The sequence below is a fragment of the Barbatula barbatula genome, assembly GCF_947034865.1.
Source record: "Barbatula barbatula genome assembly, chromosome: 19".
NCBI classification, from domain to species: domain Eukaryota; kingdom Metazoa; phylum Chordata; class Actinopteri; order Cypriniformes; family Nemacheilidae; genus Barbatula; species Barbatula barbatula.
The window spans coordinates 124,142-253,797 of NC_136782.1; the positions used below are offsets into that span (position 1 = coordinate 124,142).

Here is a 129,656-nt window from a genome sequence, read left to right on the forward strand (position 1 = left end):
ACTTGATAATTTGGCACCCATTGAAATTGAATTGGTGTGATTTTAATGCAGAGGACAACACAATGCAGGGTGAAGAGGTGAGCCTAAATGTGCCTATAATCGTGTTTTTAGAGTTTCAAGTGTAAAAACTAATACTTGCACATACACAAGAACTGAATACGGATAACTTGTCATGTTTTTTTATTGTGCAGATCAGACACTGCAGAACACAAGACCGTGTCTCTTGTTTGTTTGCTTGGATGTGAGATCAAAGTCTCACTGTAACATGCTGTCAGACTTTTTCTGTGAATGCAAAGTTGTTTTATTACAAATGTAATTGTAGCGAAGAACTACTCTGAGAGGGGAGGGGCTAGTTTGGATGTATATAGCAGTGAACCGGGGTGTCGATCAGAACACAACAGGGAGCGTTGAATCAACTGACATCTTTTATTCTTCTCACAATTACAAATCACCAGAGGGGAGAGCCAGTGTTCACAAGATAACTGAGGAATGCAACTTTGCGCAGATGTGTGCAGATGTGGTTTCCTCTTGTTCGACGCACATGAGCACACTGTGCTAAAACTTGGTACGGATGATTCCGTTATAACTTGATTCTCGAGTGTGTATGCCGCGGACCCGTCACACGCGCTGTACACACACACCTCGCGCTCTTCCGCTATTTCTCTGCCCGAGCGGTACCTGCCTTCATAATAAAGGCTCCTATGCGTGGGTCTTTTGCACAGCCGCCCCCAAATTGCTTGCAATTTGCCCCTGCAAAGACTCACATCTTACTCTGAAGGGACCGGGTTGGCGTGCACATCATCACTGTGATCTGAGATAGCAGGAAGAGGAATGAGTCTGGCCACTGGCCGAGTGTAGATCTTGTCCTTGATCTTCACATCCGCAGATCTAACATGACCATCTGCACTCTGATGCACTTTGACCACTCTGCCAACCGGCCAGAGGGCCCTGGGAAACTGTGGGTCCATTAGCAGCACCACTGCATTGACTGTCAGATCTGTAGGGGTGTCATGCCACTTTTGTCTGCGTTGGAGGGCTGGCAAATATTCTCTAATGAATCTTCCCCAGAAATGATCCGCCATCACTTGACAGTGTCTCCATCTTCGCTTGCTTAGTCCCTCGCTCTTCTGGTACACCACCTGCGGCAGTGATCCATCTAGCCGCCCCATCAGAAGGACGTTTGGGGTTACTGCATCCAGGTCGGCCACATCAGATGAGGTATAGCCCAGAGGTTTTGCGTTGAGGAGGGCCTCTACCTCCAGCAAAGTAGTATGGAGCACCTCTTCAGATATAGGTAGGGCCCCTATGACGGTACACAGGGCAGACTTCACAGACTTGATCTCTCTTTCCCACGTCCCCCTGAAGTGAGGAGCTGCAGGGGGGTTGAAGCGGAAATCAATTTTCTGTTCAGCCAGTAGTTGTTGTAGATCTGAGGACATGCTATTGAAGGACTCACGGAGCTCCTTCTCACCAGCCGTAAAGTTCGTCCCCCGGTCTGAATAGAGCTCTGCAGGAGCTCCCCGGCGAGCAATAAACCGTCTGAGGCTCATCAGGAAGGAATCCACATCCATACTGTGCAGGAGATCCAAATGCACCGCTCGGGTGGTAAGGCACTTATAGATGATTCCCCATCTCTTCTCTGAACGCCGTCCCATCTTGACGTGGAAAGGTCCAAAGCAGTCGACACCTGTAGAGAAGAACGTGGGCTTGTGTAGACGCAGACGGGCTTCAGGTAGGTCGGACATTCTTGGGATCAATGGCTTGGACTTCCATCTTCGGCACTCCTCGCATTGGTGTTGCACCTTCCGGACGGCCTCTCTGCCACGAAGAACCCAGAAGGTCCGGCGCAACTCTGCGAATACTCGCTCAGGGCCTGGATGACAGAGGCGGGCATCGTAATCCCGGATAAGAAGCCTTGTGGCTGAATGAGAGGGGTCCAACACAATGGGGTGCTTGAAAGCCGAATCCAACCACTCAGCACGTCGGAGTCGTCCTCCCACTCGTATAATGTCCTCCTCAGGATCTAACTCCGGTGAGAGGCTAAGTATGCGACTGCTTCTGAGCAGTGCTTTCCCTGCCCTCAGGTGGCGCAGCTCCTCTACGAAGCACTCAGATTGGACTCTCTTGAAAATCGTCATCTCTGCTTTCTGATAGTCGGCTGCGCTCAATGGCTCCTGTCCTGCCGCCCCACGCAGCTCCTGAGCTACGGACTTCACCATATCCTTCCATGACAGTGAGTGCACTGGCAGGGTCTCGGTTCCATCCAATCGGTTAATCACCCCGCATGTCGTCAGCTTCTTATATTCTGCCATGTCATGATTGGGTTCCATGCCCGGCCAGGTGGGCCAGTCGTCGGGTCCTTTGAGGAGAAAAGTTGGCCCTTGGCTCCACCGATTAGGCATGGCTAGCTCTGCTAAGGTCTTGCCTCGCGTGACGTCATCAGCTGGGTTCTGTGCGGAGTCCACATAACGCCATGAACTTTGCTCTGTAAGCTCTTGGATTTCGGCTATGCGCGTACCGACGAAGACCTTGAAGCGGCAAGACTCTGACTTCAACCATGTGAGCACCGTAGTTGAGTCACTCCAGAGGATTGTCCCATCTGTCCTGATACTCAGCTCCTTCTTTATAGTCTGGGCAAGCTGGGCGGCTGACAATGCACCGCAGAGTTCGAGGCGGGGAATCGAGTGTTGCCGGCGGGGGGCCACTCTGGATCTAGCTGCTAGGAATGCCAGGTAGACTTCACCTTTGGTATCTTCGGTTCTCAAGTAAGATACTGCCCCGTAAGCCCTTTCGGAGGCGTCACTGAATACGTGAATGTGTCTGGATACAACATTCTGATCTGCATGTGCGGGGACATATGCACGAGGTAAGGAGATGCGGGACAGCAAAGGCAACTCTGATTCCCATTCCTTCCATGCCTTCTGCAGGTCAGAGGGAAGAATCGGGTCGTCCCAATCCCGGGGTTTGTCCCACATGCGCTGGACGATCAGTTTAGCTCGAGTCGTGTAGGGTGAGATGAACCCTAGGGGATCGTACTGCCGGGCTAGCACCTTGTACACGTTCCTCATAGTCAATGATCCATAGTCCAATGGTCGGCTCTTGTAGCCTAAGGTGTCGGTTTCCCAGTGCCAGCTGAGTCCAAGGGTTGGCTCCGCCAGGCCAGACTCGTTGTGCGACAGCCACCTCTCCATACCATCAGACCTTGCTTCTCCGGGTAGGTGCTTAAGGACATCAGGCACGTTGCAGGCCCATTGACGAATCTCGAACCCGCCCGCAGCTAAGACTTCTCGGAGTCGGTCCACCAGGTCCTTGGCCTCCTCGGCCGTGGGCACACTCTGGAGACAGTTGTCCACATAAAAACACTGCTCCACCGAATACCTGACTTTTCCGTCTGGTCCACCATGGTCTCTCGCATGCTTCTGGAGAGCAAAAGTAACGCAGCACGGTGAGCACGCAGTACCAAACGGCAGAACTTGCCACTCAAAGATGTCTGGGGGTTCGTTACGTCTCATGTCCCTCCAAAGAAACCTTAGGAGTGCTCGATCTTCGGGAGGGAGGTGAACTTGGTGAAACATGCTGCGGATGTCTCCACTGATGGCTACAGCCCGCTCTCTGAAGCGCAGCAGAACCCCAAGCAGGGATGGTCCCAGTGTAGGACCGGGAAGGAGGGCATCATTAAGGCTCCTACCCTGGAACTGGTATGAACAGTTGAAGACTAGGCGGTTCTTCCCGTTGTGGCTCACTAGATGGTGGGGTATGAACCAAGATTCCTCCTTGAGTGATGTTTCCTGTGGATCAATCTTCCTGACAGCTCCTGCTTCTACCAGCTTGTGGATTGCGGAACAGTACTCGTTAGCCCTTTGGGGGTCTCTTTCTAGGCGCCTCTCCAGACCTCTGAGACTTGGTAGGACTGCCTCTTTCGGTGCACTGAGGGTGGGAACCCCTCGTTTACGCAGCAGTGGGGTGACATACCGGAATACACCTGCAACATCTGTTCGCCTTGTCTTTGTCTCGAGGAGCTCCACCGCTTCCTGATCTTGCTTTGATCGTTCCACCAGTTTGCTGGTCTGGTAGGGCAGTACATCCATCTTCCAGAGCCTCTCTACATCCTGTGCTAAATCGGTCTGGGGAGAAACACTGGTGAAGAGACACTGCCTTGTGCCCATTGTCCACTGTATGAGATGCGCAGGTCCTTGGAGGGCCCACCCCAACCTAGTGCGGACAGCTGCCGGTCCTCCTGGTGGTCCCAATCTTACCGGCTCAACCGGGGTGAGTAGATGGGGGTAGTCAGCCCCGATCAGCACAAGTGGTTTCACATGCTCGAAGGGTTCAAGTGGAATGTCTGCCAGATGCCTGTACTTCCTCGTAAGCCGTGCAATGGGGTAGGTGTGATCTGCCAAAGACAAGCACCGAGAAGTGAAAGCTTCTGTTATCTGGAAAGTCCTCTTGGGATGAGAGGGGGAGGATATGCTGAACGAGACAGAGGATCCTTTCAGCGTCTGAACCTCCTGTCGGATTGTGCGGAGGGCTAGGTCCTCGGGCTTCTTCTCCAGGCCCAGTTTGTCGGCAGCCTCTGCGAGGAGCATCGTACGCTCAGACCCATCATCGAGGACAGCGTATGTTTCTAGTGTCTTATCTCTGTAGCGCAGAAGTACCCTGACGACTTTCAGTAAGACACGGGAATGCACCGTTGGTCTGTCTAAGTAGAGTATTTCTGTTGCAGAGCTCACTAGGCAACTTTCGGTCTTTGGTGGTTCACTCTTGGAGTAAGCATTGGCATCATGCAGGATCCTGAGGTGCCTCTTGTTGCACAAATCGCAGAGCTTCTTGAGGTCACATTGTGTGGCTTGGTGTGCCCGTCCACATTTCCAGCATCTCTTGTTTGCTCGTATCCACTCTCTGTACTCCTCTTTGGTGAGTTTCTGAATATCGGGGCACCTATTCAGGAAGTGGTTGTTGTTCTCACAATAAGGGCAGTACAGTTTCACATTGCCTCTTTTGGTCGGATTAAACAAGCGGTGACTCTCCTGCTTCCCTTCTTGACTCGGTATACGGCCTTCTGCTCCATGGAGTACTGTAGCTGCAGGTCGGCTGCATCGGTTGTTTGATCTGTATCCTGTTGACCCTTGGGTGCGGACGTCTGAGAGGTTGTCGTAGCCTTGACACCAAGACTCGTGCCTCAGCCATTCTGCCAGATCACGTAACGTGTGGGTATGCCCATGACCGTGGAACATCTGACGCCGGAAGTTCGCTCTCATCTCTGTTGGAAGCTTGGAGAGGAGCCGAGCTACATGAGAACCACATCTTAGCTCCACATCTCCGTCTGGACCCAATGTCTTTAACATGCCCACCAGTGACTGTACATGCAGTGAGAATCTTTCAAAGGCTGCTAGGTCCCCTCGTCTGATCTCAGGTGAGTCCATGATGGTGGCAATCCTCTTTAGGGCTACATGATGCGGCTGGCCGAACTTCTCTGTCAGGGCTGCCATTGTGTCTGTGTAAGGCTGGAGTGAGTTTATAAAGGAATCAGCTATTAGGCAGGCTTCCTCGAGTTTAACGTGGTCCACAAGGATCTGGTACTTGAAGAGCTCAGGGGCATCAACAGGTAGAAGGTTGGTTAGGGCTAGCTTCAGCCTGGAAAACTCCATCGGGTCTTTATGAATGAATAGGGGGATTCTTGGCGCTGGTCCCTGGTATTCTCTTCGTCCCAGTGACATTGCTCCTGGCGACTGAGGTAAGCCTCGAGCGTGGTGCGGATAGCTCATGTCGACTCTAGTTGGGAATTGCTCTGCGTGAGGCAAAAGGGATCCTGACCTCTGTGTTCGAGGTCGTGCATCACAGTGTTCCTTACGTAATCTGTACGAGGAAGGATCGTGTTGGTGAGAGTGCTGGAGTTCAGGAGCTGATGCACTCGGCACTGCTTTGTCTCTCATGAGCTGCAGCTCGTTCATCATCCTATCTATCATGTTAATCACTCTGGTTTCCTCCACCCTTGAGGGCACAGAAGGGTACTCAGATGGTGGCCATGGCGGTGGCGGTAATTCTTCAAGCTCCTCTTCTTCTCTTAATTGGAAGTCATCGGACCTGAAGGGCGGAGGCATCGGCCACGGTTCTGCCGACCGTGTTTAGCATTCTACTCTCGGCTCTCGGGTAAAGGTAGGTATGGCGCGTGACCATGCTAGGTCCGTGTCTAGGGGGCGCTCCCCTGAGTCGGTGAAGGACTCATCCCTCATGTAAGGGGTCTTGTTCCATGTAACATGAGACTGCGGGATCCACTCAGCGGCTCCGGATGTGAAGGAGGACGTACTGTAACGTGTTGGGCTAGACCTCCTCGGTGGCGCTGCTCCGACCACATAATCTTGTAAATACTCTGGTTGTCTTGTTTGGCGCTTAGGCCGGGCAGGCGTGGCCCACGTTGCTCCATCACTCGGCTGCATACTCCCGGCACAGCTGCTATCCGGCTCGAAGGACCACAAATGTAGCGAAGAACTACTCTGAGAGGGGAGGGGCTAGTTTGGATGTATATAGCAGTGAACCGGGGTGTCGATCAGAACACAACAGGGAGCGTTGAATCAACTGACATCTTTTATTCTTCTCACAATTACAAATCACCAGAGGGGAGAGCCAGAGTTCACAAGATAACTGAGGAATGCAACTTTGCGCAGATGTGTGCAGATGTGTGCAGATGTGTGCAGATGTGGTTTCCTCTTGTTCGACGCACATGAGCACACTGTGCTAAAACTTGGTACGGATGATTCCGTTATAACTTGATTCTCGAGTGTGTATGCCGCGGACCCGTCACACGCGCTGTACACACACACCTCGCGCTCTTCCGCTATTTCTCTGCCCGAGCGGTACTCGCCTTCATAATAAAGGCTCCTATGCGTGGGTCTTTTGCACAGTAATGATGTTTGCTGTTACAGATAAATGATTACCCTTGGTCTTGTGTTCAGGGTGGTCAGATATAACAAAGATCATTCACGGCCTGTTTTTCTCTGATATGATTTTCCACAGAGACATGTGATCAGGTAAATAAGGGATTTTGATTTACGAGGATGTGCCACGGTGTGTATAGCTATTCTCACTACATTATGGGATGTGTTGCAGGTGGACAGGGCAGTATTTAGTATTAGTGTGATTTACTCATTTGGGTTTGCTTATTCTTTTTAAATGCAGACTGGATTAAATACAACACACAATATGGTTGAACACTACAAGGCTATCCTGCTCCCAAACGGGTCTTATTCTGGGCTACAGATCCCAAACCAAAACTGGACCAATCAGCTCTGAGAAAAGTGATGCATGTCTGATGCAGTGAAGCCCCTCCCCATGTATCTGTGATAAGATGTGTTCATTTGAATTGTACATTTACATGTATTGATTATTATTCATATAACTATTATACAGTCTTGTATAAAGTACTTGAAAGCGATACTTGAGTAAAAGTACAAGTATCTTACCAGAAAATGACTTTGGTAGAAGTTAAAGTCACCCTTCAAAATTTTACTTGAGTAAAAGTCTTAAAGTATCCGACATTTATTGTACTTAGGTATTAAAAGTAAAAGTATTTCAAAAATAGTGAACGGTTGGAATCAACAATAACAGTCACATGAGCATTTTTTTATATTGTATTTTCCTAACTGCAAGACCAACACTATTAGCTTGGATTCATTGCTGTTGTTGGTGTTGTGTAGCCTGTACTGTATTGTGTTAACTGGTCGTTTGTCTCCTGTCTATTACTAGCTGACCTATGTTATGTGGCAATAAAAGCACTTTGACTTTGATCAATATGTAAGCCTACATTCACAATATATAACATTAGCCGATAACAAGTTTTGAGGTAATTAAATCAAAGTAAATCTCAAGTATAACTAAATGCGTGGTGCTTTAGAAGACACGAGTAATCCTGAACGCTCCTCTGGAAGCTGCCATGTGAAGTAGCCTAATGTACTTTTAAAAAAAAACCTCCACCGGTGTAACGCTAATTTACCGAAGGAAATATTCAGCCGCTATACCAGAAACCGCTATTAACCCTTTCAGTATTATGGACATCTCTTCAAGAGTTTCGTGTGGAATTATTTCATAGGAAAATCATTTGTGTTGTTAAATATCTGCACATTGGCTCATCAGAAAAGTTAACTAGCACACATTAGCGTGGCCATCACGTTAGCCAGATATCAGAACAGGCTTATATGATAACTAATTCATGTAAAATAGCGTTGACATTACGGCTTCATTGAATGAAAATGTATTTAACCTTCCTAATTTAAACTGCGATGTGCTTCTTCATGTTGGACGGGGAGTTTTTGAATGCCAATATTTCAGTGACTCTCGGTACGAATAACAGGCACTTAATCCGGTAGAAAGAATTCTCTCTCGAATGTACGAAAATATTTCTTGCAAATACGGCCACGGGTGTGTAACGTTATCTTCGTCACCACCACCAAGTTCACAAAGTTCACGACTGTAGTCGAGACGCCCGTCAGTGGTAACGTGCTTGGCGCTTGACATGATTTCGAACAGGCATTACGTCACGTCACCAACACAAATTTCTTCTAATTTGTAGTAACGAGTAACGAAGATGGTTAGGAGAAATGTATCGGAGTAAAAGTACACGATTTATTTCGGAAATGTAGTGGAGTAAAAGTGAAAGTTGCCAGAAAAAGAAATAACGAAGTAAAGTACAGATATGTGAAAATTCTACTTAAGTACAGTAACGAAGTATTTGTACTTCGTTACATTACAACACTTCTATTATATGAGTTGATGATTAATATGAATTTATAAACATTCATCTAGCATTTCAATTCATATAACTATATTCGTATACAAACAAACAAACAAACTTTAATATATAAAGCATTTTGAAGTAAACCTATATGAACGTCCACGTTCTCAAACTCTCCCTGCTGCAGTGTTTATTCCAGCCTTGTGTTTCCAGAATATTTTCATAATGATCAAAGTGAATTAAGCTGATACTCTCCAGAAGTCGGAATGAAACTGATGATGCTTTCCATGTTCCGTGTGATTGGCTGTTTGTGGCACGTGTCACACTATCAGGTGCTGAGTTGACGGCGAAGGTTTATAGCAAAGCGCTGTGCTACAGCTGAACCAGATCTAAACCAGCTTGGGTTTATCATCTCAAAACTTACTCTGCAGCTCAGTGTTTGTTCTTATAGCCTGATGCTTTGAGTCACCTTCACTCGTCCTCCAGAGGTCTCATTTGAAGCCTGCTACGTCATCGAGGTGGTCTCGTTTCATTAAAGCAAGCCTTAAAATGCGCCATACTTTCACCAGAATTCTGAGGACACATGAGGTGTCTCCTAACCCACAATCCCTTGCGTCGGACAACACCTGTTATTTGAATAAACGGCAGCAGGTGCACATAGTATCAAATATGTGGTGTTTAAATGTGAACGGTTTACAACTTGTGTCATGTTTTTTTTATATTAGCAGCGATGTGTTTACAAGCATTTGATGATTTTTAAAAGTTTTAAAACAGTAAGGCAAAAATGTTGAGATCTTTTGGTATTGTTTAGGTTAGAAAGTAACCAACGTTTTACCTCTTAAAGTCCTGTAGAAATTATGTAAATTAATTTCTACAGGTGTGCGAGTGCAACGTGTTGTCATAGCAACGTGGTACTTCCTGTTTCCTTTTCTGCCAGTATGTCCTACGAAGGAAGTTGAGGATTCATCCTTTAGAGGACACAAGGACGCAGACACAGCTACAGATGACTGATGACTTCACGACGTGTCCCATTTAAGGACCAATCAGAGATCGCGACACTGCCTCTTTAAGAGCGGCTGGAGAATAGATGCGCTCGTGTGTATCGTGTCTTTAATAACACACACATGGAGATGACGCGCTGTCGGGATGGATGGAGCTCGTGGAGGCATTAGATGCGAGTGAATCTTCTGGAAGAAGAAGAGGGAGAAGAAGAAGATGCTGATGCGGCGATGAAGGAGGTGAGCGTGAATAGATTCTGCGTGCGCGTTCACGTGAGGCGTTTATAACCTCTAGACGCATTCTTCATGAACGCGCCGCTCACCTTTAATATGCGATGTAAAGATGTAAATGTGTTTATATTGTAATGATGTCATCGCAGTGTGTCTGTGTGTGTTGATCATCTGTACAGTGTGTTCTTTTATCGATTGAGGCCTCGCGCGCGCACGCGCACCGGCTTCATTCATTCGGAGGTTCAGCAGCACGCGCGATGGATGGGCGCATGTGTTGTGTGTGTTTAGGAGGTTATTTCATTCATCAACACAATGAGCACCACAGTGTCACCATCACTGAGAGGCACGTGAGGGAGGTCAATATATACTTGTGTTTATTCATCTGAGCCCACAGGCATTTAAATGGGTTTGGGATGGAGGCACACGATATCACATGAATGAAACTCTGTGTATGTCAGGGGTGGGACTCAAACTTTAGTCTCATGATGATCCGCAGCTCATATCAAGACGAACACTATAAACTCTGTGTTTTCTGTTTCAGAATGTGAGGTTTGTCAAACCAGAGAAAGCGGGGTTAATCAAGCCTGTTTCTAATAGAGAGGTCACTTATACTGAGAGTCTGTAACCATAGTAACTGACTCTGTGAACCTCACCTGGTCAGGAGCAGGTTTTCTTTGGTAAACACAGAGTTTATGTCCATCTCCTCCCTCTTTAAAGCTCAAGGGGTGTAACTCATTCATTCATGACACATGTTATGATCACACAGAGACCATCTCACTGACTAATATGTCAGATGTGCTTTCATAGAGGATCCTGTATGTGAAGAGGCTGCATTCATTCATAGGGATGAACTTTGATTTCAGGACAGCAGTTTAGGACTTGAGTGGAATTTTGGGCATCCTGTGCATTTTCTATTAAAACTGCACCGTTATTCTTTACAGTGAATGAGATCTATCAACATATACGTCAAACATCAGTAACATCAGCCGTCGTATGTGTTTACATCAGAGCAGATTCTTTCCCTTACATTTTCTCACAAATTGTAGTTTTCTGTGGAGGATAAGAAATGACTTAATAAAGAAATATAGACATAAATGAAGCGATCCGTAAATCCACTGCATGCAGAGCAAGTGCTTCCTGCCGCCATGTTGCTTTTTTGGTGCCGTTGCCATGGTGAGTAATACTGGAGCTCCATTGATGAAGGCTTGTCGTAGTTGCGGTGCAAGTTGCACCTAACCAAAAAAAAGCAAAAAGGTCTACGCAGAGTTGATCGAACCAACTCAAATCAGCTGTTCTGAAACCAAAACCTCAGTTACGCATCTTGCTGTAAATTAAAGACTTAAATTTGAAGTCATTCTGTGTATGATATTTATTGCCACTTTCCTTTTTTAATACAACCGTTCTTTCGGAATCGGCACATATTCCAATCCATTTCCAACCGGCTCATCCCTAGTGGTCACAGACACAACCCATACGATCACAGTGCCAAAGTGAAGAAGATCACTCCACATTCTCACTGCAGTTTGATGTAGCTCTGCACTACAGCTCAGAATAGCCACTATAAGGCTTGACATGAGAATGGGTTTAAGAAGGATTTACAAACTAATGATTTCTGCTTGTTGTGCTGAAAGGTTCTGTTGTTGTCACAGAGTGTAGAAAGGAGCAGACTTCAGGAGTGACATGAGGGTGAGTAAATCATGACAGAGCTACTCTCGCTCATCACTGTGAATGTGTAAATTGTTTTGTGTGTTCAAAGAACTTTTCTTTTGCCGTGTTGCATGGTGTCGTAGAGGGTGTACGATGAAAACGAATCAAACTAGATTTTTAGTTTTGTATGCAGTTTGGTGCTGCACATTTTTCACTTAACTGTGTTTTTGTCAAGTTAATAAAAGTGAGGCCAAACATCGCTGTGCACTTCTAAAGCCATATGCCCTTCTGGAGTACTACTCTAAAAACCCAATGAAACATAAGGGACAACACTTTAACGTGAACAAAAAAGCTATAACAGATATGTTTTTTGCATACATGGCGTTTGTGTTTGTCTGTCAGTGGTGTTTCAGGACATTGGCATGGACCAGTAATGAATGGTGACGGGGCTTCCAGCAGCCCGGAGCACTCCTCCTACCCGCTTCCGGACTGGAAGGAGTTCTGCGAGCTGCACGCTCAAGCTTCTGCTGCTGACTTTGCACACAAGTTCCAGCGTTTTATCAGTGAGAACCCGTGCTACGACTCGCCCGGAGCTGAAACCAGCTTCTCTCAGCACTTTGCCCAGCACTTCTTGACCTGCTTCTCTGCCACCCTCGAAGAAACTCCAGGGCCTAGCTCGCCCGGTGGCACCACGACACCCAAATACAGCATTGTGCCCTTTGTTGGCATTCAGGGCTGCTCATTGCCTTACGGCCACGAGCTTTACCATCACTGCAGAGACTTGGGGGCATCTAGCGAATCACTGGACAGCATGGACAGTGGAGGGGGCGGAGCCAGCGGACAGGATTCGCAAACGCCCACTCGGAAGATGGCTGTTGTAAGCCAGTCCAGAAGTTCGGAGGATTTGTCGGCAGACCATCGCAAAGCACGTTTCAAGAAGGGATTTTCTCTGCGCAACATGAGTCTAAGCGTGGTTGACGGGGTAAAAGAGATCTGGCACCGCAGGGCCTCTCCAGAACCTGACCCCCTGACCAGTTCCAGGAGGACCAATGGAGCTGAGGTGGTGGGGTCGGAGCACTGGAGCCAAAAGCTAAGGCTGTCGCGGGGTTCTCAGGGCCACAAAGCAGATCTGTTGGAGATCCAGAGGGAGGGTATGCTTAGATACATGGTGGCTGATGACACAAACTGCATCGGGGCGGCACAGTGGCAGAAATGTAGGTTACTGTTAAGGAAGACCGCTGCGTACATGGACACTGGAGAGAAGTTTCTGCTGGAGTTCTACATCCCACCGAAGGTAAAGAAACAACTCAGCAAATATATTATTTTGTCATAAAAGGACTTGGTAGGTGCAGATCTCTTTAAATGACAGGTGTTCCCATTCTGTGACGCTTTCTACTGGGTTGTTCATGCGTGCAGGGCATGTTGAGTTGTGCAGGAGCAGGTTATGGTGACGCAAGTCAAACATATTTAGGAAGACACAATGGGTCACATTTATTAAAAGCTTGCGCAAGTAAGTCTGCCGTCGGACTTTCTTGTTTATTTACAGTATATAGATAATCGCCTTCGTTGACTGGCACCTCAAATGGTGTGCCTTTGCTTATATAAACTCACGGCTTGTGCCAGCTCAAACACCTCTTTAAGTGTTAAATAACTACTGTCAGGATTTACAACAGACATGCAGTAAAGATTTTAGCCGAAAAGTTGTTGACGCCGCTGAGCTTATTGCGTTTACTTTTGAATGAGTTTCTTTCAGACAGTATTTGAGCCTCAACCGCTAAATGATGTGATAAAACCATATTGTACTTCACACTGCTTATGGTACATTGGGTCGGACCTTATGAAAATGAGATGCCCCTGTTTTAAAACAATATTTTTCCCTGTTGAGTATATCTGGCTCAATGTCTATATTTGAATGTGGTTGATTTTGTTGTGTTGTGTTTGTAGTCTTCCAAACCCAAAGTAAGTGTTCCTCTATCTGCTATCGTGGAGGTGCGGACCACAATGCCTTTAGAGATGCCTGAAAAAGACAACACATTTGTGCTCAAGGTAAAGGCATTTCTTACTCCGTTACCGTTGACAGTTATGAAGTTATATAAAGCATTACTTTCATTTAACCAAACTAAGAACCTTTTACTAAGAACCAATCTTAGTAAAATAGCAAAGGTCATCCTGCATTCTCTTGCGGTTCACTGAGCTTTGAATGATTCACTAGTAACTAAATAAAGTTTCAACCGTTTAAATGAATCTGTTCAAAGGAGTCCTTCTGATCACAATATGCGTTCATACTGACGCACTCACTGTGTACCGTATAACACTAAATGATGTTTAGTAAACGACGTTTAATTAACAAAGTTCGGGAGAAGCCCTGGCAAATTACCGCACACCGAGCACATAATCAGCAATCAGACCAATTATCCAACCAGCGCCAGCAGAACACGTATAAATATAGAGAAGCTCCTCACCTCAACCCTCCCATCCGATTCACGCAATGATCCTCAAGTGGAAACCATGGCAGAGTTCAGACAATTACCTTCCGTCTCAACGTTACCTCCGCCCCAGAAACGTCAGATGAAAATTCTTTAAGCGATCATAACCCCTCAGTCACATCGTCCGTGAGCAGGAAGCAGAGCTCAATCAAAAACGCGAGCTCTACCCGGAAGCCCAAAATCACACGGAAGGCGAAACTCACCCGGCCTCCATCAGATAAAGCATCTACTTCCACACCTCGCGGCCGTCCTCCATTCCGCGAGGCAGCCAGTACTCCAAGAAACACAACAACCAGGGCGCTTTTCCCTCCAAGGACTTCCGGGTCTTCTACAGCGTCATCTCACTCTCCAGCATCAAGCTCAATCCCGCCCATAGAGAAATGGACGATACCCACGCTAAAACAGGCACTAGAAGACGCTGACATCCAATACGCCAGGAGACTCAAAAAACCGGAGTTATACAATCTACTCATCTCCGTACAGCCCGAGGCGCGGACCGACCGGCAAAGAACCTCACCTAACATATCCAGCCGCACTCGGAAGCGTCCACGCCCCCGCCCGGAGACGGCTCAAAGCCCCTCACCCGCCAGGAGGAGTCGCCCCACCACCCCAGCAAGCAGGAGACACGTCAGGGAAGACCTCAACGAGTCCTCACCGAGCGGTGACTTCGCACCAACCCCAAGATGCCCAGGCCGCGCGAGTCTACCTCCGCGCGCCAGCCAAAGAGGCCACGCCCCCCCGGACCAACCTGATAGCCTATGGCCAGCAGCCCCGGCGGTCAGCAACCCCGCGAGGCCGCCGCAGCTGACAGAGCAGGGCCAGGTTACCCTTTACACTTCCCTCCCTAACCCCCCACCTATTCCCATCCTCCCCACGGCGGTGCATGCGTACGCCTCTTCCCACCCGCCCATGCCTCCTCCCCTTCCATTTCACACCGCCCCAGCTCTCGGAGCCGACGGTAGTGCGAACACAGTTCAGCCAGCGTCGTGGGCCTCTTTTTGTCCCTCTATCTTTCCTCCTATTCCCTTCTCTACAGCCCCGGACGTCCTCAACTACCAGCACGCGGCAGCAGCCGCCCCCATACCCTCCCTGTTTTCTCTCCCCCAGGCCCGGTCTTCTTTCTCCCTTCTGACTGCCACCCAAATGCCAGCCCCGCCCAACGCACCAATCCGGGAACCCCCTCCAGTCTCCAACACCCTTAGAGCACAGATTCTGTCAGGTGCGGATTTTGACCTAGCATCCCTCCTCTCCATTCTCCCCCCGCCAGCCCAGACTGCGAAATCGCCTGCGGATTTTCTCAGTCACGCTCAAACCCAGCACAACACTCATCCCGTATACTCTCGTTCACCGAATTCACAACCACCTTTAATCGCTTCACCGAGGTTGTATGCTCAGCGCAGCCACACAGGAGATGCGAGCTCGGCGATTACCTCGCCATAATCGCAGAGCTCGCGCGTTCTTACGGCGGTTCCCATTTTTATACATACCACAAATTGTTCTCAGCCAATGCTCAATCCGCGTAGCCCATTTGAATCAGTGCCCGTACCGGGGACAGACCTGCACAACCGCGTTTTCTAAACTGCCCCAATATCTCCTGCGCCGTGTGCAGACCATCTTTTCACGACACAACTCATGCCCTTTTAGTCCTCCCTCCCCTTCGCGTTCCGCGAACACATATCTTAAATCAACCAGCTATGCCCCGCATAGTCAATCTTTAGCTCCAGCTTCTCTTCTCCGTATTCCCGCCTAATTTTCAACACCGACGTCCGCACATCCTTTAACTCTAACAGATGCGTCAGACAGCGCTGCCGCTTACTTCACGTTTGCAGCTTTCGCGGTGGCGCGCATGCACGCCTTATATGTCCCGTATTTAAATCTGCCACTTATAACTCCAAACATTATTCATTGCCGTCTGAAGGCTATAGCGAGGATTTCCGCGTACGCTCAATTCATCGTTACCGTAATCACGTACCCGGGGCCAACCCAAATCGCTCACTCCCTTTCCCGCTCATCGCAGAAATTCAGATGGCTGGCGCCCTCCGCGGGATACCTACGCCAGTGCCTCCTTAAACGGAATTAATTTTCCCATGAACCACCCACTGAGATCCCTCCTAGATTCCTCCCTCAGGCCGTGTCCCCAAGGACCTTGCAGTCTTACCTTACGGCTCGGGAACGTTCCAAATCCTTCCACAATTCACACAATCTTCCGTTTCCAGATTCCTCCCTCATCACAGTTTCCTTCTTCGTATCCCACCCCAGCATTAACAAAAAACTCCAATCACCGCTGGCCTTCCGAGGCCTCCAAAACTACATCCGGTCAGATCACGCGCACATCAAGAATCCCACCGAACCCTCGTCAGCCAACCCATTTAAGCACCCCGCCAGGGCCCAACCCCCAAACACCTTCCCCTCCGCCATTCTGTAGCTCGCACCCTTCAGCACCAGACACTAGGCCACGCAATGCGCATCGGTCACCAAGGGCCCAAGTCAACCAAACGTGCATTGGCTACGCAACGCGCATTGGTCGCTCAAGCGTCACAGCCACACTTGCGCATTGGTCACGCAACGCGCATCGGTCACACAAGGATCCCAGTCACACTCGTGCATTGGTCACTCAACGCGCATTGGTCGCACAAGGGTCCCAGTCTCACTCGTGCATTGGCCACGCAACGCGCATTGGTCGCACAAGGGTCCCAGTCACACCCGTGCATTGGTCACGCAACGCGCATTGGTCGCACAAGGGTCCCAGTCACACCGGTGCATTGGTCACGCAACGCGCATTGGTCGCACAAGGGTCCCAGTCACACTCGTGCATTGGTCACGCAACGCGCATTGGTCGCACAAGGGTCCCAGTCACACTCGTGCATTGGTCACGCAACGCGCATTGGTCGCACAAGGGTCCCAGTCACACCCATGCATTGGTCACGCAACGCGCATTGGTCGCACAAGGGTCCCAGTCACACTCGTGCATTGGTCACGCAACGCGCATTGGTCGCACAAGGGTCCCAGTCACACCTGTGCATTGGTCACGCAACGCGCATTGGTCGCACAAGGGTCCCAGTCACACCCGTGCATTGGTCACGCAACGCGCATTGGTCGCACAAGGGTCCCAGTCACACTCGTGCATTGGTCACGCAACGCGCATTGGTCGCACAAGGGTCCCAGTCACACCCGTGCATTGGTCACGCAACGCGCATTGGTCGCACAAGGGTCCCAGCCACACTCGTGCATCGGTCACGCAACGCGCATTGGTCGCACAAGGGTCCCAGTCACACTAGTGCATTGGTCACGCAACGCGCATTGGTCGCACAAGGGTCCCAGTCACACTCGTGCATTGGTCACGCAACGCGCATTGGTCGCAGAAGGGTCCCAGTCACACTCGTGCATTGGTCACGCAACGCGCATTGGTCGCACAAGGGTCCCAGCCACACTCGTGCATTGGTCACGCAACGCGCATTGGTCGCACAAGGGTCCCAGTCACACCCGTGCATTGGTCACGCAACGCGCATCGGTCGCACAAGGGTCCCAGTCACACTCGTGCATTGGTCACGCAACGCGCATTGGTCCCACAAAGGTTCCCAGTCACACTCGTGCATCGGTCACGTAATGCGCATTGGTCGCGCAAGGGTCCCAGTCACACTCGTGCAGCGGTCACGTAACGCGCATTGGTCGCACAAGGGTCTCAGTCACACTCGTGCATCGGTCACGCAACGCGCATTTGTGGCACAAGGGTCCCAGCCACTCGACGTGAATCGGTCGCACAAGGTTTCCAGCCACACTCCAGCATTGGTCTCGCAACGTGCATCGGTCGCACAAGGGCATCACCCTCACTGCGCGCATTGGTCAAGCAAGGCGCATTGTCACACAAGGGTTTCACTCTCACTTCCTGCATTAGTCACGCAATCCGCATTCGTCACTCAAGGGTCCCAGTCACACTCGAGCATTGGTCTCGCACGCGCATCGGTCACACAAGGGCACCCCCCACACTATGCGCACCGGTCAAGCAACGCGCATTGGTCGCACAAGAGCTTCACTCCCACTACGTGCATTGGGCACGCAAGGCACATCGGCTGCCCAAGGGTACCGGCCCCACCATAGCGCCAGACCCAGGAGCCAGCGCACAGCTAACCGCCTCAGGAACCAGCGCATTCCGCTCTGCAGGAATCCCACAATTGACACCAATATCGCCCAGCACCTGCTCCATCTAAACCCCCGCCTTGTTTTCCAGAAACCGCCGCAGGTCAAGCCAAGAAGTCTCAACCTCCTTATCCAACCCGCCCAGCCGAAGCGGCATCCCACGGCCGGCCGCGGTCCACCGGATTTCTGCATCTTTTGGGGGTCATCAGGGCCCAGTACCATGTACTGTCCGGCGCCGTCCGCAACTTTTTGGGGGGGAAGGGCGCTCAGGGCTCGGGCTCGGTCCGGGCTCTGGGCTCCCTTCCCGGTAAAAGGGGGAGCGCTCCGGGCTCGGACGGGAGCCCAGAGCCCGGGGCCCGGAGCCCTCTCCCCGGACAGTACGCCAAATATGCATAAATCCTAATTATCCGCAGCCTGAATTTGCAGGGGCGAACTCGTGAAATGATGTTTAGTAAACGACGTTTAATTAACAAAGTTCGGGAGAAGCCCTGGCAAATTACCGCACACCGAGCACATAATCAGCAATCAGACCAATTATCCAACCAGCGCCAGCAGAACACGTATAAATATAGAGAAGCTCCTCACCTCAATCCTCCCATCCGATTCACGCAATCCCGCCACCACCCCGACTCCTCTCCTTTTTCCGCCCCTGCCTCCGGCAGCCGGGGGGGGATGGGCACTCAGGGCTCGGGCTCGGTCCGGGCTCTGGGCTCCCTTCCCGGTAAAAGGGGGAGCGCTCCGGGCTCGGACGGGAGCCCGGGGCCCGGAGCCCTCTCCCCGGACAGTACGCCAAATACGCATAAATCCTAATTATCCGCAGCCTGAATTTGCAGGGGCGAACTCGTGAATTCAATTTTTAGAAAACTTTTAAGAAATAGAACCCAACTTGGATACAAAACAAACAAAATTCATCTGAAAAGCCATGAAACACAGATCATTCAGCAACTCTCCAGCGTCTCACTGGGCTGATAATGGTGCAGTTACAAATGACAGTCTGTTGAATACACACTGGGTTTTTTGTGAAGACACCCGACATAGTTTTAGCGAGGGTCTGTACGAAATTTGACGGAGGCGGCCGCCTAAAATATTTCTTCGCTTTGCAGTCCCTTAGCTCACATTATTTTATTCAGTGCAGATATTATATTTCTATAAAGAAAATGCCATGAAATCATTTCACTTAACATCTATTTTATTTTATAGCACTTTTACCATTTGCATTGTATAAAAAAACAAGAAAAAGTAAGATGAACCTTAAATGTAATATAAAATAGAGAAGGTAAGGGGAAAGCAAATGCATACACCGACACATAGACATTGTATAAAATGTTCAATCTCATGTTTTTTTTGCAAGTCTTACAGATCAGCTAGAGATACTTTAGACATATTATCAAAGGGAATTTGCCAAAATCAGTCCGATTACGAGCCAGATCCAGCTTTGGTTACCTCAGGAGACCTAACCGGTGCATCCTAACAATCCTATAAGGGGTTTTCAGTGTGGTGCAGTAAAGTTAGGGTTAGGCCATTTTTGAAATGTTGGTATTACCAACTGGCCATAATCTGAGTCCGCAGTGAACATGAAGGACGGTAATGTGACGGGGGCTCAGACAGGTACAGAGGAGCTAAACCATTTACAGCCTTATATGTAACAAGATTCTTTTAGTTTATGGGCGATTCCCTGAAAATATCAACCTTACCATGAAAATGGTTTATACTATGGTAACAGCACAGATATTAACACTTGGTCGATCATTTCTCTTCAGATTTGTAAAGCATTTGTTTGATTTTTACTGCATGATTTTTCACAGTCCGGTAATCTGGCCATTTTCAAGATTGTCACATCCATAACGCTTCATATTCCTCATAAATGGACACATGAAAACTAAAATCTAAGTGACTAAGTCACTATGTGATGTTCTATAAAGAGTCATCTCTTCTCCATTTATTGAGTATTATTGCTTCAGGATTGTGCATTTTATTTCACAGAAATCCTACAAAGTTGGTCGTCTCCGGAAAAAACACGTACTTTTTTGTCACATCCATAACGCATGTTTATTTGCATTAGTAACAACAGAAAATGTTTTCATAGACTGATGTAATGTGTTTAGACTCTACCAGCAAGGGATTAGTCAAATATAAACAGATGGTTATATATATTACTAACAAATTCATTCTCTGAGCATTTTTATTTCACGTTCATAACATTGTAGTTGCCCTTATGCAATGCTTTATTGGCAACCGGTGCAATGTTGACAGAATCGGGCTGATGTGATTGTGCTTTTCTGTTCTTGTAAGACTCTGCTGCATTGTGGACCATATGTTACGGAAACAACTCTAGAAGTTCATTGAGACCAGTTTTGGTTTTGTTTTGTATTGCAGGTAGAAAACGGTGCTGAATATATTTTGGAGACCATTGACTCTCTGCAGAAGAACTCGTGGGTGGCAGATATTCAGGACTGCATAGATCCTGGGTAAAGCACACTTTAAAGGGCTCCTGCCGTTTGTCTTGCACTGTGTGACATGAATAATGTGTGTTACAGGGACAGTGGAGACGACATTGAGCTGGCGTCATGTGCACACAGCCAACCTCTCAAACATTTGTCACTGGTGTCCTCCTGCAGCTGTGAGATGTTGTGTGACGGTACGTCCTAATGTTGCATGACTCACAACCACACAACGCCCTTAAAGACATGTACACACCAGCTTCATATTTAAGAGATGAAAGCCTCTAAATCATCTAGCACTAATCAGCTTTCCTGTAGCTCAGTGGTAAGAGCATTGTGTTAACACCACATGGTTGTTGGTTGGATCCCAGGGGATTGCAGATATCTGTGTATAAATGTATAGGATAATGCAATGTAAGTCGCTTTGGATAAAAGCATCTGCCAAATGCATAAATGTAAATGTTAATTCAGAGTTTTGTAAAGGGCCATGATCTGAGAATGTTCTCGGTATATTTCATCAAAGATTCCTTGCCTTGCTATTCTAGAGTAACTACTGTTACAGGAGCTATATTTATTTATTATGTGAGTAGAAGGAATATTCTTTTACTTTGATGCAATTTTGACTCTGAATCTGGTTGATGTATAATGTTTTTGCAAGCTGACTTTGAGACAACAGTTCATCTTTTCAGGCTCTATGACCAAAAAAACTATCAGCTCTGCAGATCATTCTAATGAAAAAAATACGGCCCATCACCGGACCGTACACATTCACTGGCATTGTCCTCTTAAAGTCTGAGTAAGGCAATATTAAATATGCATTTTTACCACTTTAAAAACCCACCAAGTAAATAAAATAAGTGATGAAAATATTGAAAGAAATACCAGTAGTCTCTAGAGCGCATTAGTATCAGTGGTTCACTAGTGTTAGGGGAGGGTCCATTCATGCTCTGTGGCATCATTGAGACCTGGGGCACGTTCAAGCTCAAACCGGTGCGCCACGTTTTGCCACGGTTTCCTATGAAAAAAAGACAATAATTTAATGGCATGAAATATTTTTCTAAGTGTATTTATTAAATAATGTGTTTGTGTTTTTGTTCAGGATCGCATCGGGGCAGTACTGTACGCGATCACTGGACGCCAGTCACGCAGCACCCCTCGCACGTGCCCTTAGAGAGATTTTTACAGTCGTCCGAGGCCCAGAACGCTAACACAACATCAGGTACCTACACAACTCTTTGACAAGACCTTTTGTTTTCAGACAGAATGCTGAAAGTCTTTGACTGTGATGTGAGCTTTAGGAAGTCCTGGTGAAAGCCCAAGAGAAACCGAAGGAGAAAGCAGTTTGGCCGGTTACCCATGGTTCCACGGGACATTGTCGCGGGTGCGTGCGGCTCAGCTCGTCCTCGCCGGCGGCGCTCGCAGTCACGGTTTGTTCGTCGTCCGTCAGAGTGAGACAAGACTTGGAGAATACGTCCTCACCTTTAATTTCCAGGGCAAAGCCAAGGTGAGATGCAGGGTTTTCAGGGGGGCTTGTGTGATGGATTCTTTATAACTCCACTGCTCTCTCTCTCTTGTGTGTTTAACTGAATCACAGAGTGACATACAGAGCAGAAGCGTGAGATTCAGCTTCATTTTTATGGTTCAGAATTGCAATCGTGTCATCTCCGTGCCGGGTGATGTTTCTGTTCAAGCTGATCTTTGTCATACGGTGTACTGTGAACAGCGGCTATTTCCAGCTTTAAACCGCAGAAAACTTGGGTGCTATACACACACCAATCACGTGAAGTGATGCTAATCTGACGCCATGACGCCGATGTCTTTGAAGCCGACTGCATTCATTCACCTGTATGGAAACGAGAAGCATAAACATTCTGCTGTCACGACTGAAACGTTTCTTTATTTACTCACCTGTGTTCTGGTCGTGTGCAGATACAGAAGTCATGCTGTGTTAATGAATGTCTGAAGAAACGACGACGCTTGGGTTGTGCATCTGTGTGATGATGTGTGATGTTTGTGTTCGTAGCACCTGCGCTTGTCTGTGAATGAAACCGGCCAGTGTTACGTGCACCATCTGTGGTTCCAGAACGTTTCAGACATGTTACGACATTTCCACGCCCACCCTATTCCTCTTGAGTCTGGCGGCTCTACGGACATCACGCTTCGATCATATGTGCAAGTCCAGCGAACGCTCGCAGGTATCCTGATGCCGAAACACACACTCCTGAGTGATGTTCATGTTTAAAACGTCTCTGCTCATTTACACTGTCAACATATACACGCTCGACATTAACATCCACTACCCCACAGGGTTGGTTTGTACATGAAAACACTCAAAACTACATTTGTGTAATGACCGGCCTGAAGTCACACGTGAAGAGAAGTAAACGGGCAAACCTTTTAAATAGACAGCTTCAAGCGGCCGAACTGCTTTCTCTATATCAGGCTTTTGAATACAGCAAATAAATATAGTGATGCTTGTTCTCTCATACAGTACGACTCATGCTAACAAATGCTTTCAATTAAAACATATGAGAATGGGTCTCATACACTGAGCTTGTCATATTTTATTACTTAAATCAACTAATTAAATTGAAATGTTAAATTCATGGTCTATAAAATGATTTAATACAATTATTAAACGGCACAGTAAAATGTAATCTTAAATACATTTCATTAGAACGTGAAAGAGTAAAAAAGCTGTGTATATCTTCAGCTGCGAGGTCTCTCTTAAATAAAAGCCGTACATACTGCATTATTCATAGTATAAAGGGTGTTTTATTGTGTTTAAACTGCAGATGAGAATGGCATTGTTGGGAGATCGAGTAAGAGCGAGTCTGTGAACAGGGTCATGTGTGAGGAAAGCGTGACACAAACTAGAATGTTCTGGCCAATGCAATGACTTGATAAACTAATAAACATCAGAGCCGAGGACGGTGCAGCTGACGCTGATTTGATTTAATTCTCCTTTCTTCATTTACTCTCGGACCTCTTTCACCACCATATCTGCTTTAAGAATGGACCCGCGTCCCATCCACGAAACGTACGATTTTTTTAACAAGAGTCTGCAAATGAGTGCCTGTCCGCTTGATGAAAATGCATTTAAAACACATTCATATGTTAGAGAATGTAGTTAATATTAGCTGATCTTATCCACACGCAATTAATCAGAATGGATTTTTTATTGCGGATTATCCGCAGCGCCCGCTTGTATTATCATCACTAGTATGCACGCATGGTTATTTACGCTGCTGGAATTCGCTGTGTTGCTGCTGGCCACATCTTTATGTATGTGCTTTATGTATGCTCAGACCTCATAATGCCACGTCCGACAAAAATGAGATCACAATGTTGAATTCCCTTTGGCAGCAAAAGCCTCTGAGTTCTGAGAACCAATCTGAGGGTGTGAATTATTTAGACGGGCAGAAGAGTGACTGCAGACAAATGGGGTCGGATCTGCAAATAATCGCATATCTCATTCAAACATGGGCATGGCAATGAATTTACCAGCCCTCCGTCCACTCTTCAGTTTTGAATTGATTGTGCTTTCACCTTTGACCCAGGTCTAAACAAAGGAACTTTGAACTCTAACTTCCTTGGACTTTAAATACAAATATAGCTGCAAGCTGCAATTATGGGCTCAACCCCAACAATGGCCCAAAGGGAAATATTTTGAACATGTCAAATGATTCGATTTTGAAAACCAATGTTAAAACATGGGGAAATGTTCTTAGAACACAATACATTTTGTATAACATTTAACCACTATGAGGTGCAGTCACCAAAGTTTTATAAGGCAGCGATGTTACAAGTTCACGTCAATACACAAAGATACAGGGGTGTTTAATCCCGTTTTGTAGACGCACGGTTCACTAATGTGTCTGCACCACATTTACACAGCGTGTATGGAACCGATCTGAACAACTTCTGCTTTAATGACATATGTAAACGTGCATCATATGTCTCTCTCTTCTGGAAGCGCGGGGCAAGAAAGTCACATGAAAATATGCTTTGCCATTCCGTGCATTTTGAAAATCCTTGCAGCCCTGCCGTAATAAGGGCTGTTGCCAGATCATACTGTTTAAAAGAACTGTAAACAATGAAAAGCCCAACATAAACAAATAGATTGACACATTTACCAGGGCAAAAAAAGTATGGTACCCCTGCTGAAAAAACTATAGAACTTTGCCCAAAACCCAATAGAATAATTAATGGTTATTATGGGAATTGTATTGGTTTAGACCGTAACCGTAATGGTGTCTACTGGTAGCCTATGCGATGAATCGATTTAAAAAACATTATAAATAATCCATCACCATCGTGTTCAAAGTTCATTCGAGTAAAACCAAGATTGTTTAAATTTGTATTTTATTTAATTTTCATTGACTTCTGATTATTTTTCACAATCACCTTCAGAGACGGAGTGTGATGTATGTACAGAATCGAGGACACATTAAACTCATAACACAAATGCGGCGTTTTGTCTACTGTTTCGTATGCAGCCTTATTAACTTGAATCTGCCTGTCATCTCTTCAGATGTGTCCTCACCCCAGCGGGATGCCCCTGTCTGTCGCACAGAATCCAGCCAATCGGCTCATCAGCTGTCCGGTGTCGCTGCCACGTCAGATGCAACACTGTCATCCAGCTCGTCGTCGTCGCCGATGGCTCAGCCGAGCACAGGAGCGCTGGTGTCCGCTAGCGGTCTCCACAGTCGCAGTAACAGCGCAGAAAGGCTCCTGGAAGCTGCCGGTGGCAGCGCTGACGACTACCACGACACTGATGGCTCACGGCGGACTCGAGCTGTAGAGAACCAATACTCCTTCTACTGACAGGCTGCATTATCCTTTAGCAACGCCCTATGAAACCGTTTTTTGTCAATACACGTGGCTGATTATTTGATAACAGTACTTTGCAAATGACTCAAACTTTTCTCAAAGTTCTTAGAGGAATGAAAGCACGTGTCACTTGCGTTTCTGCAAATATGGTTGAAGGTCTAAGAGAATGTTTTTGAGCCATTTGTTTGTGAGTCTGGGAATGATTTGTTGCTGTATTATCACGTAAGCGTGTTCTCCTCATGTTTTCTCATGTCATGAACAACAGACCCGACTAAAATGTGTAGCATTACCTCACTGAACTTGTTTCTGTTGTCGTGATGTTGACAGATCTTTTTGAGATGAAGGTTCTAGCTTTGCAGACGTTTATGAGGAGGTGATTAAGATTTAGATGGCATTTGGCTCACACCCACTCCTGGGGATTGACAGTGCTACCCTATCAGATTTTCTACACTGTAGTCCCACAATCCCATGGCAGCGTGTCTGCTTCATCACATTCTAATAGCGTGGTGAGCTTCAGCAGTTATCGTCAGACTGGGGCTTCGGTTCGACACAGGCCACCCCACATCAACACTGTGATCTTGTTGACGTGGCAATACTACAATCAGAAATCCATAAACTCCTCGGGAAATGCACGGCAGAGGTGCTACCACCCGATTACTTTTTTCCCTAGTCTCATCCTGGACCAAACACAGAGGCTCTTGGCTGGAGTCATGTACAGTACAGTACGTCAGTCGTGTCTTTTGTGCTGCCGAGAAACAAGTGTAGGCCTCAGATCAGAGAAGCTGTTTGGGCTCTCCTCTGGTTGGGATGCGTTTCCCCTGGTGCTGTGTAAAGTTGCGAGAGAAAAATGAATCCATCATAAGTGACACACCAAACTGGTGTGCTGTCTGTGTCATGTATTCTAGCTTGTCTAACAGGTGTCAGTTTGCCCTCCACATTCATGTTACAGCTTTATACGTTTCTTTATCAAATTCTGTTAAGTGGGCATTAAATAGCAAAAAAAGTTGATTTAGGATTCAGATCAATATACCCTTTCATGGGAGCACACAAACTTATCTAGTCAGTTTACATTTTTTATCAATTTGATGTAACCGTAAATGTTCATGATTCAAATTGACATAAGGACGTTTACGACTTTTGCACAGTTTATGTGTTCATGTTTATGTGCACCCACACAATCTTTCCCATCAACCACAAAACATCTCTAAGCAGCGTGTTATGAGCTCTGCGCTGATCATCGTGATTCTCATTTCCATTCACTCACGTATTTATTATTTAGTGTAGTGTAGTGTAGTGGAAATACAAAACTGAACAATTTCATTCAGCTTGTTGTAGTTGTTTTTTGTTCTCCTCACGATTTGTTGTAATGTGTACTACAAGTTTGGTTTTATTGTAAAACCTTTATGTCAGGGATCTCCAACCCTGCTCCTGGAGATCTAACGTACCGTTCTGCAGACTGCAGGTCCAACACACCTGTCTGTAATTATCAAGCAACCTTCAAAACACACGATGAGCTGCTTCAGCTGTGTTTGCTTGGAGCTGATATCTTCAGGAGGGTAGAGTTGGACACCCCTGCTTTACGTTAATAAATGAAGCATTTAACCATTTTGAAAGATTTTGTATAATATGATGAACCTCATGTTCAACTTTATATTTGTGTGAATAAAACGGGTGAACAATAAAGAAATGAATGGAGTTTAGTGCATGAAGAAAGCGATTCGGTGTTGAAAACCGCAACATTAATGTGTTTTTGGAGTTCTTTAGAGAGCTAAAGAAATCATTTATATATATATATATATATATATATACACTACTCACAATATGTTCGAGATATTCTACTTTCGGGTGAAATTTCAGAATGCACCTAAAGTGCCCTATAATCTTCACAGCTGACCACTGTTTAATGTTTCAGTACTTATTGCATAGCATGCTGTTTTCTAAAAGGGTGATTATTAAGCCTTTGGGGTGGTGGCATTACAGTCTGGCCAGGTGTGTCTAGTCAATACAGAATGACCCTACATGGACACTACTGCCCCAGCTCATCCAGGTTGCACCATCAGGCTGGAGGCTATAGGGTAACTGCACTTTCTCCGACCTGCGGGATCGGTGGTGTTGTCGTGCAGAGGGTCGTGACCCTTAAGAAGAGTGGAATGTCATACCTCAGCAGACAAGAAGTGGAGTTGTGATGTTATTGGTATAGCCACCACTGTTGTTAGCTTTTGTCTCTATAAATTGTTTGAGATGAAGAATTAACATTGCATGCTTCGACTTATATTGTATATCATTTAAGCATGAATGTTTTACATTTTCCATATATTTCACCGGAAAGTCAAAAACCTTACGTTTTAGTGAGTAGTGTACACAGGGTAATATTAATAGTATAATAAAATGTACATGTTCAGCCTGTAGGTGGCCCTTGACCTTGGTTTAAGTCAAGTCAGCTTTATTTATATAGCGCTTTTTACAATTTTCATTGTTTCAAAGCAGCTGTACAAGAAAACATTGACTATAAGTTAAACATAAAAGGTTATGGAAGTCAAAACACAGGTCAAATATCAGACACACAATAAATTCCTATATGCAGTGTTCATTAAATAAGACTATCAAATTCTAGCAGCCCCCCGGCCAGGCAAACAGTGCAAAACAGTATGCAAACGGTGGCGAGGAACCCAAAACTCCATTGGAGGAGAAAAAAAACCTCGGAGGGAAACCAGGCCTAACCAGGGGATTCCAGTTCCCCTCTGGCAAAAACTGCTGCCTCTCCACAAGCTCGACAGTGCTTGCACAACAAGGCAAAATAACAAAAATAGATTTAAGATTATCATTAATAATCTAATAGCGACTGAAGTTTTGTAGAGTCGCCACGTCCTTCGTCCAGCATTTTTCAGGTCTGGGAATGGATTGCGCCCTGCCCGCTCCGCTCTTGTAACCTTGGAACAATGAGACAAGACTGGCTGAGAGTAGAGTACTGTTCTGCACTCTTTGATGCAACAAATGCATCAGTTGTTATTGGAAGTGTCCCTGGTTCCGGTTGATTTAACTAGTGCAGCCTAGATCTTTGATATATATATATTATGATAGTCTAGTCTAGTGTATGCAAGATTTAACCGGCCTTAAACAAACCTCCCCCGATCAGTCCACACTGAAGTAGCGAGAGAGGTGGGCATCATACATTTGCCAACAACCCGGTTAACACATGCAGGGGCAGGATGGGCGTTTTCCAGGTGTGTGCACACACTTTGAGGCAGATGTGTGTTTTTTTGCCAAGCAGGGGAAAAGCAGCATTGACACCCCTACAATGCTCCATAGATGGAGCTACGCCACTCTATAAGAATATGGTCACCCCTCTCCTTTCTTATCCATCTCTGAAAATGGACAGGGCAAAGTTTGCAGGCGAGTGCTGCCAAAGGGCAAATGTAACTGCCATGTTATTGTCAGGACGGCCGCAGTATCCTGTAGTTGGGTTGGCAGTGATGCATTTTCAGCAGCAACAGGACCAGGCTTGTTCTTCTGTAGTCAAGGATGAGAGTCCGAGCACAAGATTCATCAGTGAGAACTATTGATGATAAGAGCACACATGCGGACACTCATGAGATCACGTGAGGTGATGACACGCTATCTATCATCATGTGTAACATGTGTAATTGACTGGCCAAAGGTGACGTCTTTCATTTCATTCAAATGTTTTATTACAGATGCATTAAACTGTTGCATTGCTGTGTTTGGACTAGATCTGATGACAACACACGAGCTATAGGATTATAAAGACGAAGCGTGTGGACCTGTGCAGATTCTGGCAAATCAAACGTGTTTCTTGCTTTTGAAAAGACCACGAGCCAGCGCCTGGAATAGCACAGAAGGCTTCAGGACATTTCCTACGGATGATTTAAGTTGATCTTAAGTTGATGAGAAGAACTCCTCCAGACAGCAGCAGAAATCCCACCGTCATCTCTGTCAGTTTTCTCACTTTCCATCTCGTGAACTCTTCCCGCTGCTGACGCTGAAACTCTTCTCGTTTGTGTCGCGTCTGTTTCTCTCTCTGCAGCTGCTCGCCGTAGTGAGCTTGGTAGAACGCGTCGAAGTCGAAGCAAGCGTCCGACGCGCGTCGAGGCCCCTGGTGCCGGGCTGACGATGATGGTCGCCCGGCGGCCTGCGCGTCAGAGTGCGTCAGCGCGCCGCGGTCGTATCTCCTCCTGAGCGCGACGCTACCGAGCACGCTGTACGCTTCCGCGATGAGAGTGAAGCGTCGCGCCGCATCGTCGCCGCGGTTCCGGTCTGGATGATGGATCAAGGATTGTTTATAATAGGCCGTCTTGATCTGCGCCTGCGTCGCGTTCGGGGAAATGTTCAGGATGTCGTAATACGCGGTCCGGCTACTGTGAGGTGAAGCTGACGCGTCAGTGTCTCTCCCGCGACTGTAAACGCGCGTTCCTGTCAGAAACACGCGGTAACTTCTGATGTGAACGCGCATGTCTGTATTCCTCCGGACGCATTGATCGCAGAACAATATTCCCGGAGAACACGCGCGTGCGCAGTACTTTACTTCTTACACAGGTCGTGACCTCTCTCGGTGGAACTAAACGCTACTTCCGGCAACACTGACAGGAACCAATCAGATTCAGTTACTCGCGTATCACTGACCAATGAGATGTAGGCTACCCAGCGAACACAAAACGTTTTTACAACTTTTAACGAAGTTGCATTTTGGTTAACCCACCCTAGATTGAAAAAATGCAACCACAAATAAAACTTTTTAAGACGTAAAGAAATCGTGTGACTACAACGAAAACAAAAACAGATTATTATTACTTTATTAATCCTAGGCCTAGCCAGTAAAATAAGTAGAACGTCGTTGTGAAACCTTGTTAATTATACTCAAGTTATTGAAATTAATCCTAATGTTTTAAATGTCACGTCTTCATTTTTACAATATTTATTGTTACATATTGATACATCATTATAAGTGACTGTTAAAATACCATGTGCTAGATTTTGTCATGCACCATGTAGTCTATAGTGTGACAAAAGATGAATGAATAAATTGGTCAAGAAACATTACTAGTCTTTGAACTTAGTGGTCACTAAAATCTTTTAAATATTAAATTAGAGAGTTAACATGGTGTGAGCAGGTTCCCACAGCCAGTCCAGCTCTCTGGTCAGCGGAGTCTGGTGCCTGCTGCCCCGCTCCAAAAAACATCTGGGGAAACTTCTTCCACCACGGTGAAGGGAGATCCTCTCTGCGCCAGGGCCTGCTCAACAAAGTTCAGAGAGCTCCCTTGAGGATCAAATATATTCTGAGTTCTGAGAGGTCTGTTGAGGCCGAGTGTCTTATCTGCAACATGCCGGGCAAGGAAAAACAGGGAGTGCATCCAAATGCAGTTTAAGGTTCTTTAATAAATCCACAGAGCGACATAAGGTCCAAGAGCGACATAAGGTCCAAGAGCGACATTTTAATTTAGTCATTTAGCAGGAAACATTGGAAGCAATTATAACAACATAGGCAACAAAATACATAAGTGCATCAAAACTAGTCCATTAAAGCCTTCCACAGTATACAAAGCTAAGAACAGTGAGGTTAGTAAGGTTTTTTTTAATAAAGAAAGAAAGGGAAGAGAATTAGGAAAAATCAATCAGCGACGTGTTGACGGAAGAGATGCGTTTTTAGGTGTTTTTTAAAGATGGCAACCGAGTCTGCTGATCTTGTAGCAGCTGGTAGATCATTCCACCAATGTGGAACAGATCCAGTGAAGGTACGGGAGAGTGACTTTTTTCCTTTTTGGGATGGTACCACTAGTCGTTGTTCCTTTGCAGACCGCAGTGATCTGGCAGGAACATAGATCTGCATTAGCGAGTGGAGATACGATGGTGCAGATCCGGTGTTGGTCTTGTAGGCCAGGAGCAAAGCTTTGAACTCTATGCGGGCGGCAACAGGGAGCCAGTGTAACCTGATGAAGAGCGGAGTTACATGCGCTCTCTTCGGTTCATTGAAGACCATTCTTGCCGACATAAGGTCCAAGAGCGACATAAACCGGTGGACAATCACAAGACACAATGCATGATGGGAAATGGAGTCTTTGACTAAAACACAGGCAGAACCAGAGCAAAATGGCACCCTCAGGTGGAGAACCGAGATGCACACAACAGGCTGTGACAACCATTGATTTTCACACAATCGTGACCAATATACGTTTGAAAGTATCCAGTACGGTTACCAAATAAACCTTACCCTGTTGGTTCAATATTTTCTGTAACTAATTTGGCTTTCAAGTTATACTGATAACAATAAAAAACATTCATGAAAATTCCATTGTACATACTTTATTATTAAAGCAACACTTGGTTAAAAAACTTGAATGACAGAATGTGTTATTACATGCTGTCCATAATCTTTCCAAGTGGGAAACCTCAAAAATATTTCCTAGTGGTGAAGCCTTCTGCTGTTTCTATCGTGTGTCTTGATATTTTAACATATTACACCACGAGAACATGAAGCGAAATTAAACGAAGAAGATAGAACATCTCTGCATTGATACCTCAATGGCAGTGATTCCCATAATGCACTTCTATTCTCCCAAGTGTGACGTCACCTGATAAAGACCAATTTCATGCAATTATAGGGACGTGGTGCAAATAGATCAGGGGTTCCTAACCCTGATCCTCAAGGACATCTGACCTGATTGTTTTCCAACTAACCCTGCATAACAAACTATGACAGCAAGGCTCACATTCAGTTAGTCACGTGTCCAGGTGTGTGTACATTCAGGAACTGTTTTTTCTTTCAGGATTTTCGATGCTGTTCCGTTTGATAATAAAAACAATAACAGAAAGACAAAAAAGCGCTCGTGTGGTCACCCACATGTCTGAAATAGAGATGCTGGCGTATAAACGCCGTTCATCCGTTTACGTGATGTTTAAGTATCGCTTCGCGTGCGCTGTCGCCTGAAGATGACGTCATCAGCCTGCTTCAGTCCATGTGTGTATATGGGTGGTGTTGGACAACACGCATCGTCTTATTTCACAGTTTGTCTGCTGGGTAACGTTCAATTATCAACATGTCTTCAAGCTGTCGCAGACCCGAACACACGGCTCCTCCTGAGGTGGTGAGTGATGACGCAACATTTCTCCTGCGACTGCGCTTTAAACATGTTTACCTTCTGTGTATATGCTGTTTATAGAATGATACGATGTTTACACGTGTCACAACACTTTCTAGCTGTTGCATTTGCTTGCTAGGTTATATTCACGCCAAGAAAACATATTTCTTTAGTAGTGAAAACATTCAAATCCAGATGTTAACCATATTAACAGCTGTGCTGGTTTTTACAGTTCTACAATGAGGAGGAGGCCAAAAAGTACTCGCAGAAGTAAGTGATGACAAAATGAAAAGTAAAGATGTTCGCTGGCAGTGTTGTACTGCCCTGGTGATAATACACACACACACACACACACACACCATGAGATATAAAGCACTTCTCTTGAGTCCATCTGTAACATGATGCACAAGAATCAAATATCTCAATCCTAGAGACACGTGTGGCCGTCACAGCATCTTACATTTGGTTGTGTCTCTACCATGTGTTGACTCGGCCGTCTGCCATAGAGTGAAAGCGCTGTAGATAAACATTGAAATGTGTGTTGTGTAGCTCTCGTATGATCGAGATCCAGACGCAGATGTCAGAACGTGCCGTTGAGCTCCTGTGTCTTCCAGAAGACCAGCCGTGTTATCTGCTGGATGTTGGGTATGTGTGGATATGAGTTGGATTCACTGCACGCTCTGTCTTCACTGTCTAATATGACATTCACATTGATTTTCAGCTGTGGCTCTGGACTCAGTGGAGATCATTTAACTGAAGTTGGTCACTTCTGGGTTGGTGTGGACATCAGTACAGCCATGCTGGGTAAATAGACACACACAAACAGCGTCGTGAAGCGTATGGCTGAGGAGCTGAATATGTATTGGTCGGCTGAAATCTCACATTTGGAGCACAGAGAGTGAATAAGTGCATAGGAGCAGCTTCCTGTTTTAAAGCACGAGCCAATGACAGTGTTCCAGTGTGACAGAGGAGCATATGATTGGTGAAATGAACGAGTCTGAAGCAGAGTGACCTGCTATTTCTCGTTCATGAACGCAAGAAGCGAATCCGTCGTCTCAGTTATGAGCGAGCCGAACGACCTGGTTCATCTTGTTCATGAAGGAAATGAGCAGATCTGCCATTCTTAGCTCATTATTCACTGGCGATGTGACAGCCATTACAAAAAAAACAACGGTGACAGCAGCAGCAGCAGGGTGACTTCCTGTTGTATTACAAATTCTTCTTTTCATATTTCAGCAGAAATCTTACTTGTGTTTTTTTATGAAATAAGTTGTGACCCAGATGGACACTCGTCGTCATTCATTATCCCACTAGACCAGAAGTGTCCAAACTGTGCCATGGAGCAGAATGAGAATGAAGTGTTGTTCATGTGTGTTCTTCAGATGTGGCTTTAGATCGAGACGTGGAAGGAGGTCTGGTGCTGGGAGACATGGGTGAAGGAATGCCCTTCCGAGCGGGAACGTTCGACGGCTGTATAAGGTCCGTCTGACGTCAAGTCTTCATGGTTTCACGTGGATCTGTTTGTGTGGGTTGATCGTGAATGTTTGTGCTGTCAGTATTTCAGCTCTGCAGTGGTTGTGTAATGCAGATAAGAAGACGCACAGTCCTCCGAGGAGACTCTACCGCTTCTTCAGCACGCTCTACTCTTCCCTGGTGAGCAGCACACATTTCATCTTCTCCGCCATTAAACATCTGGACCTTTTTTCACATTGATCATGTTGGGTTTTTTTAAGGCAAGAGGCGCTCGTGCCGTCTTCCAGATTTACCCTGAAAACTCTGAGCAGGTCTGTTTTTCGTGTTGCTGGCACATTCACCATCCTAGTCAGAATCTGTATGATGATGTTGTTGTTGTCCTCAGCTGGAGCTGATCACAGCTCAGGCCATGAAAGCAGGATTCACCGGCGGGATGGTGGTGGATTATCCCAACAGCAGCAAAGCCAAAAAGTAACTCCAGCCGTCGGTTTCTTTCATTCTTGTTGCTCAGCACAGATATATTTGATTGTAATCTTTATGTCTTCTGAAGGTTTTTCCTGTGTTTATTTGCTGGAGTATCAGGTGTTTTACCCAAGGTATGTACACGCACACACTTTATTCAAAGCAACTTTGCTTGCACGTGCTCTAACCACTGACCTTCAGGAAAGCACAGAGATTGAGGTGAGTGAACGCTCTGTGTGTGTGTGTGTACACTTTAATTCAGGGTTTGGATTCGGAGGCCACTGACAGATGTCTATCATCTCAAGCTCAGTTTACAGCACAGAGGTAAACACTTTTATCCACTTCCTTCATCTTTGTTAATGTTAGTTCATGTGTTCTGTGCATCACAAGTACCACTTGGAACTGAAAATGAAGAAAGTCTCTTAGGTTGTGTTAACAACTGTAGTTAGTAGCACATGGAACACTATTGTCATATGTTACCGATGGTTTTGTTTAATCTGTCTTTAAGGTCACGTTTTAAGAATTTGAAGGGGAAATCAGTGAAGAAGGGTAAAGACTGGGTCTTAGAAAAGAAGCAACGGCGCCGCCGGCAGGGAAAGTATGTATGACATTCTTTTAAAATATGTGTTTAATCTTATTTGATTAAAAGTAGTGAATCTTCAAAACACCAGGGCCTGGTTTCACAGACCAGACTAAATTGCTTTTATAAAAATGCCTTGGGGAAAAAACATTACTGCTGTGCATCTTGAGACAATACAACGGCACTGACATGCAGTATACTGCCCGTCCCTAAAAAAGTCACACACTAATATTTCGTTGGACCACTTTAAGCTTTGATAATGGCACACATTCGCCGCAGAATCGTTTCAAACAGCTTCTGCAATGTCCAGTATGTTAGTTTTGATCTTGTATTGATGATGGGAGAGTCAGACTGCTCCGCAAAGTCTTTTCCAGCACATCCAAAGATTCTCAATGGGGTTAAGGTCTGGACTCTGTGGTGGCCAATCCATGCTCCTGATGAGTCCTGGTATTGTCATCTTGGAATATGCCTGTGCCATCATGGAAGAAAATAGACATTGATGGAATAACCTGGTCATTCGGTATATTCAGGTAGTCGGCTGACCTCATTCTTTGGGCACATACTGTTGCTAAACCTAGACCTCCAATCCAATGGGAGGCTCTTACCTATTTGCGTGGCTAAATCCAGTTGGATGGGCAGTGTATTTTTAGATGTGTTGGTACAAGCTGTTTTCAGTGTAGTCCGGGACTATAGCCTAAAGCCTTGTCTGTGAAACCGGGCATGGAAGTATCTCCATGGGCCTCACAGTGATTTGTTGAGCAGTTACAAACATCATTATTGTTACAGCAGCTAATCTGCTCTAGGTTTGGCGAGGGTGCAACCGGCTGTACAGACACAACAAACACTTAAATGTCCAGTCTTGGACATCTTGAGCATTATATAATATTTATTACATTACATGAAAGATGCCATTACATTGCTTCTGTACTTTTGCGTTTCGCATCCTCCACAAAGTCTCCTCTCTAGGTGTATGAGCACACTTGTTCAATCATTTGTGCACACACTGCCCCCACTGGTGACAGCCAAAAATGCATTACGTTCACAATGAACAATGGCTCCTACAATTCTCTTATTCTATTATTACAAGTATGATCAGCCAACCTCTCACCTTAAACACGGTTTTTAATGATTATTATTCATATTTTAAAGTGGCCCTAACTCAGTTTTTTGTGTATCTCATGTTAATCTTGAGTACTTACAGAAGAGTATCGCACCCTTCAAATATCCGAGTATTTAGTTTGATCACATTTATAAAAGACAAATGCAGCTGTACCATTATTTCTGAAACATGTGACTCTAAGAGGGACTAAGAAAAGTTGTAACGTGACAATTTTTCATGTTCGAAAAAAACTTTCCAAAACCTGTGGGAGTATATCCAGCACAGAAATACGACCTCATACGTCCAACTCGTTCTATGACACACCGTTGCAGGTCCGCTTTAAGAACTGTTTCGAAGAGTTGATTGTTTTTTGCCGGTGTTCGACCTTAAATCCATTCTGGGCCCAGACAGACGGCTCTTTCTGTCAAAGTGTTTTGTTTTTGAACAGTTTGTACTGTTTTGCATTTTGTCTTGTGATCTGCAGCTTTGGTGTTTTTGCCTCTGTAGGGAAGTGAGAGAGGACACCAAGTACACGGGTCGTCAGAGGAGACCTCGATTCTGAGCCTTCAGCTGTATAACCTCAGTCGTTCTGAATATAACACATCCAGATCCCCTGATGTATTCTGAAGTGATAAAGATGTCTCTCAGGAAATCAGCAAAACCGTTGTAATGACTGTAGTATTAAGAGATGTCTTCACACAGCAGGAGGACGGTCATAAACTGTGTGCTTCACTGGAATGATTTGAATGTTAACTCATTATAACAAAAACAGTGAGCAACCTTTTTATTTTCAATTACACATCTTCAGAAGTTTTTCGTCCCAATAAAACTGTTGTAAATTGACACTAGCCTACTATTTTTACTTAAAAATAAAAAACCTGAAAACATCTTTTGCTGTTTTACAGCGATGCATATTAATTTACCTCATTTCATTTACTTTTAAAATATGGTTCTATAAATTATTCAGTTCTTTATTTCTATTATGCATTGTTGCGAGCAGTGATACAGAACATACATCGTAGAACAGACAGTAGAGAAATAAGAAAATGAAAATATTGTAATAAAAGTGAAAAATATTTAATAATAGTTGTGAAACGGATACACGACATGTTCAATGACATATACATGAGCAACACTAGCTGTGTCGATATGTATTAATATGACTATATGTGTTGAGAGGTACATCAGTGACCGTAACTATATGTGAAAAAAATTTTAACATTCTTCTGTATTTCATGTATTTAAAAGTTAAAGACTGTCAAGTGGTAGAGAACTTTATTAATTAACAGATAGGAAAGGCACACTTGTTTTAATGGGTTTGAATAGTAGAAAAAAATTATACATTTAATAAAGACACCAGTTGCAAAGCCAACAATATTAGAAGGTTGGCTTTCATTCATACAATAATTCTACATTCATTCTGAGATTCAAATAAGAAATTATTAGAATGTAAAATAATTTTTTAATCATTTGACAGCACTAAAATAAACACATGTTACACAAAATCACAAATTTCTTTGACAGATTGGCTAGCATCAGCAGAAATACAGTTATGACAGCCGTGTATTTACGCTTTAACACTGGTCTGCTTATAGTTTATCTAGTGTTATTTAACCCATCATCATTCATTCATTTTCTACCGCTTTTCCGGGGACGGGTCGCGGGGGCAGCAGTCTAAGCAGAGATGCCCAGACATCCCTCACCCTAGACACTTCCTCCAGCTCTTCCGGGGGGACACCGAGGCTTTCCCAGGCCAGCCGGGAGACATAGTCCCACCAGCATGTCCTAGGTCTTCCCCGGGGTCTCCTCCCGGTCGGACGGGCCCGGGGCACCTTCCGGGGAAGGCGTCCAGTAGGCATCCGTAACAGATGCCCAAGCCACCTCAGCTGACCCCTCTCGATGTGGAGGAGCAGCGGCTCTACTCCGAGCTCCTCCCGGGTGACCGAGCTTCTCACCCTATCTCTAAGGGATCGCCCAGCCACCCTGCGGAGGAAGCTCATTTCTTCCGCCTGTATCCGGGATCTTGTCCTTTCGGTCATGACCATAGGTGAGAGTAGGAACGTAGATTGACCGGTAAATTGAGAGCTTCGCTTGCAGCTCAGCTCTTTCTTCACCACGACGGACCGGTACATCGACCGCATTACTGCAGAAGCTGCACCGATCCGTCTGTCAATCTCCCGTTCCATCCTTCCCTCACTCGTGAACAAGACCCCGAGATACTTAAACTCCTCCACTTGAGGAAGGAACTCTCCCACCCTTTTCCGACTGAGGACCATGGCCTCGGATTTGGAGGTACTGATTTTCATTCCAGCCGCTTCACACTCTGCTGTAAACCGTCCCAGTGCATGCTAAAGTTCCTGGTTTGAAGGGGACAACACGACAACATCATCTGCAAATAGCAGAGATGAGATCGTGTGGTCCCCAAACCTGACACCCTCCGGCCCCTGGCTGCGCCTAGAAATTCTGTCCATAAAAATTACGAACAGAACCGGTGACAAAGGGCAGCCCTGCCGGAGTCCGACATGCACTGGGAACAGGTCTGACTTACTGCCGGCAATGCGAACCAAGCTCCTGCTTCGGCCGTACAGGGACCTGACAGCCCTTAGTAAAGGACCACAGACCCCATACTCCCGAAGCACCCTCCACAGGATGCCACGAGGGACACAGTCGAATGCCTTCTCCAAATCCACAAAACACATGTGGATTGGTTGAGCAAACTCCCATGAACCCTCCAGCACCCTGTAGAGGGTGTAGAGCTGGTCCAGCGTTCCACGGCCTGGACGAAAACCACACTGTTCCTCCTGAATCCGAGGTTCTACTATCGGCCGTATTCTCCTCTCCAGTACCCTGGCATAGACTTTCCCGGGAAGGCTGAGAAGTGTGATCCCCCTGTAGTTGGAACACACCCTCCTGTCCCCCTTCTTAAAAAGAGGGACCACCACCCCGGTCTGCCATCCCAGAGGCACTGTCCCCGACCGCCACGCGATGCTGCAGAGGCGTGTCAGCCAAGACAGCCCCACAACATCCAGAGACTTGAGGTACTCAGGGCGAATCTCATCCACCCCCGGTGCCTTGCACCTGAGGAGTTTCTTGACTACCTCAGTGACTTCGGCTTGGGTGATGGACGAGTCCACCTCTGAGCCCTCAACCTCTGCTTCCTCAATGGAGGACGTGACGGTGGGATTGAGGAGATCCTCGATGTACTCCTTCTACCGTCCGACGACATCCCCAGTTGAGGTCAACAGCCTCCCACCTCCACTGTAAACAGCGTTGGTAGGGCACTGTTTCCCTCTCCTGAGGCGCCGGACGGTTTGCCAGAATCTCTTCGAGGCCAGTCGATAGTCCTTCTCCATGGCCTCACCAAACTCCTCCCAGGCCCGAGTTTTTGCCTCCTCAACCACCCGGGCAGCAGTCCGCTTGGCCTGCCGGTACCTGTCAGCTGCCTCAGGAGTCCCACAAGCCAACCAGGCCCGATAAGACTCCTTCTTCAGCTTGACGGTTTCCCTTACTTCCGGTGTCCACCACCGGGTTCGGGGATTCCCTCCTCGACAGGCACCGGAGACCTTACGGCCACAGCTCCGAGTGGCCGCTTCAACAATGGAGGTGGAGAACATGGTCCACTCGGACTCAATATCTCTGGCCTCCCTCGGGATCCGGTTGAAGCTCTGCCGGAGGTGGGAGTTAAAGATCTCGGCAGGAGACTCGGCCAGGCGTTCCCAGCAGACCCTTACAGTACGTTTGGGTCTGCCCAGGTGGTGATCAGTTGATAGCTCCGCCCCTCTCTTAACCCGAGTGTCCAAAACATATGGTCGCAGGTCAGATGAAACGACCACAAAGTCGATCATCGACCTGCGGCCTAGGGTGTCCTGGTGCCACGTGTACTGATGGACACCCTTATGCTTGAACATGGTGTTCGTTATAGACAAACTGTGGCTAGCACAGAAGTCCAATAACTGAACACCGCTCGGGTTCAGATCAGGGGGACCGTTCCTCCCAAACACGCCCCTCCAGGTGTCACTGTCTTTGCCGACATGGGCGTTGAAGTCCCCCAGTAGGACGACGGAGTCCCCAGTCGGAGTATTTACCAGCACCCCTCCCAGAGACTCCAAGAAGGTCGGGTACTCTGCACTGCTGTTCGGCCCGTAGGCACAAACAACAGTGAGAGACCTAACCCCGACCCGTAGGCGCAGGGAAACGACCCTCTCGTTCACCGGGGTAAACGCCAACACATGGCGGGAGAGCTGGGGGGCTATAAGCAGACCCACACCAGCCCGCCGCCTCTCCCCATGGGCAACTCCAGAGTGATGAAGTGTCCATCCTCTCTCGAGGAGTGTGGTTCCAGAGCCCAAGCCATGCGTAGAGGTGATCCCGACTATCTCTAGTCGGAACCTATCAACCTCACGCACCATCTCAGGCTCCTTCCCCGCCAGCGAGGTGACGTTCCGCGTCCCTAGAGCTAGCTTCCGTGTCCAGGGATCAGGCTGTCGAGGCACTCTCCTCCGACTGCCGCCCGATCCACTACGCACCGACCCCCTATGGTCCCTCCCGCAAGTGGTGAGCCCACGGGAAGGCGGCCCCACGTCGCTCCTTCGGGCTGAGCCGGCCGGACCCCGTGGGGAAAAGCCCGGCCACCAGACGCTCGCATACGAGCACCGACCCCGGGCCTGGCTCCAGGGTGGGAGACCCTACCAGGGACATATAGCCCCCGACAACATAGCTCCTAGGGTCACTCGGGTACTCAAACCCCTCCACCACGTTAAGGTGGCGGTTCAAGGAAGGGACCCATCATTATGCCAGACTTAATCTGCTGATTTTTCTTAATTCTGTATTATTTTGCTGATAAATCTGCAGAATTCCGTGGAATAGTTTTACGTAAGAAGCAGAGCCTACACAGAAGCTTACCGATTGGTGCTCAGTTTATATAGATTCAACTAAACTAAATTGGTACTCTGAATTAAACTGAACCAACAGGAAATGTCAAAGCTATATTTATATAAAAGTCTATTCATTTTGTATGCGGTAAGTCATTTTAAAAGTCTGAAATATGAAATTGTACATGCTCAGTCTCATTAATCCATTAGGCTCTAGCAATTCTATCGCATTTTAGGAGGCTTAACGCCAAAAAACAAGGTAACTGAACTTTTAGTTTAGTAAAACATTAGTTAGTTACTTTTCATTAGGGATATTTGTAACTATTACTCATGTTACGATCTAATTCTTAGATCACAACAATATAAAGAAGACGCCACACAACCACTGCATAAATCAATAGATTTATTTAACTTCAGTAAAAAACATGAAATGTCAAGTGATCAGTGTTAATGTATGTCAGCATGTAAATGTAAGTCGTAAGTTCAAGTGACATCAGTTCAACCAAACATAAACAACTAAAGGTCCAAATCAAAACATAATAGGGGAAAATGGATCACATGAGGACTCTGATGCAGCTGTGCGTCTCCCGTAACTCACACATCCCGTCAGCTCTCCGCCAGCTCTCAATGAGCAGCAACATCAGCTCGTAACAAGCCTCTCTACTCTCTCTTTAACCGGGTGTCTTTTAAAGTGCCATGATTACGTTCAGGTGTACAGTTACGCCCTCTAGCAATCAGCCTGTAACTCGGGGACAAACACACAACCACTCACTGAGCCGTCACACTCACTTATGCTATTTTAAACGTTTTTTGGATAAAGAGTTTGCTTTGTTCTGCGTGGATTAATCATTGAGATGCATGGTCATTTTGGTGTCCCCTAAAAATAACTCCACACACAGCTATTAATGTCTAAACCGCTGGCAACAAAAGCGAAGACACCTCTAAATGAAAAGGTCCAAATTGGGCCCAATTAGGCATTTTCCCTCCCCAGTGTCATGTGATTCATTAGTGTTAAAAGGTCTCGGGTGTGTTAAATCTGGTGTTATCACTCTCACTGGTCACTGGAAGTTCAACATGGCACCTCATGGCAAAGAACTCCGTGCATATCTGAAAAAAGAATTGTTGCTCTACATAAAGATGGCATAGGCTATAAGAAGATTGCCAAGACCCTGAAACCGAGCTGCAGCGCGGTGGCCAAGACCATACAGCAGTTTCACAGGACAGATTCTCAACAAAGAAGTTGAGTGCATATGCTCAGTGTCATATCCAGAGGTTGTCTTTGGGAAATAGACATCAAATTGGTCTGTATTTCTGTCCTCCCAGAATAAAGCCCCTTCTAAAGATGATGCACAAGAAAGCCCTAAAACAGTTTGCTGAAGACAAGCAGACTGAGGACATGGATTACTGGAACCACGTTCTGTGGTTTGATGAGACCAAGATAAAAGTATTTGGTGGTGGGAGTGTCGTGGTCTGGGGCTGCTGGCACTGGGGAGCAACAGTTCACTGAGGGAACCATGAATGCCAACATGCATGATCCCCCTCCTCCTGAGACGGGGCCGCAGGGCAGTATTCCAACATGATAACGACCCCAAACACACCCTCAAGACGACCACTGCCTTGAGGAAAGGTAATGGACTGGTCAAGCATGTCTCCAGAGCTAAACCCTATTGAGCATCTGTGGGTCATGTCTCTAACATCCACCAGCTCTGTGATGTCGTCACGGAGTAGTGGAAGAGGACTCCAGGGGAAACCTGTGAAGTTCTAGTGAACTCCATGCCAAAGAGGGTTAAGCCAGTGCTGGAAAATATTGGTGGCCACACAAAATATTGACACTTTGGCCCCATTTGGACATTTTCACTAAGGGGTGCACTCACTTTTGTTGCCAGTGGTTTAGACATTAATGGCTGCGTGTTGTTATTTTGAGGGGACAGCAAATTTACACTGTTATACAAGCCGTACACTCACTACTTTATATTGTAGCAAAGTTTCTTCAGTGTTGTCTGTGTTAAAATAAAATATTTACTAAAATGTGAGGGGTATACTCACTTCTGAGATCCTGTATGTGTGTGATACTGTTAGTTTTTTGAATAAGTTTGGTTTTAGTAAGTTATAAGATGTTTTAAGAAGGGGTGTGGTAACATGATTTCTTTTTTTATGATTGAGTTATTAGAGCATATTGGGGGATCCTGATACAGCGCTCCACGTCGTGCTCACCGTACTGCACAGACTCTGGCTCCAAATGACATCAATGGTAGTAGCCATAACTCTTCATTTTTCTACAACGGAAGTGAAAGGAAGCGTGTTCTCCATATTTTAAACGGTCTAGGGTACAGACTCGTATACCCCTCGTTCATTTTTTAATGTGTTGCAACGCGAGCAGTTACAATAAAGCCGCGCACACTGCCACGTGAAATGAGGCTTCACACACTTAATGCGCGCTACCATCCACTCCACGCTAATGTAATTATGTCATGTGCACCAATGCTATCGTGCGGATGTCTCATGTATAGCTTAATCCGCTCACGTGATGTGTATATACTTGTCAATGAGTTTTCTGCTGAGATCTATGGGGCGCAGATTCCGTGGGGCCCTTCACAACTTATTTGAACTGTAAGAACTTTAAAAACTACATACCCTCATGTTGTTCTGAAAACAAAATTACCTTATTTGTTCACATAAAAGGAAATGAAAAAGTATTTGTAAAATCTTTGAACCACTGATATTGAACTGATCTTGCTCGTTGTGAAGACCCAGTCCCCTGTACCTTTTTGGTCTTCATCAGCACAGCAGGGTCGTGAGGTTAATTGGTTTTTTTGAGATCCCCGCAGCACTCACTTATACTGTGGCTCTCTGTAGCTTGGCTTGAAGCCGGAGGAGAGCAGGGAGCCAGGGTTTGGCAGGTCATCGAGTCCGTGGTGAAGATGGACTCTCTGGGTCTGTTGTTGAGAGATGTTTGCTCGTAAGTGAATTTAATATAACTTAATGCGAACTTGCAATATACACCTGTGTTACAGTCATCTGCTGTTCAGCCGCGCACTACGTGCTACCATTGCGCGCTCCCATTGTGGCATGAACGGAATATGTAACGTTACTGCTCATGCACGAGACTCATGTGAACATAAAACGAGTCCACTTTGCTCATGTTTCTATTGACAAATTATGATACTGTAGTGCCACGGCATAGAAAGACAAATTCTGTGTGAATGGCTGGTGCACAGTGAAATGGGACCCCTCTGAAACAGTGTCGCACTGCGCCATGTTCCGCACATTGTTTAAGCTACATTCACCGGTAATGCGGTATATTAAAAATTCATATAATAACAAAAATACACGCCGGAATTCGGTATGAACCAGTATACCGCCCAGCACTAGCCGTGTGCTTTTTGTCAGGACTCTGTCCTTCCTCTCCCTGGGCAGAGTCGTGACATCTTTCAGGTTTCTGTTGTGTTATTTGTGGAGACACGTGACTTTTGTTGTGACTTGGCACCACGTGTCCTCCTGTCATGTCTCTTAGCCCTGCCCTCCTGTCTCCCGTAATCCTACCATTAGTGTTTAGTCTTGTCACCCTCCCTGGTCTATCTTCCCCTTAGTGTTTCATTCCACTCACCTGCTCTGTGCAATCATGTTCGCTTTTCCTTAGTGTTTCTTCCCAGTCACCTGCCGCCACTCTCCTTGTGTAACTAGCCCTCGTTAGTGTTTTCATTTATCTAGCCCCAGTTTCTCTCTGTCCCTTGTTGGTTCATTGTTTGTTTGTTCCCACTGTAGTCTGCCCTGCATACCCTCCCTCGTGTCAGATTACCCTGGTTCCTGTTTCCAAGTTTGTGGACTTCTAGTTTATTTCGTTTTTCCTTGCTTTTGTTTATGTTTTCCCCATCGTGGGTTTTTTATTGAATAAAAGCTTTATAGTTAACCCTTCATCTGACTGCACTTGGGCTCTGTCCTAAATCATGACACTTTTTCTGCTAGAATTCCATAAGGGACTAAGAAAAGTTGTTACGTGTTTTCATGTTCGAAAAAACTTTTAGAAACCTGTAGGAACACTGGGGAGTGTATCCAGCACAGAAATACTACGTCATACGTCCAACTTGTTTTTTGACAAGTTGACCATGTTAAGCATGATAAGACAACACGTTTGCATGACACACCGTTGCACCACCCCTTTAAGATGTTCATTATTTAATTTTCCCAGTTTAATCAAAGTATAGAAAAAGGTAATCATTTCCTGTTTATTTTGTGAAAGAAATGGCAAAATCAACCTTTTCCGTTTTTTATATGAAAACTAATATTGAATGGATGGAAGATACCCTGATTATCCACACAAGTCTGATTGTCTTAATTACACCACAACAGAATCCATCACATGCCAGTAGACACCATTTTATTTTCCAGTTAAACCAGTACAATTCCCATTAAAAGCATATTCGGTTATCTGTTGTGGTTTGGAAAGGGTGTTTTTCAACAGGATAGAATCAAACATGTCCATAACACTGTGATACACGTGCAGACCAAAAGGAGAAACAAAGACTGAAGTCCCTGGAACAGGTATAACCGAAGGAATGAGCGGGTGACGTGACACGGGGGGTTGAGATAACTGAGCGGTTGACACTAGGGTTATCTTATCTCACCCGCTGTGATAAACATGAAGGATCGCATGAAAGAACTCAGGATGGTAAGTACAATCTAATAATTTAACTTCTTATTAAATGATGCTCATACGTAAGACAAACCATAGCGTGATAACACAACATCCGTCAATAATCCGACGGTTGAGAGGTTCTTTAAGCATTTGTTTTAGCATACATAACAAATAATGTTTATCATCATAGACAGTTCTGCTTAAACAGAAATGTAAAAATGTTATGAACTGAATGCTAGGTTTTGACATGATAAATAAATGAAGTTTATGTTGTTGGCATATGCTGATTCGAAACTGTTGACTGATCCGAGTACAATCATTGACCACTGAACAAACAGACATGAGACACTTTCAGTCCCGCTGAGATTCGCTCATTGACCTGCAGCAGTTCTCGCTTTCTCTTTCTCTCAGATTTGATGAAATATGATATAATAAAATCAGCATTAAAGAAAGTAAATATCACAGAATATGAGGTCAGTCAGTACCCATGAATGAAGGGTAGAAGTGAGTTCATGTGTCATCTGTATTTCTCAGGGAAACGGTCCAGAGGAGAACCCTCATACGCCTGTTCATCTTGAAATGGATGAGTTCTTTGAACAGGTAAAATGTTTTTCTGTGATTGCTCCGAGTGTTCACGTGTGAATGTTACTCACAACATTACGATGTAAATGCAGATGTGTTGTTGTCATCACATCATCATTTGGATGAATCTTCATTTTCCATCAGCTGTATTTTCTTAGTTGATAAATAACATGTGATGCACAGAGGGGAAATTATTTTCCAAATACAAATTGGGATTTTGATTGTTATTGATCTGAACATTGATGAGTTGTTATGTGATTGCACTGTGATTGTTTTTCTTCATTGGTAAGCTGAAAGATGACATGCTTTCATTTAGTTGTTTATCTGGGCGACACAGCTGCTCGCTTGAGGGTCCCGGTTTGAGACCGCCTGCTCATAGAGATCCATTTTACAGTATAGGGCAAGCTTTGAGGAAAACTAGGATGTTGCTAAGAAAAAGAAATGTTATTTGAGTTTATAGCATGGTGTGCTTGAATACTTGATTCTGATTGGCTGGGAGGTGTGCATTAAAACACAGGTAGCTCCAGTCAGTTTGATCAATGTTTGAAGTGTACTGACGATTATAACTCTCTTCTGATCAAAAATGACTCTGTAAACATCAATAATAGCTTTAACTTCACAAATGACCATGATATAAGCGAGATAATCCACAGCTGGTTCAGCATTATACAAAAACATATCAGTTATGTCAATATACAAAATACAATATACTTGATGTGCTTTCCGACCATCAGAATTCGCATCGTGTACTGCCGCTTTTAAGAAGACAAAACCAAAACTGGAGATGGAGTTGCTTTAAAGGATTCATATGACACGGCTACAACGAAAATTATGGTTTGTTTGAGATGTAATACAATGTTTATTCAAAAGCTGTATTGTTCATATACCGTGCATGTTTCTACGGTTGTATCTCCTCTTTGCACACAAAGAAACAACTTGCGCTACAAACACATGACAAACTCAACTCGTGTTAGTCCGAAACAAAGTCTTTTACAATGAAAATATACGTACAGGCTGCCAATCTGAAGGGTCAGACTGACCTTGCGAAGTTGTAAAGGTTGGAATTGGAATTGCCCCACTTTTCAACAAAAGCTTTCGTGCACAGCCAGCCTTGATCTATCACAGGTTCATGAAGCAATTATCTGTGAAATGCGCTGCACACACTTGAATATTTGGATTGCACTCTTCTGGAACAGTATTGTACATAAAATGTTACTGTAACAAGGTTCAATAATAGGCAAGGAAGGGTATGCACCGACGAGACGACAGAACGGAAACGGGAGCAATCCGAGCGACCGGAATGAGAGAGGGGAGAGAGGAAAAAAGAAAAAAAATGATTGTCCGGTTCCCCGAGATGCTGCCGCTCGGTCCTCAACCAGCCGGGATACTCTCCTTCGCAGTGCCTTGCGGAGAACAGCAAGTTGTTTTTAGTTTAGACAGCTCTTACATTTATAGTCCAGGACGGGAAACCACCCCTTAGAATGTAAATGAGATAACAATGGCTTACGTACAACCATGTCTGTCTTTCATAATTATCAACATCAGTGAAAAAGTAAACTCATTCAATATGTTTATACAAATATTATACAATCTATGTTTCATAAAATTGCATTTGGATTTGAAATGACATGAAGGTAAACGAGTGACAACAGAATGTCCATTTGTGAGTGAACTATCCCTTTAACCTTCTGAGTAATAACATCATCAACAGTGAGTTTATTATGTAAAACAGGTAACATTTAAAGAATATTAAAACGGAATTAAAGAAAAAGAATTAATTTAGACGTTATGCATTTGCAAACATTATATCTTTTTAACCACAACCTAAACACGCCTGAGTAAGCCTAAGCCATGCGCTTTAGCTCATGCTTGACTAGTGGAGGTCTGGAAATGTGTAAATGCATTCGGCATTTAGTTGCTCATATGACTGGATTTTACCTGCGGTCGTGTACCATGTCGATGCGAGCGCACTCACAGTAAATGACACCACGGGCGGTAAACCCCAGAGAGCTGTGGAAAGAGGAATCATTTTGATGCATTTTAGACGCAACATATGAACAACCCCTGACGTTTATATGATAAAACATTTAGCATTACATTACACTCTTTCACAGTTAAATTCAATTCAATTTTCAATTCAATTTTATTTATATAGCACTTTTCACAAATTGCATTGCAATGGACCTGGAGCTGGGCTTCTGTCAAACACAACTCGCGGCCTGTTTGGACAGTAATGCTAGACTTCCTTCATTTGACTGGCCATCTCAATTAGATTGATGAGACTTATGAAGAACGCTGAGGTAGATTAGATCTGAGATCAGTCAAAGGAGTTTTCTAAAATATTGGCAGGAGTTCATCCAGTTTGTCCTCTTATACCCGACTTTTATGACACCATGTAAAAATGACCAAGTGTATACACTGTATACCCGTGCATACCTTGCACTTCACAAGTGCATTCGCAATGCAGGCTGATAAAGAAGTGGGTATACGCCGTATACCTGCGTGTTCCTTTGACTACACCACTATTGTTTTGTGTCCCTTTCAGGTGGAAGAGCTTCAACGATTCATCAATTCGCTGGCTGAGAAAGTAGAAGAGATCAAGAGAAAACACAGCACCATTCTGGCATCTCCAACTCCAGACACGAGTAACTATATCACTTTCTTTACAAAGAGCAATTATGAAAAACTGACAGACGAATGCTTGTGTGGACGATGTGGTAAACCAGCTGTGAGCGATAAGACAGAAATGTATAATCCTTTCTCAGTGGTGTAAAATTCAGTTCTTAGGTCTTGTCATGAGATGTGTTGCATCCTCAGAAATAAAACATTTGATTCTGTTGACATTTTCAAAGATATGGAAACTTCATTTTTGGGTAACCTGTTCATTTGAGAAAAAACAACATTCAGGATTGGTCTGATGAAAACATATCATATTTCCAAACTTCTCACAAAGTCTGCCCTAATAATGTTGATAAAAAATGAAATAAAAATAAAATGTGTGTATGCACAGATTTGATCTAAAGGTGTGCATAAGCTGTGCAATGCTCGGATTTATGAAAATTGTCACAAATTGCTGTGAGACTCTGAACCTGATGGCTGTGTCCGTATGAACTTTTCATTTTGTCCGAGTTAAAATACTGCAGTTTTTGGAAACTAATAACAACTGCGGTGTACAGCAACAAAGTAACATGCAAGTTCTTCATAAACAACCACAGATGCGATGTATGCAAGAAAGAGATTGCGCAGTGTACTTGTGCAGAAGTTACACTCATTATTCATCACAGGGGGACAGATGGGATTTTTATACTGGGGGGACAAAGCTGTCAGCAAATGATTTCAACAAGTTATTTTGCATAATTTGGGCTTTAACTAGTGCTCAAGTAGTGATTTTGCATAAGTCGGGCTAATGGTTTGCTCTAAAAAGCCATTGGAGGATTCTTATTTGAATTCATGAATAAACAAAAATGAAAAAAGACCTATCTGATTAAACTAGTACTGTACAGTATGTACTGTACATGTGGCAAAATTGACAATAAAGCAGACTTGACTTTGACTAGACAAGTCCATCTTTGTCAAACTCAAGACCAGGACTAGTCGAGACCAAGTCAAGACCGAGTCTAAAGAGGTTCTAGTCCGAGTTAAGTCTTTCCATCAAAGTCACATAAAGCCGAAGTGCAACTTCAGATTTTAAGTCTTTTTATTGTAGTGTAACAATCACATTCTGGGCTGCCAATGGTAAATGTTCCCATTGTCAGATTGTTAACTTCCATCCATCCATCCATCCATCCATTTTCTTCCCAGAGAGGCCCAGACATCCCTCACCCTAGACACTTCCTCTAGCTCTTCCGGGGGGACACAGAGGCGTTCCCAGGCCAGCCGGAAGACATAGTCCCTCCATCATGTCCTAGGTCTTCCCCGGGGTCTCCTCCCGGTCGGACGGGCCCGGAACACCTTCCGGGGAAGGCGTCCAGTAGGCATCCGGAACAGATGCCCAAGCCACCTCAGCTGACCCCTCTCGATGTGGAGGAGCAGCGGCTCTACTCCGAGCTCCTCCCGTGTGACCGACCTTCTCACCCTATCTCTAAGGGATCACCCAGCCACCCTGCGGAGGAAGCTCATTTCAGCCGCCTGTATCCGGGATCTTGTCCTTTTGGTCATGACCCAAAGCTCATTGTTAACTTCTCAGTGTAATTTGCAGTGAATCAACATCACTTTTGCAACCGCATGTAATGTTGAAAAAATGTTGAAGTTTCAACAAACGATCATTATCTGCTTTAGTTGGGTTCTTGATGCTTGTGTTTCAACATTAGGTTTTCAATGTCTGTTATAACAGTGTGCTAAAATATAATTGTTGAGGCAATTAAAACTAAGAACCATTGGGATCAGGTGAAATTGATTGTAGTCTTTGTGCAGTTACCTAAATAATTTCTCTTGGGTGCAGTGTGTTATTGATTTATTAATACAGTGTGAGATTAAAGCAGTGGTTTGGCTGATTAAAGAAGTGGTGACGGCGAAATAATTAAGGAGCGGCGGCCATTCGAAGCACTGAAGTGCGACCTCCTTTATCTTAGCAAGAACGGCCTTAATACCTAGAAGAAATAATATGGAAAAGGAACGTAACAGACTCGGCATGGAATTTGCATATCTCCGCCTTGACGTTTAGCTGGTTCTCGAACAAACGCTGGATGACCCGCCTAACGTGCTGTGCGTGTACCTGGAGAGAGGGGGATATTAGGATATCATCCAAGTACTCAAAGACAATGTTTATATATTACACCCAGAAAAGGTTAATTGGTTAGACCAAATGGAAGAACCAAATACTCGTAATGTCCCGTTGGAAGTGTTAAAGGCCGTCTACCACTCATCACCTTCCCGGATGTAGACGAGGCTGTAGGCGTTGCGGAGGTCTAATTTAGTGAAGACCCGGGATCCCTGCAAAAGTTCAAAGGCAGAAGACATGAGAGATAGGGGTACCTATTCTTAACGGTGATGTCATTCAAACCTTGATAATCAATACAAGGACGTAGGGAGCCGTCCTTCTTCTGAACAAAGAAGAATCCTGCGCCCTCAGGGGAAGATGAGTGATGGATGAGACCAGCCAGGAGTGACTCCTGAATGTACTTGTCAATGGCCTCTCTCTCAGGATCCGACAGGGAATAAAGGCGGCTTTTGGGGCCGAATAGTGCCCGGGAGAAGGTCAATGGCGCAGTCATAGGGGTGATGCAGATGAAGAGAGGTGGCCCGGGGCTTGCTGAAAACTGCGCTGAGATTACGGTACTCCACTGGGCCTGCAGGCTGCACCTGTGAAATACATAAAACAGAGAGTTTTACTTTTAATTTATCAGCATCATAAACAGTGAGATTAATTTCAATGTAAGTAATCTCTGTTTCCAGCCACTTTAAAGTGTTTAAGTGTGAGCAGCATATTTCTGAGAAAAATCTCTTATGCTGGTTTTGCCCACTTCCCACCACTGAATAATACTTTCAAAAAGACTTTGTTCTGTTTGTAATGTCCCCTGAAACAACTTAAAAGCATCACAAAAATGCTTATCTTCTAAAATATTAGTATTAAATGTTAGTATTAAAGTCTTTTAGAGAAGGAGAAAAAAGAACAGCTACACCAGCACTTAAATTGGTCCCATGACTCAAAACAATGGACCCTTTCCACCATAAACCCCAGTTGACTTCATTACTACAAGTACTGTGAGTTTCTTGCAAAAAAGTGGCACTCAAATCTTTTAAATCTATAATTTATCTATAATAATTTACATTCTTTATCCCATCACTCATTCCATTGATATTAAGAGATCCCACCCTCAAAATCTCCACATTATAAGTACTTAGATTTTCCCCTCGCTTTACCTATCCTTCTACCTGATCTGAGTACAATTAGATGTTTTTTTAAGACGAAAACTATTTTGTTGTGAAAGTTCATCATGACCGCATAATTTCCTAGTCCGAATCACTGAAGCAATACACTTCTGAACATGAGGGAAATTGTCATGGTTCTTTCCCACCTTGTCATGCTTTTATTTGACCTAGTGGCAGAATCACGTTCGAGGCGCATTACGATAAGTAGCAGCACATACACATTTCCCGAATTTAAGTTGATTAAACATGGACTTACCTGCAAGTGATGCACAGGCATCATCTCGCAGTTACATTTACATGTATTCATTTGGCAGACGCTTTTATCCAAAGCAACTTACAAGTAGTATTTTCCAGTGACACATTACTGCTGAGCAATCACTCACTTCAGTCATGACCTGCTGGCACTGAGATTTGAACCAGCAACCTTTTGATCACAAGCCCAACGCTCTAACCCCAGGCCACAACTGATCATGCATCTTCAAGATCTGTCTTTTCGGGGCCATTTCCAAATAAGTTGCCTAGTCTACCGTCTGTCAAACTGCGTCAGGCGCACGTGCATCAACCGGCGCATGAATGGCCAGCTTTTAGACACCAAAGTGATCCGGGAAAGTTGTAGTCTGTACGCCTCCCCATTAGTATTGGTTAAGAAGAAGGACGGTGGCCCACGCATGTGCGTAGACTACCGTCAGCTCAATGCTAAAACCCAAAAAGATTAGTTTCTGCTGCCTCGAATCGACGAGACATTGGATTCATTGACAGGGGGTCGCTGGTTCACAACGTTAGATCTGGCCAGCGGATATAATCAAGTCCCGGTTGCAGAGGCTGATCGCTATAAAACAGCTTTTTGTACACCTTTTGGTCTGTATGAATGGAACCGTATGCCTTTCGGTTTGTGTAATGCACCAGGCACCTTCCAGCGGTTGATGCAACGGCTTTATGGCCGTCAGTCTCTCCTGCTGTATCTAGACGATATTATTGTCTATTCCTCCTCTGTGCAACACCATTTACAGATGTTGAGGATGGTGCTGGAACGTTTGCGGGCTGCTGATCTTAAGGTAAACTTGGCCAAGTGTGCATTCTTTAGAGAAAAGGTGTAGTACTTGGGACACGTAATATCCCCCCAAGGAGTCTTCCACAGACCCGGGAAAGGTTGAGGTTGTAGCTCAGTGGCCACGCCCCAAGACTGTCTCAGAGCTACGTACCTTTCTGGGCTTTGGTAGTTACTATCTGCGATTTGTGGAAGGGTTTGCTCAGATAGCAGCACCGTTGCATCGGCTGGTAGCGGAGGTAGGAGAAGGGAAGGGGAGAACTAGGATACAGGAGTTGGATGCGTTATGGTCCGAACAGTGTGAACAAGCATGCCGGACCTTGAAAAAGAAGCTTGCCACCACGCCAGTCCTGGCATATGCTGATTTTAAGTTACCGTTTATCTTGGAAATTGATGCCAGCTATGTAGGGTTAGGCACTGTACTGTCTCAAGAGATTTGGGTCAAGGTGAGACCGGTGGCCTATGCCAGGCGCAGCTTGCATCCAGCAGAGCGTAACACTGCTACCTATAGTTCTATGCGGCTTGAGTTTTTGGCTCTAAAATGGACCATGGCCGAAAAGTTTTGTGAGTACTTATTTGGCCATCGTTGTATCGTTCGTACAGACAATAACCCTCTTAGTCACTTGGCGACAGCTAAGTTAGGTGCCCCCGAACAGCGATGGGCGGCTGAACTAGCGGCCTTTGATTTCGAAGTACAGTATCGATCCGGGAGATCTAATCAGAATGCGGATGCGCTATCACGCATGACTTCCAAGGAACGGTACCTGGAAAGGGAAGGCTCGTTGGGAACATTAGTTCCTGAACTGCTTAGGTGGGCTGGAGTGGTGGATCGGGCAAGCTCCGCCACTGTGAGGGCCATGCAGGTGATGCCAAATCGATCTAGGCCAGAGTTGGCACGATTACAGGAGGAGGATCCCATTGTCAGTACAGCTCTTAAATTCTGGCTCCAAGGGCAAGGCCCAGGGCCCCAAGAACGACGACAGTTACCCAAGCCAGTGTTGGTGTTGCTCCGGCAATGGGAGCGGTTGGAGGAACTGGGGGGGCCTATTATATCGACGGGTTTGCAGTCCTGATGGTGGTGCAAAGGTGTTGCAGCTGGTGCTGCCTGTTGTGTTACAGACTGAAGTGCTGACCCAATTGCATCAGTGTCATGGGCATCAAGGCACTGAGCGCACCTTGGAACTGTTACGACAGCGTTGCTACTGGCCTGGGATGTCGGCCGATGTAGCCCGTTGGATACAGCAATGTGAGCGGTGCCAGCAAGCCAAAGAGGCTGCCCCAGTCCCCAGAAGCTACATGGCTCATCTGTTGGCTTCCCGTCCAAATGAGATAGTGGCCATCGATTTTATGGTCCTAGAGCTTTCTCGTTCGGGGCACGAAAATGTGTTAATAATGACAGACATCTTTAGTAAATTCACAGTGGCAATCCCTACTCGGGACCAGCAGGCAGCGACTGTGGCTCGCGTCCTGGTTGACGAATGGTTCTTTAAGTTTGGGGTCCCAGGCCGTATTCCATTCGGACCAGCAACGTAACTTCGAATCCCATCTTATCCAGCAGTTGTGTACCCTTAACCAGGTGGGTAAGTCCCGTACTACCGCATACCATCCAGCTGGTAATGGCCAGTGCAAACGGTTTAACCGTACCCTGCAAAATTTGTTGCGGACTTTGCCCACTGGAAGGAAGAGGGATTGGGCCTCTTGTTTGTCCCAGGTGGTATTTTGTTATAATACCACTCCCCATCAAGCCACCGGGGATAGTCCTTATTTTTATGTTTGGGCAAGAGCCTAGACTGCCTGTGGATTTCTTGCTTGGTCGGGTGCGAGAAACAGTGGCTGGTGGAGTCAATCACTGGATGGAAGAGCGTCAGGCTTGTCTTAAAGTGGCCTTCAAAGGTGCCCACGAGCGGTTGCAGGCCGCAGCTCAGCATCGCAAGGCGAAGCATGATCAACGGGTAAAAGAGCAACCGCTAGAAGAGGGCCGACGGGTCTATCTGCGATAACGTGGGTTCTTCGGGCGGCATAAGATCCAGGATCTTTGGAGCTTGATCGTCTATCAGGTAGTTCGAGTGCCACGGGATGGGGGATCGGTAAAGATCTCACTAAAGTCCGTAACGTTCATCGGTTGTCCCTAAAACCCAGAGTTCAACGGGATCCCATGCCGACCGAGTCCTTTAAGGATTGGCCGGAGTTGCCAGTACCTTCAGTAGGAGAGGAAGACTTGGAGGAATTGGAGGATGGGGATTTAGCCTTGGTGGTGACCCAGGCCCCATCAGCAATTCCAGAGAGCATAGAGGTGAATAGAGCGCCGCCAGAGGTAAGGGTGAGTCCTGCGGTACCGGGGGGTGCAGTTGGGGGGAGCGAGAAGGGTGTAAGTTTACCAGTAGACTTGGGATCTGGTACTATCGGACCGTCTAGTATCTCCGAAAGGATCGTTAGACCCAGACGTGCTAGGGCCGGGCAGCATACGAATTTGTAACATTTACCACGGACAGTAGGGGCTGAGGCTCATCAGATTTCTGCCGGGTCTACCTCAGGGCTTAACCCTGCTATGGCTTCATTCAGACCTTGAAGTTACGTTGTTCATCGTCGGGACTACAATGACTTGTCGGGGGGGTAGATTGTGGTGATGCGATCGCCTGATCTACCTATGCTTGAGGAAATGGTATGGTCCAGGGGTATAAAAGTACACAGGACTGGCAAGCCACACAGGTGTTGGACGATTTATGTGTGTGTGTGTGCTTGGTATTGTCAAGATAATGGCCTGTGTTTCTTTTAATGCTTTAAATTAAATGTTATCTTGTATTTTAGATGGTGTGTGAAATAAATTGTTTGCCATCTTCCCTTTTTGTCTGCTACCTGTCTCAGCCAATAACGAACCTGTGAGCTTTTGGTGTTTTCTTAATTTCCCCGGACCTATCCGGGGTGGCGTAGTCGGCTCGAGCTTTGATCTATATCTCTTTTCACTGTATGCCATCGTTACACTATGTTGGTCATTTTTGACCATGAAGGAGCCAGGTGTGACTACTTTTACATGTACGAATCATATCCATGATTTTTCTTATCTTTAGGGCCACCATTGAGCTAGAGTAGATCATGTCGCCGTCAGCAGCAGGAAATCATTGAAATGAATAAAATGAAATCGATGTATTAGGGATTGAATGCTTGTGCCTCTGAAACAGAGTTGATCTTGTTTGTCATGAACATTAAATCAACAAAAAAGAGAAGAAAAAGCAAGTGACTGAGAGTCTTTTTGAAACAGAAACAAATGCTGAACTGGAGGAGCTGATGACAGACATCAAGAAGCTGGCTAATAAAGTACACTTCAAGTTAAAGAGTGAGTTCCTCATCCGCATCACAGACACTTAACACCCAGTAGTGTCAGTAGTGAAGTTGATGCTGGAAGTCTTTCAGATTGAATGTCAATGATGTGTCTGAATAACAGCGTGAGCTGATTCCAAATACAGTGTTTTATTTTGACTTCTTTTTTCGCCTACTACATTAGATAATTTTTCAGTAAATAAGTTATTAGGTATATGCAATTATTCTGCCAAACAAGAGGCGCCACCCTGTTTTATTGTGTACAATAATGATTATGTTTCGTTCAATGCAGCAGTTTTTCCATTTTTCAGTGACACATTTTATAACTGTGAATCAGACTGAAAGAGATTTTTCGATCGGCGGTTTATTTAGCATGTTCTCCTTTATTTTTCTGTAGTGTTTTGTGTTGTTTTTGCAGATACGCAGCAGAGCGTAGAGCAGGAGGAGACGGTGAATGTGAGGATACGTGAAACACAGGTAAGATGACTTGCACAGATCTTTTTCTGTCTACATCTGTACAACATGTCGCTGGTTTTGTCAGCTCTCCACGCTTTCATGGAAATTTGCTGAAGTGATGTGCGAGTATAATGCCACGCAGTCAGACTACAGGGACCGCTGTAAAGGACGGATCCAGAGACAGCTGGAGCTCAGTGAGTACACATATGCACACACACATGGGTGGAGCTTGTTAAAAGATGTCATTTAGGATAAAAAAATCATTGATATTCTCAAGACCAAAACAAATATACATGTACACCTTGGTTTACGTGACATGATGTTTTATAAAAGTGAGCAGCTGTTTACAGTATGTTACCATATGTGCAGCCGGACGAAATACGACCGATGTGGAGCTGGAGAGCATGTTGGAAAGTGGCAATCCATCCATCTTCACGTCAGGGGTAAGTGTAAACTCTCATTCATTTTCTCCATGCTTAGAAATTAATTAAAAGGTATCGATCTTGCCTCGGCACCCATCAACATCAGCTGCTCATCATGCCAAAATCTACCTCTAAGACAAGACATCTGGAGGCACCACGTCAAGGGCGACGTGCCAGAGAAAGCCGGCGAAAAGATGGTGTTTCACCTTGAATAACCCAACACCTGAGGAGTTGGATCATATTCTGATGATTGAGCAATGAAAACATTGAGTCTGCCGTGGTAGGTCGTGAATTGGGTGAGTGTGGTAAGCCTTATCTTCAAGGTTTTAGTAATCTTAAAGTGAAACGTCGGCTATCTACGATGAAGAATTGGTTTTCACCAAGAGCTCACTTTGAAGATCGTAAACGTACATGAGGACGACTCTGTACGTCGATTCCTGGGCGAATATGGCGACAACGAAGAAGAAATAACTTCCGGAACAGATTATTCCGCTTCTGGTTTATAAAAGAAGGCCACTTAACTGTGCAACAAACAACTTCTTTAACAAAAGGACTCGCCGATCAACGTCGTTCAACAATTATCAGGAAAATTGTTGTACAGTTCTTGCCGGAATACACCAATGTTGCTCTAGGAGAAAACAAAACCTACTCCTGTTGAGAGGCTAAAGCCCTGCCAGATCTCCTGCTCTATTGCATTAAGAAGGTCAGAGCGTTGATGCTCACGCAATGGAGCTCCAATGCGCAGGTAAACCTCTCCTTTTTACAATTTTCTTCTTTTTGATCATCAGATCCACGGGCCGCTTCAAAGTGTTCTCTTGGTGATAATCAATTGTTCATCGTAGATAGCCGACGTTTCACTTTAAGATTACAAAACCTTGAAGATGAGGCGTAAAATATGTTTTCTATAGCACGTCGTCCTTGACATGGTGCCTCCAGATGTCTTGTCTTCAAGATAGATTTTGGCATGTTGAGCAGCTAATTTTAATGGGTCGTGGGCGCCCCAGTTGCTAGTATTACTAAAGAAATTGGTGGGAGATATATTTTGCAAATTTGTCTCGGTTTGTTGTCACTACCCAAACACTCTGGTCTTGGATGATTTATTTGATATGGTTACCTGCACACAGTCTGCATTTCTCTGTACAAAGTCAAACATTTACTGTATAAAATGAAAAATGTTTGAAGATGAAGCGTTCTTGTGAATCACTGACCTAATATTTAGTTGTATGGCCACGGTTTCTGAGAACTGCTTCACATCTGTGTTGCATGGAGTCGACCAACTTCGATCACCTGTGAACAGGTATTCCAGCCCACTACAGACCACAATTCTTCTGCATTTCTTGGTTTTGCCTCAGAAACAGTGTTTTTGATACCCCACAAGTTTTCTATTGGACTGGAGATTGGGCTGGACACTTCATAATGTTAATCTTGTTGGTCTGGAACAAAGATGCTGCTCGCTTACTCTTGTTGAAACCCATTTCAAGGGTATTTCCTCTTAGACATAAGGCAACATGACCTCTTTAAGCATTTTAATGTACTCAAACTGATCCATGATCCCCGGAAGCCGATAAATAGGCCCAACAACATAGTATGAGAAACATCTCCATATCATGATGCTTGCGCCACCATGCTTCACTGTCTTCACGGTGTACTGCGGCTTGAATTCAGTGTTTGAGGGCCGTCTGACAAACTGTCTGTGACCCCTAGACACAAAAAGAACAATCTTGCTTTCATCGGTCCACAAAATATTGCACCATTTCTCTTTAGGCCAGTCAATGTGTTCTTCGGCTAACTGTAACCTCTTCAGCGCATGTTGTTTTTTCAACAATGAGACATTGAGGGGTCTTCTTGCTGGTAGCTTGGCTTCACATAGGCATCTTCTAATTCTGACAGTACTGACAGGTAACATCAGACTTTAATTTTGGCTATTCTTTCATCCATTCCAATGCTAGTTGCACGTCTTTCTGGTTTTGGTTGCCATTTAAAAGCATTTGATATCATTTTGCTAAGCAGCCTATCGTTTTCTGCACTTCTTTACATGTTTTCCCTCTCTAATAAAGGAGCGCTGTTCTTCTGAACAATGTCTGAAATGACCCATTTTACTCAGATTTTCAGAGAGTTTGCTGCCTTCGTTCTCAAATAAAGGCCACTTGTTTGACATCAGCTTTTTAAAAGAATGATTGACCTCTCGAATTGAACTCCTCAGTGCTATTAATTTGAACACGCCTATTTCCAGCCCCGTCGCTGTGGTGGGGCATTTGAGTGCCGTGCCCCCCCTACATGCCATGGCGTGGCCCAAAAAAATATCCCTTTTAGTTATTATTTTAATATTAAATGTTCAAACTGTAACTTAAATAAAATAAAAAGAATGGGGAAAATGCATAATTTTGGTTGTTCATGGCACGTTACTAAGCTTCGTCATGGTGAATGTGCCACAGTAAAAAACTACTTGTAAGTCACTTTGGATAAAAGCGTCTGCCAAATGAATAAATGTAAATGTAAAATGTAAATGCACAAGCGAATGGAAGGACAGTAGCCTACTTAGATGGTTCAGTAGCAACACTCGTCGCCTGCAACTCTTCTGAGGGAAATTCGTTTGTTCAATTCACTTATTGAAGCCAGCCCTGGCTTTCACTGGCCTACTAAACAGGTGAATTGTTGATGAATGTTTGTGGGTTCTAACTGCTTTTGTGTTTTATACTTGGCTGTCTGTAAAGATATATGGGCTTATGTCATTTCTGCTTGGTGCGTGCATAAACTGCTGGGAGGTGTGTAACCCAGGTTAAAAACAAGTATTAGCATAAAGTAATATACATTTATACAGAATATACATTTATTTTTGTCCTTTATTTATTTTGTTTAGAAAATGAGTCCTTTAGAGTATTTAAAGTCCTTGAAACCCTAAGAAAAAACGGTGTTTAAAGAATTAATTTTATTTGTTGAAGCACACTTTGTATTTTCTGTATTTAATTTTTTTCATTTCCTGTTTTTTATTTTATCTTTATTTATTTCTCAAGTTCTACAAAATTTGCATTCTACGCAAATCAAAAACTAAAAATCAGTTTAACCTTCTACCTTGTGTGAGTGGCTCATTATTGTTGTGACATCCTTATTCTCTGCAGGCGAATTTTAGTCTTCTGATTTAACTGGTCCATACACAGATATTTGTGTGATGATGTACAACTCGTTTTATGAAGAAAAAAGCCTCAAGTTTTCCGAAATATCTATACGAAAACATTTTGTCTGATGGGGAAATTCTTTTTAACTGATTCAGTGTTTTATTTTTGTCGTCATAATTTGTTAAAAAAGCAACAATGCCCCTCCAGTAGATCTGCTCTGATGCCTGTTTCAATGAATGATTACATAACACGGAATTATCAGCATGACTGTTGGGTCTGTTGCTTTTCTAATACTCTACTACACCTACTTGTCAAATATTTGCCATATAGAAATATAATTTCTGACTGATCTGGTGAGTGATGTTGGACTGCTATTATTTTAAACATAACTGTATGTACCTTTGTCAATCAGTCCTGAGGGCCCCTTCCGTCTGTTTGAAGCCTACGTGTCCACAAAGGACAATTCACCTCAAACACTCACTTGTGATTAGCTAAACGTTGTGCACCGGTTTGAGCTTGAAAGTGCCCTGATAACATGGGCAGAAATGGTGGCGTGTTAAAAAAGTGTGGGGGATAGAATCATCTTTATCTGACAGTGGGGGAGAGAGGTCCCATGACTAAATCCTGTGCCAGCTATTAATACCTGTGATAGTCCTTCGACAGCAGTAATTCAATTCAATGGCATGGTGGTTGTCAGGTCATCATAGAGTCCAGTGTGACTGAAGAGGCTGTGAAGGAGATGAAGATGAGACACAGTGAAATCATCCGGCTGGAGAAAAGCCTGCATGAGCTGCACGACATGTTCATGGACATGATGATGCTGGTGGAGAGTCAGGTCAGAGTCAACACAACCCAACAGAATGTCTGAAATTGTGTTTAAGTACGACACAACTTCTTGCTGTGGAGAAACCCACAGATGACCATACATGAACGAATAGACATTACAACCTATGGTGTCAATTATTTTGTATCATTACATCACTGACATGCATTTTCTTAATGAGTGAGGTCAACGAGAGTGCATTCAGTATTGCATTTCCAAACTCAGACACGTGTCATTCCTTTATTTAGTTTAATTGCTTTCTTTAGATTCGATTATTAGATTAGATTCAACTTTATTGTCATTACACATATACAAGTACAGTGTAACGAAATGTAGTTAAGGTCTAACCAGAAATGCAGTTAGCAAGTGCAGGATATACAGTTAGAATAAATACAGGATACAGTCTTTAGTTCTGTGGCGGTGTATTCTTCCTGCTACTTATTCTCATGATGCATTGAAGTGAATGATATTTTGATATTAATGATGACATGTCAGATAATCCTAAAACCTTCAATAATCTGATCCATCACCTGCTTGAAATGTGGTTTCGGCTTTTTGGATTTTGGAACCTCTCTGTCTGCTGTTTTTCTCTTGTGAAATATATTCTTATGACACTATATGTGTTGATATTCAATGATTCGTTTTAGTTGTTTGTGTAATTTTACCATTTTATTACCAAAACACAATCATGTGTCGAAAGTATATTAAGTGTGCGACCAAGACTTCAATATCAACGCATTACTTCTATGGTGCAGGGCGAGTTAATGAACAATATAGAGAAGAATGTATGCAGTGCTCAGGATTATGTATTGAAGGCCAAAGAAGAAACCAAAGCAGCTGTGAAAATGAAGAAGACAAACAGGACGGTGAGAAACAATCCAAATGTGTCATTTTAAAAGCATACAGAAAACAAAAAGTGAGAATTGAAAACCGTGTGTCCCTCACAGAAATTGATGCTGATAGGAGCTTGTGTGGCTGTGTGTCTACTCACAGTCATCATCGCATTAGCCATTGGACTGAGCTAAGCAGCAGTTCTTCTTCAGCCATTCCTACATATTCATCCACACATGAAGAAACCATTTACAGTCTTTTACATCTCACACAGTACGATTACAGCTTGACTGGTTTTATGTACTGTATGTGAACTCTGTGCTATCAATATCAGCTTCACTTTGCTTTTTCATGTATCCTATGTGTTTTACAGCGCTTTACATGCAGATTTACATACAATATAATTAATAATAATATTAGTGATAACAGATGAAATATCAAATAAAGACAAGTATGGTATATAATACAAAGGAGTTATGCCACTTTTTTCTCTATATACAGTCTACGTTGATGAAACTTCACTGAAATAAAGAATTTTATTGACACTATTAAAATGTGCGTATAATTTACAAGATGTACATTTAGTAATCACAGTTAATGGGCATTCACATGATAACTATAACTAAGAAAAATGTCGTTTTAAAACCTGTTCTTTATTGAGGAGAATCGCAGGGTTTACATCTCAACTATAAAGATAAAGATACATAGAACGATATCATTGGGATCACTTTCAGAACTTATTTTTTTCCAACTGATGAACGATGAAACATACTGTTAACCAGTCTGTAACATGCGTTCCTCAACATGAATCATAGAAACTGGATCTATGTGCAGAACTTAAATTTGATAAATCCAAAACAATTACATTTTCACTTTCATATTCTATTCTATTCTTTTCACTTTTTACAGTGTTACATTGTTTCAAAGCCACTTTACAGGAAGAAAGACAAATAGTTAGTATTAAAATAACAAGGGTCCATCTTTGCTCTTGGTTGATGGACAACCATGCGCGAGGCAGGAACAAAAAAATAAAACTCACAACTACATTCAATAACCAACAAAAGACAATGGCAAACACAGGGGTATAAATACACAGGGAAAGTGGCAAGGAACTAATGAATTGTTATGGTAACTGATGAGGTGGGTGTGGTCTATGTTGAAGGTCGATAGTTACTTACAAGGGGCGGGGCTAGACAGAATCAACAGGCACATTATCAAAAATGTGAAATGTGATGGGGTCTTCATCTATCAAAATACCAATAAAGCCAATAAGCCCCCTCAAGTGGATCAACTGAATGGTACAGGACGTCAATTGATTCATTAAACAAAATAATAATTTATTCATTATATAATTTTTAATTATTCATTTCTGCAACAGCCCCTAAAAACAACAAACAAACAAAGGGAAATATAAAACGACACAAAGAACAATAAGAAAATATAGTCTAACTGTAAAATGTACGTACTGGGAAATCATTTAGTGTTAGACCTGACAATAGTTTCATAAAGCTTACCTGTTTCAAAAAGACTGCCAAGGCGGAGGTTTAACTGGATTTAATATACTGTATAAGAGGTTATGTGAAAGCAGAATGTAGGAAGTGAGTCATTTTATGGAAGACGTTGTGTTTTTAATAATAAGATAATAATAATAATAATAATAAGTGAGGTTCTTCAGTATGGTGGCCCAAAAGTGCACATCATAACGAAATTTAAAAAGTAAACATAAGTTCACAGCAGAACGGAATCGAGCCACAACACAACGGAATCGAGCCACAACACAACGGAATCGAGCCACAACACAACGGAATCGAGCCACAACACAACGGAAATGCTCCCGACCACTAGAGGGCATCAGCGACGGCCGCCGGGGAACATTAAGCAGTATGCGTGTAGGCTGTCGAGTCTTTTGGAGGAGATTTTACAACGTAAGTACATTCAACAGGTGCTTTTAATGTTATTGTTGCTATATACGTGGATACAATTACGTATTATCCATGCATATTACCAATATTGTTACGTAAACTATTCGCCACTATCCGCTCTTGTAATTGGATTTATCATTATCTTCTAGGCTGCCATGTTTTGTCCCTTTTGTGGAAACGAAATAGGGACTCCTATTGCCTTTTGTGGCTCTTGCGGTTCTAATGTCCAAATCTTGTCAGAGCACGGTATGATTGTATATATTATATATATTTGGTACCATAATTTATGTCATCATCAATAGGTATGTTTGACTTAGTGCAGCGCTGCGCAGACATATCGTCATACAATGGATATGCGTACCGCTGCATGAACTCGGACACACCTGTTGTGTGAGGCAGGCGTTTTTACCATTTACAGTTGTAACACAAAAAAGTTTACTGTTTGAAAGTAATGTTTTAAACGCTTGTCATTAGGTATAAAAGTATAAACATTTGTTTATTTTTATCATTACTCTTTGTTGATAGCAGAGTTCCCAATCCAAGTTTCTGAAGAGGATCTTCTTAAAAAGTACTTTAGAGATGGACACACTTACAGTGTAATTTTGGATATTCTGGCATACAAGCACAACCTCAAATTTAGCCTTCGTACCCTGAAAAAAATAATTAAACAAGACTATCATTGTACAGACGAAAAAGCTACACACCTTTGGACATTGTTCAGGCAGCAATTACTGAGGAGTTGGATGGTCCTGGACAGCATTATGGGTACCGCACAATGTGCCAAACACTACGTCAGAAATACAGTCTTACAGTTAACAGACAAGATGTAATGTATATGATGGCAGATCTTGATCCATTAGGAGTTGTACAACGATCAAGAAGAATGTTTGTAAGAAGGGTTTACCATTCTTTGGGGCCAAATCACACCTGGCACGTTGATGGCTATGACAAATTAAAACCCTATGGTTTGGCGATAAGTGGCTGCATTGATGGATACTCTCGGAAAATGATGTGGTTGGTCTGTGGAGCCAGCAACAACAACCCAGAAGTTATAGCGCATCATTACCTGCAGTGTGCCACTGAATTTGGGGTCATACCAAAGCTTCTTCGCACAGACTGTGGCACTGAAAATGGAGTAATGGCTGCAATCCACTCCACTCTGAGATCAAACCACCAAGATGAACTTGCAGGGGCTGCAAGTCATGTGTATGACTCATCAACTACCAACCAAAGAATTGAAAGCTGGTGGTCATATTTCAGAAAACAAAGGTACAGTATGGTCACAGTCATTTAATATTTGTATCTTCAGTTTTTGCTTAACTTTCCACTTAAAGGCAGGGTTTCCGATTTCTCTTAGCCGTTGTTGATGTTCAAATCAACAAAACAGACACACCTCTACCCCAATCTTTCCTCAGCCCTCAACTAATGTCTGTCCTCTGCACGGTGCACCTTACTGCTGATTGGCTACAAGATTGTTTTGGCCCGACTTTTGTCTAAACAAGCATAAATCCGGACACCCTGACTTTAAAAGGCTTGAAACATTGAAAAATAGCATATTAATGAATTGCCTAAAGCATGTTCCTATTATTGTTGGTTTAATTATGCAGGACTCAGTTCTGGATGGATCTTTTGAACGACCTGAAAGAGAGACAACTTTTTAATGGCAGTCATGAGCACATATGCTTGGTGCGTTTTGTCTTTTTGGGCATGCTACAGAAGGAGCTTGATGAAACCAAAGAAATTTGGAACACACACACCATTAGGGCAGTTAAACAATCTCGCTGTCCTTCTGGGAAACCAGATGCAATGTTCATGCTTTCACACAGGTTGGTGTACATTATGACTAGTAATATATATTAGTGTTTGTAATATAATTGTTAAAGACATGAATACTCTCCCTCATATTAAAATTACTGTGAAACAGAACGAGTTCCTATTCATTTGTAAAACTGAGATTACTGCTTAACTGTGTTGCAGGGATAGAACAAAACATATGCAAATTCATAGTTCAATTCAAGATTACCTTTATTGCATAAAAAAAGCTGCGCTTTGTATCAAATTTTGGTGCTGCAAATCAACCTGAATGATTAATATATTTCTGATTTACCCCAAAGGTTTAATGGAACCGATTGTGGATTTCCTGTATCACAGGATGAACTGGACCCGTTTCTGGTTGAACCCATTCGGAGTATGTGTGGAGATGACCAGCTTCAGGCAAACTTTGAAGAACTATATTCACAAGGCAATTTTACTACAACTCTGAACTGGGAGACTGGTGTGGAAAATTATATAACCTTGAAGAACATGGCTGACATTTAAAGTCGGGTAAGTTTTCAAACTTTCATTAAACAAACACAAAACAGTTACCATTACTATTCACTGCAATCCAAAACCAGGTGAGTTCTTTATACCAAAGTCCATTTTATTTTTGAACTCTTCATAACTTTTGGACATTGGTAATTTGATTGTGTTGGCACAGGTACTAGCAATAGGATAGCTGGAGGTCCTCTCAAAGCAGAGTTTGGGTTGGGGGACAATTGTCGAAGGAGGCAGTGAATCCAGTCCTGTAGCAAACATCAGGATGTCCTGGAGAGAGAGTCCAGTTTCTTGTTCTAAAAAAATTGAAGCCGTTTAACATTATGAACTATGTACATGTACAACAATAAAATGTGATGTTTAATCCTTAACCTCCTGTGTCAAGTAGGTAGTCTCTCCAATATCCAATTATTCTGGTTTCTTCTTGTCGCCAGGTGCTACCTACTTCACTGAGCTGAGCCTTAAAGATAGCTTCCAATGATTCAGGTGTGAGTTTCTCAACACCACAGCACATATATGGTGTGAATACAATTGGATGCTGCTCCAGGGCATTGATAACATCCAATGTCGAAAGCCCATCCCTAAATCTGGAAGACAAGCATTCATCAGTCTCTATGACAGTATAGATAGTGATATTATGGTCACAAATTAAGCACAAACATACCTCTGAATTGAGTACTGATTTCTGTATATTATGTACCACTGTATGAAATCCTTTACAATGTCCTGTTTGCCTTCTACACTTAGTGGATACTCAAAAAACATCCGGCAGTCTGCAGCAGGCTGGCATACTTATCAATGAACATGTGCAATTCATCTAATGATGCAGCACCTGATATCTGGGGCAAACAGAGTTAAAGGATTATTCCACCAAAAACATTTATTTGACCCTCATGTCATTGTAAATATGTATATGACTATTTCTTTTGTGGAACACAAAATATATTTTGAGAAATGTTTTAGTTGTTTTGTGTCCATAAAATGGAAGTTAAAAGGGCCGATGTTGTTTCTTCACTAAGAAAGTCATAAAGGTTTGCAATGAAATGAGTGTGAATAAGTGATAAAAACATTTTCATTATTAAACTACACCCAAAAGAAGCAATTCAATAGAAATCCATTTTTAGAAAACATAAAAATTAGACACTTGTTAAACTGATAAACAGAAAATCTATTCAAATCAGAGTCAATTTACTTATTCACATTAAAGGAGCTGTATGTATGCGGTTGAGCTTGGTATCGTAGCCCAAACTCAAAATATTGGCAAGGGTTTTCCCACCCCTCCTCAGACTCGATGTTCACAGGAGTTGCCAAACACTTACAGGAGTGTAATCGAAAGCATCAACTCTTACACCAAGTTTATCTGGTAATTTATACGTTTGCAGTGGTTTTGTTGTGTGCAAATTAAACTCAGCAGCTTGTTTCAGGGGTTGCTTCCTCCGGATGATTGCATTTACAGCCATATTGCAGTCTCGTTTAAATAACCGTAATAAAATGTTATATTACTACTCGTAAATTGTAAAATTAATAATAATAATTATTATTATTTCTAAGTTTGCAACGTAATAGTACCGGGAAGGGTGTAATCTGCTCTGACCCAGGTTGTTTGTATGCTGCAATATGCTGGGTAAATCGTCAGTGGGCGGGGTCACACGGACCAAAAACATACATTCCGGAACGTAACATACATTTTAGAGTGGAACAACAGGCTAAAGCATTGTCTTATGGACAATCCAATATAAGAATTTAGCATTTTTTCTAAATGTCGAACATATTAAAGTATTGTTTTGATTTAATACAGTAAAATTATAATATACAGCTCCTTAAAGCATAACTGAACATTGACTGTACCTCGAGCAAAGCTGTCTTCATGATCTCATCTGTTACATCTTCAATTGTTCCATCAAAGTCAATCCTCCCAGTAAGGTGATTGTACAGCATCTCGGAGAGAAAGCGAGGACCTGGACCACCATGAACTATAGAAACTGCGATCATCCGTCCAGCAAGAAAGTATTCATCTTCTCTGGCAGCTGTAGTAAATTAATTGTTTTTCCAGTTAATAAAACAAGATAGTTATCAATAGGGCAGGTAGATGTCGCATTAAAAGTACAAGTTCACAATTCACCTGCACTGTTAAATGTGAGAAATCTCTGATGTTCTGGGCCATCAAAGATTCTTCGAGTCCTTAAACAGTCCATTAAGAGGGTCAGAAACTCCCGTTTTGGACCACCCGTGTCTACCGCATCTTCAGTTGTCCCTTCATCATCTGTGAATTTGACAAGCATGTCATGTGAGGGGTCATATGAGGCACGTTTGAAACCACGAGCTGCTCCATCCCAAACATTAGTTCGATTTATGTTGAATCTGCTGCAAGATGTCTTTAAGATCTTCGATGAGAGATCTGATACAATGTCTGCAGCAGTTAATGCATCCTTGCTGTAAAACAAAAAGAGGTTTAAATCAAATAAAACAATAATCATTCATTTAAAACATACAAACATGATGTAAGAGTAGAGAATGAATTACAACCTTTCCTCTTGAACATAAGGTCTGCTCCCGTCTGACTCTTCGGAATCACTTTCAATTACTATTGGAGCATACAATCATGTGTAATTTCTGTAAAAGATCATTAAAAGAAATTGATGTTCATCAACTGACTTTAATTAGGACCTTTAATTTCTTTTTGGACTGACAATCAGCTCATGTGTAGCAATTTTGAGGGCCCTGTGTGTGCTTTTGTATATTTATTCTGTTCTCTCCTCCTTCCTAGTGAAAATAAAATTAATGATTAATATTAACATTATAAACTATCACTAGCTGAGAAACTAAACATGCGTTAGTTAGACCAGTGTAGCCTACATTTTACTTTTGTGGTAACACGTTCCTTTGTAAAGTTGAACTTACTTGGTCTAAAATTGGCTGAGAAAGATTAGGGGGTCTGGAAAATCATTGAATCGAACATAAGAATTGCTTGCATATTGTATTAAAATCTCTTAACACTTATTTTCATTATGTTATAATAATGCCTGTCTGATGTGCTTTCTGCTTTTGGGGTGCTTGCTTCCTTTGGGCCGTCCCAAACCTGGATACATAACACAAACATTATGTTAGAGTGAGTTTGAAGTAAATACTTATTAGGAGGCATAAAATGCACTCACCAAAGTGTCACTCTCATAGTATGGACTGTTAGAGGTAGATTTTATGATCACTTTACTGTCTTCACTTGAAGAATCTCCACTATCATCTCCCAAAACAACAACAGCAGTAGTAGTTATGGGTCTTTGAAAAATGTGCTTTGATTATAACTGATTTCGTTATAAATATTTTTGTAAATGTGTTTTCTTGGTGGGAATTATTCAAAGTAAAATTTGCTTACCATTGACTGAAAAGTCTTGAACTGTGCATATGAACAGAGTTATTCTTTGGTAAGCCTTCCCTAGTGCTTCTTTGTACAGTTCTATTCTGAAAGGTGTGTTTGTTCCTGGAATGTGTTTCACTTCTGTTCCATCGGGGTACAGCAACACATAGGGGCCATCTTGTATGTCTTGATTAAAATCTTTTACTTTTTTCACAGCAGCTGTTAATAGTTGCTCTGAAGACCAATTAGGTTGAACCTCAAGAGGCAGGGTCTTCCCTCTAACAGGCTTTAGTACACCATTATGTCTGCACATAACTCCAACATAAATCTACACATGAAAATAAAACAAACAGTCACAATAACATGTTATTAATGTAGTAAGAGTGACTGTATAGAAAAGAAAATGTAACTTTTAGAACATTTATTGCAACCCCATAAAAGTTTTCATCTGAGAGATAACATTTAACCTCAACTGGGATCAATAATAGACTAATTTACATTTAGCAGATGCTTTAATCCAAAGTGACTTACATTGCATTAACCTATACATTTATACATAAGTATCTGCAATCCCCTGGGATCCAACACACAACCTTGAGTTGTTTACGCAATGCTCTTAACATTGAGCTACAGGAAAGACTCATAGACTGAGATAAGCTAAATTTGCTCTGAACCGGTTAGTTAATGTCACATTTATAATGTCGATTGCCTAAGAAAAGTATGTCAGTTTTTTTAATTAACAATAAAACGTGATATATGTGGAAAAAACATGCCTGTGGGAAATGTATTCTACCCATGATCATCTTAATGTAAAAGCAGTGGAATTTCTATTGCATCCAAGAATGTGATCTCTGTCATTTGCTGACATTTGCTGTGGTTGACTGGACTGAAAGACTTCTTACCTCACTGCAGCTGCCTGCTCTTGTCAGACTTTCAGGCAACGCTAAGTGCATATCAAATGATATCAATTTATGTAAAAGCTATAGAAAAACTTATTAAACTAAGAAAATACCTTTACAGTTTTTTTTATCCTTTTTAGACGCCTGGCATTTCTTAGTAAAGAATGTTTTCCTCTCCTTCTCTTTCAAAGCCCTGAACTTCATGAAGGAATCCAATGTACTTCTCCCTGTATTTCCTGCTTTAAACACAATGCCCAGTCAAATCATATGAAATGCTCTAACGTAACCGTCACCCGGTGACAGGGCCGAGGGTTATTTACCACACTCCGGAGGAGCAGACACCAGAGAACACCAAGAGGCGGACAACAAGGATGAGTTTAAAAGGTAAGTTTCTTTATTAATCTAAAAAGGGATAAAAGCAGGGGTGGGGATGCTCGTGGCTGTAGCGTGGACGCAATGAAGGAGCAGGGGCTGGTAGGTACTTCTCCGTCCTTCAGGTAAGGATATTCCTCTCTTGGTGGGCCTGTGGCTGTAGCGTTGATGAAGTGAGGAAGGGGGGGTGCCGGTAGGTACTTTTCCGTTCTCCAGGTGAGTGTACTCCTCTCTAAGCAGGCTCGTGGGACCGATCGGGACTTTCCTCGTCGTCAGACTCGTGGAATTACTCGTGGGGCAGGCAGCTTCTGGACTTGGATTCGTCAACGTGCTCACAAAGCCACCATCCAACTCGTCACAGTAGCTCCCTCTTTACTCCCTGTAAGGGACGGACAATTCGATAGTGAGGCAGGCAGTAGTAGGTGAGACAAAAACCGGGTACTTTACCAGCCTCCACTCTCGTTCTGGATATACTGGAACGGCATCATCAGAAGAATTGGCAAGGCTGGGCTTTCGCTGAGGCGGGATACAGTGCTCGTGATTTGTGGCAACAACGGAGCATTGAGTTCTCCTTCCTCCTCTACGCCATGCACACGATCGTTAGGGACCTGGAAACAACTACGGGGACAGTTCAATTCGAATACATCTTCAAGGTTATAGACCAGTTTCATCCATCAGAGACTCAGAGAAAACAGTTGTTCGATCTCACCACACTCGTGCATAAATCACTCTGGTAAATCCTCACACGTGTTGGTTTCACTCTATCAGACACTGCAAACTCACTCTCTCTTTACAGCGATTAATCAACTCGTTTCTCTCCTCTTCATAGGGCGAATGATCCAAAGGTTAGTAGTTCCAAACGATAAAACCCGTACTCGATGGTCTCCCCAGCTGGTACAGTTTCTGTTCCTCACTCACCACTCACTGCCACTACGATGATCCTAGAGTATTCCTACAGCGCTTCACAACTGCACGAACACTCTCTTCCCCCTTCCTCTTCTCTCTCTTTACCATGCTTTCAGCCTCTCTCTTTATACTGAAGCACATGCTTCAATGAAGCGCTAATCATTAGCTTCAGCTGGCGCTCGTTATGGTGTTGCACCGGCATTTCTTCCCCCTAACAACGAGTCGCAGTCTCTCTTCGGTTCCTGGTTCGTTCACCCGGTGACATCACTCTCCTAAAAGCTCTTCTGTTCTAAATAAAGGGTTTAATAGTAACAGCCTCTACCCTTCTACCTTCACTTGTGCTTGGCTGATTTTCATCAGGAACTTTGTTGGAAACATTCTTCAGAAATTTTACACTTTTGCCACATGCACTGCAAAATGCAGGACAGCTTTCCACTGCAGCACCACAAAATGGACAATACATTGTGATCTGTAAAGAAACACTTCAGGAATCAAGTGGCCTTTGCTTTTTAAAGTTCACTGAGACTATGATCTTATGACATAACCCCACATGAAAAACACATAGTGTTCTATGATAAACTGTAATAAATAGTAGTATGTATTATTAGTAGTATGCATTCTGTGGCACTTACTATAGTAAATACTGAATTTAACTACAGGTTACTATAGTAACAAACAATTTGACTACATTTTACTACAGTAAAAACTATACTACAGAGGTTACCTCACACTCGGATCCACACCCGTATTGCTCTATTAATACGCATGTTCGACTTCATGCAGCGACTTTGATTATGTCATATGCCTATCGGTCTGCGCTGCATTCGAACGAGCGTGCTTAGCTTGTTTAGGTATGTTTCGTCAGAGCTAAGCTAAACCCTGCTGGAAAGTGAACATTGCATAGTATTTTTCATGTGGGATGACAAACACAAATAACAATGACTTCGATAAATCCAATTACAAGAACGGATAGTGACGAATAGTTTACGTAACAATATTGGTAATATGCATGGATAATACGTAATTGTATCCACGTATATAGCAACAATAACATTAAAAGCACCTGTTGAATGTACTTACGTTGTAAAATCTCCTCCAAAAGACTCGACAGCCTCTTCTACACGCATACTGCTTAATGTTCCCCGGCGGCCGTCGCTGATGCCCTCTAGTGGTCGGGAGCATTTCCGTTGTGTTGTGGCTCGATTCCGTTGTGTTGTGGCTCGATTCCGTTGTGCTGTGGCTTGATTCCGTTCTGCTGTGGCTCGATTCCGTTCTGCTGTGAACTTATGTTTGCTTTTTAAATTTCGTTATGATGTGCACTTTTGGGCCACCGTACTTCAGAGTACAGCTGTAGAAGTAATTGGTAAGAAGGCAGGTAGTAGGAGGAGGAATGAGGAGTGTAGTGAGGCAATTAAAAGAAGAAATCAAGCAAAGCGTTAGTTCTGTCAGGTCACGCAAGTCTAGCTTGCATCAGGCGATCACATCAAGTGCAGTTTATCAACGTTAACTGATAGTCATACAACACACACTAGACTGAGTCCTGTTTAAGTTGTCTGTCTTTGCTCCTTATCAGCTGCTTAATCGTGCTGCACTCAAAACCCACCTCCATCCCCATCTCCACAATATCTGCCTGTATCTGTCATATCATTTGATATAATCCTGTTGCGCAGTTTCATTCCACCAACCTTAAATGCAGTATTTCACAACAATTGCCTTGAAAGAAATAAAGCTCTTAAGAGACTAAGATCACTTAAATTTAATGATCTAGTTTCAAGGGAAGTATGAAGACATTGAATTGTGTATTGAGTATGATAAGGAAAATGGGAGGGATTCATAGAGATTACAACTGTGATGGCCCCTGTGTGATTGTTAATCATCTTTGTTCTGTTGAGGTGATTGCTGATTGGGTGCACCTGAAACCTGTGAGCAAGGGGAGATAAAGCTTCACTTGGTCAATGCGGGTGGCCTTTTCTCTGCAATCCAGACGCAAATCATTGCCTGATCACGCCGACTGCCATATCTTGTTTTGGGTTTACTTATGTTATAGAAACTTACCATCTACATTTAAAGAGTTATGTTCGCTTACTCTTTTGTTAAATAAATCATTTTTGATTATTTATGCTGCCTCGTTTCCTCTTTTGTCATGACCCTTGAGCCAGGTTGTGACTTAACATGTCTTTATTAGTATGTAATCAGAAAAGAAAAGCTGTGGTGCTAGCAGAAACCATCTATGCCACTTCACTCGGCTGACGGAAGTTTAGTTGTGTTGGAGAGAGCATACTTTCGCAAAGTTGTGTTGTTTGTTCGCTGCATTTGGGTGATGAATGTTATATAAACGGTGGATATAACGCTGGATTTGGAGATGGTCTGAAACTGATAGATGGATTGGCAATCGTCGTGAACATACATAATGTAAACAACACAAAGGGATAATGCGATGATGTATTGTGTGCTGATGCTGTAGTTGCCAAGAAAACCGACATTAGATTAACTTACCGCGTGTGGTTCATGTTCAAAGCTATGCTCCTGGCCTACAAGACCAACACCGGGTCTGCACCATCATATCTCCACTCGCTAATGCAGATCTATGTTCCTGCGGTCTGCAAAGGAACAACGACTAGTGGTACCATCCCAAAAAGGAAAAAAGTTACTCTCCCATACCTTCTCTGGATCTGTTCCACATTGGTGGAATGATCTACCAGCTGCTACAAGATCAGCAGACTCGGTTGCCATCTTTAAAAAACGCCTGAAAACGCATCTCTTCCGTCAACACGTCACTGATTGATTTTTCCTAATTCTCTTCTCTTCCCTTTCCTTCTTTTTAATAAAAAGAAAAGAAAAAAAACACAAAAAAAATAAAAACAACTTCTAACCTCACTATTCTTAGCTTTTTATACTGTGCTGGGCTTTAATGGACTAGTTTGATGTACTTATGTATTTTGTTGCCTATGTTGTTATAATTGCTTGCAATGTTTCCTCATCTGTAAGTCGCTTTGGATAAAAGCGTCTGCTAAATGACTAAATGTAAAATGTAAATTGTCATGAATCTGCCTTCGTGTCATGTCTATTCTTGGTCTTGAGGCAGATACATGACAAAGTCTTATGTTTTATGTGAGAGAGAGATGTTGGTTTGATCGGCTTTTCTTGCTCTCTCTCTGGTCCGTGTCTTTGTTCCCGCCATCTCGTTTCCTCGTTAACCTTCCCTGACTGTTTCAGTACCCGCACCTGACCCTTGTTAATTATCCTTTGTCTGTCTCCCTTTAAAACATCCTCGTGTTCATTGTCCTGTGCTCGTTCGTTGTACCTGTTCCCTGTCATGGTCTTGCAGATTATATGTTTGGTTCCAAGTTCTTTGTTTTAAGTTCTAGTTGTTTATGTTTGCCCCCCTTGTGGGAAGTATTTGTTTTCAGTTTTTTGTAGTTAGTCTAGGTAGTGTTTTCCCCATCAAGGGTGTTTTTGTTCTTGTTTTTTATTAAAGTCTTGTTTAAACCCTTACTGCTGCCTGCACTTGGATTCTTCCACCCCCGAGTCGTGACAGAACGAACGAGCCAGAACTGAACCCAGTAGGCAGCATTATGGACAATGTAGCAGTGTCCCGACGGTCTCGCCAAGCTCACCTGCTGTTTGGGTTCCATCAGGGAGGGCAATCTCTTCGGTGGCGCGGGAGACGGAGTTTGGTGACGCAGAATTAAAGGTCATCTTTGACGGCTGCCTCACCAACCGCCTCCGGCCATCGGAGAGGAGGTTGCTTGAGCCCCTGGGGTTTGAGGACATGGTCAGGTACGTGATCAACCGGGACGATGTCAGAGTTCCAGTCGTGGCATCTGTTCCGTTGGCTAGCGTCCCGGAGGATTGCATCCTGACTGTGTCCGCCCTGGGGGGCTCTGCGTCTTCCGGCTCGAGCTCCGGGGTTCCTGCTTCTTCTGGCGGCATCCACCGAGGGTGGGGGAGGAGAGATTCAGGGACGGCGTCTGCAAACCCCTTCGACCCTGATCTTGCCCCTGGTTCTGCTGCGCTGGGGGATGCGTCCCCCTGTGCAGGGGGCGTGTTCTTCAGGTCGGGGCTGTGGGCCTCTCCTCACCCTCTGCACCCTTCGACTCCTCCAGCCCGAAGCTCCAGTCGGAGGAGGAAACCGGGACTCAGCCCAAATATTTTTGGGGGGGCCCCATACGGGCAGGAGGGCCCGATCGTCCAGCGGGCCTCCGGTGGTCCCAAGTCCGGTGGTCCCAAGTCCGGTGGTCCCAAGTCCGGTGGTCCCAAGTCCGGTGGTCCCAAGTCCGGTGGTCCCAAGTCCGGTGGTCCCAAGTCCGGTGGTCCCAAGTCCGGTGTCAAGTCCTGTTCCTCAGCCGGCCTTCCAGCCGGCGTCAAGTCCTGTTCCTCAGCCGGCCTTCCAGCCGGCGTCAAGTCCTGTTCCTCAGCCGGCCTTCCAGCCGGCGTCAAGTCCTGTTCCTCAGCCGGCCTTCCAGCCGGCGTCAAGTCCTGTTCCTCAGCCGGCCTTCCAGCCGGCGTCAAGTCCTGTTCCTCAGCCGGCCTTCCAGCCGGCGTCAAGTCCTGTTCCTCAGCCGGCCTTCCAGCCGGCGTCAAGTCCTGTTCCTCAGCCGGCCTTCCAGCCGGCGTCAAGTCCTGTTCCTCAGCCGGCCTTCCAGCCGGCGTCAAGTCCTGTTCCTCAGCCGGCCTTCCAGCCGGCGACTCCGCGCCCTTGCGCGCCTCCCTCCAGTGTACCCCCTGCTAACTCTCCCAGGACCCCACGCTCTCGAGCGTGTCCAGGGACTAAGACTGCCCATCCCTGTCACAACCCCTTTGGACTTCCTCCCATGGACTCTTGTGTTCCCCCCATGAACTTTTGTTTGCCTCCACCCCCCTCCCATGTTTGTTGTTTTTATTGTCCCACCCCAATCCATTTATGGTTCTTGCTTGTCTGCCCCTAGTTTTGTTTTCCATGCTTTGTTTGATCGTGTCTGTCACCCAGTCGGTCTTGTCTCGTTAGTCTTCCCCTTGGTGAACACCTGGGGGTGTTCATTAAAGGGGGGGCTTCTGTCATGAATCTGCCTTCGTGTCATGTCTATTCTTGGTCTTGAGGCAGATACATGACAAAGTCTTATGTTTTATGTGAGAGAGAGATGTTGGTTTGATCGGCTTTTCTTGCTCTCTCTCTGGTCCGTGTCTTTGTTCCCGCCATCTCGTTTCCTCGTTAACCTTCCCTGACTGTTTCAGTACCCGCACCTGACCCTTGTTAATTATCCTTTGTCTGTCTCCCTTTAAAACATCCTCGTGTTCATTGTCCTGTGCTCGTTTGTTGTACCTGTTCCCTGTCATGGTTTCCTGTCATGGTCTTGCAGATTATATGTGGGTTCCAAGTTCTTTGTTTTAAGTTCTAGTTGTTTATGTTTGCCCCCCTTGTGGGAAGTATTTGTTTTCAGTTTTTTGTAGTTAGTCTAGGTAGTGTTTTCCCCATCGAGTTTGTTCTTGTTTTTTATTAAAGTCTTGTTTAAACCCTTACTGCTGCCTGCACTTGGATTCTTCCACCCCCGAGTCGTGACCGTAAATGTCATGTCCAGAATATTTAAGCGCTGAGACTGCCGCTCCATCTGTCGGTTTCAAATGATCTCCAAATCAGCGTTATATCCAAATTTTCATGTTTGAAAAAAACGTTCCAAAACCTGTAGGAACACTGTGTGAGTGTATCCAGCACAGAAATACTATGTCATACGTCCAACTCGTTTTTTGACAAGTTTACCATGTTAAGCATGAGAAGACAACACCTTCAATGGTGTAAAGGGTAAGAAACATGATGGATAGACAGGCACATGGTCTAACTAGACTTAAATATAGACAACACTTGACATTTACTACAAATGACAGACCGACACCGTGGAAAAATGAACACACTCAGGCTCTTAAGAAAGCGGCACGAAAAATGGAGCGCAACTTTAAGAAGACTAAATTAGAGGTATTTCGTACTGCCTGGAAGGATAGTATTAAAAAATACAGGAAAGCCCTAAAAACGTCTCGATCCGCCTACATGTCATCATTAATAGAAGAAAACCCAAATAACCCTAGGTTTTTATTTGATACAGTGGCTAAATTAACCAAAAATAAATCGTCAGCGACTTCTGATGCTGTATACCAGCATAGCAGTGATGATTTTATGAACTATTTCACAAATAAAATCCAAGATATTCGAGAGCAAATTATAACTATGCAACCAGATGCGAAACCCGCTGAACATATGACTAACTACAGCACCCCTAAGGAGAAATTATGTTTATTTTCTACTATAGATCACGATGAACTATCGAAAATCATTAGATCATCTAAATCGACTTCATGCATGCTAGACCCTATACCTACAAATCTTCTGAAAGAGATGCTCCCAGAAATTATATATCCTCTACTTAGCATTATTAACTCATCTCTGACATTAGGACATATGCCTTAAGCATATAAGGTGGCTGTTATAAGGTCCCTTGTCAAAAAACCCCATCTGGACCCTGGAGAACTAGTTAACTACAGACCTATTTCGAATCTACCTTTCTTATCTAAAGTTCTGGAAAAAGTAGTCTCAACTCAAATATGTTCCTTCCTCCAAAGGAATGAGATTAATGAAGATTTCCAGTCTGGATTTAGAGCACATCACAGTACAGAGACTGCTCTGATTAGAGTTACAAATGTATCTCCTTATTGGTGCTGCTAGATCTTAGTGCTGCATTCGACACCATTGACCACAGCATGCTCCTACATAGACTTGAAAATGATGTCGGTGTTAAAGAAATAGCTTTGAAATGGCTTAGATCTTATTTATGCGACCGTTTCCAATATATAAAAATAAACAATAAGGTATCACGCAAATCGCAAGTCCAGTACGGTGTACCACAGGGCTAAGTACTAGGGCCTATGCTCTTCGCATTATACATGTTACCCCTAGGAGATATAATAAAGCGACACGGAATAAGCTTTCACTGTTATGCTGATGATACGCAACTTTATATTTCCTCGAAGCCTCACGAAACACAGCAATTCCATCGAATAGTGGAATGCATAGTCGATATAAAAAAGTGGATGAGTAGCAATTTTTTATTACTGAACTCGGACAAAACTGAAGTGCTACTTATCGGACCGAAAACCGCCCTACGTAACAACCAAGAATACTGCTTAACTACGTACAAAAAAGTATGAGCATATTAGCCCGGTTCTGTCAACCTTGCACTGGTTACCTATAAAGCATCGCATAAATTTTAAAATCTTGCTTATTACCTATAAAGCCTTGCATGGTTTAGCTCCTCACTACTTGAGAGAACTTCTTACGTATTATAGTCCATCACGTGCACTACGCTCTCAGGCGTCAGGTCAGTTGGTAATACCTAGAATTTCAAAATCAAGTGCAGGCGGCAGATCCTTTTCTTATCTAGCGCCTAAACTTTGGAACAGTCTTCCATGTCCGGGAGGCGGACACACTCTGTCAGTTTAAATCTAGACTAAAGACGCATCTTTTTAATCTTGTATACACTACATTATCATAATATATGTATTTCAAAGATCTAGGCTGCACTAGTTAGATCAACCGGAACCAGGGACACTTCCAATAACAACTGATGCATTTGTTGCATCAAAGAGTGCAGAACAGTACTCTACTCTCAGCCAGTCTTGTCTTATTGTTCCAAGGTTACAAGAGCGGAGCGGGCAGGGCGCAATCCATTCCTAGACCTGACAAATGCTGGACGAAGGAAGTGACGTCCCTACAAAACTTCAGCCACTATTAGATTATTAATGATAATTTTAAATCTATTTTTTTTTATTTTGCCTTGTTGTGCAAGCACTGTTGAGCTTGTGCAGAGGCAGCAGTTTTTGCCAGAGGGGAACTGGAATCCCCTGGTTAGGCCTGGTTTCCCTCCGAGGTTTTTTTTCTCCTCCAATGGAGTTTTGGGTTCCTCGCCACCGTTTGCATACTGTTTTACACTGTTTGCCTGGCCGGGGGGGCTGCTAGAATTTGGTAGTCTTATTTAATTAACACTGCATATAGGAATTTATTGTGTGTCTGATATTTGACCTGTGTTTTGAATTCCATAACCTTTTATGTTTTACTTTTTTTCTTGTACAGCTGCTTTGTAACAATGAAAATTGTAAAAAGCGCTATATAAATAAAGCTGACTTTACTTGACTTGACAAATGACTAGACTAGACTAGACACAGCAATACAGACCAAGTGAGTGATATGGGACAGACTAGTCAAAGCAAATCAAATGAAAATGATCCAGCCCAAGACAGAGAACATAGGGGCATTAAATATGGGATCATTACAGTGAAGTTACAGTGCAGTAGATGAGTTAATGCAGTTAATAGAATTACAGTGCAGTATATAGGCTAATGCAGTTATGGAAGTGGTCCATTAGTGCAAATGAGCATTCAGTTAAATATTCCTGGTGGGCAAGTGAGCAGTATAGAGTGCAAATGATGCTGTGTGTGTGTAAACAGTCCGGTAGAGCAGATACATGAAGTACTGGTGTGTACAGTTCAGTCATGCATGCAGCCCTGTAGTGCAATGTAAACAATGTTGTAGCAGCATTGGAGTTAAAGGTATGAGAGGTAGTGGAATCAGTGGGGGGCAGAGTTCAATAATGAAACAGCTCGGGGAAAAAAGCTGTTTCTTAGTCTGCTGGTTCTTGTCCGGAGGCACCGGAAGCGCCTACCGGAAGGCAGGAGAGTAAACAGTCTATGAGCGGGGTGAGAGGAGTCCTTGAGAATGCTGCGAGCTCGACGCAGACAGCGTTTCTTCTGGATGTCCTCAATGGGAGAAAGTGTAGTCCCTGTGATGCGCTGGGCTGTTTTCACCACCCGCTGCAGTGCCTTGCGCTGAGCAACAGAACAGTTCCCATACCATTTTCATCCATCCATATGAATAAATACAAAATAGGAAATATAATTTATATTATCGAATAGTCTAACAAAGTTCCAGCTTTTTATTATTTGCTTTTGACAGCGTTTTTGAATATTGTCCCATATAATTCTTAAATACTATAACAAGGTGATTGCTATAACATTGTTTACATTGCACTACAGGGCTGCATGCATGACTGAACTGTAGTAACGAAATGTAGTTTAGGTCTAACCAGAAGTGCAGTTAGCAAGTGCAGGATATACAGTTAGAATAAATACAGAATACAATAGTGAGAGAATATAATACAGTGGGCATGGACTATAAAAATATTTTGCAGTAGGTGTGTTCTATGAAAATATGACAGTATGTATATACTATGAACAATATATACAGATGACTATATACTATGAACATTAATGTACAGGTGGATATGAACAGATAATAACTTAGACTAAAATAGTGCAAGTGACTTAGGTGTGCATAAATGATTGACATTGGCTATTAAAGTTGCAGTGCAATAGGTGAGTTAATGCAGTTGTTTACATTGCACTACAGGGCTGCATGCATGACTGAACTGTACACACCAGTACTTCATGTATCTGCTCTACCGGACTGTTTACACACACAGCATCATTTGCACTCTATACCGCTCACTTGCACATTTGAAATATTATACTGAATGTTCACTTGCACTAATGGACCACTTCCATAACTGCACTAACCTATCTACTGCACTGTAATTCTATTAACTGCATCTACTCATCTATTGCACTGTAACTTAAATAACTGCATTAACTCATCTATTGCACTGTAACTTTAATAACTGCATTAACTCATCTACTGCACTGTAACTTTAATAACTGCATCTACTCATCTATTGCACTGTAACTTAAATAACTGCATTAACGTCTCGGTTACGTATGTAACCTCCGTTCCCTGATGGAGGGAACGAGACGTTGTGTCGACAGAATGGGGTTTGACTTGAGAACCTACCTTCTCTGACTGACTTGAACAGGCCAATGAAAATTGGCGAATGAAATTTGCATGCCGGACTCCGCCCCCGGATATCCGGGTATAAAAGGGAGCCGGCGTGCCGCATTCATTCACCTTTTGTGCTGAGGAGCCTGAGGATCTTGCCCCGACTGCTGCAGCGGGCGGCCAGTGTTGTGGCATGAAGGACACAACGTCTCGTTCCCTCCATCAGGGAACGGAGGTTACATACGTAACCGAGACGTTCCCTTTCTGTCGGTCTCTCGACGTTGTGTCGACAGAATGGGGTTCCTCGGAAAACGCCACAGCGCTGTGCCGCGTCACAATTCCTCGCGAAGCGACGCTGACTGGCCTGGGCGTGTCAGACGTGAGCGCTTAACATGAATTGCAACCTTCCAGCGGAAGGGAAGGAGTCCAGAGCTTTCAAAAAAGATGGGAGCCCCTTCCAGTGGCCGTCACGGACGGCGGCCTAGTTCTCTTAACAGCGAGAAGCCGCCCGGCACCGTAAGGCCACTGGGAAGCGTCATTCCCCCCTGAGGGAACGCGCTACGGAGACCACTTCCTACCGCAGGGAGGAGCTTTAGTGGAGATTCACACAAGGTCTCACCGGATAGGGGAGAGCACGTGGGAGACATGCAGACACGAGATGGTGTCGCGAGCAGGTGAAGTACACCTGGGAGAGGTCATGGGCCATCGATTGAGAGCCATTCATGAGAAGACATCAGACGGAACCGCCCTGTGGGGGGGTTACTACGTGTGGAGCACTAGGCCTTGTTTGAGTCACTGCTAGAGCTCAGAAACAGGCCAAGGGAGGCAGGGCTGCTCCGCCTAGCCCGCCGCCGAGGAGTGCTTAGTGAAGGATGGATTGCCTACTCTTCGCCCACGTGGGGGGAAGAGGGGAGGCTGGATAGCACCACGTCTCACCTATGGAGGAGTGCTATCGCAGGCGTACGCCCACCGGCTGCCGGACTTACCTGGCGGTGTCTCGTAAGACTCCGGCTGATACCGGTTCCACGCGGAGGCTGTAGAACCTCGCGAAGGTGCTGGGCGTAGCCCAACCCGCAGCTCTACATATGTCTGCCAGAGGGGCGCCCTGCGCCAGTGCCCACGAGGAGGCCACACCCCTGGTGGAGTGTGCCCTCACTGCAAGCGGGCACGGGAGATCCTGTGATCGGTAAGCCATTGATGGCGTCCACGATCCAGTGCGCCAACCTCTGTTTGGAGACAGCCCTCCCCTTGTGCTGACCTCCCAAAACAGACAAAAAAGCTGCTCAGAGCTCCAGACGCTCTGCGTGCGGTCCAGGCAGAGGCGCAGCGCGCGCACTGGACACAACACGGAAGGGGTTGGGTCTTCCTCCCCAGAAGGGAGCGCCTGCAGGTTCACCACCTGGTCCCGAAAGGGAGTGGTGGGAACTTTGGGCACGTAGCCAGGCCGGGGTCTCAGGATAACGTGAGATTGACCAGGCCCGAACTCTAGGCAATCCGTGGCCACGAAAAATGCATGTAGGTCCCCTACCCTCTTGGCGAGCGCCACTAGGAGAGCCGTCTTCATCGAGAGATGAGAAAGAGCGGCATCTTCGAGGGGCTCGACGGGGGGCCTCTGGGGGCCCGCCAGGACCACATTGAGGTCCCAAGAGGGAACGGGGCGCGGACGGGCTGAATTCAGCCTCCTCGCGCCCCTCAGGAACCTAATGACCAGGTCGTGCTGTCCTAGAGACTTCCCACTAACTGGTCCGTGATGAGCGGCAATAGCGGCTACATACACCGTCAGCGTGGAAGGGGAGAGATTGCTCTCGAGTCTCGACTGCAGGAAGGACAGCACGCTCCCGATCGAGCATATCCGTGGGTCTTCTCCACGAGAAGAACACCAGGACGAGAAGAGGCGCCACTTCAATGCGTATAACCGCCTCGTGGCCAGGGCCCTAGCCTGAACAATGGTCTCTACCACCGCTGGGGGTAGACCACTCAGGATCTCCTCGTCCCATCCAGGGGCCAGACATGGAGGTTCCAGAGGTCTGGTCTCGGATGCCACAACGTGCCCTTCCCCTGAGAAAGAAGGTCCTTCGTCAGGGGAATCTGCCAGGGGGGAGTTGTCGTCAGGAACATTAGCTCCGAGAACCAAGTCCGGTTGGGCCAGTAAGGCGCAACTAGTAGCACTTGATGCTCCTCTTCCCTGACCTTGCACAGGACGTGTGCAATGAGGCTCACTGGGGGGAAGGCGTACTTCCGCTTGTCCCGCGGCCAGCTGTGCGCCAAAGCATCCGTGCCGAGGGGGGCCTCGGTCAGGGAGTACCAAAGCGGGCAATGGGTGGTGTCCAGGGAGGCGAACAGGTCCACCTGTGCCTGCCCGAACTGCACCCAAATGAGCTGGACTGCGCGGGGGTGGAGCCGCCACTCTCCACGGGGCGTCGACTGACGAGAGAGCGCATCGGCTGTCTGGTTCAGGTCGCCAGTGATGTGAGTGGCTAACAGGGACTTCGTCACCTGCTGGCTCCACAGGAGGAGGCGTCGGGCAAGTTGCGATAGCTGCCGTGAACGAATACCACCCTGTCGGTTGATATACGCCACAGCAGTCGTGCTGTCCGACCGGACCAGCACGTGCTTGTCCTGCACGAGGGGAAGGAACCTCCTCAGTGCAAGCAGCACCGCCAACAACTCTAGGCGATTGATATGCCAGCGCAGGCGGGGGCCCGTCCAGAGACCCGACACTGCGTGCCCGTTGCACACAGCACCCCAACCCTGCAGGGAGGTGTCGGTCGTCACCACGACGCGCCTCGAAACCTGCCCAAGAGGGACCCCTGTCCGCAAAAAGGTCATTGAAGACCATGGGGTTAGGGTGCGCTGGCAGAAGGGCGTGATCGGGACGCGCCTGCTGCCGGTGTGCCACGCACTCCAAGGAACTCTGCTCTGTAGCCAGTGCTGTAGCGGTCTCATGTTTATCAACCCGAGGGGGACCACCCCCGCCGAGGATGCCATGTGTCCCAGGAGCCTCTGAAAACGTTTCAGGGGGACCGCTGGCTGCTGCCTGAAGCTCCTCAGGCAGGTCAGCACCGACTGGGCACGCTCGGAAGAAAGACGTGCCATCATGGAGACAGTGTCGAGTTCCATACCGAGGAAAAGGATGCTCTGCACAGGGGAGAGCCTGCTCTTCTCTCGGTTGACCTGTAACCCCAAATGGTCTAGGTGCCGGAGCACCAGGTCCCTGTGTGTACACAACAGATCTCGCGAGTGCGCCAAGATGAGCCAGTCGTCGAGATAGTTGAGTATGCGCACCCCCTGCTCCCTGAGGGGAGTGAGGGCGGCCTCCACGACCTTCGTAAAGACTCGAGGAGACAGGGACAGACCAAATGGGAGGACGCGGTACTGATATGCCTGTCCCTCGAAAGCGAACCGTAGGAACGGCCGGTGACGAGGGAGGATGGACACATGGAAGTACGCGTCCTTCAGGTCGATCGCCATGAACCAATCCTGACGCCTGACGGACGTCAGAATGCACTTCTGCGTTAGCATCCTGAACGGCAGCTTGTGTAGGTGCCTGTTCAGGGTACGCAGGTCCAAGATGGGGCGCAGCCCGCCACTTTTCTTGGGGACAATGAAATACGGGCTGTAAAACCCGGAGTACATCTCGGCCAGAGGGACGAGCTCGATCGCCCCCTTCGCCAGAAGGGTAGCGACCTCGGCCCGAAGCACGGGAGCATCTACCCCTCCCCTGAGGTGAAGAGGACGCCCCGAAACTTGCGCTTGGCGAACTGAATCGCATAGCCGAGACGGATCGTTCGCTCTAGCCACCGTGCTGGTCTGGGAAGAGCCAACCAGGCTCCCAGGTACCGAGACAGGGGACCAGAGGTTCGATCTGAGTCATTGCCCCCGTGGGGGGTGGTTCGATGGCTGGCAGTACGGCTCCCTCGACGCGGGGGGGACCCCGGGGAGGAGAGCGGCTCTGCCGAGGTGCCTGTCGGGCGATATCGCGGCATACCGCACCGTCTGACTGAGGGTGCTGGTGGCCACTGAGAGTATACCCAACCGTGTGTCTCGCCGAAACACAACGTGGGGTTGCCGAGCACCGTCCTGCGGAGGGTGAGAGCGGCTGTGAGAAAGACCCAGGGAGAGAGAAAGCTCTTTCTGCGAGAATGTGGGCACCAGGCCCTGAAAGGGCCCCGGCTGGTGTTGCTGGGACGGGGCAGGCACCGTCCCAGTCCGACCCTCTAGCGATGTAGTTGCTCGGGTCGGGCCCGGTGAACTCGATCTCCCTGGGTTCACCCCGTCAGAACACTTCTGCTTCCGCGGAGGTTGGTGACGGGATGGTGCTCGCCACTTCGACATCCTTCTCCGGGAGGCCGCCTGTGCAGGGGGCGCTGGAGCCGGAGTCTGAGTCGGAGAGGGGCGGGGCTGCTGGGAAGCAGACGCCGCGCGGGACCTCGACGGACGATAGGCGGCCGGGTCGCGGCGGGGCAGAATCGCCTCCGTCTGCTTCTGTACAGTCGAGAACTGCTGCACTCGACCGTATCACCAAACAGCCCACCCTGCGCGATGGGAGCGCCGAGAAAGCGAACCTTCTCAGCGTCCCGCATCTGTGCAAGGTTCAGCCAAAGGTGTCTCTCCTGGACCACCAGTGTGGACATCGTACGACCCCAGGGCTCGCGCCGCCACCTTTGTCGCCCGAAGAGCGAGATCAGTGGCAGTGCGGCAGTAGCCCAGGGTCGGACTTTCCCTCGTGCAACTCCTCCAATGCCCTGGCCTCCTGCAGGATGGCCATGGCGCGAAGAGCCGAGGCAGCTTGACCCGCAGCGTTGTAAGCCTTCGACACCAGCGATGCCGAAAACTTACAAGCCTTGGAAGGGAGCCTTGGTCGATCTCTCCAGGTGGCAGCTCTCTGCGGGCACAGGTGCACCGCGACTGCACGTTCCACCTGAGGGATGTCGACGTAGCCCTCAGCTGCCCCGTCATCGAGGGAAGTCAGGGCGACCGAGCTAGTCTGACGTGCACGCGCCGAGAAGGGGGCGTTCCAGGTCCGACTGAGCTTCTCATGCACTTCCGGGACGAATGGTACCGGTGCCGACCGTGGCTTAGAGTCACGGCCGGTCCCCAGATACCACGTGTCCAACCGCGAGCGTTGGGCGGACTTACCTGGCAGTGCGGTGCACTGCAGCCCAATACTCGCGGCGGCCCGGGAAAGCATGGCTGACATCTCGACGTCCGCTTCATCCTGAGCTCGACCCCCCGGGGGAGGAAGCTCCAAGGAATCGTCGATGTCGGATGCCAGGAGGTCGCCCTCCGATGCTGCGAGCGACATCTCATCGTCGTCACGCCCCGAGTCCGAGTACGTGACGGAGGAACAAGGCGCCGTACCGCCTATTCCGGGACGGCCAGACGAGCGAGGCGGGGCGTGAACGGTCCGCGAGCCGGTGGCTGACGGATTGAGGCTCACGGTAATTCCCCGATCACCCTCGGTGCTCGCCGAAGCGGACGGCAGGGCTGATGCCACTGCTGCCGCAGAACGGGAAGCACTCGAGGTGGCGGCTGATTCTCGGAAGAACGCAGCTACCCGTGAACGCAACGTCTGAATTACCATCCGCCCGCAGTGTGGGCAAGATGTATCCACAAACGCTGCCTCAGCGTGCTGGAGTCCCAGACACACGAGGCAGACATCGTGTCCGTCCCCTTCCTCGATGAGTGCGCCGCACCCATGAGCACAGCGGGACATGCCGCGCTGAAGAAATATTGAGCCCTGAAAAGGGCTCGCTCTTTAGAGAGATGCCTTGGAAGTTGCCGAGACGCCCAGGGGAAGTCACAGGAAAAGGGACAGTCCGCTGCACCACGTCGTAAGACCAGCAACACGTAGATAGTATCTGCAGAGTCGTCAGCATCAGGATGCGAAGGCTCCGAAGAACAAAAGGTGAATGAATGCGGCACGCCGGCTCCCTTTTATACCCGGATATCCGGGGGCGGAGTCCGGCATGCAAATTTCATTCGCCAATTTTCATTGGCCTGTTCAAGTCAGTCAGAGAAGGTAGGTTCTCAAGTCAAACCCCATTCTGTCGACACAACGTCGAGAGACCGACAGAAAGGGAACTCATCTATTGCACTGTAACTTCAATAACTGCATTAACTCATCTACTGCACTGTAACTTTAATAACTGCATTAACTCATCTACTGCACTGTAACTTTAATAACTGCATCTTCTCATCTATTGCACTGTAACTTAAATAACTGCATTAACTCATCTATTGCACTGTAACTTCAATAACTGCATTAACTCATCTACTGCACTGTAACTTCAATAACTGCATTAACTCATCTATTGCACTGTAACTTTAATAACTGCATTAACTTATCTACTGCACTGTAACTCTATTAACTGCATCTACTCATCTATTGCACTGTAACTTTAATAACTGCATCGACTCATCTACTGCACTGTAACTTCAAAAACTGCATTAACTCATCTATTGCACTGTAACTTTAATAACTGCATTAACTTATCTACTGCACTGTAACTCTATTAACTGCATCTACTCATCTATTGCACTGTAACTTTAATAACTGCATTAACTTATCTACTGCACTGTAACTCTATTAACTGCATCTACTCATCTATTGCACTGTAACTTTAATAACTGCATCGACTCATCTACTGCACTGTAACTTCAAAAACTGCATTAACTCATCTATTGCACTGTAACTTTAATAACTGCATTAACTTATCTACTGCACTGTAACTCTATTAACTGCATCTACTCATCTATTGCACTGTAACTTTAATAACTGCATTAACTCATCTATTGCACTGTAACTTTAATAACTGCATTAACTTATCTACTGCACTGTAACTCTATTAACTGCATCTACTCATCTATTGCACTGTAACTTTAATAACTGCATTGACTCATCTACTGCACTGTAACTTCAATAACTGCATTAACTTATCTACTGCACTGTAACTCTATTAACTGCATCTACTCATCTATTGCACTGTAACTTCAATAACTGCATTAACTCATCTATTGCACTGTAACTTCAATAACTGCATTAACTCATCTATTGCACTGTAACTTCAATAACTGCATTAACTCATCTATTGCACTGTAACTTTAATAACTGCATTAACTCATCTACTGCACTGTAACTTTAATAACTGCATTAACTCATCTATTGCACTGTAACTTTAATAACTGCATTGACTCATCTACTGCACTGTAACTTTAATAACTGCATTAACTCATCTATTGCACTGTAACTTTAATAACTGCATTAACTCATCTACTGCACTGTAACTTTAATAACTGCATTAACTCATCTATTGCACTGTAACTTTAATAACTGCATTGACTCATCTACTGCACTGTAACTTTAATAACTCCATTAACTCATCTACTGCACTGTAACTCTATTAACTGCATCTACTCATCTACAGCACTGTAATTCTATTAACTGCATTAACTCATCTATTGCACTGTAACTCTATTAACTGCATCTACTCATCTACTGCACTGTAACTCTATTAACTGCATCTACTCATCTATTGCACTGTAACTTTAATAACTGCATTAACTCATATGCTGCACTATACCTTTAATAGCTGCATAACTCATCCACTGCACTGTAACTTCAACAACCTATTGCACTGCAACTTTAATAGCTAATGTTAATAATTTATGCACACTTAAGTCACTTGCACTATTGTTTAGTCTAAATTATTATCTGTTCATATCCACCTGTACATTAATGTTCATAGTATATAGCCATCTTGATATATTGTTCATAGTATATACCTACTGTCATATTTCCATAAGAACATACCCACTGCATAATATTTTTCTAGTCCATGTCCATTGCATAATATTTTTCTAGTCCATGTCCACTGTATAATATTTAAAATACAATTTCTCTAAATACAATTCTTTTGAAGTCATGGTACTTGATGCATCAATACCTAATACTAAGGCCAAAACATCTTTAAAATGTATTCTGGCTATTGTATATAGGCCTCCAGGGCACCACACAGATTTTATTAAAGAATTTGGTGGGTTCTTATCAGAACTAGTACTGGCTGCAGACAGGGTCCTTGTTGTTGGTGACTTTAACATTCATGTAGATAATGATACAGATGCTTTAGGAATGGCTTTTAAAGACACTCTTAACTCCATGGGCGTTAGTCAACATGTGTCAGGACCTACTCACCTTCGTAATCATACTTTAGATTTAATATTGTCTTACGGTATAAACGTGGTCGACATAAAAATCCTTCAGCAGAGCGAAGACATCTCAGATCATTATCTGGTATCATGCTTGCTTCAATACCCAATGGTGGCAAATCAAACTCCAAGTTACAAATATTGTAGAACATTAACTTCGACTACAAAAGATGCGTTTCTTGATAATTTGCCTGAATTGTCTCAAATCTCTAGCATGAGTAATAACGTTGAAGATCTTGACTTTACCATTGAAAATATTAATGCCACCTTCTCGGAAACGCTAGACATAGTTACATTTACATTTACATTTAGTCATTTAGCAGACGCTTTTATCCAAAGCGACTTACAGATGAGGAAACATTGGAAGCAATTATAACAACATAGGCAACGAAAAATACATAAGTGCATCAAACTAGTCCATTAAAGCCTAGCACAGTATAAAAGCTAAGAATAGCGAGGTTAGTAATTTTTTTTTTTTTTTTTTTTTTTTTTTTTTTTTTTTTTTTTTTTTTTTTTAAAGAAGGAAAGGGAAGAGAATTAGGAAAAACTCAATCAGCAACGTGTTGACGGAAGAGATGCGTTTTTAGGTGTTTTTTAAAGATGGCAACAGAGTCTGCTGATCTTGTAGCAGCTGGTAGATCATTCCACCAATGTGGAACAGATCCAGTGAAGGTACGGGAGAGTGACTTTTTTCCTTTTTGGGATGGTACCACTAGTCGTTGTTCCTTTGCAGACCGCAGTGATCTGGCAGGAACATAGATCTGCATTAGCGAGTGGAGATACGATGGTGCAGATCCGGTGTTGGTCTTGTAGGCCAGGAGCAAAGCCTTGAACTTTATGCGGGCGGCAACAGGGAGCCAGTGTAACCTGATGAAGAGCGGAGTTACATGCGCTCTCTTCGGTTCATTGAAGACCACTCTTGCCGCCGCATTCTGGATCATCTGGAGTGATCCAGAATGATCACTCCAGATGATCACTAGTTGCTCCTCTGCGCTTAAAGAAGATTTAAAATGACAGACCGACACCGTGGAATAATGAACTCACTCAGGCTCTAAAGAAAGCGACACGAAAAATGGAGCGCAACTTTAAGAAAACTAAATTAGAGGTATTTCGTACTGCCTGGAAGGACAGGTGCACCGCAACTGCACGTTCAGCCTGGGGAACATCGACATAGCCCCTAGCTGCCCCACCATCAAGGGAAGAGATGGCGACAGAGTCAGCTTGACGGGAGCGAGCCGAAAAGGGGCGGGAAGCAGACGAGGTGGTGGCCGGCTCTCGAGAGAGCGCAGCCACCCGTGACCGCAACGTCTATATAGCCATCCGCCCGCAGTGCGGGCAGGATGACTCCACGAAGGCTGCCTCAGCGTGTTGGACCCCCAAACACCTGACGCAAGCATCGTGTCCGTCCCCCTCCTCAATGAGGGAACCGCAACCACGAGAGCAGCGGGACATGCTCTTTCAGAAAACACCTCTGGAACTGCTGAAACGCCGGGGAGATGATCGCTTGGAAGGGACAATCCCCTACACCACGTCAAGAATTCAGCTCTGTCAGTCATTCGAGCGAAGGCTCCGAAGAACAAAAGGTGAATGAATGAGCACGCCGGCTCCCCTTTTATACCCGGATATCCGGGGGCGGAGCCCGGCATGCAAATTTCATTCGCCAATTTCATTGGCCTTTTCAAAACAGTCAGAGATGATTGGTTCTCAAGGGCGAACCCCATCTGTCGGCTTCGACACAACGTTGAGAGACCGACAGAAAGGGAACTACAGCGCCTCTAAGGAGAAATTACGTTTATTGTCTACTATAGATCACGATGAACTCTCTAAAATCATTAGATCATCTAAATCAACTTCATGCATGTTAGACCCTATACCTACAAATCTACTGAAAGAGATGCTCCCAGAAATTATATATCCTCTACTTAGCATTATTAACTCATCTCTGACATTAGGACATGTGCCTAAAGCATATAAGGTGGCTGTTATAAGGCCCCTTGTCAAAAAACCCCATCTGGACCCTGGGGAACTAGTTAACTACAGACCTATTTCGAATCTACCTTTCTTATCTAAAGTTCTGGAAAAAGTAGTCTCAATTCAAATATGCTCCTTCCTCCAAAGGAATGAGATTATTGAAGATTTCCAGTCTGGATTTAGAGCACATCACAGTACAGAGACTGCTCTGATTAGAGTTACAAATGATCTGCTTATGGCGTCTGACCGAGGTTGTATCTCCTTATGGGTGCTGCTAGATCTTAGTGCTGCATTCGACACCATTGACCACAGCATGCTCCTACATAGACCTGAAAATGATGTCGGTATTAAGGAAATAGCTTTGAAATGGCTTAGATCTTATTTATGCGACCGTTTTCAATATGTAGCAATAAACAATGAGGTATCACGCAAATCGAAAGTCCAGTACGGTGTACCACAGGGCTCAGTCTTAGGGCCTATGCTCTTCGCATTATACATGCTACCTCTAGGAGATATAATAAAGCGACACAGAGTAAGCTTTCACTGTTATGCTGATGATACGCAACTTTATATTTCCTCGAAGCCTCATGAAACACAGCAATTCCATCGAATAGTGGAATGCATAGTCAATATAAAAAAGTGGATGAGTAGCAATTTTTTATTATTGAACTCGGACAAAACTGAAGTGTTACTTATCGGACCGAAAACCGCCCTACGTAACAACCAAGAATACTGCTTAACTATTGATGGTTCTTCCATAAAACCCTCATCTTCAGCTAAGAATCTTGGCTTTATATTCGATAGTACTCTGTCATTTGAGAACCAGGTCGCCAACACCTGTAAAATTGCGTTTTTCCATCTTAAAAATATATCTAAATTACGTCATATGCTGTCACCATCAGATGCAGAGAAGCTAATTCATGCCTTTATGACATCAAGACTAGATTACTGTAATGCACTATTAGGTGGTTGCCCTGCAGGCCTATTACAAAAACTCCAACTGGTCCAAAATGCGGCAGCTCGAGTTCTTACGCGTACAAAAAAGTATGAGCATATTAGCCCGGTTCTGTCAACCTTGCGCTGGTTACCTATAAAGTATTGCATTAACTTTAAAATCTTGCTTATTACCTATAAAGCCTTGCATGGTTTAGCTCCTCACTACTTGAGAGAACTTCTCACGTATTATAGTCCATCACGTGCACTACGCTCTCAGGCGTCAGGTCAGTTGGTAATACCTAGAATTTCAAAATCAAGTCCAGGCGGCAGATCCTTTTCTTATCTAGCGCCTAAACTTTGGAACAGTCTTCCCTGCACTGTCCGGGAGGCAGACACACTCTGTCAGTTTAAATCTAGACTAAAGACGCATCTTTTTACTCTTGCATACACTAGACTATCATAATATATATATTTCACAGATCTAGGCTGCACTAGTTAGATCAACCGGAACCAGGGACACTTCCAATAACAACTGATGCATTTGTTGCATCAAAGAGTGCAGAACAGTACTCTACTCTCAGTCAGTCTTGTCTCATTGTTCCAAGGTTACAAGAGCGGGCAGGATGCAGTCCAAGGTTACCGGAGCGGGCAGGGCGCAATCCATTCCCAGACCTGAAAAATGCTGGACGAAGGAAGTGACGTCCCTACAAAACTTCAGCCACTATTAGATTATTAATGATAATTTTAAATCTAATTTTTTTTATTTTGCCTTGTTGTGCAAGCACTGTCGAGCTTGTGCAGAGGCAGCAGTTTTTGCCAGAGGAGAACTGGAAGCCCCTGGTTAGGCCTGGTTACCCTCTGAGGTTTTTTTCTCCTCCAATGGAGTTTTGGGTTCCTCGCCACCGTTTGCATACTGTTTTACACTGTTTGCCTGGCCGGGGGGGCTGCTAGAATTTGATAGTCTTATTTAATTAACACTGCATATAGGAATTTATTGTGTGTCTGATATTTGACCTGTATTTTGACTTCCATAACCTTTCATGTTTTACTTATAGTCAATGTTTTCTTGTACAGCTGCTTTGTAACAATGAAAATTGTAAAAAGCGCTATATAAATAAAGCTGACTTGACATTCTTAGCTAACAAAAGTAAGTTAAATAATAAAAACCCTTTTGACCTCCTTCCATATTTATATTTTTCAATCGACATGTAGAATTCTAACACTTTGCGGAATGAAAGAAAAATATGCTCTGTGTTTTCTGGAAAGGAGTTACAGAACTGGCACAGTGTGGGAACCCTCCAGACGGATAAATATCACATACAATTGTTTATAATTTCTTAGATTTTTGGGATAAAGTGTAAACTGTAAATGGGAGGTTCTATGGGAATTTAAGCATTCGTTTGTCAAAGCAAAGATCTCATTTTTTTCTTACAGAGAGTTTACACCAGAGAGTGCACAGCTAATTTCACTCCTTCCCTTAGCCGCCTGCTCGAGGCGCGTCTCAAGCAAGCCTATTAGTATACGCACGTCCAAATCTCGCGAGAAGTAGTGCACCAGCCGGGTATTTCCGAGGTTTCGGCCATATACGCCACTGCTTTTTGCCTTCGTTATAGTGTGAAAGTGTGCGATTCTGATTCGGCCACTGAAATGAAGTACATACCCAGTGAATGCGCGATTTCGGACGGGTTTCTACACTCTTTGGCGGCACTGCGCAGACCGCTCTGAACGTGATATCAGACAGAGTCTCGCGGGAGCTCATGCGCCTTATGTTCTTGGTCGCTCCCGCGATACTTTGATACTTTGCATTAAGCATCACTTTACACTCGGACAGTTTCGACTTTAGTCCCGCGTGTGGAAGATAATGAGTATTGTAGACACGCTTATAAAACACAACAGCGTCATTCTAAACTTTGTTTCTCGTGTAAAAGAAGCGCACGGGACTATTGTAACTTTCTGTAATGTTTGTCATGATGCCCCCTCCTCCCAGCGCTAGGCGGTGCCCCGTTCACCGGCAATCCCAGCATACATCGCGCCTTCATTAGCATTTATCTACAGGAGCTGCGCGAGACACAGTTAGAAGAAGAAGATAACGACAAACGTATATACGATTAATCGTAACGTAAAGAACCAACGACAAAATGAGCGACAGCGAGAAACTGGACAAGCAGCGACTGAAGAACTTTAAGAATAAAGGGCGAGATCTTGAGGTAAAGTCACTCACGCGCGCTGCTGTGACGTCGATCGATTTTACAGCGAATTCACGAAATAAACGTTCACACATACACGTCGGCGTTATGATGTCATGCCGCGGGGTTTTCTGCCGTAAATATGTGAACATGCGAGCGTCTGTGTGACCGTGGGGTGCTTGCGTCGCACAGACGGGTGGAATGGCGATGTTAGCCGTGCGGCTAGCGTTAGCCGACTGTGCCCTTAGCCCAAGCGTAGCGTACGAGTCCATTAGCTTCGAGCAAACCGAACACGCGTCGCTTCACGGGAATAAAGTCTGCGTTATATTCGACCTCGAGATCAGTTTAGAGCTCAGTATGACACGGATGTAATGGCGCGGCTGTGGGTAAAGGCCTCGAAATGAAAGGCCCGCGCAGTAAACATGCCGCGATTATTAGCACACACACACACACACACACACCGCTGAAACACGCACGTCGTGTGTTTGTGGGAGTCATGCGTGGATCCGTTGTGGTTCAGGGTGTGTTTTCTTTGGGTCAGTTTATCGTCTTCAGTGCTACGCGAGTGTTAGCCGCTAGCTGGCTTAACTAGATCACGTTCACACAACAAAACAAGCCGCATACCGACACACACACACGGACATGAATGAGTGAGGATGATCGGCTGAGATGCGTTCAGCTCGTGTTTAAGAGGAAGTCACACACCTTCAATGTGTATATGTTTGTGGATCTGCTGCTGTGAGTTATTATGGGATGGGCTGTGAGGAGGGACAGAATTGAAGGCATCTCTTTCAGTTTTGGATGAACCGATAGAGAACTTCAGTTTCCAGTATGTGTTTGGTGATCATCACTTTATGACTGTAACACGTGAGAGATGATGATGATGATGATGAAGACTATCCCAGTGCAGTTGCCCTGTCACACTGTATCATGTTGGAGATGCTTTTCAGATTCACTGTTCCTTACTGGTGAAGTCATCCTCCTCCTCCTCCACGAAAACAGCGATGCACGACACTTTTTGATTGACAGACTCTTACAAAACATGATTCCACATATCTTATTAAAACATATTTTTCTGGGGTCATTGAAACTGTATTACATCCCAGCAGCAGCTCGTACCTTGTCGCTTTTTTGGAAACTCGATGGAGCGATTTCAGATTTCCCAACCAGTGATAAGATAAGAATCCTTGAAGATTTGATATGTTAAATAGATCAGAAAACTCTCGTAACATGTTTTTATGACTTCACTGTTCCTTATAAATCCCCATACTGCACTTTTGTTTGTTTTCCTGCACGCGGGCCATCTTAGATATAAGATATTACATCATGTGAATTCCTTACATTCTTTATGCCGGAACATACCCTCAAGGATCATGTGACTTTTTCGTACACCACGTGACGTGCAAGTTCTAAAGAAATGATGATGTATTCAGTGACTGTAATGTTTTCTCCTGTACAGACGATGAGAAGACAGCGGACAGAAGTGGTGGTTGAACTCAGAAAGGTAATGACTCATAAAGCTGCCCATCTCTTTAGCTTTAGGGGCTCTTCTCTGAATGCACATTTAGTTGTGCGTGCGTGAGAAGTAATGTCTGAACGGATGACTCGTGTGTTTGTAGAATAAGAGAGACGAACACCTCCTGAAGAGAAGGAACGTGCCACACGAGGACGCCTGTGATGATTCTGATGCTGATGGAGATTTCAGATCGGTAAGTTTCTCTCATCATCATCATTATTGTGGATATCTGTGTTTCAGTAATCCTGAGGGATGTTTTCTTTTCTTCACAACAGCAGAACACGTCTCTGGAAGCCATAGTGCAGGTAAGTCTGAATGAGATATGAGATGATGTTTTACGTTCAGCAGGAGATGATGTTGATGTTGTGTGTGTTTGTAGAATGCCACCAGTGATAACCAGGGCATTCAGCTGAGCGCCGTGCAGGCCGCGCGGTCAGTATTCTCTCGTATTTCCCAGCTCGTGTATTGAGCTGTGTGCGACGTGTAAACTTTTGTTTTTCCCCCACATTGTTTATCAGGAAGCTGCTGTCGAGTGACCGCAACCCTCCCATAGATGATCTGATCAAGTCTGGTATTCTGCCCATCCTGGTGCACTGTCTGGACAGAGACGACAAGTAAGAAACTGACGGTTACAGATCCAGTGTCATGTGACTACCCGTCTGGATGCCATGTGCTCATCTTTGTGTTTTTGTCTCTTGTAGCCCCTCCCTTCAGTTTGAGGCGGCCTGGGCTCTGACCAACATCGCATCGGGCACGTCTGAGCAGACGCAGGCTGTGGTGCAGTCGAGTACGTTCACACTACTACAGATTACTCATCAACATTAGGGTTGGGCCGATAGATGATGGCTGACAGACACGACGATGTTGAGCCGGCATTGCGATTCCAACAAGTGTTTCACTTTCCTCACGTGACACTCACTACGCTGGGCTGGGCGTTGTAAACAAATATGAACAAGGCTAGGAGGCATAACCTTGCACTGTACAGATCAGACTAGCCTGACTTTATAACCTTGTGGCTCGCGCTGTATAAAGAGGTGTCTCTGTGTAGCTCTTATCGACATCATCGTTTAACTTTGACGTTTGTTAATTAAGTGGGAGGTTCTCAAGAAATCTAGGTTTCAAGATGATTTTCTTTTCTGTTGTCTTTGCATGTGATATAAGAGTTTAAATCCAACCCGGTTCACATCACAGCTCAGTGGGTTTGAGCCGAACTCTACAGCGACCTGAGGTCAATGAGTGAGCGCTCTGGACGTGTCTGTGTGCAGAGCTGATGGTTTGCACTGATCATTATCATCATCATCGTTGTGTGTGTGTGTTCTTTAAAGCAGATGCGGTTCCTCTGTTCCTGAGGTTGCTGCATTCTCCTCATCAGAATGTGTGTGAGCAGGCCGTGTGGGCTTTAGGGAACATCATTGGTGAGTGTGAGCTACATGCGTGTGTGTGTGTGTGATTTTCAAAGTGTGTAGGTGTTTATTAAAGAACGTGTGTGAAGGCTGTGTGTGATGGTGGTGTTGTAGGCGATGGCCCGCAGTGCAGAGATTATGTCATCAGTCTGGGAGTGGTCAAACCCCTGCTGTCCTTCATCAGCCCCTCCATACCCATCACTTTCCTCCGAAACGTCACCTGGGTCATGGTGAACCTGTGTCGTCACAAAGACCCTCCTCCACCGATGGAGACCATACAGGAGGTACATGTGTGTGCAGTCGGAGGGTTAAGAGATTTGAAGCTCATGTGATGTAAGCGAGCAGATGATGACGGAAGTGTGTGCGTGTCTCCCCTCATACAGATTCTGCCTGCGCTGTGTGTGCTCATTCACCATACTGACGTCAACGTAAGTGTTACGCACACACACACACACGCACTGATGTCAGTGCAAGTCAAGGGTTGGCAAACTGTCGAGCATTGCGTTGGAGTTCAAGCAATGTTTGTCGAAAACGCAAACAAAGTGCTGCCTTGAACACATGCGTGAGCACAGACAAATCGAGCAAAATGACCATCCATAAACTTCATCAGCATCAAACACGAGGTGCTTGTGTGAATCCAGTGGTGATGGTTTGTGTTGTGTGTAGATTCTGGTGGACACCGTGTGGGCTCTGTCGTATCTCACCGATGCTGGCAATGAGCAGATTCAGATGGTCATTGACTCGGGGATTGTACCGTATCTCGTGCCATTACTCAGTCACCAGGAGGTGAAAGTTCAGGTATGACTGAGCCTTTAGATTTTGTGACGTGTTATTTTGTGCGGCTGTGATTGGCTGCTGTGTTCTGCAAAAATGAAAGCTCATGTTTGTGTGTGTGTGTGTTTGCAGACGGCAGCGTTGCGAGCGGTGGGGAACATCGTGACAGGAACCGATGAACAAACTCAGGTTGTGCTGAACTGTGACGCTTTGGGTCACTTTCCTGCTCTCCTCTCACACCCTAAAGAGAAGATCAACAAGGTACAACATGATCGATCCTCAGAAAGATTTGTGTTGGATATGATGACCGCAGAGGTGTGGCGCTGGTGCGAGTGACGCGTGATTGTATCTAACAACTGAGATGTTAATGATTTAGCTGATCACGCTAATGTTTAAAGCCTCTGTATCATTCTCACCCTTTAGCCTGTGACCCTACAGCCTGCTGTCTTTAATCCTGTACTCTGCCGCTGATGTGTGTTTGTTTTACAGGAGGCAGTGTGGTTTCTGTCTAACATCACCGCTGGGAATCAGCAGCAGGTTCAGGCGGTTATTGATGCTAATCTGGTGCCCATGATTGTTCAGCTGCTGGATAAGGTGAGTGATGACCTTTAACCCTCTCCAATGACATTTAAAAGGTTTCCATTCTCGTTATAATAATTGATGCTCTTGTGTTTAATAGGGGGATTTTGGCACACAGAAAGAGGCAGCGTGGGCCATCAGTAACCTGACCATCAGCGGCCGGAAGGATCAGGTACATACACACCTCTGCATTAAGACGTTGTGTCAAAAGAATTTCAACTTTCATCAATGTTTCACAGCAGTGGAAGGCCTGCAGGCTTTTCTTTACAGTAGCAAGTTAGCACAGTATTTTTGTTATCAGAAGCACGTCTCAACTCTCAAGTACCATTCCCATGTTCCTGGAGTTTCTTGTGAACGACCCCTAACTCACTCCCCGTCCTGCAGGTGGCGTATCTGATCCAACAGCAGGTGATCCCTCCATTCTGTAATCTGCTGATAGTGAAGGATGCTCAGGTGGTTCAGGTGGTTCTGGACGGGCTCAGTAATATTCTCAAGATGGCTGATGAGGAAGCCGAGACCATCGCTAACCTCATCGAGGAGTGTGGAGGTGAGAGGACACATGATGGAAAGGATTGTTTGACAGAGCTTCAGCTTGATGAATGATGATGATGATGATGATGTTTTAATCTGCTCAGGTTTGGAGAAGATTGAACAGTTACAGAATCATGAGAACGAAGACATCTACAAGCTGGCTTATGAAATCATCGATCAGTTCTTCTCATCTGATGATGTAAGTGTGATACTTTCTCACACCTTCTTCTGTGTTCTGCCGATTTTCTTGTCATGTTTATCTTTTGTTTTCAGTTCTGCAATCTTGTTTCAAACCAGTTTTACAAATAAGTTGAATGAATCGATTAACTGTGGAAAATGACATTGTGAAGGTCAATAACAACTTTAACTTGGCAAATGACCATGATGTAAGCAGGACAATCCACGGCTAGCTGAGCATGAAAGGATTTGAACGCACTCTGCTTCGTGTCTGAGTCACCTAAAACCCTTTAATGCCATAGTGAGAGAGAGTGATGTGGTAGCACCGACGCGCTTGTTCTATTGCAAAGCGTTCAAACGCAATTGACTTTCGGTATTATTTGTTTTACAAAACTACACTTCCGCCATATTCTCAAGCACTCGAAGCGTTAAGATTTAAATGAATAAAAATACATTTGAGCAAGAGAAGCCATACGCTGTCAAGTCACGATACACACAGACGCAATATTTACATTAGAGCTTATGCACTTGTGTGTTGTTGTGGTTTAGAGAAAGCTAGTAAATCGAGGTGCAACCTTCCAGTCTCACATGAAACCAATAAGGTAGTGACTTAAATTCACCGACTGGTGGCTAGCAGCCCTGTCATGATAGTCTATTTATCGACTTATCCTGCGACATATAGACTTCGGTGGTTTTAGGTCATGCAATATATCGCCATTTTGTTTATATATACATGTTTGGTTACATATAAAAAAGAATGATGTAAATATTTGATCCTATCGAGCTGCCTCTGTTAGCACTGCCCTATGTTTGTGCGTGAAGACCTGCTTTTGACATGATCACATGCTCGCACACACACAGGGCCGACAGGGGCAGAGTATATTGTTATCCTGATGAATAAAGCCAGTTTGGAATACGGTTGTAGGCCAGTCGGCTTGGTGTCAAAAAGTCTTTCCACATAAAGAGACATTGGGTCTCATTCACTGAGCATGCGGCGCACAAATATTTGAGTGAAACCTGCGTAATAACATTTTCACGAACAAATCATGATTCACTTTAACGTTTGTGCTGAAATGTACCTGTATACATACATATATATTTGAAATGATTTCATCATATACAGTGAAAGAGCAAGACAATCTGTTAGACTACAGCTGGAGCTGTGAGGTTTCTCTGAATCACAGCGCTTTACAGCCGGCTGATGAGAACTCTGTAAACTGTGTGTCCGTATTAAAGGTGTTTTATTGTGTATGAACCGTATTCGAGGTCTGTGCACTTGGATATACTCGCGAGAGCGCGTCTGTAGACAGCGTCACATGGGCTTGTCTGGAGTAACTTTGACTTAAGAGGTGACAGGTGGTAAAGGAAAGGTTAGGGGGAAGTCAGCTGTGGCCTAGTGGTTAGAGCGATGGGCTTGTGATCAGAAGGTTGCCTTGACAAAGAACCTGAGAAGTTCAAATGTATGGATAAAAACAAAATATCTATGCAATTATTAGTGAATGAGACCCATTGATTTGAATTGTTCCATTGCGCGAGTGCATCTTAATGACATACAAGCGTGCTGCCTTCTCCAGAGTTCACATTTCAAGGGTTCTTCTTACCCTAAACTTCCCCATAACTGCTTTTAACGTAAAAAAAACCCGTTATAATGAAGTGTTTTATTTAATATTTACACTCCTGTTATTCAAATTTTAATGTACACATTGTATTAAAAGGCCTTTCTTCATGACGTGCAATAATATTTTATCATTACTTAATCAGTGGTATAGAGTATATATAAAGTGACGCCAATATTGACTTTCTGCAATAAGTCCAGACTGAAAATCTGAGGAAAGCTCTTGTAGTGTATTTCAGCCTTTAAGGCTTCAAAAAAGCTCCTCAGAAACCTTCGGGTGATGTCACAGACACTGTCAATGTTTTATGCAGTGTATGAAGTAAACATCAGATGATTGTTTGACCGTCTGTCAGTGATGGGCAGTATGACCATCAAATAATATAACAGTATTGTCCAGATTTATACCCGTTTCCGGTACATGACACCACATTTTCTTCATTGTTTAAGCAACATGCACCGTTAATGCGGTATATAATAACAAAAACACACACTGTTTTCAGTGTCAACCGGTATACCGCCCAGCACTACCGTCCATTGGCAGTTCAGTTGTGAAAGTAATCTTGACTAATCGCTCTCGTATCTCTTTCAGATTGATGAGGACGCTAACCTGGTTCCTGAGCCCATCCAAGGAGGAACGTACGGCTTCAATTCCTCTACCAACGTGCCAGCAGAAGGGTTCCAGTTCTAGAAGTTGACGTGAAATGTGGAGTTTGGTTTGTGATGCAGCACTCTGTTCAACATTAACAATAATTAGGCGAGCGAGCGAGAGAGAGAGTGTGAGAAAATGAGATCCGTTGTGCATGGCTGGTGGGATCCACGGCTGCATCAAATCCAAGAGAATTTGAGTTCTGAAGGAAACGCTCCACGGGACGTTTGAGATGGCTTTGAGTGGATGCGAGTGCGTGTGAGTGGCTGACGACTACGTTTCAAACGACCACCAATCCGAACGCTCGGAGAGCGAACTTCACAAAAACGATCTGGCGTCTGTCTTTTCAAAGAACCAAATTGAAAACGAGGAATATGTCACACATTAGAAATCAGAGGCAAGAATAAAGAAGAACCTCACCGACACTTCTGAGGTCACCTGGATGAGTGTGTGTTTTTGAGTGAGTGCGTGGGTGCGTGTATGTATGCGTTCATCTTCAGCGCTGGAGACGGATCTCTCCCTGCACACCCGTGGGGTCCCGCCTGGGTGGACGTAACGGTGTGGGTGGGTGTATGCACACGTGCGCTTGACTGACTGACTGACTGACTGACTGACTTGGAAAATGCACGACTGAATGTAAAGATGCAGCAATGAGTGGACAACGAGAAATTCGACAGCGCGTGTGGAGGGTGACCAATCTGGCGAAATATGAATTGGCCTGGAATAATCAGTCACCTTCAATGGATTGACTGGACATCAGTGATCTAAAGAAGACAATGTCATGACGTTTAAATTTCTTTTCGTTTGATTTTTTTTTTGTTATTGGCAACACTGGAGCTCTGGGCGTAGAGAGGAATAGTCGAGTGCCGTTTGGCCCCGGTGTGCAAGTGTTTCTTTTCTCGTCTTCCTCTGTTTTGGCTTTTATTTCCTTTTTAGTTTCTCAGTGCTGGTGTAAATACATATAAAACACGCTGTGCACGGTTGTACCTTTGCACAATCTTGGGCTGTCGTACATTTCGGACGCTTTCATGATCATTGACTGGTCTGTTGTCACGAGGGGAGGGATTACACACATGGCCATTTTATGTGTGAGAGATTCCTTTGCATGTGCTTAACTACAGCATACTTCATTTTAGTGAGTTTTAGTTTAAGTGTAAGCTGTTTTTTTAAGAGACACTGCTGTGCTGTTTGTCATAATTTTTGTCTCTGCCCAATTCTGGACCTGGCCGACAAGCAGTTCTTCACCATGTTCGCACATGTTTTCTTTACTGCAGGCGTCCTCAAACCCGATGTGTAGATCATTATTTATAGATGTCCAGTGTTGTGCTACAGCAACGATACATACAGGAATAAATAAACGACCATCACCTTTCCCACCGTTTTTCAGTTTCTTTCTGTTTTCATAACCTCTTGATGGCTATATTCGGTTTCATTTCCCCCACCGCATTCCTTGTTTGCAAATATGTAGTTTCAAAGAAAAAAACTAGATGGTATACATACCCTGTTGCACACAGACTACAGGCTCTGTACCTATTCAAATAAATATTCAAAGTCTGTCTGATTTCTGTTGTCATTTCTGTGAATTTCAGGGATAAAGCAAACCGCAGTAAACCTGCACCGCAGAACCGATATATCTGAGGATTGAAACTCACACCACAGGTCTGTTCTCGTGCTTAGTAAGGTTTTAATATGGACATTTCCTCTTGTGTCGAGTCGAGGTGTGCCACATCACCACAGTCCACGACAACACCAGATTACATTTTTATAACATGAAAAAAACTTTGCAGCTTGAGCATTCGCCAACGGAGTTTTGTTCAATCATAACAATTTAATGGCAAACCCTCAAAGACGTGGACGGATTACAGCAAGTTCACTCCGCTCTGTGACGCTGTGATGGAGAACACAGGTTAGGGTCTGGTTTCTTCCTTCATCCAGCGCTCTTCTGGAGCTTTGCAAACTTAATGACACAGATGAGAAGCATTAGCGCCTATTTCAAAGTTCAGAGATCTGTATGAGAGTGAACTTGCACTATTCTGTCGAGTGTTTTAGTTTTGAGGCCGTGTCAAATGAAGCCCTGTAATGCTGTCTCTTCATGAGGACAAAGAAGGCCATTTTAATGTTTAATCTAATCCTGCTATTTGAAAGTTAGACTAAAATATTACAGCATTCTATAAAGGATAATGACATTTATATACCTGCAGTGTGCAGCAGATACTCAAAAAAAAATGATAGGGGCAGAAAAAGTGTGATCTGGGCATCCATAGTCACTTCTATTGCACTATAATGCTGCTGCCGCTGCCATCTTATCACCATATGATTTCTGTATCATCATAATTTCACCATCCCTATTGTTGAGCACCATAAATATACTTGTTTTAACCACTTGACTTGGATGTTAACATTAGAATGTTCTATTATAAGCATTGCTCAGGAGTCCTAGAGAGCTGCAGTCCAGCAGCGATTTGCACTACCCTATCAATGCCCAGAAAGATCGGAGTTTAATGTACTGAAGCATTAGAGGCAGGGTCCCCTCCACTTTTATAAATCCTGTTCGGGTAACTGCAGGACATCACGATGAAGTTTGATCGAGCAGTCTGCCTGTGTCGATGCAGTCGTCACCTCCACACACTAAAAAAACCTTTCAGTGAGCTATTTTTAATCACGTGGATGGCAGCAAGTGATTTTCTCCAGAGGAATTCACTATTACAAACTCCCAAGTAAATATTGTTTCGGTAGACTATGTTAAGCGATAAAAGAAACAAGCCATTTATTCCTCCGTTTCTCAGTCAATACTCGCATTTTCCACCTTCATGAACATCAACCTCTGATGCACAACAAAAGAACAATTGATTAAACCATGAAACCACACCATCAAAAACTATGCAAAACAGGTATTTTGAGTTTGTGATGGTGAATTCCCTATGGAGAAAATGACTTGCTGCCCTCCAAACTCACATTTCATGGATGTTGTATCACCATTGTGTCTTCACGTATGTAAATGCAGGAAATCAAAAACATTTACACCCATTTTGTGTCCCCCTCACTTCTCAAACCGAAGTTACACCCTTGATTACATTTACACATTTCGCAGATGTTTTATCCAAAGTGACTTACATTGCATTATTCTATACATTTATACACAAGTATCTGCAATCCCCTGAGATCCAACACACAACCTTGAGTTGATAACACACTGAGATACAGGAAAGCTGATTACTTATACTCCACTACAATATTAAAATACAAAGTATGATATTATGTTTGAAGAGAAGATCTCTGTGCGTTTCATCAGGGCGTTGAAGTTTAATATGGGTCCCTTAAAGATCAAGCAGATAGTTTGTGATATGGCACCAGTTGGACCAAATATAACTGGTGCTGCTTCAATCCACCGTACACATATCCTCAACTGATCCCTATGAAGATGCTCTGGACCCAAAAGAAGTGACAACCCTTTCCTTGAGTGCTGAATAACATACAATGCAATGACCTTTAAAGTAGCGGCACACCAAACTGACACCAAAGCACTAGCTCTGTGGGAACCTGACCGCATGGGGCAAAAAAATAACGCTGCTATTTTCCCATTTTAAATCAGTTCATCCAAATGAGTGGTTTTACTGTAAAATTATTGAAATTAAATTGAATCCCGACTGCCCTAAAATGTTATTTTGAGCAATTTAAATTGAAACAGATTTTTTTCTGATATCATTCACTTGTAAAAATGATTACATACAGTGTAATAAAATATTTTATTTATTCTAAAAGGTGTAGGGGATGAGGGTGCGGTGAGGGGACCCGGACCCTTGTACACCATATACTGATTCACAACCTCCGGAGCTAATGGAGAGACCGAGTACAGGCTATATTACACTAGAGGCTATATTACAATGACCTAATTTCATTTTATTCAAACAAATGTTACCATATTATATTAAACCTATGTATTTTCCATAAATCAAGCATAAAACATTGGACATTTTACATCGAACCAAAGTTCAACTGAACCGAATTTTTCACATTCATTAAAAAAAGTATTTTTATTTGCGAGTGCAAAAAATGTTGTAACAAGTGTTTTTTTACAAATATTAACTAGATCTGATATTTTTAATGAACAATAAAATAGCATACGTACGTTTAGCATTACATATCCTTGAAAATGACAATAATAGATGTGGCGGCGGGGTGATGTCACCGCCTTGTGGGGGTTATAATAAACACTTATTAAAGGAAGACTGAGTGAGCAACAGGAGCTGGGTCCCCCCACCCAATGCTTTTTAGTCTTTTAATACAGTTCGTGGCTGTATGTTGTGCCTGTCGTGTTGCAGTGTGTATGCTAAAGATATAGTGAGGTGGGCTTCAGGACTTACTGTAAACACGGGAGCCACCTGAAGTGTGTAAGTGCAGAAAGTTAGTGTAAATGAGTGCACAACCCACTCCCCCCACATCTAACAGGACAGGTAAGACGCCCCCACTCCTTAAAATAAGTGACTTCAAAATGAAAACAACCAATTTACCTTATCTAACAAATTATTTAATTTAAAATAAATGATATTTAAGTAATTGGCTTTTCTGTCTTACAGATGAGGAAAAGTATTTGCAGTACAAAAATGACAAAATGTAAACAATACAATAAACAATGTAAATATCAATCTGTGTCTGTAATAATTTCACACAGTCAAAGTCCTTTCACATGCACTGAATTGCACTTAAAGAAATAAACCTCTTTGAACACAGTTCAAAAATAATCAGTTCAATGAATTCAAATATCAATTCACATCAACATTGAGAATAATGAACAAAAAGTAATATTCCTCTTTTTAAACGTGAGATATCAAAGACAGTTCACCACCATGCGTGAGTCGAAACGTATTTGAATCCTCTTGTCACAAGTTTGCTCACGGTCCAATGACTTGTGATTTACTCAGTCCAGTTCACGAGAGGAAAAAGGAATTCTGCTTACCGGAGTGTAGCACAAAATGTAAATAGTGTACATCACCACTTTAATTCCAGGATGAGGCGCTGAATGATGTCCCACAGATGGCAGGGTATCTTAGCTCAATTTTCCTTCCCCAGCGATTGCCCTCGAGATCCTGACGACGTCAGCTCGATCCTACAAGGCCACAATCCGAGCTGGCTCAGACCGCACTTCAACGACGCACGCACCATCGGAGACTCACACTCGCTTCAACGGACATTATCGCGCATTCATAGTGTTTTAAGTTCGTTAGAAACAATAAAACAAAAACTGGACAAAACAAAATGAAACACGGGAGTAGCCTTAGCAATATCGCGCTAATAATCGCTTTTCTCGGTCTCGCTCACAAAGACACAAAACTCAATCACGTCTTATAACTCTCAAAGTTACCATCAGAAGACACTTAAGTGATGCAGCAGACGTGCCGATGTATATCGCGGGTCTAAACTTATGTTTTTAACCGAAAACTACCCGAACATCACAGACGTCTTCAGCGAGCACGTTTGTCGTACGCCATTCTTCACCTTCTTTTCGTGCACACCCCCATGGCGGCGCCCACGTCAAAAATCAAAATAAAAGTCTCGTATAAACGATTATTGTTGATACCCCTACATTCCCCCCTACCAAACCCTGCCATACCATCGGACTTCCATTCAGCAACTCAGTCCCTGGAAAACAATGACAGAGAATGGTAAGCATAATTATTCACATCGTAAAACATCAGAATCACAATGAAAATATACAAATTACAACATAGCAAAATAAACATGTTAAACATTTACATCTTAACCTGAACTTTCAAGAAAACATTAACATGTCCACATAATTATTTCAAGGCATAATCAGTTCTATACCTAACCGGCAAAGTACCCTTGCTCTGACGTTGAGAACGTCTAGGCTCCGGAATGCTTTCATTTTCACTTTGAGCATCAGAACCACCTGAATTTTCTGACTCATGTAAAGACTGGCTGACTGAATCATCAGAAAACACTACTCTGACAGGTTCTCCAATACCTTTGTCTAACTCATCCCCATTTTCTCTTCTACACCCTGTGTTTGTGTGTATGTCAGGTGCAGGTGTACTCACAGGAATTACAAGAACATCAGGAATTGAGTCAGTGTGTTCCTGCTCGGAGTACTCTCTAGATTTACGTCTAGGTGTACAGGATTGGGGCTGTGTCTGAAAGGTGCAATGTTTGAGTTGGTCTCTGTGTACAACCTTACATTTTCCCCCTTTTTCTGGGCGAACTGTGAAGACGGGAGTATCGGCATGGTTCTGTTTCACTACAATGTACGTTTGGGATTCCCAGTGATCTTGTATCTTACATCTTCCTCTGTGGGAATGGTTCCGTAACAGAACACGGTCTCCAGGTCTCATTAATGCTCCATGTGATCTGCGATCATAGGCCCTTTTTCTCTTTTGTGAAGCTTCTTGTGCCGTCTTACTTGCCACTTCAACAGCTACTTTCAATTTGTTGTGATGCTGTCTCACCCAATCATCCAGATTGTCTATGTCATTATTCCCCAAGTCTCTTCCATCAAGTATGTCCATCGGCATGCGAGCGTCTCTCCCAAACATTAAGTAGAATGGCGAATAACCCGTTGAGGAATGGACCCGGCTATTGTATGCCATAGCCAATTCAGGCAAATACTGCTTCCAGTTCTTTTTCTTCTCTGCTGGTAATGTCCTTAACATGTCGTGCATGGTTCGGTTGAATCTTTCACACTGAGCGTTGCCCTGAGGGTGGTATGGAGTTGTACGACTTTTTCCGATTCCATAGACATCACACAGTTCTTTGATAACCTTGGCTTCGAAACAACGACCTTGGTCTGAATGTAATCTTGCCGGACAACCGTAGTGAGTAAACCACTGTTGCACAAGAGCTTTTGCTGTGGTATGGGCGGTCTGATTTCTGGTTGGCACCGCAACTGTGAAGCGGGTGAACATGTCAGTTAAGACAAGAACATTTTCATATCCTCCGAGGGATTCTTCTAAAACAGAATAATCCATAGCTAAGACTTCCAGGGGTGCTGCCACATTAGTGCACGTCATTGGGGCACGAAGTTTAGGAAAAACATCTTTCGCCAGTGCACATCGTTTGCATTGCTGAATCCAGGCTTTAACATCCTTTGTCATTGTTGGCCAGTAGTAAATCCGCCTCATACGCTCCAGCGTGCTTCTCTCTCCAAAGTGACCACAATGATCATGCTGACTCTCATAGACCTTGTAACGCAGAGGTTCTGGAATCACTAGTTGATGAATCTCTTCACTGTCTCTTGGATCAAGTACAGTTCGGAACAGCACTCCTTTTTCAAGCTTGAGTCGAATGAACTGTCTAGCAAGTTTTCTCAATTCTAAACTCATGCCTCTCTGATCAACAGGACTGAAGTTCTTCCTGGACAATACAGCACGGTAAACAGGGGCTATATTCGGGTCAATCTTCTGTTGCTCTTCTATGTCACTCCAACTGTAACCTGGGACTTTTCTTGTCACCGCAACTTGTATTGAGGCTTGAACCTTCAGCCGATCCTCTGTGACAGGCCATAAGCATGCACGAACATCATCTGAGTTCATCTTAATGAAATCTTTAGCAGAGTCTTCTTCCTCTGGCTCTTCACATGTGGGGATTCTTGACAACACATCTGCGTTTATGTTTTGTCGTCCTGGTTTGTAATACACTTCAAAATCAAACTCAGCGAGTTGAGCTAGCCACCGTTGTTCGACAGCTCCCAAATTTGCTGTTTCCAAGTATCGCAAAGGATTGTGATCTGTGACAACAGAGAACTTGGTATAAATCAGATACTCCTTGAACTTTTCTGTAACCGCCCATTTTAGAGCAAGCAGCTCTAGCTTGAAGGAACTGTAATTTCGATCGTTCTTTTCTGACCCACGAAGGCCCCGACTCGCATATGCGATCACACGTTCAACTCCTCCTTGGCTCTGACTCAGTACAGCCCCAAGACCACGCAGGCTTCCATCAGTTGTGAGCACAAAAGACTTGCTAAAATCTGGGTATGCAAGAACTGGTGGACACATTAAGCAGTGCTTGAGCTTATCGAGTGCAGTCTGGCATTCAGTGGTCCAGTTAAAGAGTTCCATCACTTTCCCTTTTCCCCCTTTTCCAACCAACGCATGAAGTGGTCGAGCTAACTGAGCAAAACTGGGAACAAACCTTCTGTAATAGCTCAAAAATCCGAGGACTTGTCTCAACTCTCTAACATTCTTGGGGACCGGCCACGTCTCCAATGCCCGTGTTTTCTCCTGATCGACTTGTATTCCTCTGGACGAGATCAGATGTCCTAGAAATTTCACCTCAAGCTTCAGAAGGAAACACTTACTGGGTTTGAGTTTCAATCCATGTTGTCTCAACCTGTTGAATACTATTTCCAGCCTTTGACAATGGCTGTCGAAGTCCTTTGAAAACACAATAATGTCATCAAGGTAGATGAGCAGTATGTCGAACGTCAGATCGCCAAGGACCACCCCCATCAGGCGCTGAAATGTTGCAGGAGCATTGCAGAGCCCGAATGGCATCCTGGTCCATTCAAACAGTCCGAAGGGAGTAGTAACAGCAGTCTTAGGTCTGTCATCCTCACTCATGGCCACTTGGAAATAACCTGATGTTAGATCCAGTGTGGAAAACAGCTGGGCATTTCCCAAGGAATCCAGCGATTCCTCCACACGAGGAAGGGGATAGGCGTCTTTGCAGGTTACTTTATTTAACCTTCGATAGTCGCAACAAAAGCGTACGCTGCCATCTTTCTTAATAACAATTACAGCTGGAGATGCCCATGGACTGCAGCTTTCTTTGAGGATTCCTTGTGAAACTAGATCTCGGACATGCCTTTTCACTTCCTGGAACACTTGGGGTGGAATTCTGCGGTGTCTCTGCTTAATGGGAGGAGCGTCTCCTGTAGGGATACTGTGTGTGACAGTCGTTGAGAAGCCGAAGTCACCATCATTTGTCGAAAACACGTCACTGTGTTTCATCAGAAGGTCCCTGAGTTTTCCACGTTGAGCCTCCGTAAGGTTTTCGAGATTTGTTTGCACTGGGACTGGTAACAGCCCAGAGGTGCTTTCTTCCACTTGTTCCTGTCGCTGCTGGATAGCACTAACGTGCAAAGCATCATCCCTTTCTTCAAATTCCACAAGCACTTTAGGAACAACTTCCTGGGGTTTGGACAGTACCGCTATTCTACATCGTGGCAGAAGCTTCACAGGCCTTTCGCTGGAATTCCACACTCGGACTGGGACTTTTCCGTTAACGGTCTTGGTAAGTACGTTGGCAATTAGAACACTCTTGGGCAAGCTGACTTCGGGTGAGGCTTCCACTAAGACTTGGCAGCTTACTTTTGGGGGTATCCTGCAACGACCTTCCACAACACGTTCACTGAATGGAGGAATAGTGATTGCTTGTTTCCCTGCTACTTTCACAAAGCCAATCTTGTCTCCATGGTTCAATGTTTCAGTCTGTGTCTTGAGATCAGCCAACACTCTTTGGACTCTTGCTTCTTTTATTCCACGACTATACCGATCCCTTCTTTCCATGCCCTCAGTAGCCATGAATAAATCTTTCAGACTGCTCAGCACGTTCATCCCAACAATGCCTGGTACTCTTCTCAGCTCTGTCCCCATGGGGTTGCCTTCTTTGATCACGAAGACACACTTTCTTTGCAATGTCTTCCCCATACATTCAATGTCCGCTTCCAGACATCCGACAATGGGAATATCCAAGCCATTGGCTGCTGTGAGTCGGACCCAGTTGGCAGACGACAACGTAACTTCACCAAAGTGGCTCTTAAAATGTGACTCAGTGATGGTAGTCACCTCAGATCCTGTGTCCAGAAGGCAGACAGTACTTATGCCAGCAATCTTTACTTCGACGGTTAGACAATCTCCAAAGGCACTTTCACAGAGAGTTCTTGAAACATCCCTCACGTTACAATCAGCAGTGTGACTTCTGATGACAGACGGACCTGGACTTTCCAGAACTGCTACAACTTGATCAGATAACTTTTCCCTCTCCACCATAGATTTCGGGGGCTGAACTCCACTTACATGCTCTCTGTTTTGAAGGCATCGCCGACTAGTGTGTCCTGGTTTGCCACACGTATATCAGATGTATCTTCCCTCGCTGTCTTTTAAAGGTGGACTTTTGGTTTTACTCTCCCTGCCAGGGGGTTTCACTTTCTCTTGGCTCGTTACCATTTGGAAAAGTTTTTCTTGCCGGGCAGATATCTGCTGAATGGCTTCATGCAGTGTTTCCAGAGTGAGAGGGGTTGAAGTGTTTTCTGCTGCAGTAGTAGCATGAACAGCACCACGTGAACGAATACTGCTTTTTGAGGTAGTTGGAACTTGGACCTCCTCTTCTTCTGACCAAGTAATGGCTTCCTGCATTAGTTGAATAAATGTCAGATCCTTTTCATCCTTAAGTCTCCTCTTCATTTCTCGTCGTAACGAATCATCTTTGAGACCTAACACCAGCTGTTCCTTCAATACAGCATCTGCATCAGGGACTCTGGAGGGCTCACGGTTCTGAATGATATACAGTTTCTCCTGCAGATCATAAGCGTAGGAACGAATGGTTTCGCCAGGCATTTGATTGCGGTCGTAAAACTCTTTCAGTCTGCTGCCAATGGGAAGTTTATCACCGTACGTCTGATCTAAAGCATCAAAGATCTCATCCACAGACCTCTCTTTGCCGTTGAGCATGACCTTGACCGTCATCTTAGCCTCATCTTTTAGATTCTGCTTGACAAACTCAATTCTGTCCTCTTCAGGGATTCTCATCATTTTTAGGGCAGACTTCATAGAATTGATCCATTCCTCTACACTAAGGTCACCAGGTTTGGATCGACAACCACTAAACTCTGGGAGTTTACGATCACGAGGAATGTAAACGGTAGGTTGTACTCTCTGAACGGCAGCCTGCTGGTCTATGACAGTTCTAGCTAGGGAAAGGGCTTCCCTCTGGTCTGCTCTTGCCTGTTCTAACATTCCAGCTTGCTCACCGAACTGCCTTTGCATCTCTGCGAACTGTCTCTTTAATTCGTTCAATTCAGCCATAACTTCAGTTTCGTGATCAGCAACGTGCACTGTCTCAGAATACTCGCTGGTTGATCCTGTTCGTGACGCCAATATGTGGCGGCGGGGTGATGTCACCGCCTTGTGGGGGTTATAATAAACACTTATTAAAGGAAGACTGAGTGAGCAACAGGAGCTGGGTCCCCCCACCCAATGCTTTTTAGTCTTTTAATACAGTTCGTGGCTGTATGTTGTGCCTGTCGTGTTGCAGTGTGTATGCTAAAGATATAGTGAGGTGGGCTTCAGGACTTACTGTAAACACGGGAGCCACCTGAAGTGTGTAAGTGCAGAAAGTTAGTGTAAATGAGTGCACAACCCACTCCCCCCACATCTAACAGGACAGGTAAGACGCCCCCACTCCTTAAAATAAGTGACTTCAAAATGAAAACAACCAATTTACCTTATCTAACAAATTATTTAATTTAAAATAAATGATATTTAAGTAATTGGCTTTTCTGTCTTACAGATGAGGAAAAGTATTTGCAGTACAAAAATGACAAAATGTAAACAATACAATAAACAATGTAAATATCAATCTGTGTCTGTAATAATTTCACACAGTCAAAGTCCTTTCACATGCACTGAATTGCACTTAAAGAAATAAACCTCTTTGAACACAGTTCAAAAATAATCAGTTCAATGAATTCAAATATCAATTCACATCAACATTGAGAATAATGAACAAAAAGTAATATTCCTCTTTTTAAACGTGAGATATCAAAGACAGTTCACCACCATGCGTGAGTCGAAACGTATTTGAATCCTCTTGTCACAAGTTTGCTCACGGTCCAATGACTTGTGATTTACTCAGTCCAGTTCACGAGAGGAAAAAGGAATTCTGCTTACCGGAGTGTAGCACAAAATGTAAATAGTGTACATCACCACTTTAATTCCAGGATGAGGCGCTGAATGATGTCCCACAGATGGCAGGGTATCTTAGCTCAATTTTCCTTCCCCAGCGATTGCCCTCGAGATCCTGACGACGTCAGCTCGATCCTACAAGGCCACAATCCGAGCTGGCTCAGACCGCACTTCAACGACGCACGCACCATCGGAGACTCACACTCGCTTCAACGGACATTATCGCGCATTCATAGTGTTTTAAGTTCGTTAGAAACAATAAAACAAAAACTGGACAAAACAAAATGAAACACGGGAGTAGCCTTAGCAATATCGCGCTAATAATCGCTTTTCTCGGTCTCGCTCACAAAGACACAAAACTCAATCACGTCTTATAACTCTCAAAGTTACCATCAGAAGACACTTAAGTGATGCAGCAGACGTGCCGATGTATATCGCGGGTCTAAACTTATGTTTTTAACCGAAAACTACCCGAACATCACAGACGTCTTCAGCGAGCACGTTTGTCGTACGCCATTCTTCACCTTCTTTTCGTGCACACCCCCATGGCGGCGCCCACGTCAAAAATCAAAATAAAAGTCTCGTATAAACGATTATTGTTGATACCCCTACATAGACACAGTACAACATTAACATTAGTACTACGTAAACAAGGGCAATGTCAAAGACTTGATAACAAAGACTGACGGGGAAGAGTTTAGCGATCTCAGTATCCCTCAATATTCAACAGCCCTATCCTGGAGAAAGCAGAGTGCAAAGAGACTTATAGATGAGGTCAACAATGGAAGAAATTGGAACAACAAAAGCATAAGCACAGTAAAACTGGGGCCTGTACCATGAAGCTGGTTTAGGTGGCTAGCCAGCTATGTTTCAGTTTAGTTTGTGCCAACCCTGGGTTTTAGGTACCATGAGAGTAGCTCGGCTTTATTCGGTGTTCGTCGCCATGGTATCTTACGCTGCACGGCTAACCTGCTCCGGGGCAGGCTATGTTCTAGATTCAAGATCTCAGATTGAAGTTTGACCAATCAGCTGTGAGCACAGAAACATATAGATGACGTAACTGACTCACAGTACGCGTTAGAATGGCTAGTTATCTTTTATACTGTTTAATAAAATAAAATTATATAAATATATATTTCAAATATTGTTTACTATATAGGTAAAATCTGATTTTACAGATTTGCTGGCTTTCCCTTACACTCACATGAAATTCAATTTACTTACTTATATTCCACTTTTATTGGAAATTGCAGTTTTTACATTCTTGTCTGTGGTGCAGAACATCTAGAAAAACACTTTCAGTTTCACTGTATTAGGACATTTTTCTTTGTCCTGAACCGTAGTTTTTATTAAGGCTTCAATGAAATGACTGACCCTGGTTAATGGCGCAAAGACTAGTCTATTAAAGGTAGAGGCTTATGCATTCTGTTGTTTTATTAAGTGTAATTCTTATATTTTCTTCCGCTTCTCTGTGGTGCAGAACACACCGCTATTTTATAATTCTGAGCTCCGTCTTCTTTCTGCCAAAAAAAAATCGGGTTTTCATATCAGACTAAAAAATTATTATTTTTTGGGCAACTTGTTTGACATGAACCATCAGTACACGGTGCATTTATTGATTTTAAACACGTATGATATCAGAGTTTACAATGCAGAAGCGGTGTGGTGTCATTTGCCTGTGAAATTACCCGTTTACAGCTTTAACAAATTTGTACAGAAGTTCAGAAATATATGAGAATGAACTTTATCTGCACGCGACTCCTCTCATGTGTACTCGGAAGGGAAATGATGAAGCAGATGTAAGGTTAACTGCTTCTGCTGCCTGAATGGATGTTTTTTGTCCGCGCGCAGGTTAATATTTCAATATGCGGGAGCTTCAATGAACATTGTTGTAATATTTCTGTACCCTTGCCTTACATAAAAAAGTTGCCCGCAAGGACACGGACCCCTAGTTCCACCGAGGACCCCGCGGATCCTGTTTGCCCTACAGCACTAACGTGAATGTGTGTACTATATAGTGTTTGACTTGCACATTAACGCAATCAGCAGTGTTTCTGAAACACTTCTCTCTTGAGTAGACAGCAGAAACATATCACTCTATGGCTGAAATTCAACTTTGTGTTCATATTGTGGAAATCGCTTTATTAATTTATAATGCGATTGGTTTAGCCATGCTGACGTCACTCGTTCATGTGCACGCGCGCACAAACTAATCTTAGCTTCAGGATCAAAGCTTGAGTTGACAAAGAAACTCCACGAGCTGCTTCATGGTACCAACAAAGCTTGATCACGTTGGTTTGGTTTTGTCAACCCAAAACTAATCCAACTACCCTGAGTTTGTTCAGCTACATTCATGGTACAGGCCACTGGTCTCATACAGCCCACCACAGTACACAGAGATAAGATGTTTTCTTTTTGTGATTGAAAGAGTAGAAAAGAAATAGAGGTCAGGTGCTGATGGAAGAGATGTGTTTTCCTCTGATGTTTAGATCATTACACAGATGTGGAACGGATCCAGGGAAGGTCGTGTGAGACATTATTTTCCTTTTTGGGATGACACCACAAGGCGTTGTTCATTTGCAGAGCGCAGGCATCCGGTGGGTAGATACGTCTGAATTAGCGTGTGAAGATATGGAGTGCTGCATCACTGGTGGTCTTGTAGGCCAAGAGCAGAGTCTTGAATTTGATGGGAGCCAATGTAAATTAATGAAGAGAGGAGTTGATGAATGTATGATATTTGAATCGCCCTTAAATAAGCAATTTATGGTCATCTAATGATTGCTAGGGGGTTTAAGGCATGAACCTTTCTCTCATTATATGTACAAACTGGACAATTCTACAATTCATTAATGAAACAAAAAGACAAATTTTAGTAAACAACATTTACATTTTCCATAAATAAACTATTCATGGTCATCCAAAGAATGCCACAGCTTAAAAACCACCTGACTTTCACAGGCTTTACTGTGTCACCTAACCGATCTGACAATCCAAGTGTATATACTGTACACGGTTTGGGGAAAATCCTCTGATCTCACACCACCTCACAAATACGTTTTACTCGTTTTTAGTCTCTTAGTAGAAGAAGCCCTAACTCGGCTCTCACTGGGCCATATGTGAAGGTTTCACAGCCAGACTGAGTAAAGCAGTGACGTCTTCATGTTTCCATCCATGGCGTTTTTGTGAAAGATGGTTTAGCACTTCAAACTGTTTAGAGATATAACTGATGGAAAATCAGAATTGAAAGTGTTTTTGTTGAGATAAAGGGGCTTAACGTGTATAAATGTGGTCACATGACAGAATTCGAGTCCATGTTTTTGATGTTGCTCCCATTAAAACACTGATTCTTTTAATTCAAAGGTGCGTTGCATGCGTGGATGAGGGAAAACTTCCAGCTCGATGTTACATTGTGAATCTGTTTCGATTTCATGAACAGAAGCAGTTTTAGGCTACATAACAAAAGAAAAATCTCAAACATGACACCTGTAAATAAAAATGTCATAAGTGCAATATATTGGCTTTTATCTCAAATAAATTAAGACAATAAAGTGGTTGACTCCAAAAGAAATGACATGTGAGAGTAAGCCTCAGTTAAGCTGCCAAAAACGCCATAAGAATATTTTAAATCTACAACGATTTGATGTTGTTGAACTCTGAAAGCAGAAGGATGAACTCTTTAGCTTTGTTTTCTTTATTTGTTGTAAGGGACAGTACAGATACTGCAAATAAACCAGATTTTAAAAGGCAACCTAGAATTAAAACACTCAGTTATCACAAATAAGAAAGCAAAAAAATACAAATCAAAACATAACACAAGAGTTAATATAAAATAACATCAATTAAAAGACAATCACAATTAAAGCCAGAAAGGGACAAAGATTCATTGAAACAAATGCATTAATGGAAGAATTCAATTACACATGTTTGCTCTGCTTTTAGCCACATTTTCTATTGATATTTGAAAGGTAAATTCTCTTAGTCCAGTTGGCAAGATATTCCAGTAATGAAGAGGTCTATTTGAAAAAGCTGATTGGCTCTCAGAGCTTAAAACTCAGTCGTATAACACAATCTCCTCTGATACTTGATCTTGTTTTTCTACCTCTACTATTTTTTTGCATGATAAATTGGCTTAGTGGGGAAGGTGCATACCCATTTAAAATCTTGAAAACCATCACATTAGATATTTTGGAGAGCAAACAGTTCCGGGGCACCTTTGACTACCATTTGTAGGGGAAGTTCCCCCAAAAATCAACTTTGTGTGATTTTTTACTCACCCACATGAAATTAAACATGTTTGGAGAACTTCCAAATATTTAGGTGACATCCGAGAGTTTTCCAGGCCTCCTCATAGACAGCATGGTGTCAGTTGTTGTTAAGGTCCAGAAAAGCACTAAAGACATGGTAACATTGATCCATCCGCTCATAGTGGACCTGTCAAAGTTTTTGAAGACATAAGAAAATACTTTATGTGTGAAAATCAAACCAATATACAGACTTTAATGGATATATTCTCCTATTGTCTTGTCAGTGTTTGGTGTGCGTTCAAGAGAGCACCAGTTCTTGGACCAGAGCACTTTTACCCATTGTGAGTCAGAGCGTGGGCGTCCGATAGTGGCAAGCCCCATGTGTGCACAAACCAATACGCATGCGTCAAAGTGCTTTCACCCAAGAAGAGCAATGATTTCCCAGAAATGTCAGTTGCCAATCTCAAATGTATACAGATTTTGAAAAACCTAAAGTTGAGTGAATGATGATTTTTGGTTGAACTGTCCCTTTAAGTTGTTTCTTTAATGTTGAGAGAGATGTGGGTGACCAGATTGCCTTTAGAAGATCGTTTTACTTGCAATGACTGATGGAAAATGAGTGGGAAAGTGATTCTGTACCCTTTGGTGAGGCTATTACAAGGTGCTGTTCATTCACTGAGGGCAAGGTTGTGGATCGGGTGTAGAAGTGTAGGAGGCAGGGACGTGCACAGGAATTTTGAGGGACAGTTGCTCTGACCTGAAAAAAGGGCAACCCCCCCCCCCCCCCAAAAAAAAACCTCACAGGCTATATGAAGGACTGAGAATAACAGGATCTTTATTCATATATACATATAAAGAAGTAAAACACTGAAATACAGCACTCAATCACCTTAACTAGTGTGATGGAAATTTTCATGACGTGGGTTTCTTCATGCTAATCTATGTAAGAATTGATTCAAGACTGTCTATCTTGTTGTTCTTAAATTCCTGTGAAATGTTTTGCTACGTGGCAGACCACTCAGCTCCTTTGCCCTTGAGCAAAGACCAAGAGGTTCTGGTAAAGATAAGGGATGGCGACACATTTGTGTTACCAAAGATACGTTCTTGCTCAAGGGGGGGGGGGGGGGGGAAGTTTGGATCATATAAAAGCCCCTGTAAATGAACAGGGAGTCACCTTCACTCTGCATATGTCTTTTGATGCAGACTGAATGTCAATAAAATATAAAATACCTTGCAAGGTAACTCATGCTCTCTGTGTGTTGCATTTGTCTAAAGTGTTTAAAAACTCACCTTGATTAAGGAATAAGAAAATTCCACAACAATTTGGCGACGAGGTATGGGATCACAAGGCTGACGGAGAACGGACTAGAGTTGACTGATCATCCTGGACATAGCAAATCCAGCTCTAACCCCCATACAGGGACGAGAGAACTTTACTCCGGACCCCAGGCTTACGTGATCCCAAAAGAACTCAGTGCAAGGCACAAAAGTAGAAAACGGTGAGTTGAAAATATTCTGAACAGTCTGGGAGAAAAAGGGGAGACTACTTAGCGCTAAACAGTCTGGGGGACTGCTTAAAACAGTCTGGTTAAAGAGGGGAGACTACTCAGAATCGAGAGATTCTAAACAGTCTGGGGGACTGCTTAAAAACAGTCTGGTTAAAGAGGGGAGACTACTCAGAATCGAGATAGATTCTAAACAGTCTGGGGGACTATTCAGAATTAAAAATGGGGCAGGGAAGTTCCCATATGGATATGGATAAACCAACATACAGAGAAATGAGGAAAAGGTGGGGAACGGGAAGTTTACAAGGTGTACCCTATTTAATAGGAAAAGGTAACTTTCCAGAAAACGGTACATTTAGTACCACAAAATTAGAGAAAATAAGAGAACACATGGGGGAAAAAGACATATTTAAAATGTCTACAAAAGAAAGGGAAAAATATGACGAAGCGTGTAAATGTTTAGAATTATGGGAGAGGGAAGCAAATAGACGTGACTATGTTTTTAAAGAAAAGGCATTGGAAGAACTGCCACCACCGAAAACTCCATTGTACCCTGTTTTGCCTGAATATAATGATTTAACCCCTCTGTCTTCTTTACCCCCATCTATGACTTGTTACAACCACCAACCGGAGGATGATTGTGTCCCTCCTCACCGACATCTGAACCCGATCGAGGCTGCTCCAGTGCCCCCACCAGTGTCTCCACCAGCACCAGTGCCGCACATGCCACAGCCCGTGGTGCGTCCGAAGCAAGAAAGAGTGCATCCAGCACCGACAGACAAAGAACTTTTGACATTTTGCAAAGAATTCTCACCCTCAATGAAAGAATTAGAGAGACTGTTGAAAGTCAAACTGAAACCATCTGACCTAAGAAAGCTACAGGGTAAATGGCCTGTGGAGGATTATAGAAGGGAACATGTCAACTGGTTGCATGCAGACAATGCTGAGTACAGGAGGATTCTGGAAGAATTCTTAGAAGGACTAATAACTACGTTTCACAAAGCTCTGAACCTGGACAAGATCGCTGCTTGTGTGAAAAAGACGGATGAAAGAGTGGAGGATTTCTTGGCTAGGCTGGAGGAAGTATTTAAAGAACATTTTGGACATCAACCTGATGCAGACGGACCGGACATTTGTCCGTTCGAAGGACATCTCAGATCCGCTTTTCTGCGGAACCTCAGAGGAGAGCTGAGACGAGAAGTGGAAAAATCATGCATCGAGCCAGATCGCGCGAGAATGAGTGAGATAGTCCGTCATGCTGTACACGCCGAAAGACAAACAGACAAGAAACAGCTTCAGAAGAAAAACAAACAAGATAAAGAACTCCACATGGCTCTAATGAATATCGGAGGAGAACACGGAAGAATAGGAAGATGGCGAGGGAGAGGAGGTTTTAAACCCTCTAGCACCTATGATCCAGAGAAATGTTTCAATTGCGGAAAGACGGGGCACTGGCGAAATGATTGTCCTGAGCCTCTGAGACCACTGAGGTCAAAACAAAAGGGAGATGGAAGTGAGGAGGTGAGGCATCATTCCGAGGGTGGTGAGTATGAATTCCCTTAGCATATGCAATGAAGAAATGCTTTTTCCTACTGTATGCAACGAAGATCTGCTTAGCTCACATTCCATGATGAATGAAACTGCTTTCTGAACTTTGCTAAAATGCACAATGCTCGTGTGCAACAAACCGCTTGAATTCTTGATAGATTCAGGGGCAACAAATAGCCTACTGTGATTCACAAGAAGTGTTTAAATTTGCCAGAGTCTAAACTAGCTGTGTTTTCCCTAAATGCTAGTGGCTCTAATGTAAAATAATTTATGTCAAAAGGGTGCAATGCGAGTTGGGGAGTGTCAAATTTCAACACAGGTTTCTTATGTCTGACTGCTGCCCGATTCATTTGCTGGGCAGAGTCATAATGTGTATGATGACAGATTGAGCATGATACCAACACGACCCGTGTGCAGCGCTCGTACAGCTGTACGATGTAGTTTTGAATTACGTAAGTACGATGTAGAATGTATTGCCTCACAGAGCCTCATGACGTTGATTACAATGGTGTGGGGAGCTGTGGGTGTTTTGCTGACAAATATGCACACCCCATAGAATGGGTTAAAAGGGACGACGTGCAATATTCAAATTTGTTGCACGCCCATCGTGAAAATCATGCCTGTCTGTCAGCAACAAGGGGACTTGAAGTGTTTTCACACACAAAAAGATTAATGAAGAAATTTTGGGAAAGGTGCCCGTACAACTGTCAAAACAGAAGCCTCAAACCAGAAGCCCTCAATGGCATAAGGCCAATATTTAATGAGTTTAAAAAGATTAAAAATAAAGGCATAGTTGTGCCATGCCCAAATTCACCTGTGCGCACACCTTTGTTTCCAGTTAAAAAGATCAGAGAAAAGGGAGCACCCGTTGAATGGCGGTTCGTACAAGATTTGCAAGCAGTTAATGCCGCAGTACAGCCACGAGCACCAAACGTACCCAACCCGTATACCATTCTCAGCCAAATTCCGCCTGAGACGAAATGGTATATGGTGATTGATTTGTCAAACGCGTTTTTCAGTGTGCCAGTACACCCAGACTCACAATACTGGTTCGCCTTTTCATTTGATGGCAAGCCATATACATTCACACGTCTATGCCAAGGGTACTGCGAATCACCGACCATTTACAACGAGGCACTGCGACAATCACTGGAGCAATTCCATCTCCCGAAGGGGGTGGCATTGCTTCAGTATGTGGATGACATTCTTTTATGTGCACCCACCAAAGCGCAATGTGAAGAACACACTGTACGACTGTTAACTCATTTGGCACACGAAGGACACAAAGTGAATATCTCCAAAGTCCAGCTGGCAAAACAATTTGTTCGTTTTTTGGGTCACGAAATTACTGACCGTGGCAGACAGCTGTCCGCAAAGCGCGTGTCTGCAATTTCAGACATCGCACGCCCAAAAACTAAGAAGCAACTAATGACATTTTTAGGGATGACCTCTTACTGTAGGAATTTCATTTTGAGGTACACAGAGATGGAAAAACATCTCACGGTATTGATTCACGGGAAGCCCATGACTGCAAATGCGCAGATTGAATGGACTGATGCAGGGGTTGAGGCTTTTGGTGATCTCAAGCGAGCTCTGCAATCTGCGCCTGCGCTAGGTATCCCAAACCCAGACAAACCATTCACACAAATGGTAGACGAAAAAGACGGCACAATGCTCTCTGTGCTGCTCCAAAAACACGAAGACCAGCTGCGCCCCGTGCTTATCTTTCATCCAGATTAGATAGTGTGGCACAAGGTCTCCCACCGTGCCTGCGCGCAGTAGCAGCGGCAGAGAAAGCAGTGCTGGCCTCTAGGGAGTTTGTTGGTTATTCTCCCCTTACTGTGTTTGTTCCCCATACAGTGGCTATGATTCTGTTAGAACAACGAGTGTCACATTTATCTACAGCGAGGTGGCTGAGATATAATCTGACGTTGTTGGAATTGCCAAACATCACGGTAAAGAGATGTAACACACTAAACCCAGCCACGTTGCTGCCACTTCCTGACAATGGTGACCCACACAACTGTGTAAACACAGAATGCCACTTTAGAGCAAGTCTGCTCGCCACGTGTTGATCTCAGAGACGAACCTCTGCTAAATGCAGACTTGACTTTCTATGTAGATGGCAGTGCACGAACAGATGAGGCGGGAAAGAATCATGTGGGGTTTGCTGTTGTGTCTGATTTTGAAACAGTACAGTCAGGCCGCCTGCCTGACCATTTCTCTGCTCAAACAGCAGTGCTCATTGCACTCACACGCACATGCGAATTAGCAAAGAATAAAAATGTAGACATTCACACAGATTTAGATGTGCATTTGGTGTGACTCATGATTTTGGCACACTGTGTAAACACAGAAACTTTTGAAAAGCTGATGGTAAAAACATTCTTAATCAGACACCGGTTGCTGATATGCTATCTGCCATTATTCTCCCAATTGCCATTGTTGTGTGTGACTGTGACACACACACTTTTGTATCTGAAACTATTTTTTGCAGGAAGCCGACAAGCTGACCTTGCAGCAAAGCAAGCAACATCAGAGACAGACAGATTGTCTCCAGAAATCACTAACAAAACTCTTTCTCTTGCAGAGATGCAAACATTTTGCAGAACCAGCTGAGCGTGCACTCTGGAAGGAGTGCTCATGTAAATACACATACAATGTTTGGGGGGGCCCAAATGGCCTCACCTGTGTGCCAAACATTTTTTTCCCTGCTTTTGCGATTTTGACGCATGGCCTAGACCACGCGTCAAAAGGGGGAATGTTACAAGGCAATGTGTTTTTGTATTTTTGCTCTCAAAATGTTTGTGCAGGTCAAAAGAGCAGTAGCAAATGGAGCTGACAAATCATTACGCAGCTTCCAGGAAGTCATGGGAAAGACACGCCTCCCACTGCAAAAAGGTGTCCAAGGAGTGGCAACTCCAACCATAGGGCCATCACAATGGCATCCACAATGGCTCTTCGCAATGGTCGTGCTGACAAAGGGAATCAACTGTTCCAGTCGGGGATGCATCGAACCCAGAGAAATTAGAGATTATAGAATTTTGTTTCTGTGCAACACTATATTCCAAGTTTAATAAAATGGTATGGGGAGTGACAGTGTTACCCAAATTCTGCTAGGTACTGGGGAACAAATATGTATTTGTGTAGAGGTACGTGTACCTCAGGTGATGTGGTGGATAAGGCAACAAAATTTGAAAATGTGGGCCATTATGTCCCCTGGGACGGCCAAATAAAAGGGCAAAGGAGAAAGTTTTAGACTAGCTCTAACTCAGAAAATTTTAATTATGAGGGAACGGGAGCAATTTCACAAATGAGAGTAAGAATATGGAAGGTGATGAAGGTTTAAGCAGGTCAGTATTGGTGGATGTGGTGGACGAAGGGCAAAGACACAGGTCAGAAGCTTCAGATATAAGTTCAGCCAAGTAATTTTCAGGCCGCAGAGCAGGCAGAAAAAGAGGCACAGGAAGTAGAGGCTAAAACATGGATAGACCCAGGAGAAACGAACGTAGATATGAGAAAGGCAATATACCAATGCAAAGGCAATAAGGCATGTGCATTGGCTCTGATGCAGAAGAAAGAGGTAGGAGTGAATGACAGTTGTTGGTGGTGTATGCAACTCGAGCAGGCATGGAAAGTTAGTCTTCTGAAATTAGAGGACCAGAAGAGGCTAAAGGGTCAATTACCCTGCAAAGTCACAACCCTGTTGACAGTTGCAAACAGCACCATCAAAGGCCGAAGAAAAGACAGAGTGCAGAGAACCAGGTAGTAAGTAAAGTACAGAATTGAACAGTTTGGAAGTAGGGAATTAGGATTGCAGAGTAGGTTAGTTTTAGATGTGCTCACCGCAGAGAAAAGCTGTGTGTGTGCAAAATGCTCAGTTGTTGTTTCTACATTCTGGATTATGCTGATAATGTAATAGACATCATAACACACAGGAAGAATGCTATCAGGGAGCCGGATGATATGACTAACAGTCTGTTGAAATGGTGGAATAGCCAAGGTTGAGGGGCGTCGGTGAGGCAGGTGGCATTGCCACTTCTAGTGGGATTGTTATTTCTTAAAATTATGTTACCATGTTTAATTTACTGTTCTTAGAACTGTTTAAATAGAATGATGATAGGGAGCATGGCTGCAATTGAACAAAGGTTCATGATGCAGACCATCGATCTCACGGAAGGGGAATTTAGGGAGTACCAAGACAATGGCCTAGGAAATCTGTAGGAGAAAGGGCAGTGCTCATCTTACAGGTTGAGGCATAAAGATTTTGGTTATCATATATGATAAAAGATGGGAATGTGATGGAAATTTTCATGACGTGGGTTTCTTCATGCTAATCTATGTAAGAATTGATTCAAGACTGTCTATCTTGTTGTTCTTAAATTCCTGTGAAATGTTTTGCTACGTGGCAGACCACTCAGCTCCTTTGCCCTTGAGCAAAGACCAAGAGGTTCTGGTAAAGATAAGGGATGGCGACACATTTGTGTTACCAAAGATACGTTCTTGCTCAAGGGGGGGGGGGGGGGGGAAGTTTGGATCATATAAAAGCCCCTGTAAATGAACAGGGAGTCACCTTCACTCTGCATATGTCTTTTGATGCAGACTGAATGTCAATAAAATATAAAATACCTTGCAAGGTAACTCATGCTCTCTGTGTGTTGCATTTGTCTAAAGTGTTTAAAAACTCACCTTGATTAAGGAATAAGAAAATTCCACAACACTAGTACTAATAATAAAACAGAAAAACATAACTCCCTGAAATATCTCTCCCTCTCCTGAATCAGCCTCTTTTCAGTGGGCATCTTGGCTTCAAACAATACCAGAAATAGTGAAAGGATTTAGGCATTTAACCATTTAGAATAAAATAATTAATGTGATGCATAGCTTCCATCATTCATTCTTCTTACTAAAACGAAATGTGAGAAACTAACTATCAGCAGACATGTAGCTTAGTTTGCCTAATGCCTACCTACCAAAAAAAATAGTAACCTAGGCTGCTTGTCTGCAAGCTATCTGTCTTATCATTTAGGCTAAACGTGGCAAACTCAGCCTGGATTTATGAAGATTTTAAATTTATTTCATAAAACTTGATGATGATGATCGGTCGCACAAACTCACCTTTTCTGACAACGTTATGGTGGCTATTTCCATAACACAAAAAAGCAGGACACTTTGCAGCATTTAGTGAGGCAAGAATAATTACATAGGACTCTGGTGTAATCGCAACTACAATACAATTTTGTGCATCATATCGATGGTCTCATGATACAGTGATTCTGAAACAGTCTACTCGGTTTTTTTTTAATTGTCTGGCAATGAATATTTGACCTAAGCCTAAGGGAAGATGTACCTGCAGCTCATCGGTTACTTTTGTTTTTCTGTGCTGGCATGTCGCAGGTCCCTTGACTACAAACGTCCACTTCACAGCGACATCCATGAAAAGTGTCTCTACTGTTTTTTGTATATAAAGTTGTGCTCTTTTGTCCATTCCGGACTAAATGATGTCTGACCTTTCAGCAAGTTACCGTTATGATGTGACGAAGCCAGCATGTGGACTCCACTTCCACGTCGTGGAGGCTTGTTTACGTTATTAACCAATGATATATCAGATATTTATTTGACACCTCTTTCAGCCAATCATTTGTTTGACCGGAGATCTTACGGCGTCAGACGCTGTGCTGCTGCGTCCCAATAAATGTTCTAAAGCGGGTTTTGTTTAGGCCGATTCAGGACAACTCCAAAAACGAGTACAAATGAGTGTCTGGTTTGAGTTTGCCCCGGACGCCGGACAGGGGGCTTAAATCCTGACTGTCCGGACGAAATCCAGAAGTATGGCCACCCTAGACAACGTTGAGTCGTATCACCCCATAACCGCGACAATCTCCTTCTAGTGCTGCTCATGCAGGCTCAGCTCATGTGCCGGTCGCGTGCAGCGCTGCACCCACGTAAACAGAGTTTGCCCTTCCCCTTCTGACTTTTACTTTAGTTGCCCGAATACGGAAGTGAATGAGGCTTTTCGCGTTTTTTTTCTCTAGACGTATGTGAAATTCTGCATCCATTGTATGATTTATTTATTTTCCACCTCGGAAGGGCAACGTGAGTCGAGAAGGGCATATGGGCAGTTGTCCGGGCAACCTGAGCAACCCACCTGTGCACGTCCCTGGTAGGAGGCTTTAATCGGTAGCCAGTGGAGAGATAGGAAGCGGGTCATGACACGAGCTGTTCTGAAACTATTGCAACATTCACATTGTTTAATCTTCCATCCATTTATGTATAATTTTTAAGTGTAGATATATATGTTCCTCACATTTATTGAGATGAATAGAGAGGATATATCAAGTGTGCTTCTAAGATAAAAAGTGTTAGCATTGTATCCGGGATTAATTGGGTACATTATTAACTTGATATTTAGCAAGACAAAAACGTAATTATATTGTGTTCAGTCTCTTATGTGATGTTTTTTCTATTAACAGGAATTTCAATATTTCCCTTAGAGACAGATACACCAATCAACTAGTTGTAGGCAACGATGAGCTTGGGGCAGGTCAGGGGATTCCAGTGCAGCAGGCGAGGGCGACAAAGTATAATCCAGTGGGAGCAGCCCAGAGGGTCACCACGTAAAGACCACAGAAGAGTCTATCAAGTTGCAGGCCCAAGCTCATTAGGGCACTTGGATGGAGATCCTAAGTTATTCAGGTATTAAAGTTCTTTCATTTTTTTTTTCTCTTTGGTTACAAAGATAAAGTAGCACTGTGTTAAAACCTACAAATACATTTACCATATTAATCTTCCTGTGATATCAGAGATGGGAGCAAATACAAACAAATCAAGTAGTGTTACATTTCCAGTACTTTGTGTTACATTTTTTGAGATGACAGCCAGTGTCACATACTGTAGGGCTAATTATTTTAGTCTTATCAATGCTACAGTATGTGTTTCGTCTAATAACTCTCTCTTCATTTTCTTAAGGTGGCGAATTGTCATACACTGTGGAATTGATGGCTACAATAGACTTGTTGTTTTCTTGAAGGCTTCTGACAACGATCGGGGCAACACTGTTTTTGATAGTTTTGTAGGGGCCATTGGTAAACACGGACTACCTTCAAGAGTTTGCTGTGATAATGGAGGGGAGAATAATGCAGTCTGTCTTTTCATGAACGGTTTCTGGGGCTCAAACAGAGGAAGGAGCACGCACAATCAAAGCATTGAGAGACTGTGGCGAGATATTTGGCTGGGCATCACTTATACTTACTACACATCTATTCATGCTTTTGGAGAGTGAGGGTACCAGTGAAATGCATCTCTGGGCACTGCATTATGTGTATATACCCAGAATCAACAGAGATCTTCAATTGTTTGTTAATCAGTGGAATCACCACAAGCTACGAACTGCACGTTACATGTCTCGCCACAAGATCTGTATTCGCGGATGTCTCTTGGAGCTACATCGAAACCAGACTGGCATACAGGGAATTCTTAGAGCAGATGAGGAACTAGTTGAAGAAATTGACACTCTCCCAGCTGCAGAAGTTGTTGTTCCTCCTGGTTCTCATACTGTACTCCACTAGCCAAAGGCCGTTTAGGTTCCTGCCGACCAATTAAAACTCCAAGAAAGACACATGTAACAGCTTGTGGAGCTTGTCAACCCACTTGTTGGGAGGTGGGATGATTTAGGAACTGATCTTCTGGAGCAGCATCAGAGGGCAACCTCTTGGCATCCGACCCCCGATGATTACGTATTATAAATGAGGCCCCAGATCCTTTGAATGTTGGTGCTCCCTCTTCTTCATTTCTTCCCACTCATTTTCTATAAGGTTAAGGTCAGGGGACTGGGATGGCGGGTCCTTGATTTTGTGCTCAATTAGTCATTTGTGATGAATGATTAAGGGGATTTGGGGTGTGTGTTACTTAATATTTATTCTCCTGGGCAAAAAGTCGTGACAACATAATGTTTCTACTCACCTTGGTGTTGTCAATAAATGTCAATGAGATATTTTACTCGTGAGAATTTCTGGGAGGCTAATAATTGTGGCCAGTGTGTATTAGAGAAAAACATTTATTTATAGGGATGAAACAATATTATGGATATCGTG

At 44.3% G+C, this 129,656-nt stretch overlaps 6 protein-coding genes across 13 annotated transcripts; 4 read left to right on the plus strand and 2 right to left on the minus strand.

Moving 5' to 3' along the window:
* Positions 1-9,788: 9,788 nt before the first annotated feature.
* sh2b2 (SH2B adaptor protein 2) lies at positions 9,789-27,200 on the plus strand. 2 transcript variants are annotated; one of them, XM_079482191.1, is made up of 10 exons: positions 9,789-9,966; positions 11,607-11,643; positions 12,007-12,898; positions 13,549-13,650; positions 20,604-20,695; positions 20,765-20,865; positions 21,768-21,887; positions 21,967-22,172; positions 22,692-22,863; positions 25,203-27,200. In XM_079482191.1, the coding sequence occupies exons 3-10, from the start codon at positions 12,038-12,040 to the stop codon at positions 25,493-25,495; spliced, it is 1,947 nt and encodes a 648-aa protein (XP_079338317.1). In that variant the 5' UTR covers positions 9,789-9,966; positions 11,607-11,643; positions 12,007-12,037; the 3' UTR covers positions 25,496-27,200. The 2 variants fall into 2 exon arrangements, with proteins under 2 accessions (XP_079338317.1, XP_079338316.1); XM_079482190.1 differs by having other exon boundaries at positions 9,824-9,966; positions 11,589-11,643.
* A 706-nt stretch (positions 27,201-27,906) lies between these two features.
* Positions 27,907-30,038, minus strand: dnajc30b (DnaJ (Hsp40) homolog, subfamily C, member 30b). Its single transcript, XM_079482373.1, has one exon. The coding sequence runs from the start codon at positions 29,970-29,972 to the stop codon at positions 29,388-29,390; it is 585 nt and encodes a 194-aa protein (XP_079338499.1). The 5' UTR covers positions 29,973-30,038; the 3' UTR covers positions 27,907-29,387.
* Positions 30,039-32,122: 2,084 nt separating this feature from the next.
* Positions 32,123-37,447, plus strand: bud23 (BUD23 rRNA methyltransferase and ribosome maturation factor). Its single transcript, XM_079481285.1, has 12 exons — positions 32,123-32,601; positions 32,828-32,865; positions 33,145-33,240; positions 33,317-33,399; positions 33,978-34,074; positions 34,152-34,248; positions 34,329-34,379; positions 34,454-34,539; positions 34,619-34,664; positions 34,793-34,854; positions 35,039-35,128; positions 36,717-37,447. The coding sequence occupies exons 1-12, from the start codon at positions 32,554-32,556 to the stop codon at positions 36,769-36,771; spliced, it is 849 nt and encodes a 282-aa protein (XP_079337411.1). The 5' UTR covers positions 32,123-32,553; the 3' UTR covers positions 36,772-37,447.
* An 8,177-nt stretch (positions 37,448-45,624) lies between these two features.
* stx1a (syntaxin 1A (brain)) lies at positions 45,625-62,730 on the plus strand. 4 transcript variants are annotated; one of them, XM_079481012.1, is made up of 10 exons: positions 45,625-45,749; positions 46,251-46,316; positions 48,844-48,943; positions 56,477-56,551; positions 56,933-57,012; positions 57,077-57,185; positions 57,361-57,434; positions 61,227-61,364; positions 62,108-62,218; positions 62,300-62,729. In XM_079481012.1, the coding sequence occupies exons 1-10, from the start codon at positions 45,720-45,722 to the stop codon at positions 62,375-62,377; spliced, it is 861 nt and encodes a 286-aa protein (XP_079337138.1). In that variant the 5' UTR covers positions 45,625-45,719; the 3' UTR covers positions 62,378-62,729. The 4 variants fall into 4 exon arrangements, with proteins under 4 accessions (XP_079337138.1, XP_079337140.1, XP_079337137.1 ...); XM_079481014.1 differs by having other exon boundaries at positions 45,633-45,749; positions 56,954-57,012; positions 62,300-62,730; XM_079481011.1 differs by lacking the exon at positions 45,625-45,749 and adding an exon at positions 46,053-46,168 and having other exon boundaries at positions 62,300-62,645.
* Positions 62,731-66,108: 3,378 nt separating this feature from the next.
* LOC306908929 (G2/M phase-specific E3 ubiquitin-protein ligase-like) lies at positions 66,109-69,003 on the minus strand. Its single transcript, XM_079482217.1, has 6 exons — positions 68,948-69,003; positions 68,544-68,854; positions 68,270-68,448; positions 67,086-67,260; positions 66,794-67,008; positions 66,109-66,717 (listed from the first exon to the last, which is right to left on the minus strand). The coding sequence occupies exons 2-4, from the start codon at positions 68,701-68,703 to the stop codon at positions 67,165-67,167; spliced, it is 435 nt and encodes a 144-aa protein (XP_079338343.1). The 5' UTR covers positions 68,704-68,854; positions 68,948-69,003; the 3' UTR covers positions 66,109-66,717; positions 66,794-67,008; positions 67,086-67,164.
* Positions 69,004-94,511: 25,508 nt separating this feature from the next.
* On the plus strand, positions 94,512-103,909 carry kpna4 (karyopherin alpha 4 (importin alpha 3)). Of its 4 annotated transcripts, none has more exons than XM_079482176.1 (17): positions 94,512-95,128; positions 96,567-96,611; positions 96,727-96,816; positions 96,899-96,928; positions 97,003-97,055; positions 97,142-97,237; positions 97,325-97,410; positions 97,949-98,038; positions 98,141-98,310; positions 98,410-98,454; positions 98,693-98,824; positions 98,933-99,061; positions 99,290-99,394; positions 99,480-99,551; positions 99,764-99,926; positions 100,015-100,109; positions 102,292-103,909. In XM_079482176.1, exons 1-17 carry the CDS (start codon positions 95,060-95,062, stop codon positions 102,388-102,390), a joined length of 1,569 nt encoding a protein of 522 aa, XP_079338302.1. In that variant the 5' UTR covers positions 94,512-95,059; the 3' UTR covers positions 102,391-103,909. The 4 variants fall into 4 exon arrangements, with proteins under 4 accessions (XP_079338302.1, XP_079338303.1, XP_079338304.1 ...); XM_079482177.1 differs by having other exon boundaries at positions 94,546-95,128; positions 97,952-98,038; XM_079482178.1 differs by having other exon boundaries at positions 94,951-95,128; positions 96,902-96,928.
* Positions 103,910-129,656: the final 25,747 nt, after the last annotated feature.

Excerpts from the sequence above, each read along its gene's own strand:
- bud23 (XM_079481285.1), top strand. The coding sequence starts at position 32,554 with ATGTCTTCAAGCTGTCGCAGACCCGAACACACGGCTCCTCCTGAGGTG. Across the intron at positions 33,400-33,977 it reads CATCAGTACAGCCATGCTGG|ATGTGGCTTTAGATCGAGAC; the intron begins GTAAATAGACAC and ends TGTGTTCTTCAG. Across the intron at positions 35,129-36,716 it reads CGGCGCCGCCGGCAGGGAAA|GGAAGTGAGAGAGGACACCA; the intron begins GTATGTATGACA and ends TTGCCTCTGTAG.
- kpna4 (XM_079482176.1), top strand. The coding sequence starts at position 95,060 with ATGAGCGACAGCGAGAAACTGGACAAGCAGCGACTGAAGAACTTTAAG. Across the intron at positions 97,056-97,141 it reads AGCGCCGTGCAGGCCGCGCG|GAAGCTGCTGTCGAGTGACC; the intron begins GTCAGTATTCTC and ends ATTGTTTATCAG. Across the intron at positions 99,062-99,289 it reads CTAAAGAGAAGATCAACAAG|GAGGCAGTGTGGTTTCTGTC; the intron begins GTACAACATGAT and ends TTTGTTTTACAG.
- LOC306908929 (XM_079482217.1), bottom strand. The coding sequence starts at position 68,703 with ATGCTTGTCAAATTCACAGATGATGAAGGGACAACTGAAGATGCGGTA. Across the intron at positions 68,449-68,543 it reads TCTCACATTTAACAGTGCAG|CTGCCAGAGAAGATGAATAC; the intron begins GTGAATTGTGAA and ends AATTTACTACAG. Across the intron at positions 67,261-68,269 it reads TGAAGACAGCTTTGCTCGAG|ATATCAGGTGCTGCATCATT; the intron begins GTACAGTCAATG and ends TGTTTGCCCCAG.
- sh2b2 (XM_079482191.1), top strand. The coding sequence starts at position 12,038 with ATGAATGGTGACGGGGCTTCCAGCAGCCCGGAGCACTCCTCCTACCCG. Across the intron at positions 20,696-20,764 it reads CAGGACTGCATAGATCCTGG|GGACAGTGGAGACGACATTG; the intron begins GTAAAGCACACT and ends TGTGTGTTACAG. Across the intron at positions 22,864-25,202 it reads AGTCCAGCGAACGCTCGCAG|ATGTGTCCTCACCCCAGCGG; the intron begins GTATCCTGATGC and ends TCATCTCTTCAG.
- stx1a (XM_079481011.1), top strand. The coding sequence starts at position 46,133 with ATGAAATATGATATAATAAAATCAGCATTAAAGAAA. Across the intron at positions 46,169-46,250 it reads TAAAATCAGCATTAAAGAAA|GGAAACGGTCCAGAGGAGAA; the intron begins GTAAATATCACA and ends TGTATTTCTCAG. Across the intron at positions 62,219-62,299 it reads TGAAGAAGACAAACAGGACG|AAATTGATGCTGATAGGAGC; the intron begins GTGAGAAACAAT and ends TGTCCCTCACAG.
- dnajc30b (XM_079482373.1), bottom strand. The coding sequence starts at position 29,972 with ATGCGCGTTCACATCAGAAGTTACCGCGTGTTTCTGACAGGAACGCGC.